This window comes from Corvus cornix, chromosome 13, assembly GCF_000738735.6.
Source record: "Corvus cornix cornix isolate S_Up_H32 chromosome 13, ASM73873v5, whole genome shotgun sequence".
Taxonomy (NCBI): Eukaryota; Metazoa; Chordata; class Aves; order Passeriformes; family Corvidae; genus Corvus; species Corvus cornix.
Genome location: NC_046343.1, coordinates 6,959,611 through 7,082,489, shown reverse-complemented (window position 1 = coordinate 7,082,489; position 122,879 = coordinate 6,959,611). Strand labels below are relative to the sequence as shown.

The following is a 122,879-nucleotide window of genomic DNA, read 5'->3' as shown; positions in this document are numbered from 1 at the left end:
CACGCTGGCGCCGATGCCCCTGGGCGCAGCCAGGGTTGGGAAGGGCATCTTGAGGCAGCAGCCTTGTCCTTGTAGCACACGGTGTGCCTGTCCCACAGGGGCACTGCTGGCACTGGCATGGCTCATATCATGGCATGGCACTGCCACGTCTCATTCCTTCGGCACCAAGAGGGATGGCAGTACTGGGTGATCCGATGGCTGCAAACTCACAGCACTGGAGACAGAGGGGGAGAGGGTGAGGCTGTGGTTGGGCTGGCAGAGGCCAAAGAACAAGGCCAGCTGCCCATGGATGTGGCTGCCTCCCATTGGTGCCTCCTGGTCTCTAATCTCATTTTATGGCTTTCGATGGGCTGAATATCCTCCTTGTCCAACATGAATAAACAGAGAATGAGGATATGAGATAGTGCCTGGGACAGCTGGCATCGGTGCCTGACACTTTTCCCTCTCCATCCCATCGGTGTTCCCCTCGTCTAGCAGGGCACTGAGCAAGGGGCTGCCCTCAAATGCCTGCCCCAAATGGCTCCTCCAGCCACAAAACTCCTCCCTGTGCCAAGCGTTGCCTGGGGTGTCTTGAGGTGCCAGGGCAGGGCAGCTGGCTTTGGAGGGACACCTGAAGCAGGATAAAGTCCTTGTGGGTGGAGGAGATGGAGGAGTGGGAACAGGATGAGGTGGCATTGCTGAGAGAGGGACAGAGCAAAGGGTTTGTTCCTGCAATTGCAACAGAGGCTGCACCTACTGCTGCACCTACTGCTGTACCCTGGTGACCCTGCACTCACCAGCACGGTGCCAGGCTGCCCATGGCACAGGAGAACCACCTCACTGCACCCCCGTAAGGAAACGTGGGGAATCAGGAACTAAAACAGGCAGGGGGAGGCAAAGGCAATGGAGCTGGTGCCATTTAGGGAAGGGAGGAGACTGGATTAGCCACCTGCCTTAAGAGCTGGGATGGACTGGGGAAACTGGGGCTGCTTCTGTGTGCAGACTCCAGCATGGTCCCCATGGTGGGGGCTCCCCCACACTCATCATCCTCCTTCAGTGGGTTTTGGCTCCCTTTAACGTCCAATTTTGTCTTTGCCACATGGGAGACCAGCTGTGGGATCCTGCCCTGGCAGGGGATGGGGTGATGGCAGCCCAGCACTGTACATCGCTATTGTCTGCACGGGGGGAGCCTGCAGACAACAGTGGGGAGGGGAACAGAGCCCTGGTGGGCACAAAATGTGCATCTCCCAAATTCACCTGCGGTGTTGGGTGGCCTGCAGGGAGACGAGGGACTGGGACAGAGGGAAGATGCTCCACCGCCCGCCCAGAGAGGCTGCGGGTGCCGTTGACAGGATGAAATTCCAACTGATACCCTAATCTGGCGCCTGCCTGTTTGCACAGCAGGGTAAAAGTCCAGGGAGCCGTGGGCTGTGCCCTTGGGTCCCTGCCACCCGTGTGTGCACAGGGAGCCAGCGCTGGCGGGAAGAGGCAATAAATGCACCCACACACCCAGGCACCCCTTCCCCCTACACACACACACGCCCCTTGACCGGGTGACGAAATGCATCTGCTGCGTTCCCCCTCCCATGTCCTCCCCTGCGCCCTGCATCTGCCGTTTGGGCAGGGATGGGTGAACCATGCAGGGCCCTCCCTGTGCCAGGAAAGGGGCACCATGTCCCCACCAGCTTTGGAACTTGTGGTTCAAACCTCCTGGACACGTGTCACCTTGACGGTTTCTCCCCTGGCAGGTGACGAACACCTGTTTTTAGCACCTGCAGCAGCTGCCTCCTAAGTGACACATCCCACATGGAACCTGGCCCTTCTGGGGATAGCCTGCCCTCATAGCCAGGGGTCCCTGGGGGCTGTCCTCTACGAGTTCCCACCGTTTCTCCCTGCTCCTCCCTCTGCACTTTCCATCAGCTCCCACTGCCCAGCTTTACCCCTCCTTGGAGAAATCTTGAAACCATCATTAAAATAAGGCCACGCACAGCAGGTGGCCGAGCACACCCGGCCTGCCAGCAGCCTGCAGCATGGCACACTTCCCAGCAGTGACTAACCAGAGCACCGCTGCCTTGTCGCCTTCCTCGTGTCTGCGGCGCAGATCTGGGCACGGTCCCATCCCGCTGCCAGCCACCTTCGCGCCTCTTCCCAGGCGGCTGCCACCCGGATGTGTGTGGGCTGACCAGGCAGGGTGGGCAAGGGTGTTTCCCCAGCCGGTGTTCTGCCCTCTCCTTGCCCTCCAGTGTCACAAAGAGCTGACAGTGCCAGTGTCTGTCGGTGCTGCACTGGGATGGAGGATGTGTATTGTGCTTTGGCCCATGAGAAGGGAAGGGTTTACTGGGTGTCCCAGGGGTGGCTCAGAGGTGTGGAGTGGGAGAAAACAAAACTTGCTATAAAATGCTTGCAAGCCCTGTGTGTGCTACCTAGTGCCAGCCCCCTGGGGATCAAGGCACGGGGATAGTTGTGCACACTCCTGTCCTCGTCTCCTGGGGTTTTTGGGGTCCCTAGATTGCACTGCTCCTTCTGGCTCTTACTGCCTCTGGTGTGTGCTGTTCCATGAAGTGCATTTCTTGCCAGCTCCAGGGTAATGCAAGACTTGGTCCAGCCCTGCAATGTTAAGCTGGGACATCCCAGGTGCCTGGGGTGGGACATTTACTCCCTGGTGGTCCCAGGCAATGAAGAGCTGATGGTGCTACCAGAGCAGCACCAGAAAAACCAGAAAAGCAGGTTCCAGATACAGGACATCCCAGAAGAAATGGTATCAACATGGACATTTCAGGGCACCATCAGCCCTGGGTGTCTCTAATGAAAAATACTGCCCTGGACACAAGAAGATGAGGCTGTGAAGTGTGTCCAGGAATGCTGAATGGCTTGTGTTGAGATCAGTCCATACTAGTGACATGGGGCTGGGACAGCTGTAATAAGGTGACACCAGCCTCTCCCCCCCCCACGTCACAGAGGTGGCCATGGGACCCCATGGGGTGGATCCCAGGGGAAGAAGTCAAAGGGCTAATTCAGATTGCACTGGCACTAAAGGCAAACAAAGCACTCCTGCCCTGCATGAAGGCTGAGGTTGGGACAGTGCTTGATGCAGCCCCTGGCCATCAGCCTGGCCAGCCCCAGGCTCAGCATTCCCAGCCAGCATCCTGGGAGAGGGAGTAGGGGTGGGCAAGTTCAAGGCAGGTAAAACCAGCCTGAGTGAATTCCCAAAGGTATTTTTATTTTTGAGGAAGCTGTGAGTGTGTGAAAAATTTTGAGGAAGATGTGAGTTTGGTGGATTATGTAGTTTTGCTCTTTCCTCCTTTCCCTGGAAAATCCAGGTAAATATTAGCCCTGAAAGACCCACTGTGCAAATGCTGAGCCACTTCATCGTGCTGGACTCCTGCAGAAATGTGTCTTTATGCTGAGGATACCTTTTCTTTCAGGGAAAATTTTCAGAAGTGCTTAGAGGGCTGTAGGAGTACAACTGCCATTAGATGTCCTGGAGATTTGCTTTTATATCAAGCAGGCTGGGTTCTCTCTGTTCCAGCCCTGTCATTATCCTCCTCATCCCCAGTGCTGCCCACTCACCTTAAACCTGAGTAAAGCATCTGGGCAGAGGTTTGGCTCAGGCTGGAGCCAGTAGGTGCTTGCAAGGACAAGGGACACATCTGGTGTCAGAGCACTGGGCACAGTCCAGGGATGAAGAAGTGATGGACAAGTGGATATTATCATGGGGAAGAGGCACCACTGTGGGTCCTGAGCTGTCCTGGTCCCACACTGGCCCTGGAGCATGTGGGATTGTCCTTTCTCCCAGCCACACGGGAGACAGTTCCACCATGAAAGTGGGAGGAAAGGCACAGACCAGCTCTGCCACCTTACTGGGAATTTGCCTGAGCACGAGGGTGAAAAGCCGGCATCTCCCTGGACGTTGGGGCTCCAGTACCCCACTGCTGACTCAAACAGGGACATCTGGACCCTGGAGATGTGACCTATGCTCCAGCATTGGGCCCATGATATGCTGGGCCCAGATGCTCACCCTGGGGACTGCCCAAGGATTGCTCTTGCCCTCAGCATGGTGGGATGTGTTGGTCCTACCCAAAGGGATTGATGGCTGTGGAGCATCCCCCTCCCTTGGAGTGAGGGCTGGGCTCAGGCAGCATGGAGGACAATCACTTCTGACCTGCTCAAGCTCCAGCTGTGTCCTGTCACAGGAAAATCATCTCAGAGCTGGACAGGAAGGTGCTGTGAGCTTCTGGCATCTGCATTCTCACTGCTGCCATCACTACGTGGGGTGCCCAGTGACAGAGTGCCCCCAAAGTCCGGTCCTTCCCTAGGGACACCTGATGCATTTGTGGCACGAGTGAGGCACCAGCCATTCCCCCTCGCTGCCCGGGTGGGGGGCTGAGGTCTCGGAGCCCCGCTTTCCCCGTCAGGAGTGCGTTTGACAGACAGACCTCCCTCCTCCCTCCCTGCTCCGCACGCAGCCATCCTCCACTCAAGGCAAACCTTTCCTTCAGCCTCGCTCCTCACGTCCCCAGCGGTCCCCGGCAGCAGGTGCGTGCCCACCCCTCCGTGCCGGCCATCGTTTCCCCGCTCCCCCTTCGCCCTCCCCAGCGCCGGAGAGAGCGAGACGAAAAGTGTCAGAGCGGGGAGCGCATAGCAACAGGGTCTGGGATGAAGCAGGTTCGGCGGCAGCATCTCCGGAAGGTGAGAGCCGGGAGCAGGGATGCCCCAGGGGTAGGAGCGGGGGACCAGGGGTACCCCCGGCAGGTGAGAGCCAAGAGCGAGGGTACCCCAGGGCTGGGAGCGGGAACAAGGATAACCCCGGGCTGGGAGCGGGGAGCGGGGGAGTCATGCCCATCGCCTCACATCCCGTCCTCGGGAGCCTTCGTGGGCAGCCGACAGGGATTAGTCGGATATTAGTGAATTGTGTTCGTGCGCGGGGGCCAGAGCGAGATCGTGGGCAGAGGGATGGGGCATTTTGTGCCCACCGCTCCTCCTGATCGGGAGGCACCGCTGCCCCCCCAACCCTCCCCTGCCAGCAGGTGCTGCCGGCGCTGGGTGACTCATGTTGTGTCTGGCTGGGTGCCGTGGGTGGCATCGGGGGCAGAGCTGGCTCCCCGCAGCCTGGCACCCCGGGGACGCTGCTCCCACCAGCCCCGGGACTGCCCGGGCTCGGGGTCCCTCCCGCGGATGAGCGCAGGGAGCCGGGCAGTGCCCTTCCCACCTGCAGCTCGGATTGCCTCCTCATCCTCCTCCGTAGGATTTAAAGGGGTGTGGGTGATGGGGGGTCAGCCGGAAGCTGAACTCTGGGCTCAGTGCAGAGCTACAAACCCTTTTTACATGCTGCTGGAAACCCTTTTTAAACCCAATTGTCAGGCTTTCCCATCCTAGGCTCCCCTCCACTGCCACTTTGCTCTTCCCGGTCTGAGTTCCCATTTCCCCCACACTGGGGACTGAGTCCTTTCTCTGAGGACATGGTGGAGCAGCGTGGCAGAGGTGGTGTCTGCCACAACTCCATCATGGGGATGTGCTGCTGAATGGGTCAGCCCTTCCTGGAGCATCCCGGGCAGTGACCCAGGGCTGGGAGCCTCTTCAGCTACCCCCTCTGCCAAACCATACCCATTGAACACAGGGCAGGTTGACTGTTCAGATGAATGAAAACCCAGGAGAGTTTCATCCCTGCCAGGAAATTCCTAGGATATTGGGAAATGACGTAAAAACCCCAGCAGTATCCTGGTGACAGCCAGCAGGCCCTGACAGCCTATTCTTCCACTCTTGTTTGGAGGCACCGTTTGGCTCTTCTCTCTCCTCCTCTTTCCTACAAATTGCTTTTCCAGATGGCTTTGTGACTGCAAGATCCATTAAAAGTGGTCTTTGCCCCTTCCAATGACTTTCTGAGTTACTTGATGCTGGTGACCCTCTTTAGAATTCATTCAGGAATTCATTTAGTCCTGTGGTGATCAGTTGGGATGGAAAGCAGATGTCTCTGGAGTTATTTTCCCCATTCCCAGTGCTGCTCAAAGCCCTCTGTCCTTCATTACCCAAAAATACCATTGCTGAGCTCCAGATGGAGGACCTTGTGCTCACAGCCACCTTGGGACCCCTGTGTCCAATGCTGGCACTAGGCTTGCCTGGAGCTGGCGGTGGCTGATGGAGAGATGTGCCCAGCCCCACTGCAGCACCCGCCCAGGATCCTGACAGCCTCCTCTTCCTCTTATTGTGATCTGCTTCCCCTTGGTGAGCTGGAGTTTTAAACCTTCTTACCAGACATATTTGAGACATATGGAAATACCTCTTCATTAGAGAAGACCTTTCTCAGGCTCTAAGGATTTCAGGTTGGTTTTTGCATAATAGTAATTCCAGAAGAGCTGAGTGGTTGTTTTCATTTATTTGATTATTTTCTTTGGGGTTTATTTGGTAGAAATGGACTAAATCCCACCAGAGCCAGTGGTGGGAGCCATGGTTCGTGCTGTCCCTTCCCATACCTGGCCAGGCTGCTGAGCAGCATCTTCCTACCTGAGCCACTGCCCTCCTCTGCCTGCCACAAACTGCCTCAAAACTTCCCCAGGGTTTTCAGATGAAAACCACAAGCATTTGTATCCGTGCATACTCCCTACACTTTGGACATTGCTGTAATGAGTTTGCTTCAGCCTCAGCCATCTCCAATCTCCCTGTGCTGGCTCCACCACCACTCATGGCATCTGCTGTGATCCTGGGCTGGGGTCACCCAGGGTCAGTGCAGCTCTTTGAGGGGCTCTTCCACACCATAGCAGTGCTTTATTTACTTCAATTTCTAAGTGAAGATACTGCATTTGAATTAATTTTTATGCTTTTTAATTTTTTTTTTCTCTCAGAGATTAACAAGCAATTCAAACTAATCTGAAGTGACTCACACTTTAGAGACTCACTGTGCTCAGCTCCACAGGGGAGAAATCTGGTGCCGGGTGGCATTTCTCTTGCTCACAGGCTGTGATCCACGCACAAAACACTGACAAAATAACCCCACAATGCCAGCTTGAATGGAGACAAAATAGGATGAAAACATACCTTTGATCTGGCTGGAGGTTTTCCACTCAGATACAGCTGAGTTTTGGTTTAAGTAAATTGGTTTAGAGAAAATAATTAGCACAGAGCCATTTCCTTATAGACCTGAGCTGTTACCTTGGCAGAGGCTAAAGTGCTTTTTCTTCTCAGTGACCTTTGCTTTGCTGACTTCTTTAGGAGCATCTCCTGGTGAAAAATGGAAAGTGATGCTGTGTTCAAAGAGGCCGTGGTTGCCAAGGGAGCTGTTAGTCCCCGTCTGTTTATAACTGCGAGACGGGAGCCCAGCTTGAAGGATGGCAGCTGACGGTGGAAAGCACTAGAGCAGTACTGGAGCACTGGAGCACTTCAGCTACTGCTGAAAAAGAGAATTCCTGTTATGACAGAGACTGAAAGAGAGCGTTAATCCTAAAAAAAACAGGTCTAGAATCAAGCTGGTGTGTGAGATTTCCAGCAGTCTGAAGTAGGGAGGTGTGCTTCTCTCTGCTATTTGGGACAAAGATGGGCTGGAAGCCTTAAGTATTGTGCTTTGTAATTCATTTCGAGTCAGGCAAATAGGCCAGCTTTTCTGTGATGTCTGTGGAAAGGCTGGGATTTGGGGGAGTTTTGAGCATTGCAGTCATGGAGCAGCCTTTGTGTGTGCTCTCCAGCAGCATCCCTGACCTGTATCTCCTCAGCTCGTCCAATGTGGACAACTCTCGTTGTCCTTGGGGTTTATCTGACACTTGAGTGGTTTCTACTTTCTGCCCTGGGGTCTCAAATCTAAACTGTAGAGCTCCAGATAAGGATATTAAAAAGGGGGGCAGTCACTATTGAGACACAGGTGACAAACCACATCCCATGGCCCTTGAAATGGGGACTGAGATGGGGATCAGGCCATTTACAGTTTGGAAAAGGTCCCGTTGGTTCCTTTCATTTCCTGTTGTTGCTTCTGTGTTGATTTCTGTGCTACATCTGATGGACAGGCACCAGCATGTAATGAGATCTTGCAGCTCTACCTGTGCCCTCCTGAAGGTGTTTAGGATTCAGACAGAGATGGAGGAATTAGGCAACAGGATTTAACAATCTCCCAGCATCCTTGCTTGCTGGTTGTCTGTGATTCAAACCTGGAAAACAAGAGCTCCCCAAGCAGTGGGATGGACTGGGAAACATTTTTTTGCAGGGGGAAGACCCGACTGTGATGGCCCCTACCTGGCAGGGATCTTTGTGAATACAGGTTTTGGCTGCTGAAATATCTGGGAGGGAGTTCAGAGCAGCCTGTCCATCCCCTGCAAGCACAGACAGCTGTGGGTCATGCCCACTCTGTGTTCTGGGCTAATTAGCAGGCACGGCCATGGCTTGGAGGTGTTGCTAAACCACAGAGCTGTGTTGAACAACTGCAGGAGGGCTGCCAGGTAGTGAGGGTTTTATAGCAAGAGTATTATATTTGGGTCATATTTTGACTTTTCAGCCTGTGTTTCTGCAACTTTTTTCTTCTGGCCCTTGCCTTGTGATGGTGGCACCCAGCAGGGATGGATGGGCTTTTCACAGAGGAGCTTGTATAAGAGCTTTACCGGAGCTGTACATTTCAGGTTGTCTCTGGGAAGAGTTTTTCCTGGTTTGTCCTGTCCCTCAAGGTGTTTGTGCAGCAGGTGGGGATGGGGACGAGTTTGCCTCTGTGTTTGGTGCCTTTGGGCTGCAAGCAGCATGTCTGCAGTGCCAGCAGCTGGGGGTTTGGGGTGCACCCTGTGAAGGGTGGGAGCTGGCAGCCCTCTCCATCAGCATCATGGCTCGGTGTCTCCATGGGAACCAGCAGCAGAAGCATCCTCCAGTCCAGTCCAGCTGGAGAGGAGAAGAGGAGGTGGCTGCCACCTTCTCTGAGGCCGTGAAAGGGCAGCACTGAGCTCTGGCCTCCTGGGGACTGGGGTCTGCTGCAGGCTCTGAGCACATGTGCACACTGGTACAACTCCTTCTGGCTGATCCCTCCAAACCTTGGTCCCTCTCCCTCAATCACATCCCGTGGGTTTGTTCCCTACGATGATGAACAGGGAGATGGCTGCTTTTGTTTCTTTGGAGAGCCCAAGAAGAGAAGGTTCCCAAATGGGGTCCTCCTGCCCTGGTCCTGGTACCTTGTCAGCAGGGACACCAGAATCCTCCTGTGCCTCAATGCAAACATGATAAACTCCCATGCCAGGGCACAGCAACACATGGGACAGGATCCTCGTTCCACCCCTTTGCACTGCCTGGTTTTGCTGTGGGTGTATCTGTGATGGGATCCCATCTGGCAACTGCTGGCTCAGGCTTTCAGCTCTGGAGGGAGGGGAGTCAGTGGGGATGCCTTCCCTGCTGTCCTGAGGTCAGGAAATTGGGGAAATTCAGACTGGACACCTCACTGCAGACCTGATGTACACCCACACACAAACACAGAGCTGCCCTCCTGGTGCATCACCCCAACCCAAATGGATTGCAGGACTCACACTTCCACTTGCAGAGCTGAGACAATGGGGAGGAAGGGAACGGGTTAATGCCCTGCCTGTGCTGCATTGATCCAGAGCACATTAGGAATGCTGGAAGGAGGTCTCTCCTCTCTCAGCAGGGACAACTGGGAGTATCACTAAGTTCCCACAGTGCAGGCTTTTGGCAGCTGGAAAAGTGTGAAAAATGCATGGAGCATTTAATAGCAGCCACCCGAGTGCCTGGCATGGCAGCACACATGGGGCTGGGTGTCACGCTCCCTGGCACGCCACAGTGGCTCTCCCGCTGTCCTCACGCCCATATTCTTCAGGAGATCCAGAAAGTTTATTGTGGCCCCCTGAAAAGATGTCTTTAGAACTGGAGTTGCAAGCTGGGTCCTGGTGAACCTTCCCAGGATGAAATGGGACAATCCTGCCTTTCCCAGGGGAGCCCTGGCCGTGTGGGATCATATTTATCCCTTTTGTTTGCTCAGTGGCAGAGCACAGCATTGGCTGAGGTGGGGAACAGAGAGCTGCTGGGACAGGGTGTTCCCAAGGGACCAGAGTCAGTGCTGTGTCTTGGGGTCACAAATTCACACGCGAGTTCTTGGCACTTCTTCCTTCTCTCCCATTCTTCATTCTCTGTTTTTATTCCTTGCTCAACCCCTGTCTGCCCTCTCCCATGCCCTGGTCCCTCGCTCAGCCAGTGACACCAGATCTCCTGGTAAGCCCCAGCAGCCAGGATGGGGACCTGGGCTCCGAGTGCCCGGAAGACAGAGGGAACTGGACAGGGCGGCTGGATTTCCTCCTCTCCTGCATTGGATACTGCGTGGGCCTTGGAAACGTCTGGAGGTTTCCCTACAGGGCTTACACCAACGGAGGAGGTATTTGGGCATCCTTTGGGGCAGTCAGACTCCCACACACTGACCTGGGCTGGCAGGATGTCCCTGAAGAAACGTTCCTTCCCCTTCCTGGGGCTGGAAAGTAGCAGTTGTTGCGGGGTGAAGCCTCCTCCTGCCCCCCATGCTTGTTTAGCGCTTTAACTACCTGTACCCATGTGTGGAAGGGACTTGCCAGCCCATCTCTGTATTCCTGACCTTGGAGAGACCCCTGGCTCCATGCTGAACTGAACACCAGCTCTCCTGGTATCCAGTAGCTTCTTGGTCTGGTGTCCTCCAGGTCTCAGCAGGGTCAGCAAACACTGCCCAACTACCGAAGGAGGGAGTGAACCTTTTGCAGTGCAAGAGCCCCGGGTGATGGTGCAAAGTGTTGGTTTAACTCCTCCCAGAGCAATAATAACTGGAGAATTTCATGGTGTTCATGAAAGATTCAAAGAGAAAAGGAAGTTGGGAGCAGAGGGGAAGCACAGCATCAGGTGAATCATAGCCCCTTTCTCCTGCACTAACAGCGAGCTCTTGCTCCTCACTACCTTCCTGATTTTGATGTAGATCCCTCAGAGCCACACATACTGAACGAGCTTTATTCCCTGTCACAGTTGGGCTTTAGGTGTTTGTTCTGTATTACTTTCAGGATTTTTTTTCTTGCTTCTTGCAGGAGCTTTCTTGGTTCCTTATTTCATCATGCTGGCCATCTGTGGGATCCCCATCTTCTTCATGGAGCTCTCACTTGGCCAGTTCTCCAGCCTGGGGCCACTCGCAGTCTGGAAGATAAGCCCTCTCTTTAAAGGTGCGTGAGTGAAGTCCAGAGCCTCTGAGGGACATCTGCAAGAGCTCTTTGATGAGGACATGCACCAGCAGCTGCATCCCGTGATCCTCAAAGCTCTTGTTAGAATCAAAAGAATCTGGGGGAAAGTGTGGCAGGCTGGAATTTTGAGTTAGCTGTTTTAGTGGCTGCAAGTTATGCATGAGATTTGTCAGTCTTTGAGGGCTCTGGATGGCATGACCAGCTCTAGAAATGGTATGAAGATTATTAAGCCAGCTATTGTACAAAATAGAGCATGAAAGCTAAGCAATACCTGTTAAAAACAAAGGTAAGAATAAAGCATTCAAAAAAAAAGAAAGTTCAGAGCAAGTACTTTTATTCTCAACATTAAGCTGGTATAAACTTTTTTGTATGAGGCAATAGATCTTCGATACAGAGAAGGCATGTCCAGATGTTATAATGCCAATAAGAGGCTCCCCCAGCAGGTGAACCTTGGACTGGTTGAGCATTTGGCTGCTGAGGTGCAGTGTCTGACCCTGCTTTTGGATGTGCTTTGCTCTGCTCCATCTCACTCCTTCTTTACCCTCTCCTTCCTTCAGGCGTTGGCATGGGCACGATCCTCATCGTCTCCTTGGTGGCCATTTACTACAATATGATCATTGCTTACGTTCTCTTCTACCTCTTTGCATCCCTCACAAGCGACTTGCCCTGGCAGCACTGCGGCAACTGGTGGAACACCGACCTGTGCCTGGACCACCACATCATCAAGGCGGGGAACAACACCCTCCCCGTCAACATCAGCAACACCGTCAGCCCCAGCGAGGAGTACTGGAGGTAACGAGGTCAGCCCGACCCACGTGTGGGGACGTGGCTGGTGCCTGGTCAGGGAGAGGATGGGGACGGGATGAGGGGTGAAGGATCTGCACGTCTCACAGCACAGATGCTGCAGGTCTCACCCATGGTTGGTGGTGTGGGTGCAGTGATGGGCTCGTGCTCAGCTGTGGGTGACATCTCAGTTGAGCCACTGGGATGTGGGAGGTGTCCATGTTCTAGTGCTGTCTTGTTGGCCTGGAGATATGCTAGACTAAAATGCATCCCAGGTCTGGAATGGCTGGGAATTTGCTCTCAAGATGCCAGGTATCCCTTCTAGGCTATTTAATACATGGTGGAGAAATCACTCCAACTGCTCCTGTTTGCTTGGCAAGGAGCTGCCAGTGCCTATGATTGTTCACAACGCTATTTTGCAGCAGGGGCATTTCTAGGGTCAGAAGGCCTCTGGAAGGAGGCAGGGGCTGCCCATGGCTGCTCACTAGCAGCTCTCCTTCCTCCCTAGCCGGTATGTCCTGCACATCCAAGGAAGCTCGGGGATTGGGGATCCTGGGAGGATCCGCTGGAACTTGTGTCTGTGCCTGCTCCTTTCTTGGACTATCGTTTATCTGTGCATCCTTAAGGGAGTCAAATCCTCTGGCAAGGTAAGGGCTGGCTGGTCTCCTTTGGGGGGACCTACAGCAATGCTCACCAGTGCGTGCGACTCTGCACCTCTGGGAAAAGTGAGACCCACAAACAGCATCCGCAGGGTACAGGATATTTTGGGGATGCCTTGCACACCAGACACCAGCAAGGCTGACACACTGGCCCTGCTGCAGCCCGAGAGCCCCAGGATGATGTGTTCCACCCTGGGGACAGGGCATGGGGGCAGCACTCAAGCCCTGCTCTCATTCCCAGCTCTCCCAGTTGGCTCTGCTCTCCCACAGGTCGTGTACTTCACTGCCACCTTCCCATACCTCATCCTGGTGATGCTGCTCATTCGGGGCGTGACCCTGGAGGGGGCCTGGAAGGGGATCCAGTTTTATCTCACGCCCCAGTTCGATCATTTGCTGTCTTCCAAGGTGAGTAGGATGTTGTGCAATTTGTTCAAGACACAAAGATGAGTCCTCTCCTTCCACCTCCTGCATGCAACAGAGGCAGTTCCCTTACTCGGGTGTCTTTTCTGGCCACACCCTAACCTAAAGCTCTCTTGGTTGCTCCTAGACCAAAAATCTTTGTCCCACACCTTGTCTGGGCCACTATTCCCATATGCTCCCACTCCATGCATGCGTTTATCGCTCTGTGTGGACGGACAATACCAGGGCTCCCCTGAGTACCAGGACCGTGGGCAGGATCATCCCAGCCCCTGTGATGGGCTGGGGGTGGCAACAGGTGCCCGTGGCGGATTTGACTGTTTATTGTTCTCAAGAAACCCCAGCATGGGGAGTGGGGGTCAGCAGTCGTGGTCACCAAGAGACCACCCAACTTTACAAGGCCATTTAATGCCTCACTGGGCTGGCCCTAAAACATTCTTGTTAGCCCTTCCATTACCCAGCTGATCCATTATGAGTGGTGAGTGTGTTAACAAGGAAAGACAAATATCCCATAGGCCGTGCATGCTTGGAGTGCTGGGGAAGATGTGCCCAGGGCTCTGGGAAAGCAGATTTCTAATGCCATCTTCCTCATGTGGAGGTTTCCCAAGCCCTGCTCTCCTCAGAAGTGCTTTCTTTCCCCAGGTGTGGATCGAGGCAGCCCTGCAGATTTTCTACTCCCTTGGGGTGGGCTTTGGGGGCCTCCTCACCTTTGCATCCTACAACACCTTCCATCAGAATATCTACAGGTGGGAGCCAGCTGCTGTCTTTAAAAAAAAATATGGGTTGGGGGGAGCCATGAAAACCTGAGCTGATGGGTTCAAAACCAGCAGAAGCACGTGGTGCAGCACAGTCACCCTGCTCTGCTCCTTGCACTGAGGGGATACCTGGCAGCTTGTACAGGCTTGAGAGGAACAGAGGGATCTATGGGAGAAAATTCTCCTGAGAACCAAGGCAGAGCACCCAGCTCAGAAGTTTTGGGCTGTAGGTGCTGAAAGCTGAGGATATTTGAAGCTGGAGTTTGCCCTGTCCCCGATGTAGTTCACCAACAGAGGTGCGTGTTGGATATTTGGTCTGATCCCATCCACAGGGGACAGAAAGCTTTGGAGGAACCCCACAAAATTATCCATGAAATATATGCTCCTTTTGACCCTGGCAAGCCTTGCCAAGAGAGGCCCTGAAGGACAGTCACTGGGTCACCTTACTGTGGCACCTGGGGCTGGCAATGTCACCATGCACTTACGTGGAGTGGGAAGGAGCGAGCACGTTCAGAGCATCTTCTTCCTTCTCTGTAGGGACACCTTCATAGTGACCCTGGGCAATGCCATCACCAGCATCCTGGCAGGGTTTGCCATCTTCTCTGTTTTGGGATACATGTCTCAGGAGCTTGGGGTCCCTGTTAACCAGGTGGCAAAAGCAGGTGAGGCCAAACAAAGATGTTTTCCCCTTCCCCCTCTGCTGGGGTGTGCTGAGGAGCATCCCTTCCAGGATGGAAGGCACCTGAGGGTGTCAGCATGAGGGATGAAGGTGGATGTTCAGCTGGTGAGGGGGAGGGAAGGGGGGAGACAAGTTCCTGTGGTGTAAATATTGAGTAACAAGTGATGTCTAATGAAGGTCTGAGGAAGGAGCAGGCTGTTTCTCCACCCTCTGCTACAGAACCCTGCCTGCCCATCCTGCCAGAGTCCTGGCAAGTCTCTGCCATGGTGCTGCTCTGCCGAGCTCTCCTCTTCTCTCCTCCACCCCCCCTTGCCCAGCTCTGTCACCACCTTTTCACCCTGCTGTCCTTTGCCTCCCCTAGGTCCTGGTCTGGCTTTTGTGGTGTACCCCCAGGCCATGACAATGCTCCCCCTTTCTCCATTCTGGTCATTCCTGTTCTTCTTCATGCTGTTAACCTTGGGCCTGGACAGCCAGGTAAGGACAGAGCCCACGGAGCCAGCCGTGGACTCCAGGCAGCCTGAAGGCTCAGGGGACCCTCTCCTCCTGTGCCTGCAGTTTGCATTTATGGAGACCATCGTTACGGCAGTGACAGATGAATTCCCCTACTACCTGCGGCCAAAGAAAGCTTCATTCTCAGCTGTCATCTGCATTGCCCTCTTCCTGATGGGGCTCATCCTCACAACAGAGGTATGGGTATGGGGATGGATCCATTGTAGGGAGCAACTAGGGACTCTTTTTAGGGAGAACTTAGGTCAGGGCCAAGTTTTCAGACATATATTCATATCAGACAACCAGGTGAAAGAGAGACGAGCCTGGACATCCAGAAGGTGTGAGGTCCAAGGGGACTGGCACTGTGTTATTCCCATCCCTACCCTGACCCCATAAGGAGACCGATGCCTCTTGAGGCTGCTGACTGCTGTCCTCCCCAGGGTCCCCAAAAGTCAGAGGGTGTGGGTGGAGGTTTATTGGGATGATGGTCCTGGAGATGCTGGCCTCTGTGCTTTGTCTCCGCAGGGTGGGATGTACTGGCTGGTCCTGCTGGATGACTACAGTGCTGGCTTTGGTCTCATGGTGGTGGTGATCACTACCTGCCTTGTGGTGACACGTGTCTATGGTAAGGGTGGCTGTCCCCACAGGGGCACAGGGAAGGATGGGCTGTCTGTCTGGAGAGAGGGATTTAGAGGGAGCAGTAGGGAAACCAACAGCCTCACAGTGGGGCATGAGACTCTGCTCCCACCAGCTGTTTCTTCCTGGCTATCACTTGATTCACCTCTCCAAAGATACATGTGGTGCTGAGCCTGGTCCTTCAGGCAGCACCAGCTGGGCCCCCCCTCCTGCATCTCCCAGATGGGTGGGGGGAGACTCTGCTGTAGAGGATGCAAACCACTGCTTGTGGTCAGCGCAGGGCAGCCTGGTACAGGCACAAGGCTGCAGGGCAGGGATCAGAGATTCTGAGTCCCTCTCCCTCCTGCAGGCATGAAGAGGTTCTGCCGAGATATCCACATGATGCTGGGATTCAAACCAGGGCCCTACTTCAGAGCCTGCTGGATGGTCCTATCCCCGGCAACAATGATGGTAACTGCTCAGCCTGAGCTGCTGGATGGTGCTGGAGAACCATGGTGCTGCCAGTATCCCTGGGTGGCCTCCCAGTGTGACAAGTTGCTCTGCTGGCATCTCCCGCCCTGGAGACCATCCTTCTGCTGGGAGGTGCCCATCATCTCCAGGCATTTTTTGAGCATGAGACCTCTGGGATGACCTCACTTTCTTCCCATCCCACAGGCTCTGCTGGTGTATAACATTGTCAAGTACCAGCCCTCTGAGTACGGCAACTACCGCTTCCCCACCTGGGCCGAGGTCTTGGGCATCCTCATGGGAGTCCTCTCCTGCCTGATGATTCCCATGGGCATGGTGGTGGCTGTGCTCCAAGAAGAAGGGACGCTGTGGGAGGTAGGAGGTACTGGGGCCTGCCATTTCTGGGGAGCACCCCAGAAATGTGAAGCAGTGAGCGCAACCCCCTGCCAAGCCAGTATTCCCTGGAGTGTCTGTATCCTCTCTCCTGGAGGTGTGTGTCTCCATTCCCCCTAGCTGCCCATGGGGTGTGAGAGATGGCACATCCCAAAGCATTCCCAGCAGCGTTGCTTCCCGTGATGCCAGGCGGGTACGGAGTAAAACTGCTGCCCAAGGGGAAACCCAGTGTGCATTCCCACTCCCAAACAAGCCTGCTGTGCTCTGTGGGGAAGCACCTTGTCCCCAGCATGGGGCAGCCATGGGCACCTGGGACTTTGCACCCACTTGTCAGGAACAATGACACAGCAAGGCAGGCAGCTGCCAGACTGCACAGGCAGCCCAGATGGGATCCCTGCACTGAAAGGCTTCTCCCAGGAGCAGGTTACAGAGCTGCTGGCTGCTCACAGCTTTCCCAGCCCTTCACTGCTCTCCTCAGGCTGTTAAAAGCAGAGGAGCAGAGCCTGATGCCCTCCCCGGGTAGCAATCCCTTGCTGGAGCACTTGCTGGCTGTAACCTGGCTTGACACAGCCACGGGCACTGTGACATGGCCAGAAGCCACCTTGGCTGAGGCTAACCCCTTGTCTGGGTGGCTCTAACCCCACACCACAGAGCTGTAGCCCTGCAGTAGCCCCTCACTCCTGCAAGCCCTCACCACCAGCACCCCCCAGCCCACAGCAAGGCACTTAGAGCCACCTTCCCAAAAGGTTTCAGGACAAGCTTTTGACCCCATCGCATCCTCACTGGGGGTTCTTTCAGTCCCTGGGGGCTGGCAGGGCACTGAGAGGGGTGGGTGAGCTGCGAGGTGGGGTGCTGCCTGGGGAGCGGAGGGTTCAGAGTGCCTGTGCTCCCCCTGCCTGTCCCCTCACAGCGAGTCCAGCAAGCCAGCCGGCCGGCCATGGACTGGGGCCCATCCCTGGAGGAGAACCGCACGGGTGTGTACGTGGCGAGCCTGGCCGGCAGCCAGTCCCCCAAACCCCTGATGGTCCACATGCGGAAATACGGGGGCATCACCAGCTACGAGAACACGGCCATCGAGGTGGACCGGGAGATGGAGGAGGAGGACGATGAGGAGTCCATGATATGAGGGGACCCAGTGTCCCATAGGCTGGGTGGGAGCTCACCCTCCCGTTTTGCACAGGTTGCACTGCAGCACTTCAGGACAGCTTGGGGAGGTCTTTCAAGGAGTAGTCAGGAGCTGCTGACCCTGCCAGGTTCCTCATCATCACCCTGGGCCCTGCCAGGACAGAGCTGCTGCCTGTCCTGGTGTCCCCTGTGTTTCTGTTCAGTGTGACAAACTGTGTGATGAGTCCATGTGTTTGTGTGACAGTGTCTGGTTGAAGTGTCAGAGCTGTCCCACTCCCACCCTCAGCCCCAGCCCTGCCGTCCCCACTCAGGGATGTCCAGGCTGCAGGGATGTCCAGGCTGCAGGAGGTGGGGAGGAGGAGAAGGAGCTCCTGTGTGTTGATCTGTTCTCTGTTTGTCTGTATTTGACTCCAATAGCCCATAAACACGTGAGAGAATCTGTAACAGCCTCCATGCCCTGAGGACAGCGTGTGCCAGAGTGCTCTGATCCCGTGGAGGTATTCCAGCAAAACCAGCACAAATCGGTGTCCTCCCAAAGCAATTTGACCTAATAAAGGAGCAGTTAAAAACAAGTAGAAGAATAAAAGAAAAGGCTTTATAAACAAACCAGGCTGTACATCCCCCAAGGACCTTGGCGTGGGTCAGGGCAGCTCTTCCCTGTGGTGCCTGGCAGAGTTGCGGTGACTTGAAGGAAGAGAAGAGCTGTAACCTGTCCCTCATGTGTGCAGGAGGTCAGGGACAGGTTTCAGCTGGACCCAGTGTCCAAGGAGGACATGTGTCTAGTGCCAAGGGAGATTCAAGGTGTGGCCCCAGCCCTGAGTGCAGCTTTTCCCAGTGAAAGGAGAAGGGCTGGGTTTCAGTGTCTGTGTGATTTTGGGGTAGAGCAGCCCACACCCCACCTCCTGCCGACAGTGAGGGTCTTGGTGACCTCCTGGGTGGGGCTGTTTGGACGTGACACTGCCAGTCCCCATCATCCCGGTGTCATATGTGCCTTCTGCCACGTGCCATCAGCTCACCAGTAAAAGTGCTGTGTGGCACAGCCTCTGCCTGGGTTAACTGGGGAGTCCTCAGCATGGAAGAAAGGCACATCTAGAGGGGCTTCCAGGGCTTCCCATGCACATCCAGCAGGCCACAGCTCCTCCTGGTCTTTTTTCTGCAAATCTTTCTCCTGGTAAACGACAAAACCCTAGGACAAACCAAAAAATTAGGGTCTATGTCTAGATTATGGATGTGCTCCTGGTGCACTGGGTCCAGCACTGTGGCCTGAGCTCCCAGGGTGAATTCTGGCAGGAGGCTGCAGTCTTCCTCTTTCCCTACAGGAGATTTAATTATTGCCTTTGCCCCTCCTAGAGCATAGGATCAGCATAGGATCACCGTGTCCTCCTGCCTGCTCACCTCCTCTTGTCCAGGGATGCTGAGCTCATTCCTGAATGGCTCTGGCCTTCCTTTCTCCTGCAGGACCACGGACAGCTTTCCCCATCCTCCTCACCATACCCACCAAGGCTGCGGCCCGTGGGGGCAATGGGGGTCCCCCAGCCCCAGCTACTCCAGGCATGTGGGGCTCCGGCAGCACAACTATGAGGTGCCTTCGACTGCTGGCCCCGGGTTAATCATTAGAGTCCGGCCATAAAAGCGTGGCTGATGAAAAGTTCAGACCATGGTGGCTGGGGAGCGGGGAGGGCCTGCCATAAACATTTATGGGCCCAATGAATCCCTCACTCTAACCTTGACACTATTTACTGAGCAGGAGGCCTCAGGAGGTCACGGTGTTGCCCAGCCATCGCTGTGGGTGCTGGCCAGGGAGCCTGGGCTGGGCTGGCCCCTGGAGGGGCACACAGGGCTCTGTGTGGGGTGGTGCACTCCAGTGTTTCATGATGTCACTGCCGGCCACAAAGTACCAGAGAACCGGGAGAACCTGATGCCTTCCCACAGCATGGAGTTGAAGCTGCTCTGGGCTGACCAAGATGGTCCAGTCTCTGCATGTTTCTCAGCTTTTTCTACCTGCATGGGGTCATGCCATATTCCCCAAATCCCCACTGCAATCCTGGGATCCTCAGGGCTCTCCCTTGGCAGCTGCCATCAATCAGCACTGTACTGCAGAGCGATGGGAGGGATGGAGCCGAGGCTGTGCCAGGGGATGTGGTTGGGAGGCAAATCTGGCAGTGAGGGAGGACACCAGGGGCAAAAGGCACTGGGGCAGTGGCACATCCGGAAGACACGTGTCCTGTGCCATGCGTGGCTGCCCGGGGCTGGGGGGGATGCAGCAGTGGGAATATTCCAGTGCTGACACCTGCCGGGGCTGGGGCAGATGGCAGGAAGAGGGGGCAAAGGGGCACCCCAGGGCCTGGGGTGGGGCAGGAACAGGGAATGTGGCAGCCCGGCTCCAGTCCCCCTGAGGTACCAGCCCACCTGCATGGGCAAAGCCCAGCAGGTGCCCCTGGGAGCCCCCCCAAAATCTCCCTGGACTTGGCTGGGGGTCCTGTGCCCCTCACCCTGCAGCACTAGCTTCCTCCAAACTCCCCCAAACTGCCCAGTGGTCACCACCACCCCCCATCTAGCCTGAACACCTACTGGGGGCTCCCAGACACCTGCAGCCCCCAGAGCCCTGTCCCTGGGAAAAGGGCTGGATTGCAATGATCTGGGTCTGGGCATGACACTGAGCTCCCTGAAACCCCAGAGATGCTGGACACCAGGGGTGGGCCATGTCCAGAGTACCAGCATCCTGCAGGCAGCAGGATACCTGCAGCCCCTGCCCAAGGCCTGGTCCCAGCCTTAATGCTTTCGAGGACAGGAGTGTGGTGACGGAGGGACAAGGGGGTGGCAGACGGTCTGAGTCACTGCAGTGACGGAGAATCATCCGTTTCCATGCTCAGAAGTTGGTAGCTATTTATTGCACTTGAACACCAAGAATAAAACTGACACTCGCCCTCCCTCCCACACCCACCCTGCTCCCCGTCCCCCTCCACCGCCCACCCCAAACAGAGCATCCGATTGAGCAGTGATCATTCTGTTCACAGCCGCAGGTTCAAAAAAGACAACGGAAAAGGAAACAAAATCAATCCTCCCCCCCCCCCCCCCCCCCCCCCCCCCAAGTTCCCACTGAATCCAACACGGTCACACTGCTCAACAGTTCGAGTGCACTTACAAAAAGAGAAGAGAAAGGCTTCAGCTGCAACCGTACAGACGGACAGACACGAGGGGACAGGCAGATACCCCTCCCCGGGGCCTGAATTTTTGTTACGTGACAAAGCTTGGTATACTCTTAATTATAATATATTTTTTGCAATCATCTTAAATAAATATTTCCATAGAGATTTCCTGTAAGTATATATATTTTATATATATATATAATATATAAGAGAGAGAGATAGATCTCATTTTTTTTTCCTTAAACCACTGTTAACATATTTTCCCTGCTTGTCCAAAAAATGTTACAAAAGCCCTAAAATTGTGCAACAGTTAGAAAAAAGGGACAACAATCCAAAGAAGGAAGGAGCCACTCGATACAGTCCCCTCCACTGCTCCCTCTCTCCCACTCCCTGTTGATGACCTGCACGAGGGAAAGAGATTCAGATGACTCTGGTGGCAGAGTGGCCACCAGCCCCTGCTCTGGTGTCCCCACAGCCTGCTCACGTCTGTGTTTCCCTGTCTGATACAGATGGACTGGGACCTGCACCTTGGGACATGGGCAAGGGTGAGGTCTCTACTCTGCTGGCTGGAGGATCTGTGCAGCATCAAGAGCGTGGGGTACACCATGACGTGTCCTGTGCTCGGGAAGAAGGGTCAGTCTGTCTCCTGGGGTGGTCAGAGGAGGTTATGGGATCTCCTGCTGGCAGACACCTCTTGGTCCATGGGGCTGTGTGGCTGCCCTCTCACACACGGCACTGCAATCCCACCACGGGCTGCAGAGCCCACTGGGAGCTCCAAGGGGGAGTAGATGACTGCTGCCTGCTCCAGCTTCTGGGGATCCATGGGTCATCCATGGGAGGAGAGGAAGGTTTGGGATCAGACAAGGGTTTGGTGCCTGGAAGAAAGGGCACTTCATGCGGGTTTTGTGGGGAAAGAGAGCTCTCCCAGCTGTGCCTGGCTGGGGTGAGGAGGAGGGTGCCTGCTCCTCCAGCATAGAGCAGAGGCCCAGGAGTGACCTCTTGGTCTTCCAGAGGGGTTGCATCAGCAAGATGTGAGAAATTACGATGTTGCCCGTGGACCTTGGCAGCCAGGAAGGGAAAACAGGCAGCTCCCAAGCCCACTTGTGGAGCTGGGAACTCAACACCACTACAGCAAGTGCTCCCAGTTAGACATCCCCTGTGGTCTGGAAGAGGTGGAAGAGAAGATGAGTTTGGAGGACTTCTGAGTTTGGTTTGACCCAGACACCAGGAGACCAAAGGAGAGGAGTTCTGTCTGTGCCAGTAAATGAAACATGCCATAGCCTGATCTCCAGCCTTGAGGCTGATGGGACTGGAAGTCCATGGTGGTAAACTCTATCCCAACAAGGTGGCCTTGTCCATGTTGCTTATTAGGAACATCCCTGGACCTTGTCATTCCCAGAACCATGATGGGATTGTTGGGGCCATGCCCGTTTGCAAGTGTCAAGGACAGTATCAACAGCTTAAAAGTAGAGATGTAACAGCAGCATCCCTGGCTCTTCCAGCCAAAGAAGGATGGTGAAAACTTATTTATATAGCTCTCCTGCAAGTTTAGGAGAAATTAACAAATGCAAAGGAAGACAGAGACAGATGTTTTCCACGGATACTGAAAGAAATGGTGGTGGTCCATCAGTGCTTGCTGAGACGCTCTGGAGATACAGGAACCTGCTCTGGAGAAGCAGGGCAAGGTGGGGCAGAGACACCAGGCAGGACAGACCCCTAAAGTGCAGGTGCTTAATGCTGCCAGCGTGGGCATGTTGGGAAGTTGAGTCTTCCTTGGTCAGGCTGCAGCTTGACTGGAAGACTAGAAGGAGTTTAAACTTCAGACTCTGCTTCCCTTGGAAAGGAGTGTTGCAAGGACATCCAGCTGCCTCCTGGGGAGATGACCTTAGGGAAACCTCAAGGAGAAGAAACTCTCTCCAAGAAGATGCCTCAAAGCCTTCCTGGGAGCCAAGATGCTTCTCCCTAGAAGTGACTGTGGGTTCTCAGTGAAAGGAGATTGTATCTACCCCATCTCATCTGTTATTCCCAGCGAATCCCACCACGCCCCTAGTCCCAGTCCTTTCTCCAGTAGCAGCTGCTGGAGCAGCTTCACTCTCACAGCCCACCCAAGGTCCACAGCTATCAGCAGCTTCAAAACCAGGCTGAGATGGCATCTGCCCTTCAGCCCCCATGCAGAGCCCTGCTGCGATGTCTCCATCATCATCCACCTTATACCAATTCCCAAAAATCCTCTTGACACCTGGAGAGCTTGGACATCAGAAGGTGGATGACACTGACCGCAGCTGGCTTCAGAGCCAGCTCTGGAGAGGGGGAGAGAGAGAACTGTGAAAGAGCTGAGTCCTTCCTTTAAAAATTAAAAAAACTTCAGCACTACATGACTACAGGAAGAAAAACAGATCTGTAAAAACACCCAAACTCTACCTTAAAAGTTAATCCTTTCCCTGTATGGATCTCCCTGCTTTGGGGAACTCTTGCAAGCCTGTGGTGCACAGGTCCACAAAGGGCATGGGGACCCCCACAGGCACCCATGGATCAGCTCTGTGATTTGCCCCCAAAAAGGCATCTCCTACATACATCACCAGCAGCCATCGCACTGCTGGCACAGAGGAACACACCAAAACACTTCTCAGGGCCTGTCCATGTCCCAGCAGTTTAGATTTCTTCTCCTCCATCCAGTGGGAAAATATTTTTGCAGTCTGCAAGGATGCAGCTGCATTTGGCATGGTGGCCGTCCCTGCCTCAACAGAGAGCAAAGCATTCAAAACCACAGAAAAGGCAAAATACACGCTCAGAATTTACATGGAGGAAACATTTCCTCTTTTTTTTTTCCTTTTTTTTCCTTTTTCTTTTTTTTTTTTTTAGGTCCAAAACAAGCAGTTTTTGTTCATTTCTTTGTTTTTCAACACACGCACCGTCTAGAAAGTTAAACACCATGCAGACAAAGAGAGTGAAGCTAGAAAGTACCCCGGGGCAGCAGTGCTGCAGAAGCCTCACGTCAGTGAGTGAAGAGGCTCCAGTCGGAAAAAAAGAGAATGTGAAATGGAAGAATTGCCGGAAAAACACCCACCCTTGGACCTCTGCCTGATGGCAAAGAGGTGAGACCAACATTCCCCTTCCCGGCCATGTCTTCTGTCCTGAAAGCCACGTGCTGGTGGCACTCCCAGAGCCACCGCTGTGGTTTGCCCTGCAGGAAGACCCATGGGGTGTAGGAAGGCGCCATGGCAATATGGGTGCCCCTGGAGGTGGGTGCCTCTGCCACCCAATGCTGTGGGACAGAACGGGACAAGCCACCACAGTGTGAGGAGGGGACTGGCAGCCGTGGGACCCCTGGCAGAACAACCCCACTTCAAATGTAAACGCAATGAAAAACAGCAATCCCCGAAAATCCCCCCTCCCTCCCCACTTAAACAGTTGAATGTTTCTAGTTATTACATAAAGATCCATTTCAGCAAATACTCAAAATCAAGTTACGAAATACACGGTAGGTTGGTTTCTTTTCCCTATAAAAAGGCATGCGCTCAAAGGAGAAGACAGCGAAAGGCTTGTTTGTTTTTGCCGAAGCACAATCAGATTCTGCAGTTTGTCACTAAAGCTTGCATTCCTTGTTGTCGCTGGAAGGAGTCACATGGAGGTTTGTGCCCGAGCCAGCAGCCAGCTAGGCTGCCCCTGTCCCATCCGGGGAGTCAGGAGCAGGGGAACACCAGTGCTGTGGCGGGGGGGCAGGGGTGGGTGCTGGGGTAAAGGATCCAGGCTGAGTGGTGGGTGAGCAGGAGGGCGCAGGGGCAATGCTACCTCCCGGATATGGATGGGAGAGCCCCAGCTCCCGTCTGTGACGATGTGGTACTGCGAAGCAGTCGTCTTTCTCATCCTCTCTTCTCCCAGCATTGCCAGTCTCTGCTCCAAAGGGAGAAGGGAGGAAGGAGGGAGAGCATCCTTCTTGGCACAGCAGCTGCCTGGAGCCAGGGTGCAAACCTACTTGCTCTCCTGGGAAGGAGCCAGCCTGCGCTGGGAAGGGAAAAAATACAGACAATCTTTACTCACCCATCCAAACACGGCCCTCCTTGCACAGGTACGCGTGAAAAATGGACTTTGCAAATGGATTGAATTGCAGTTCCCCGGCCGAGGCTGCTGGGAAGCAGGAACTCAGGTCAGGAGCAGGCGGAAGTCATGGTGGCAGACGGGGACCTTGAGAGCAGCAAAGCAAAATCCACCAGCACACAGGGAGGATGCAGCAGAGAGCGGCTCAAAACTGCCCTCCTCTTCCTCAGAGGGCTTCCAGCAGAGGTGGGGATGGAGGCGGATGATGAGTCTGAGCCCAGTTCAGGAGATGTGCTGGGTAGTGAGGGGGCCCACCGACGCTATGCAGCCGATGAGGGAGGCCTGTACACCTGCCAGATGCTTGGGGTTAAGTTCATGGTTTCTCTTTTTCTGGTTCATGCAGAGGAAGGGGGCCCAGCGCCATGACCCCGGCAGGGTGGGGGGTTTGATGGGATGCTTGCGCTGCACTGGCGGGGCTGTCGTGTGTGTGCGGTGAGAAGCGAGGGGTTATTCCAGCGGGAACCAAGCAGCAGAGCCAACAGCCAAAGTCCCGTAGGTGAACATGTCGGAGGAGGTCTCCCCTTGGTAGTCAGTCAGTGACAAACCCAACCCGGGCAGGGCCGCGCTTCAGCTGCAAAACACAACCCAGGAAGAGCCGAAATTTGCTTTGACCATCCCTTTGGCAGAGCATCCCTCTCCCCTCATTGCCATCTCACAGCAATCAGCCACCTCCTCCCCATCACGGATCCTTGGGACAGGATCCCACGTGCTGTGAGCTTCAATGCTGCAGCGAGCCCACACCCAGCCCTCCTTATCCCCTGTGCCCCGTCCCCGGATGCTCACAGGGCTTACTGCGGTAGGACCGAGGGCGCGCCAGATCTGTGGAAGTGAACAATCTGCCATTTGCCATCCCGGCGGTGCCAGATGCGGGTCTCCTCGGACTGGGCAGTGCGGGGGATCCCTCCGGAGTCCACGTACTGCGTGATGCGGATGTAGGCAATGCAGGCGGACTCATCTCCCATCAGGTGGATGTGGGGGTTCAGGATTGTCGTGTGCACAGGCTTGCTGTTCCGGGACCACACTGGAGAGGGGACAAGCACAAGGGGATTTAGGCAGGGGAAGGAGTTTGGGTGGCTCTTGCCCAGGGTGGCAACAATGTGGGAAGGGGAGACACTTGTGTTATGCTCTCTGCTTGATGGGGCTGAGTAAATGCTGTACATGTGGGTTCAGCATGGGCTCACCTAGAAAACAGCTAACCCAACAACTCCTCTACAGACTCCTGGCCCCAGCTGACCTAACACCTCCTACTAGGATCCTCCAGATCAACCAGAGATGCTCCCACAGCCACCCTAACCCTATTCCCTTCAGCAAATTGATGGAGGTCAAGACAAGTACATGGGAGGTGGGAGGGGTCCCTCAGAAAGCAGGTGAGCTGCTTACGGTTTTCGAAGTAGAATCGGTGGAAATCCAGGCCTTCCACAAGGTTACCCAGAGCCTCGGGCTCAAAAGCAGTCATTCCAGGGTCACACATCTTCCTGGGGAGCCGGGAAAGAGAGAGAAAAGGGAGAGGTTATCTCACCACTTCTGGTATGAGAGCCTGAAGAACCCAAATGCCTCCTGCTCAGGATGGTTCCTTCAGGATGAGGAGTGTCTGCACCAGTGAGTAATTCTTGCAAAAATCTGACCTCATCCCTGCATTCTGCCCAACCCACCTCAACTCCTGCCCACTGGCTGCAGCCAGGACCCCAGCAAAGCAGGGTGCATTCTCCATCAGTCACCCTCTGCAATTAAAACTCCTCAAACATTGCCATCTTCTTTACAAGAAAGGAAGACATCAGGGAAAAAACTCATATTATCTGCTCTGTATCAAAATATGCCTGCTGCAATCCTCTGAGGCAGGGACAAAGACCTGCACTCACTCAGACATCACTAATTAAATCAGCCTTGGACACAGAAGAGGTGTACTCTGAACAGCATCAGCTCAGCAAGAAGAAATCATCTACGCTTCAGAACAGCCTGTGGCAATCTGGATATAATGGATTCCATGGATGCAAACACTTCTTTCACCATAAATCATGTTTACAATTATTCCTCTTTCTGCAAACCAAAAATTGGGCTCATCTGTGACAGTGAGACCAAAGAGCTGTGGTCAGCTGAGCAGGAGAGCAGCATCAGGCTTGGAAACTGATGTCCCCTTCTCTTGCATGGTCTCCACTCTCCCCCACTACATCAACCTGGTCACCCTGCCCCGGGCAGCAGCGAAACCTCCTCGGCAGTATTGTAGGAGTCCCAGACCCCGGTCTGGGAGGCTGAGCCCTCACCCAGCCCAAACCTGCACTGGGCACACTCACGTGTAGGACTCGAAGTCTCCATTGCTTATTGCTTCAATCAGCTGCTCTGTGACTTTAATGATTTCTTGCTTCCGTACTGTTGGTTCAAAGAGAAAAGGGAAATAAAAGCATAAAACAAACCAGAAGTAGTTGCTGGTGTTACCATATTGGTGAGAGATCTTCGTCTCATCAGAAAAAGACCACAGGACGTGGGGTGACTTTGGAAACTGTACAGGGAAAAAGCAGGAGAGCGACTTGGGATAGAGATGTGTGGAAGGGCTCCTCATCTCCAGATTTTCAAAGTCAGGGAAAAACTGAAAACTTCTATAATTTTCCAAAGAGCCAAAAGGTTAATCACCAAGTGGGAAGCTACCCTCAGCCCAAAAGTTGGGACAGGCTGGTCTTGGCTGAAAAGTGTTGCTAAGCGGAGACCCTTTACCCCATGAACTCACAGCAGAGGCCAGCTAGGGCAAGCTGGACCAAGGATGCTCTCACCTCCCTCTGAAATGGGAGGACAGGGTCTCAGCAGGGAGGAGAACAAGTAAATGACATGTGCAGCCACACCAGGAGACACAAGAAGGGACCCAGCAAAGGGCACAGACCTGTGCATCTGCTGCCAGGGATTCCAGGCACTGCTGGTTCATCTGGGAAGGGATGGGCTGCAAGAGCAACTTTGGCTCCCAGGGATGCAGGAGGAGCTGTCAGAGGTAACCCTGGGCTTACTGACAATGCTCTGCTTCAAATGCAAATTGGCATCATGCTTGACTTTTTTCCCTTTGCATTGTGACTAATGAAAGGAGAAGGAGCGTTCCTAGGAGTTGTCCAGAAAGGCGAGGGAATCCCATCACTTCCTGGGCACCACCTGCCTCCACATCCAGGCTCAGGGAGCCCCTCTCCAGGAGGATGAGTTGTCCCATTAGCTCTCATGTCAGGCCAAAGTCCATCTTACTTTGTGCCGAGATCACTTCATCGAGAGACTTTACAAATTAACACCGATAAATTATTCCCTGGGTTATTCTTAGAAAGCTGCCTCTGGCAGGCAGGCGGGCGGCAGACGGGGATTTCCCCTGAGGCTTTTCCCGAAGGGACATTTATTTTAAAAGAGCAGCTGGGCTACTATCCCTGCAGATTTCTGCCATTTCCACACCCGCTTTCAAGGAACATCCCTGTTCACAGGAGCACCCTGCTCCTCGCCAGCAGTGCCCCAGCTGCTTGTGTCAGCAACCCAGCAGTGAAAACACCTGAGGAGTTAAAGCAACTTCTTAAGGGCCCTGAGGCAGCTCAATGGTGGTGGGTTTTGCTGTAGCAAATATCTCGTGAGGGGCGGCCAGACCCATGGGCAGCCCTCCTAAACAACCTGCCCACCTTCCCATGTGCCCCCACTGGTACCTTTGGTGTCTTCGTCCTCAATGGTGGTGTTGGTGCTCTCCGACGATTCCTGAGCAAAGAACAGAAAGGAGAGATGGGGTGGTGAGAAGGGTCTTCTCCCTGTGACGGACGGAGCTCGTGTGTTCGACAGCCCCCCGAGTCCGACCCCACAGCGCTCAACTGTGCCAACAGACAGAAACCAAGGAAAACGCCAGCAGGTCCAACCTGTCCTCAACCACAGCTCTAGGGCAGCACTGGCAGAGCCCTCCCTGACCTCCACCCCTTGTCGCCAAGGGCACAAGAGGTGGGCTGTGGAGGGTCTCGTAGGAACGGCGCTGCCTTTCCTACCGACACCTGTGGGGACAGAGATGGGGGCAGGTCCAGGGGCCATGTGGTGGGTTCCTAGGAGCGTTGCCGGAGGGGCAGGGAGAGGGGCTGTGCAGGGGTGGAAGACACCATGTTGACTGTACAATAAAGAGAGAGATGTACAAATTAACAGCGAGGAGGAGCTGGGATGAGAAAGAGGGGACTGTGCAGGAGTGAGAGACCACACTGACCGCAGAGTAGGGAGAGAAATGTACAATAAAACAGTGCTTCCAAGACCCACATGGACCACTGAAGGCTGAGACACAGCTCTTTCAAGAAACAGCTGAGCACTACACAGATTTGGGGGGAGAGGGGTACTGACCCCCCGTCTCTCTCCGGGAGCCTCATCAAGGCAACTCTGCTAGCGGAGCTAGAGCAATGGCTCTGCTAGCTCTTCCCAGCAGAGCCTTGCTTGTGTATTACCCAGAAGACCCCGATGTAGGTTGGCAAGGTGTCCCATGACCATACAGTCCCCGCAGAGGCATGGAAGGTGTTTCTCCAAGGCTCCTTGGACCGATGCAGCCTGCAGACCTGAGTCAGGAGAACTGGGAGAAACGGCATGAGAACCCATCAGCAAGAACCAGGGCTGGCTTCCCACCAGCTGGTGGCCAGCAAGTGCCTGCACCAACCCTGTTAATGGGGTTTGTGGGTGATACGGCTTTGAGGATGTTCCCTCCAACCCCTCTGTCCCTTCTTCCCTACCCCGAGGTAACTTCCAAAAACGGGGGAAGCTGGAACATGTGGAGAGGCCCAGCAATATCGGCATTTAGGAAGACGAAGGACACTCACCATTAACTGAACGCTGGAACTGGACTTTCTTTTCTGGAAAAACAAGGAGAAGAGATGGAACAGGAAGAGACATAGAGTGAGAAAGGCTGAGAGCTGCACATGAAAGGCAGCAGCTCCTGAGCCACCCTTCTCAGTCCTCATGGAGGGGCAAACGAAAGGCGCCGAGGGACTCGTTGCTCCTGTGGGGATGTGCCGCCGGCCGCAGTGTTGGTGGTGACTTGTCAGCTCCCTCTCCACATTCCTGGCAGCACCTTTCTCTCCTGACCTGCCACAATCTCTGGGGCTGCTCATCCCAAGGACCTGGCTAGTCCAAAAGGGAATCCTCTAGGAGTCAATGACCGCTCTGGAGGCCTGTGACCAGGCCAGCAAGCTCACAGGAACAGAAGCGGGATACTGAAAAGCTAAGGCAGCTTCACCACAGCCCTGTGCCCAGCGTGAATGCTGTACTGACTTCTCTGGACCTGCTCTGGGTGCATCTGCTGATGGCACTGACCGGTGTGGAGATACTTCTTCAGGTTTAGCCTAGGACTAGACCAGTCCTGAGCTGACTGGTTTAAGGCCAGCCAGGCCTTAAGGCCTCAAGGCAGGCCCACAGTGTGGGAAGCAGTCCTGAGCATAGCTCCAGTGCTTTATATCAGGACTCCAAAGAGAAGACCTGCACATTTATCTCCATCCTTGACCACTACTACTAGGCTTTAAGGTTTTTGGGTTGGATGACCTCATAGCCACTCTTCTGCTTGCAATCCCAAACTATTTCTGGACTCACCTTCCTTACTGTGCTCTGCTCCCCATCTCCATCTTTAATTTAGCTAGGAGAAAGGGGGACATACATGCTGACCTCATACCCTTTCTGCACCTCTGGCTCCCAGGGAATGAATCCCAGTGTGCGTCAGGGAATACCAATGTGCAGAAATCAGAATCTGCAGTGCCAAATAACAAAGTGGTGTACCAGCATATTTAACGAGGCACCAGCTGTGCCTGCCCTGCAGAGGGAAAAGCAGCACACACTGTGTAAATCTCTTGGAAAAGTCCATGGAGCAACCCATTAGGGTGCATGGGTGGGCTACAGCATAAAACCTGATGATTTCCATTCCCCCTCATTGTTCCTTTCACATCCTAATTGGCTCCCACCAGCATCCTCAGTGAGCTTCTCCCTCTGCTACTGCTGCTCTCCCCGTCCTCGCTAGGTCATAGAATGATGGAATCACAGAATGGTTTGGATTGAAAGGGACCTTAAAGATCATCCAGTTCCTAGACCAGGTTGCTCAGAGCCCCATCTAACCCGGCCCTGAACACTTGCAGCGATGGGGCACCCACAGCTTCTCTGAGCAATCTGTTCCAGTGCCTCAACACTCTCACAATAAATAATTTCTTTCTTATATCCAGTCTAAACCTGTCCTCTATCTGCGTGAAGCCATTCCCCCTTGTTCTATCACTCGATGCCCTTGTCCAAAGTCCCTTTCCAGCACTCTTGTAGCTCCTTTAGGCACTGGCCCATCTGTCAACTCTCACCCTTCCTTCACCAAAAAAAAGACATCCTAAAGGGCAGAGCGAGCTGCGGTATTTTGTCAGGAACCTCATGGAGAAAGGGAGCTACTGGAGCTGGGCTGTTGCAGGAAGGACTGGCAGCTTCTGCTACCCAAGGACATGAGACGGGGCAGCAAACTGCAGAAATTTCAGACGCAACAGAATGCAACACAAAGCAGTGACCGCGTCGAGTCTGGACATACAGTAACAGGATGCGACACGGGCAGTGAGCTCATCAGTTTAGGACGGGACAGGATGCAACAAGGGGCAGTGATTCCATTCGTTTACAATGGGACAAGATGTGACACTACACAGGGCAGTGAAAGTATCATAGCTGCTGGGACGAGAGGACCTCCCATGGATCCCAGAGCAGGGCTCAGGGGGGATTTCTGGTCCCAGGAATGCTTTTAGTAGGTGAGGAACCTCCTCAGGAGGGTGAGTTTCAAGCTGTCTGAGCCTGGGCTGGCACCGTGCTGGTGTTGGAGGGCTGTGCAGACAGGCCAGAGGGCAGCTCCAGCTGCCTGCTGCCCACCAGCACAGCTTTGGGCAGGAAAGGCAGGGATGGCTGCCTGGGACCTGCCTGCTCTCATGAAGATGGCTAGTCCAGCATGTTACTCCAAGTGTGGACACAACTCTTCTGACAGTGACCCACACCACGTGGCCCTGCTCTAAGCAGGCAGGACCATTCCCTTCCCACCGTCCCAACCACTCAAGGCAGGCTTCCAGGTTCCTACCTTGGTTTTCCAGCCAGTTAAAGAAGTTACCACTGCTCAGCAGTGTCCTGACATCTGCTGGTTGCCCAGTGGGCCATCAGAGCTTCACCCACAACACCCAGCCTCCCTGTGCCCCCCTGAATGAGTCATGCTGCGGGTCCCCCCAGGCTGAGCATGGGAATGAGAGGTGGGGATGGTTATGCTGAAGGTGGACAACGCAAGGAAGCTGTTGGGAGTGAGCTTGTCTCTACCTTGTCTTCTCCTCCTGCACCTTCCTGGCCATCTAGCCAAGCTGTCTCCCCTTTACTTGTTGGAAAGGGGGAAATAAAAAAGCAAATCCATTCTCAGAGCTTGTCCACACTCTTCAGAGGAGTGCTGGTGAGTAGATTGTACTCAGAATGAAGCCTCATGATCTGCTCCCTTCTCACCAGCAAGGGCTGAGGGCTGGGCATGCAAACCAGCCTCTCTGATCCCGCTCTGAAACCAGACTCTCCTCACTGAGTTTCAGTGATGAGCCAGAAGGCTGTTCACCCAAATAAACTATTTTCCTACAATCGGAAATGCCTCTTTTCCCAGGATAATGTCTGCCCTCAAAGCTCCTTCAAAGTCCAACAGGGAGCATCATTAGCAAGTTGGGCTGGCAAATGGTTGTCTACCTCAACACAGAAATTCAAAGCTGTCTCTTTCTGCTGGAAAATTAGATTCAGGACTGTGCCTGATGAAGCCTCTTCATCCAGCAATCTCTCCTTTAATAGTTTAATAATGCATCTTCTGTTTGCTCTCACCTGTGCTCCAGCAACCTGTACCAAGTCAGTACTACCTGTGGTGTCACATCTTAGGTGACTCTCAGAAGCAGCTGGGACCTCAGAGCAGCAGAGGACAGGCCAGCAGTGGCTGGCACTTGGAGTGTTGTGACTACCATGGGATCTGCCAGCACCAGACCTATTAATTCTGTCCTGGGAGTCCCATGGAATCCTGACAGCGCAAAGTAATGTTCTCCCAGAGCCATCCAGGCCATCAGCTTCATGCTACAGAATAACACTGCATGGCCAGAGTGGCCTCTTGTGGAGCTGAGCTCAGGTTTGGAGGGTTGTGCATGGTCTCAGTCCTTGCAGGTTTCTCCTGTCCCAGCTGCTGGGTCTGGGAAGAGTGGGAGAAAGATATGCCATCCCTAGACCTCTGGCTTCACCAACCATTCGTACTCAGGAAGGAAAAAGCTGGCTGAGGGCTCTGCTCTTCCAAAACCCTGCACCCGTCACAGCCCAAAAGCTGGGTCCCTGCAAAAGGGCGGGAGAAGGTTCTGCAGGTTCTCCCAGCAAAGGGTCCCTATGGAGGAAGGAGAGCAGCCACTCTGCAGTCGGGCTCCTAAAGCTCTGCCTGATGATGTAGGAGGTCACCACGATGGAGGATGTCACCACGCCAGCTCTCCCTTGCCGAGTGATCCATTGTATTCATGAAGGGAACAGGTAAGGAGAGAAAGACCCTCGCATGGACCATTCCTTCCTGCAGGAGGAGTTTGACAGAGCTCAATAAACACCGCTATCCATGACATCTCCATGTCACCAGAAGCAGCAGAATTTTGCTGCCTCCTGGAGCCGCCTTGTCCTGGAGCAGAGCTGCGGCCCCACCTCGGAGGGCCTGATGAACCCGCATGCTCTGCAGGCCAAGAAACGAGATCCACTGAGCACCAGCTTGTTTTTAGAGAATCACCAAGCTATTTACTCTGTCGAAGCATCACCATGTTTCTTTGCTGTCTGCACTGGGCACAGGGGACAAGCAGCACTGCCAAGGGGGTTAAAAGCACCCATGTGTCACCCAGCAGCACACCAGCCCTCGGGACAAGATAGGACAGGAATTGGGGCCAGTCTCACCAGCTGCAGCAGGACCCCCATGCTGAGCGAGCAGGAGATGAGGCCACCCATCCCACTAGATGGCTGCTGTTGAAGCCGTGGTTCTGGGCTGCAAAGCTGCCTCCTCCTGTCCCCTGTCCCGGTGCAGCTTCTGCCTCTCCCCCTCCCTGGGGGCAGCGAGGGACAAGCGCATTTTGCCGGCAATGAAACAGCAGCGAGCTCCCGCCGGGCACCCTCCAGCACCAGCCCACTCCCCGCGCCCGCTGCGCTGCAAAGCCTCCTGTGCGCTGCCTGTCCTGGCAGGAGCCCAGCCGGTGGCACGGGGACACACCGGGACAGCCGATCCAACAGCTGCCCTTTAAAGTGCAAGGTGTCGCGGGGACTGCACTGACCACGGGCACAGCCCGGAGACCCCCACCGCCAGCAGGGCATGGAAACGCTCACCGCCGGCACGGCACAGAGACCCCCAGCACCGCCCCAGCAGCAGAGCGGCAGGCAGCAGAGGGCACCGGGGGTGGGCTTACCTTCACGCCGTCATTCTTCTTGTTGCCACCACTTTTGCCTCCTGGAGAGAGGAGGAAGGAGATTAGCAGAGCCAGGCAGGGCACCAAGACCAGGAGGGCGAGGATCAGCAGCATGGTGCCGGGTGCCAGGGCGGCAGGACCCCCAGGAGCGGCTGGTGGGGTTCTTCTTCTCTCCGGCACCCCCCGGTGCAACCCGTGGGAGCTCAGGGGCGACCTTGCCAGCACTGTCCTGTCCTACCCCAGTGGCTCTTGGCCAGGGGCATGACCCGTGTCCTATCGTCACGCCAAGTCCCTGGGGCGGCTGGAGGGGGCCGGCTGGGCTGCCCGGCAGAGGCGGGCTCTGGCCGGGCGGTGCTGTTGACCCGGCGTGGTGCAGTGTGGAGAAATGGGCTGCCCGCCTGCCGCCCTCTAATTTTAGCCCCATGCTGCCGGGATCATGTGCTGCCGGCCCGCCGGCCCGACAGCTGCAAGCCCGCATTTTGACAAGGATGAAAAGCAGGCGCCTTCCCCTGTGCCCACCCACCGCTGCCGACACTGCCCCAGCCCCCGGCTGCACAAACCAGCCCACTCCCCTGGACCCCCAGCGCAGGGGGGATCGGTGGAGCCCAGTGCCTGTTGCCCACCAGCCCTGCCGTGCCCGGGGAAACTGCTGAGCCCTCGGGCCGTGCGTGGGATGGGCAGCACTAGGAGAGATGCTTTTGAACTTCCTGCCTTTTGATGCTTCCTGTCCGCCTCTCCCGGCCTGACATCGGATCCCCCCAGCTGCTGGACTCCTCCAGGGCCCGCCACAAGCGCTAAATGTGTCAGCACGATCCCCCCACGACAAATGCAGATGCCAGCCCTGGCCACAGCCCTCTGCCCTGGCACCCCTGCCCACCTGCTACACTTGACACTCGGGGAGCCTCAGCAAAGCACCCTGAAACACCCAACTAACCCCAAACAGCTGCCACCAGCCAGCTCAGCAGCGTGCAGGGCTTGGCTGGTGTGCCCCAGCCCTGTAGCACCGCCGCAGGGCCATCCCCAGCACTGGGGAGGGCTGGAGGTGACAGCGGGTGGATGAGCTGTGCAGTCACACGGCTCCATTTGGTTCCATGCCTGGGGAATCGCCTGTGAAATCCCATCTGCAGCGAGGTGTCCCCAGGTGGAACAGCTCTCAGGGAGAGCAGAGGGGCTTCTGGCTGCACTGAGACCTCTCCAGTGCACAGGCTGGGCTGCCATGCTCGGTCCTGTCACCGCAGCAGCCCTGGGGATGTAGGGAGACAGGAAGAGAGTGGGGACTCCTGCAGGATTAGCATCCACCTGCCTGGGGAGGGACCTGAGAGATCCTGCTGCCATCTGCCTGCAGTGGCACCCAGGGGCCTTTCCCTATTCCCGATGCAGAGGATGCTCTCCCTGAGCCACAAACGTCTCTAGGAGGACACAAAACCAGCTGCTTGAGCTCTGGCTGCCCCCAGCACCCACATCCCCATCCCAGCACAAGCCAGATGGTTGGGTGCGTACAAACCCCAAAGCCCTAAAGCATTGTGGATCACTGAGCCTCAACTAGACACCTACTCTCTTGCATCCCAAGCCAGCAGCTAGCCTGGAGGTGCCAGGTGACCTCTCCTGGAGGAGCACCCAAAACCACACATCCCCAGAGGCACAAGGCTGCAGCTTCAGCCTCCCTGTGACACATGAGGCAAAGCCAGCTCTCCAGGGACCCTACAGATTTGCCCTGGGTATCCTGTAAGAAAGAAGATGAGTCCCAGAGACAGCACCTACCAGAGAAGTTCCTGGTGGCCAGCATGGTGGTGAGGATGGCTCCCTGAAAGACAAGGAAGGCAGAAGGAAAGGGTGTGCTGGGCCCCGGCCCCCTGCACCCTGCTGCTCCCCCCATCTCTGGGGGAGGAAAGCCCTGCTCAGCACCTGTCCCCCAGCCACTGGAAGGAAGGAAACTAGCCCACGGACTGATATTCTCCTCCTGCCATCAAAAGCAGCTCTCAATACCTGACCCCATATCCCCAGCACCAGGGCATTGGGTTGCATTCTCCAAAACTGCCTTCCCTCCAAGATTAAAGGGATATTAAATATCTGCGGGGCACTTTTCAGTCTCATACTACCCTGTCCTAGATGAAGCACAACCCCACTGACTTGGGCCGGCAGCTGGCAACAAGGGGACCCACTGGGAGGGGAACAGGATTTAATTGTGATTAAAGCTGTGCCAGCTCAGAGCAGCAGGGCAGGGATTGCTCATGGGAGCCACGCAAAGATCATCACCACAAAACAACATTCGTAAAAATCCTTCCCCTTCTCCAGTTGAGTCTACTAACTAGTTGCTCAGCGTATAATGAGATTACTTTGGACTAATTGCTTACAGTAATGGATTACTATTTTGAAGCGCATGCCTGAACTAATTTGATTACTTGTCTAGCTGAAAAGTAATAATAGTTTATAGCCAGTTTCTTTGCTTGATAATCTTGTTAGTAGCCTGCAGCTGTACTGCTCTGTGCCACACTGTGTTCAGGCCTGGAGCGCTGATGGCTCCGGCTGTGGCACAGACCAGCCTCATCCTGTTCTGCAGGAGGCATTGTGATTTCCAGAGCCCATTCCCAGCGCCGTGCTGCCGGCTCAGGCTTGGCAGCACGCAGGAGATAGGTGCCTCAGGGAGGTGCTCAAGCATCAGGGAGATGATAATTTTAGAGGGGTCCAGGCTGTGGCACACAGCAGCATCCAAGAAGGGAAAGGCTGTGTGGCTGCTGGGGTGGGTGAGCTTTTTGTCTGTCTGTGGATCACTTTATTTCTTGGCTGCAAAGTGTCTTGGCCATCAGGCAAAGGGTCTCACTGTGCCTCTCAGGCCCGTGTCCAGCCCCAAAAAGAAGCTATCTTGACAATGACTCCAGTGGAAAAGTCCTCATCCCAGTGTCCAGTGTGACTCAGTGCTTTCCTTCACCATGGCTTTCTTCGAGCAGTTGGGAACCCCAGCCAGATGAAGCTGTCACCCCACTCAGTCTCTTTCCCCTTTTTCACAATGGGGGTCCCCAAATGCCCATCACACCCACACCACTGCCCAGAGACACCACCCTGTCGTTTCCCACACAGGGAGCAAGCCCATCAATGACCTGACTGTGCATTTAGCAGCCAGCTTGGACAGAGTTACCTTCAGCTTCCTCCGGGCGTTGAACTTCTTCAGACAGTCCACTGTCTCCTGCCTGTGCATGCATGACGCCACAGTGGCACGGTGCTGGGGGGAGAGAGAGCTGGCTCAGAGCAGTGCTGGGGGGAAGGGGCTCCCCCAGCCCCACTCTCACATGCACACACACGTGGAGTGTGTGATCTCCCATGGCCGAGGCACAGGCAGCAGCAGCAGATGATAAAAATTTAATGGGCAGTGGGAGATCGAAGCTTTGGAGTCAGCAGGATCTGCTCTGGTGGTGGGGGTGTGCGGAGAACTGGCCGCCCCCTGAGTTAACCCCTTGACTGACCAGCCATGTTTAGCAATGTGCTCAGGGTTTGCACGTGTGGTTAAGCCCAAGGTCTCCTCCTGCCTTTAGGATCTGATTCTGAGCGAGAACCAGCAGCTGAAACAGCGGGATGCAGTGAAGGGTGGAGGAATTGCTGCTGGGGTGGATGGATGGATAAACACGAGCCTACTCCCATTGCCTCTGAAGAAAGATCCCCCAGCACAGCGTGACACCGAGAAACCAGCCTGTCCCCACCAGGGCTGGGAGCATGTGTGTCCCTCCCATCACCAGGTCCCCCAGGAACATGCTGTTTGCATTCACAAGCTTTTGTCTGCTGTAAAACCTCGGGGGAAATGCTCCTGAGAGAGCACTGGGAGGAACCGTGCCAGGAAACCATCTTCCCAGGATGGAGATAAGAGCTGGCAGCATGTTTGATAATATGTGATCCCCGATGAGATGTTCTCCCCTTGTGAATCCCCACATCTCTCTACCTTTGGGCCCAACTCACCGATATCCAGGGGTGCTTCAGAGCCTCTGCTGCTGTGATGCGCTTGGATGGGTTTATGGTCAACATCTTGTTGATGAGATCTTTTGCTTCAGGAGTGACCGTGTCCCACTCAGGGGAGGGGAACTGCCAAAGCAAAGGGACCAGGGTGAGAGATGGCAGAGAGCCCCTTGGCACTTGGGTTGCTTCTCCTGCAACTTGGGACAGGTTGGAGAAATGGTAGCAACTGGAAAGAGCTGCCAGGTAAAAAACTGAAGAGCAGGAGTGGAAGAAGAAAGCTGGAACATTTGGGACAAGACCTGTCTCTCCCGCAAAGTGGGAACATGAAACATGCCAATGTGTGCGCCTGGGCATGGCAACGTGGCCAACACTCTGTGACCAGGCAGAGGAAAACACTTGTTCCCACCTGTCTGAATTTGTCCTGGCTGCTCTTCTAGAGCAGCAGGCTGCAAAGCAGGGACAGCAGGAGAGAGAGGAGACTGTGAAAGGGGGCAGCAAGACAAACCCACTCACATCATAAGCCCCAGCCTTGATCTGCTGGTAGAGTCGGTGTTGGTCTTCATCCCAAAAGGGTGGGTACCCAACCAGCAGGATGTAGAGGATGACACCTGCCCAGAAGAGGAGACAGGATCAGTGGGAGAGAATTCATTGCTGGAGGCCGGAGCATACACAGCCTGGGGACTGGTCAAACTCAAGCAGAGAAACAGGTATTGGGGAAATATGAAGATTTGCTCGCTGTTTAAAGAGCAAAAGGCTTGGTGGGTCCAGCTCTGTGCTAACGTGCTCAGCACCTGGGGAGGTTCAAGGCTCTGGCAGCCCACCATGCAGAGCCCAAAGTGGGTACCCTGGCAGGGGTGGGTGATGATTCCTCCCCATCGTGGGTGGAAAAAGGCTCCCCTATGGCTGCAACTACATGGAAGCATTGCCTGACTCCACCAGCACCACAGGGAAAAGAGGCAGCACATCCCCTGACTGAGAGCTTTGGGTACCTAGCAAGGGGGCTGAACCTTCAGAGAAGGGTGCCACCGGACTGGGTGAGAGTGTGTTGCCCGAGGTAATGTGCCACCTCTTGGGTAAATCCTCCACCCTGACCTCCCTGAGATATGACTGGCAACTGCGACGTGGGGCATGCTGGATGAACATCCTGCCTCATCCCGCCCAGCCCAGCCCGCTCCCGGCATTCCAGCCCCGGTCTGACTTACCGCAAGCCCACAGATCCACGGCTTTGCCATAGGGGTCCTTCCGGAGCACCTCGGGGGAGAGGTATCCCGGGGTGCCGGCGAAACCTGGGACAGACAGCCCGTCACGCCCGCCCTCAGGCAGCCCCCGTCCCCGCACAGCTCAGCAGCGGGGAGTGGTCCCCGGCCGGGCATAGCGAGAGCCGAGAGAGCTGGCACATCCCGACCCGGTGGGACAGACACCCTCCTTCCAGAACCGTGTGTGACTCCCGAGGGCAGAGCAAACTGTGTCCTTCTGCCACTGCCAAACCCCAGAGGGTGCCTACGGCTGGAGTGCTCTGCTGTGCACTTCCAGCGCTTGGAAGAGGCTTTCCTCCCACCGGTCTGCCCCTGTTGCCGGCTTGTCCATCTCACCAGGACACCTCGGTAACTCACAGAGTCCCTGTGGAGCTGTTTGCTCCACATCAACCTGCTCATCCACTGTACCTCCTGGGCTGGTGCTCCTGGGACTCTCCCGTGACCCTGGGCTCGGAGTCCTGGAGCACCCCTGAGCTAACATGCCAAGGAGGGCTGGAGGATACCCCACCTCAGGCCAGTCCTACTCACCAAACCACGCTTGCTGGTCCCCTTCCACCTCGATGGCGAGGCCAAAGTCAGCCAGCTTGACGGCAGCACCCTTCAGCTTGGATGCCAACAGCAGGTTCTCGGGCTGCAGAAGGAGATGGGGGTTGGAGAGGAGTGAAAACCCCCCAGGGGCTCTGCTACTGGCAGGGGGAGCTTCCCAGCACAGCACAGAGGAAGCTCTCAGTGTGCTCCCTAACTGCTTTGACCTGCTCTTTGTCCTGGTGTCCCTGGATCCTTAGGGGACCATGGACTACAAAGACCTCTCTACCCCATCTCCCTTTTTTCATTTCGCTCCGGAGCTGGTCTTTGCTCTGTGGGTTTCCCGCAGCCCTACACGTGTTCCTCCCTGCTGTTTCAGCAGCCCTGAAGGACTCTGAGCATTGTTCTACAGTGTTTTGCATCACAGATGGGGTCCCCTGTCCTCCTACAGGCACTCTCCCTGCAGCTCCTACCTTCAGATCCCGGTGAACCACCCCCATCTGGTGGCAGTGCAGGACGGCCTCCAGGATCTGCTGGATGCAGTGGCTGTGGGAAAGAGGAGAAAGCTCACACAAGTGGCCTGCGAGTTTTGTCAGACACTTCTATTCTAATGCATTTCACCCTTCTCCCCATCACACTTCCCACCAGCAGCCCTGCAGCACCGCTCAGCATCCCCCTCCACCAAAACCCACACACCTGTGGAGAGCAGTTCTAACCCAGTAAGAACCCAACAGAGCTGTTGGACACCCAGTAATGGTGAGCAGGAGCTTAGGGAACACAGCTGAGCCTGTGGGGACCCCACAGGAGCAACACTGGAGGCGGGGAGCTGCAGACCAACAGTGGAACAACAATGCCAGCAAAGACTTGGTCTCCAAACCCAGGCAGAGCAGATGTGCTCTGTGCAACCTTTGCTCCAGCCCCACTTCCCTGCTCTCCTCTAATGCAGGTGGCTCTGCTGTGTCTGCTTGCTTTATATCTAGTTCATTACATTCCAGCTCTGCTGCGTGCGTGAGACAGGAAGGGAAAAAGACAGAGGCGCTGATCGCTTCTGCTCCAAAACAGCTTGTGTGCAAGGCAGAAGGTCTTTATTTACATGTATTTTATTTTATTTGTGTGACACTAATAAGTGGATGGGCTGTAAGTGGATTCAGTGCAGGCAGCCCATTAAATGAGATTGTTTTCTGCCTAGAAAGAGAGGATATTTCCATGCAGAGAGGTAGTGTAGAGTTTACCACCCCCTTGGACATACATACAAGCTATGATTAGCCTGGGGGTACAGCCAAGAGGCACAGTGATATCTGGAGATTGGAGAGGGCCAGATCATGTCCCCTCAAAAGAACGAGACTAATACTGTCCCCTGGTCGAGCTGCAGTGACCAAAGGGGTCGCTGAAATGGCTCTGCAGCAGGGTATCTGGAAAGTGCCGGTGGGAGTGTGGAAGGGAGCAGAGCTCCAGCACAGCCTGTCTTGACTGCTCCTCCTCACTGCTTTCAAGTGGTAAATGCCAGAGAAACACTTGCAGATGGCTGGAATGCAGCTCCAAGGGGAAGGAGTGACATCCACAGGGTGTCCGTTCTATTGTGGCCCTGGCTGGGCACCAGCCTGGTGTTGGGTTTCCTCCCTGCCAGCCTGGGGAGCCCTGGTGCCCGCAGACCAAGGAATCCTGATGCACCCAGACAAGGGAGCCCCCAACACCCTGCTCATTTACAGTGAGGTCAGATGTTGGCTATCCCAGCATGCTGGGGAATGAGGGTGCTGTGGGCACTGGCTGGGAGCCATCTGATTCTAAGTGCAAACCAGTCCTATGGCAGCACAGGCACTTCTTGGCACAGGAGTTGAGTGAGTTAGAAAGAGCATTTCGGGTGGGTTTGGGTTTTTTTTTTGCACCACAGTTCTGGTCTATGAGTATGTGTTGCAGAGCGGCTGTAAAACACCTCCCAGCACAGAATGAGCTGGTGCTGCAGAAAGCCAGTCGTGTAGGACCCTGGGAGGGAGCAGCTTGTGGAAGAAGGGGACGCCTGCTGTCCCCTCCACAGCCCAGCTCACCTGGCATCCGCTTCGCTGTAGTACTCCCTGGCCACAATGTCCTCAAACAGCTCCCCGCCAGTGACCCTGCGAGAAGACAGGGGGTTGGATTGATTGACAGCACACTCAGCCCTGGCAAGCCCCCCAAAAATGTCACTGCACCGTGCATGGGGGGAGAATCGGGGGTGCAGCACAGGGACCTGCCCTCTGCCCGGCTTGGGGGACCCAAGTTTGGTTCAAACCCAGCCTGCAGGAAGGGCTCGGGTGAGGTGGAGGTTGTGTCACCCCGGGGGAAGCGGGGAGCTGCCCGTGGGTTAGGGGATGAGTGAACCATTACTCACAGGTCAAATATCAGGTAGTGGTGGCCCTCTTCGGAGATGCTGTCATGGAGCCTCACTGTAGCAGAGACAGAAGGGTTATGGGGTACACCTGGCTCCCACCCCGCTCCCTGGGAACGCCTTTGCTCCCCTTTGGGCACAAGCAGGAGCTGGGGAAGGGCACAGCAGGGCTATTCCTCTTGTTATTGCCACTGGCTGGGTGGGGGTCCCTGCTCACCAGGGGACCCCAGCCATGGCCCCAGCCTGGGGCAGTTGTGCGAGGCTCAAAGGTCACATCCAAATCGGGGACTGCTCCGGGGCTGTGCCTAGCCAAGGTTCCAGGCAGCTGCTGGGCTATCTTGGGCACTGGGCAGGCTGCAGGCATGGGTGTCCCCAGTCCCATCAGGAGAGGTGCCCGAGGAGAGGGAGAGCTCAGCAGGGAGCTGAACTGACAACTCTGGCACTCAAGGGCCTTTTTGTATTTTCTGCTCATGACCTTCCTTTTCTCCTTGGAAATCTCCAGAGGATGAATTTCCCCGTCTCCTGGCACCCTCTCCCCTTGGGCACACCCCTCGCCAGGTACAGCCAGCTACAAACCTGTCACCCTGCAGCTGCACGCTGATTTTTCAGGCTCAGATCCCTGCTCACACTTACAGGCAGGTGTGCAGCAAGGGGACAGGCACAGAAACAGGTAGGGTGGATAAACAGAGAGTTGTCTAGCATCCTCTGTCCCCCACGTCATATTTTGTTTGATTCCCTTGAGGCTATGAATATTTAACGCTTCCTCTCTCTCACCTGGTTTCAGCCTGATGCAACTTTCAACATATTTAAGAATGCTGGGAATCAGGGAGGAAAAAAGAAACATTCAGTGAGAGATTTTGTGGGAAGTTTTACTCCTAGCCCCTTTTACTGCATCTAAATCAGCTGAGCCCTATATGGAAACATCCTCCAGACTCAGTGTGAGCCAGGGGAGATAACAGCCCCAGCACCGAGTGCAGACGCTGCACTGTGTCGCTCTTATCTTCCAGGCCAGAAAACACCACTTTGCTGGTCCTTCTCCCGTCTCCAAGCTCTGTGGGCAAATCCAGTGTCTGCCAAGAGCGTGTTGCCAGCAGCGTCATCTCATCTGGCCAAGGCACCGGGCAAATGAGGTCTGATGAGCTGGGCAGCATCCTTCCTGTCTGTCTCCCTTGTGGTCTTGACTACTGACACAACTTGCTCATCTTATTCCCCAATTATCCTTCCCCACTGCTGGCCTCTGCAGACATCCCCTGTGCTCCAGCATCTGCATCTGCTCTGTTTTTCTCCAACATACAATCCCAGCTTTTCTGCCTTCCTCTGCTGGAAGAAACCTATTTCCTCCTGTTTCATGTCGCCTGGGAGGGATTTGAGAGTATCACGCCTGGGATCCCACAGAAGCCAAAGTGTTCTCGGGGGGATTAGGTGAGTTCAGTGCAGATAGGACCAGCATAACCATAAGCAAATGGTCTGGATACTTCCCCCTGCTTGGGGAAGTCCCAAAGCCTGTGGCAGCCAGGAGCGAAGAAGGTATAAGAGGGAGCAGCTGCTCTAAATATAGCCTGATCCTACAAGTATCTGTTACTGACCATAACAAGAGAGAGCCGCACCGGCCAAACCACTCCAGCTCCAAGCCAAGAGCCAAGGCAGGAGCAGGACACAGCTTCAGGAATGAGAGTCAGAGGACAAGTACCTGGAGTTCAAACTCCAGGGCTGGGTGCAGCCAAAGTTTTCCCAATAAAGCAAGACTTCCCTGAAAGGAAGCAGCACTCCCTAATATGTCACCCAGTGCTGTGGATGTGTTGTGGGGTCCTGGGGACCTGGACCTGCCCTTGACTGCCTGTGCACAGCTTTCCACACGAGGGTCTCCAGCAGGCGCAGTGCAGATCACAGGCTGGTTCTTCCAGGAATGGCAGCACAGCATTCCCACGGGAGATGGAAGGACCCCACCTTGCTGCAGTGAACAAGTAAGAGGGCTGCAAAGCCCGTTCGGAGCTGGGGTGCTTCTCCCCGGGAAGGGCTGGACAGGGCTGTTTCGCCTCATCCAGCAGCAGTGCCTCCTCTTCCTCACGCCAGGCTGCTCTGCAGTGGCACCGCTCACTCCAGCTCCTGTGTGGGTAAGGAGCCGCCTTTGCTGCACGGAAGGGAAGCTGCAAACCCAAGTTTCCAGGCAGCAGGAGCAGTGGAGGGGAGTGAAAGGAAAGAGGGTGTGGGGTGGGGGATGGAGAAGAGCCTCCTGGGTATAAATAGCAGCAGATTGGGCTTGTTAGCATCTCATGCTGTTAACCCCTTCTAGCCTTTGCAGCTTTGAACCTGCCAGGTCACAGCCGAACAGCGAGGGGTAGTGTAGGAAGGGGGGACAAGGACAGGGACGGGTGAGGTGTTTTGGCCGTCGGAGACCTCGCCAGCCCCACGGGCAGGTGATGGAGAGGGAAGGGTGGAAGACAGCGTTGGGAAAGAGCTGTGGCCAAGCTGGGAACCTGGGAACCTGGGGAACCTGCAGCTACCGTCCTGCAGGTCTCATTCGGTGAGTTCCTCTGGGTTTAGTATTTCTTCCTATTCAGACACTTCGCAGTGCGCTTCCTTCCGGTCTCGGCGGTCCCCGCATGTCTTTTGGTGCAAAGGGGAGGCTGGACGTCCCGGAGGGACCCCTGCAGGGCAGCTCCTGGTCCTGCTGGAGCAGAGGCTGGGGAATCCTGCAGGGTCCGGCACCCCGGCAATGCAGGGGACACCTGCCACGCAGCCGTGTGCCCGAGACAGATGGAAGCCGACAGTCTTTTTTGGAACTGAAATATTTATGGGACAGGAGCCACATGGCTCATCCCAGTGGCCCTGGATCTAGCTCCCTGGATCTGCTGCAGCAGCTCCTGGGGAAGGATGGATCCAGGTCACCGGAGCAGTGAGAGGGCCAGGGAGGAGCTCAGCCGCAGGGGAACCCTCCCAGCTCCCGACTGGGGGTTGAGAGGGCTGCAGAAACCACCAAATCCTTTCCCAAAAAGCTTCAGGATCCCAATGGGGTTGGTACATCCTGGGGTGTGGCTGAGGGAAGAGGGGGTTCATCCAGACTATCCACAGGGATCAAGAGCCTGCATCAGCATCACTTCCAGGATGGAATTTGGGTATTTTTTTTACTGCAGTTTTTTCCCCTCCCCTCCTCTCTCTCTCTCTCTCCTTCTGGCCTATTTTTGTCTTTTGCAGGGGCTCAGGAGTTTTCCTGAAACAGCTTTTCCGAAGGAGGCTACTTTCAGATGGACGGTCGGTGGGAAAGTCTTCGCTTCCCCCCGCCATCGCTCCTCCTACACGCCCCGCGCTGCTGCTGCTGCTGCTCCGAGCTGCAGCCGCTTTTTGGAGCATGCAGAGGAATACAGCACCCGAGCCGGAGGAGAGCAGTAAAAATAGCCTCTTGCAGCCTCCTGGGGCTCCGCTTCTCCCTGAGGGAGCTATGGCCAAGTGGGTTAGTCCAGACCTACTTCAGTCCCCCTATGCCCAGTGGGGCCTTTCTTCCCATGGCCCCGTTTGAAGATGGTGCTTCCCACGAGGAAGAGGAGGGATGGCTCTGCAGATCAACTGGGCAGGACAACACTGAGCCCTTCTCAACCTCTGGGACAAACAGTCCGTGCTGCTGCAGACAGGGCTGGATTATGGATCCTGGTTCGGACATGGGAGGGCAGGTGGGCAGCACAGCCAGGCATGGGGGGTGCAGGGTGCACTTACCAATATTGGGGTGCTTCAGGAGACGGCAGATCCGGGCTTCTCGTTCCAGCTTTTGATGATCTGAAAGAGGCAATGGCCCTAAATTAGGATCTGAGAAAGGGAATCAACTGCTCTCAGCTTCTGTTGGGCTCTCAGAGGAGCTGTTGGCACAGGAAACCTGGGGGGAGAGAGAGAGCAGCTTTTTTTTTCCTAAAAAGTTACATATTTTGGGATAAATTCAGCATCAGGGCCTGATGGGCAGTATCCCAGCACAGATGCAGTCCCTGGCTAAGCCCCCAGGCACTGATGCCATGGGCAATCTTGGGTTTGGAACGATCCCTTGCCCTCCCCTCTCTCTTCTCTTTGCTGAACAATCTCTGATCACCTCCCAAATACCCTGGATTTGTCTGGGTTATCCCTGCCGGCAGCACTGTTGCCTTTTCTCCTATTCATCCAGGCACAGACAATCAGCCAGGACATTTCTGGCCCCACATGGTACAGTTTGAGCAATTGAAGGCAGAGTTGGCCAGCAAGAGGTGTCAGGATGAAACGAGGCTATGGGCTTCACTCCCCCTCGCCATCGTCAGCCATTCCATACCAGGGCTTTGCTCTCCTACACTGCAGAACCCTGTCTTGGAACTGGCGCCTGTGTCCAAACAGGAAGCCCAGGTCCCACTCCCCGGCTTTCAGCAGGTTTGGGGATGTGACACAACAGAGCTCTGGGCAAAGCAAGCTGAGCTGAGCCAAAAAATCCTCCTCCCTGGGACAGCTCAAAATGAATCTGCAAATCATTTTGTTTCTTCCTCTGCACTTCTCTTCTTGCTCACACCTGACCCAGCCACCCTGACTGGAGGCATTTCGTGCAGGAACTCAGCAGCCAGGACAAGCCAGGATATAATTAGGGCTGCTGTCTCTCGGTGCTATCACTGCTACCTTGCAGGTTCACACCTCGGAGTCTCACTCTGCATCAAACCAAACCTGGGTGTCTCCGACCGCTGAGACGTGAAAGCAACGCAGCCCCTTCTCTGCAGGGCTGCAGCCTTCCCCAGGGCTCAGTATCCTGTCCAAGAGGCACCCCGGGGCTTGGGCTGAGTTTTGCAGCCTGTGCTGGAGTCTGTGAGCTGAAGGCTGAGATAACCTTGGTGGCTTCATTCAGCTCCCCACAGTGTTTCCCTTGATGGGGGACAACCTTCTCAGGGTGGGACAGGGTGACAAGGAGAGGTTGGAGTTCAGGCTGTTCTCACGACTAAAGTCCATTGTGGGGTGGATGACAGGGATGGGATGGAGGGACAGTGTGACCAGTGGGGCAAGCACTTCTCTGGGGAGGTGAGTTACAGCAACTCCTACCCCACAAATCCAGCTCCTGCACACACCCAAACCCCATTTTTCCTCCAAAACCTCCACCTTCTTTCCTGTTGGCCTGTGTTGGCAGCCAGGAGGATGTCTGAAGAAACAGACCACGGCTGGGGATGCGTTGCAGATTCTCTCACCTTCTCCCCACTTCTCTCCTTCCTGCCCTTTGTGTCTGGGGAAGTGCCATCCTCCCTGCCAGCACTGCACGGTTCCAGACCATTAGCCAAAGCTGCTGGTGATTCCAGCTGGCAGAGCAGGGAAAATAACCCCAGTGAAGCCTCTCCAGGGGACTGCTGGGCACTGCAGGGACAGCACAAATCCCAGGAGAGAATGGAGAGGGGCAAACTGCCGGAGGAGGCGAGCGGAGGCAGGAGGGAGCAAAGGGAGGGCGGCTCAATCTGCTGCTCCAGGCAGCCCTGCAAACTGGGAGGCGTTTGCCAGCTGGGGTACACGGGCAGGAGCCAAGGGCTGAGCCCAGCACCACACACCCTGCCCAGAGCCTGGCCTTCGGCTTTGGAGGAAGAGAATGATCTGCATCCCTGAAGAGGGGCAGGGATCTGTGCTGGAGGACCTGAGGGGCTCAGTGCCGGTGCTGTGCCGCTTTGGCAGCACTGTGGGAGGGCGACTGCAACATCCTGGTTTAATTCCAGGTCAGAAAGGAGCTTGTCACTCTTTTCTGCATTTCAGTTTTGCCTTGGGAGGTCAGCAGTGGAACTGGGAGAGACACCAAGGGAGGTTAATTAAACCCTCCTGGCAGAGTGCTTCCTCCCAGCACCCATCCTGCACTCCCAACAGCCAGGGAGGAGCCGGAGTGGGGACACGGCATCTGCTGTCTCATCCTTTCAATCCTCCTCATCGCAGCTCCTCTGTCAGGTGCCTGGGGGCAGAGGGGTCCCTGGCTTGGGGCAAGGGCTGGCTGGTGATTTCTGTGCTGGCTCAGCTCAGCCTCACTCAGCCGGGATAGACCCACCAGGACAGACCCGCCAGCGCCTCTTTCAGCAGCAAACAGCCAATGTGCTCCACCAGAGCGATTCACCAGATGGGAGCGAGGGGTGAGGGCCCATCTCCAGATAGAAATGAAGTCAAACCCCCACCTGAAGGGATGTTCCCATTTCACTGATGTAGGTATATGAGTAAGAAAACTTACAGACCCCAGAGCAGGGATGGGGGGTCAGCAGGGGCCCTCTCAGAAGGTGGTGCTCCCAAAATAACTCTGCTACACCGTGCCTGATGCTAGCATGGTCTGACTTGTTGCAAGGCTGTAACCATCATTTTGCTGCAATGTGGTGTGCAGGGTGGTGGGGGGTCTCAGGGACAGAAATGGGGTCCTCTGGCTCCTCAGGCAGATTGGGGTCTGGGAGTGCCCCTCAGCCTCAGCCAGGCTGCAGATGCATCCCTGTGATTGGATGGGATGTGGTGAGCAGCCACCAAGACACCTCCTTGGGACATTCATCCCATCCATCAAGGAGTCTGGTGTGTACTGCAGCAGAGACAGGGTGGGATGAGGGGGTCCCCATCGCACATCAAACACCCCCCACCTCATTGCACATCAAAGGCATCATCCCAGCACCATGCAGAGGGGAAAAATTCCCTACTCCATGAGGCCTGCTCACCTCTTGCCTTCCCCAAAACACCCTCAGTGCTTACCTCGAGCAGAGAGCTTCTTGGTATTGATGATCTTGGCCGCATACTCTTGTCCTGCCAACACCTTCACACATCTCCGGACAATGGAGAAAGCGCCCCTGGGAACCGAAGAAGCCAGAGGTGAAGGGCTTGGTGTGGGCACAGGCACAGCTCAGCACTCATGGCCGTGGGGTGAGGGGCAGCCACAGGCATGGGGGTGAGGATGGGCATGGGGATAGGTGCTGACTGGGGCAGGGACTTGGGGAAAACATGGAGGGATTTCAGCTGGCTTCTCTGCACTGCTGTCCTTGAGGAATGATGGGAGGAGGCCCATGCAGACCTAGGGATAAAGGTGGATTTCTCCCCTCCACGCTCCTCTGGGACACCCCAGGCATGGTGCACTTTTCCTCCTCTTCCTCCTGGCTCTGCCCTACCTGTTGCCAGGAGGGAAGGGGCAGTGATTTACGGAGGGTGCTGGTTCCCGAGGGAAACTGTGATGGCTGCAGCTGCCACACAGCTCTCGGCCACTTCACTCTTGTGTGGCTCTGCCTGTCCTGGACCTTCCAATCACAGCAGGACTTGGCAGCTGTGACCGGTGCCAGATTCCCTCCCACTGCAAAACTGTCACCCAGGCAGGGACAGCCCAGGGGACACTGCGAGGATGGAGCCAGGCTGGACAGGGATGGATGCTGCTGCACCTTGCACACGCATGAGCCAACATGCAGAGCTTTCCTGGGGTCTGGCAGGCAAGCAAGCACTAGTGCTTGGGACGCTCCAAAGACTCCTGTCTGCCCCTGTATCCCGTACCCCGGGTCCTGCCAGCTCGTGGCACTGCCAGTGCCGGCGCAGTGCTGGGAGCTGCGGCACTGCAATCACACACACACACACATGCACGCTCCAGCCCTGCTGAGTAAAACCTTTGTGCCAGGTTCCCTTTCCTGCCAAACCTCTCCAATTGCTAAAATAACAACTATCAAAAGCAATCCCACCTCGTGCCCCACCTTCCCCCCACTCCCCTTCACCCCACTCCAGCTCCCTGCCGAGGAATAAAAGGCCGCAGGCTGGTGAGAGCGGCGGATAATTGATTTTAGCGGCGGGGGCGGGTGGAGACGGGCAATTTGGGTTTGAATGTGATTTTTAGAAAAGCAGGCAAGCAGCGGGTGTGGAGGGGTGGGGATGGAGCCCCAGCAGAGCTGGCAGCCCACGTGCCCGGTGCTGCCGCGCAGAGCATCGCTCATGGCACGTGCCAGGCAGGAGTTGGGAGAAAACATCCTGGTGGTTCCCAGCTTCCCCGTCCTGCCATTTAATCCTGGCTGCTGAAAGAGCTGAGCTGTTAATATCCCTGAATGCTGGGGAGGAATTAACTGGGAAGGGTGGGTGAAATGCTTCATATCCAGCTTGCCATAGGTAGGGAGACCAGAGACGGCAGCAGTCCTGTGGTGTTACTCTCTTCATCCGGCTGGGAACCCCACACTGTGTAGGGTTTGTGGGCTCCTGTGGATCCCTGGGACCCATCTTCTCTATTTTTTTCCCTAAAGATATGTGTGATGTTTCTGCAGTGGCAGGACAGTCTGCAGCAGAGTGCAGCAAGCAGGGATATCCCCCTGCCCCAGCTCGGGGTTTCACTGCAGAACCCAGCATGAGGCTGGAGCGGTGTAGGTGTCCCAGATCCACTGGAGGTTGGGGACTGGTGGTCACTCCTGATCCCAGTGTCCACAGCCACTTGCTCATCCATTTATTAGAACTGAATGGCAAAAAAGGGGGAGCCATGGGAAGCGGCTGTTTCACTTCCCCAGCTACATTCCTGGCTTTTGGCTCCTCCAGACCTTCCTAACAGAAACCAAATGTCTATTTGTGGTCTGTAAAGCATAAGCAAAACCCTGTGTGCCCGGAGGGTGGGTGGAACATGGAACACTGGATGCAGGTGCAGGATACCCAGGGGTACAGCACGCTTGCTATCCTCCCCTCCTTGTTCCAGTCGGGTCCTTCGGTGGGTCTGCACCAGCCAGGAACCCTCCACATTGGGTGTTTGACCCCCAGCCAGGCTCTGTTCCACTGTGCCAGGCTGCTTCCTTGCTACTCAGTCCTGTGCAGGATTTTTCCAGCCTAGGGGAAAAAAAGCCCCCCTTTGCTCCATCTCAATACAGCATCTTCCCAGCAAAGGCAGCATCCCCTTCCACACCAGGGGCTCATGGGCACTGCAGGCAGCACTGTGGGTGCCAGGCAGGGAGCTCAGCCCCACTGTGCTGCAAGAAACCCCTCTGGAAGGAAGGAATCATCTCCTGCTCCCTGCCCATGGGCAGCAGCCTGTCCCTTCTCTCCCAGGGCGCTGGGTCTTTGGATGGGAATCACCCCAACCCTGGTGACAGCTGAGGACCCCCATCTCTGCCTGGCTTGGATGAGACAGCATGTCCCAGTCTGAGCAGGGGACAGGCACATCACCTGCAGGGCCGTGGGTACAGACTGTGTCCTTGTCCCCCGGCTGGGTGCCAGTGCAGGGTGATGTTGGACCTGCAGCCCCGAGCCCCAGCACTGCTGAGCCCCAGCCCTGCAGCCTCTGTCCCTTGGTCCCCAGGCCAGGCATGACCCCATGCCTTGTCCCCACGGCCTCCCCCACCAGCTCAAGCAGTGGCTCTGCCACCAGGATGCTCCGCTTCTCCCTTTTTCACACCTTCCCTGCCAGCGCCCGGCTGTGCTGCTGCCGCCCTCCCTCTCTTCAACACCTCCTCCTCCTCCGAGGCACTTTATCTCCTTTCTAGAGAGAAGAGTGTGGGCTGGGGATTTTTTGTTCCTCCATTTTTTTTTTCTGTTTAATAAGCCCCCTCTCCTGCAGCTCCGGGAGCGGAGGGGCTGATCCTACGGCTCGGCACGGTAATTGTCTCCAGCCTCTCCCTGAACCTGCTGCGGGGGCGGATTTGGAGGCGCCGATGGAGCTGCACTTCATGTTTGTCCTACTCCGGGGGGCCGTGGGCAGGATCCTCTCCCTGTCCCCCCCTACTGCCCCCCGCCCTCCGCCTGATTCCCTCCTGCAAGCGTGGGGGATCGGAGCAGCCCTTCACTCGCTCAGCTTTGCGGGGGCTGCCGCAGGAGTGGGTTTTCCCCAGCTCCGTGTCCCCCGCTCGGGACAGATGTCCTACCATGCTTGGAAGGTACGGGGATGTGACAAGGGCTTGTGCCTTGCTGGGCAGACTCTGCAGATCTCCCTCCCCATCTCTGCCTGCCCCCAAAGCCCCACCGTGGTGCCACCATTAGGTGTGTGGCATCTCAAACCCCCACCTGCCCGGGTGTCAGGAGGGGTGACAGCCGAGGAAACGGCAGAGAAGCAGGGTGGGTGCAGCAGCCTGGCACCCAGAGCTGCCGTCCTGCCAGCCAGGCTGGGACACACCGTGTCCCCCACCAGAGCCCGCTCCAGTCCCTTGGGCACAGCAAACTCAAGATGGACCCTTTCTGCTCCGAATCCTTGCAGGACGCTGCTCCCTACCAAGGTCTGGTGTGGGGAGAGCCGTTCTGCCCACCCCTGCCAGGACACCCCCACCCCGGCTGGCACCGGGAGCACCTCTCCAGAGGAGGAACACTTCCCAGCGCGAGCAGCTGCCGCAGCAGAGCAGAGGTGCGGCACTTCGTCCTGATTTCCCTCTCTAAGCCCGTGAAGCGGAAATTTCCCCATGGGAAACCGCTGATTTTTGAATGTGCCAGGATGTGCTGGAAACCATCCCAGTGGAAAATCCCCAACCAGCCCCACAGCACTTTGGCTAACCCGGTGAAGCCCCTAACTCGGGAACACCTCAGTGCTGCAGCTGTACCTGCCCTCTTGAGTGGATGGAAAAGCTGTGGGATGCACCGAGCTGGGGCTGCTGCCCCTGCGTCACCCCAGAACTGGGGTGGTTGGGTGCGATGCTCTCAGGGGCTGGTGAGCCGCTGCGCCAGCTTTGCTCCTTTATTCCTGTTAAAATGCATCTGTCCGAGTGGTTTTACACCACAGTGCCGGGCAATGCAGGCAGCCCCTGAGCCTGGGTGCTCAGCCCTCTGGTCAGCACCCACCCAGCAAAGCGTCGCAGCTCAGATACCTTCAGGAGCCCTCCTGGTCCTCCTCCATCACTCCTGGCCTGCCAACTCCCCTCCACGTCCCCACAGCCACCTCTGCCCAGCCAGAGCCCCACAGCCTCACCACAGACACCCAGAAGCCACTGCCTCACCTGCCCACCCCCTGCCACCACCACAAAGCCCTAGAGCCCTGAAAAGCCGAGAAAAGTCTGGAAAAACAGGTCCCACATCCCACCTTGCCACCACCTCCCTGGTGGGCGCCCATCCCCCTGCCTGCAGTCCCAGCTGGGGCTGTCTGCGCCACAGGGACCCACTCCCCAACCCAATCCCCTGCTGTCCACCAGCCCCTCTCTGTCACCCTGATGCCACAGGGATGGATGTGAGTATCCCGGGATGGGGGGGCCCATTTGCCTCCACAGAGCTGCACTTTGTGGCAGCACCCTGGTGCCACGGTTTGGCTGGCGAATGTGAGCAGCATTCAGCCCAGCACAAAGTCCTCCTGTCTCAGCCTCTCCATTTCCCCATCTCTGCCCTTTCCCTTCTCCCTCGCCCCCATTTCACACGCCCACGTGCATGTGGGCACACGCTTAGGCACAGGCTGCTCTGCGCCCGGGCGATGCAGGGCTGCGGGGTTGGAGCCTCCCTGTGCCTATGGATGGACAAAGCTTCCCCTCTGGAGCTCAGGCACCCTGAGCCCACCACCGTGCTGCCAGCTGCTCTGAAGGGATGGCGGCCACGCGCCCCAGATTTACACACCAGCTCCAAAAAAAGGCACAGAAACCAAAACAGAGGCACACGCCTGCTCACTCCTGCACCCGTTTTACAGCCACACGCTGGGCGGGACGCGGAGCATCCCTCCACACGGGGAACCTGGCATCCCCTGCTCCACCCGGGAGTGCTCAGCGCGCCCCAGGATCCCCTCACTGTGCACAGGCAGCTCTGTTTGCACACACAAACACACACACACACACACACACACACACACGGACACGCACTGATCCAGGCACACACGATGACACCTGGACCAGAGCAGCTGAGCCCTCCCCTGCAGGAAAGCTGGGTCAGCCAGGGCTATGGCTCACTTGCACTGGGACAGGGCTGGGGAATATCCTGGATCTTTCCAAAACCCACCAGGATTCTCTGGGGGCTGCCAGGCAGACTGGGTCTCCTGCAGGTCTAGTCAAGCCACGGTGAATCCACACAGATAAATTCCCTAAAGAAATGTGAGGGGTGCCCACTGCTTTGGCTTTCCTCCTCAGCTGTCCTGTTCCTCCTCCTGGCTGGAGAACTTCCCAAGGGAGCCAGCAGCCTTCTTTTTTGGGAGTAGCTTTTCCATAAGAGGGGCAGCCGAGCCCTTCCCAAGAAACTCCAGACCGCTGGGGTGTCCCAAGTCCCCAGCCAAACACCCATCAGCAGCCCCTGAACTCAGGTGTGGACAGAGAAGCAGGTCTGGGGCTGGCAGCCCCCACCCTCACCCGTGTGCCCTCTCTGATTCCCACTGCATTCTCTCCATGCCCATCTCCTTTCCCCCATCTCCAGCAGTTCCTAGCACTGCCGAGTCTCTCTCCCAGCCAGGGCACAGCCCCGCTCTGAGCATCTCAGCCCCGTCTCCAACTTACTTGCCCAGTTCCTCAAAGAGCTGGTACTCCTCGGTGAAGCGATTGCAGGTGATGGTGGCCATCCCGAGGGGCTGGAAATGCTCCCTCCTGGTGCGGAGTTTGGGGCAAGCAGCTCTCCTCTCACTCCCTCCCTCTCCTTTTGCTCCCGGGGCTCTCTCCTCGCTGAGGTAAATAAGGGAATATGTTTGATTGACAAGCCCAGAGATAATGATGAGGGCAATTTGTCTTCTCAGCTTCACAAGCCTTCGTCAGCATCCCCGTCCCCATGGTGACCACCGCTGCCAGAAACGCCCTGTTTCTGTTGCCGGGGCAACTGCTTCCCAAACCCGCCGCCCTCCGTGGGGACCAGGGCCCTGCTGGGGACCCAGCCCGGGGGCTGCCCGGGGGTCACCCACCTGCTGCGGAGGGGGGGATCTCTAAAATACAACTACTAAAGGCAAATTAAAGGCTGTGGCAGTGGTAAAATAATTGGGGCAAAAAAGGTTTCCATGGAAACCATGGTTTCCATGTTGCAGGAGGATGCTGTCACCCCAGCAGCTGCTTATGCCCCCCCCCCCCCAAAAAAAAAATACAGGCCCTGCTGGTACCTACAGCAGCATTCCTGGGGGCCCTGAGGGCTGTGGGATGGGGGACACGCTGCGGCGGGAGTGAGCAGATGGAGCAGAAGTGTGTCAGGAGAAGCTCGAGAAACCATGGCAGGTCCCCAGGTCCCCACACCGTCCCGCCTTCAGCCAGGGTCCTCGGGGGGGCTGGCCCCAATCGCACTGCAGTGGAGAGCTGGCTGCTCCCCACTCCCCCCTTTGTCCCCTGAGTCCCCCTGAGGGCTCTGGGGTTCCTGTGGAGCAGCTCCAGAGGGTCCCCCCAGAGAGGGGCGAGCAGCCTGGCCTGCAGCACGCCTAGAGGGGACCACAAAGGCTGTGTCCTGGGGTGCTGTGTCCCTGTGGTGCCCAAGCTGGGGCAGAAAGGGGGAAGTTTCAGAGTGGGAATAGGAGGAAGGTCTGGCTCCCCAGTCCTTGGGTTTTTTGTTGCTGAGTCGCCTCTCTGCTGTGCTGAACATAAGAAAGCACAAAAAGCGCAATAAAAGTGGAACTGTGAGGTCCAAAACCTCAGGGAAGGGGTTTCCCTCTGAGTCCCCACCAGCACTCACTGGGGATCCAGCACCACCCCCTCTGTCTACACCACCCCTTGCACTTTCCACCTGCTGGCTTCCCCCAAAAGAGCTTTCTACTAAGCTTTTGTCCCGTTTCTGGATGATTTTGCAGCAGCAGGACCCTCATCACAACAGGGGAAGGGACTCCCTGTGCTGGCTGGGAGGGCATTGCCTTTGGCAGCTGAGATGGATTGAGTTCCCCTTCAGGCTGCCATGGAAGGGTTAAAAGGAAAAGAAAAGGTTCTAACCAGACAAAAATAGGGAGAAATCTTTGAGAGGGGAGAGAGGAGGAGCAGAGAGGGAGAGAAGAAAGGAGGTGGAAGTGGAGGAGGACAGCAAGTGGCGGAGTGAGGAAGAGGAGGGGGAGGAGGAGAAAGGTCTAATGGCTTTTCCATTAATTGCACTATTACCCACCTGCATCCCCACCTTGCATCCCTGCATCCAGCCTCCAGCTCCTGCCTGGTCCCATCCAGGGGACCCTGGTGGCAGAGCAGGGACCAATTCCCAGCCCTGGACGGGCACATGGATGGGGCCACAGTCCCCAGGGGTTGATGACCTCCAGACCCACCCTGGCCATGCCCTGGCATGGGCAGAGCACACCAGGCACCCTCACTTGGGGTGCAGGCAATGCACATGTGCCATCTGTGCCCCAGGGACACGATGGTCCCCAAAATGCCTCCTTGCCCCTGCACAACTCCTCCCCATGTTGCTCCCACAAAAAAGGGGGTTCATTCCCCACCCCAGGGCTGTTCCAGGATGCAGGGGGCTGCCATGGGGGCCGGTACACCCGAATGTTTGTGGGAGTGCTCTCCTCCTCCAGCTTTTTGCTGCCAGCCCCCAGCAGCCCCTTGGAACCCTAGAGGCAAGAGGAAGAGCCCCCCGCTCCCGAGACCCCATGGGCGGCTCTGTGCCCCTGCCTCACTCCCACCTCCCTCCCACCTGCGCTAATGTTCGTGTCCCCGTGAGCTCCGCAATGTGACCTGCCCCCCTCCCCGTGCCCACCCCCACACTGCCACACGTGCTCAACCCCACACGCGTGACTCTGCGTGCTCCCCGAGCCAGGAGGAGGGATCTGTCCCTTCCTTATCCCCGCTGCATCCCTGACACCCCAAACCCCCCACCCAGGCAGGGGTTGATGGCAAAGCCCCCCACGAGGACCCTGCCTCCCTCCCCAGGGTTCTCCTGCCTGGCAGAGACACAGCTCTCCAGGAAAAGTTTCTCCCTCTCTGCTCTTCTCTCTATTCAGTTTTTTTCCCCCTTTTTCTTGACATTTTTCCTTCTGAGGGTAAGGTGGTGTCAGACTTCTGCGTGCTGAACATGCTCTGCTTTGCTGATAATGTTTTCCCAAGCAGGAACTGCTGCCTGGTCCCACTCCTGGGTGCCTGGGGACAATCCAAGGGGAGCAGGAGCTCTGGGTGGAACCTTCAATCTCTGGGCTGGGGGCTCCCCTGCAGAGGGAAGTAGTCCCAGTCCTCTCCCAGAGGCCTCAGGATACTCTTAGGATGTGTCTGTTCCCAGCCATCCCCAGATTTGCTCCTGCAGGGCTTTGGGAGCCATGCTGCTCTCCTGCTGCCGTACTCGGGTCTGGCCACCTGATGGAGACCTTCATCCCCAGTGCTCCTCTCCATCACTGGGCTGCCTCTCCAAAAATGCATCCTGCTCCCCACACCCTGCTCCAGCTCTGCCTGCAGAGCTTTAGCTTCTGCATCCCAGCAGGGGCTGCCCCCGGGTGGGCACCCGAGGTCTGATGCCGAACCCCAAACACACGGGATGGGCAGCTCAGGAAGGATCCACGTGTCCTGGGGGGGCTGCAGCAGGTGCCCCTGCTCCCAGGGGATGGGGCTTGCAGCAGTGCCTCGCACACCAAACGAGTCGGCCTGCCAATTACATATTGCAGAGATCCCAAAATTACTGGGACAGTTTCACATGCAAGCTGGGGTCTGGGGGATGCTCAGTTGCTGTCCTCTGGGAAGCTGAATTTGGGGTTATTTTTAGAGAAGATTATAAATACCGTGGTGAGGAGAGCTGATTTACATTTAAGGCTGTGTTTGCAAACGTGCCCTGTCCCTACGGGCCCAGCACTTGCTCCTGCAACCACAGGAAGCTGCTTTTGGCTGAGACAGGGTGTCCTCAGTGCCACCCTCTCCCTGACAGTGGGGTTCGTAGGCGAAGACTCTCCTGTGGACATGTCCATGATACTTGGGGACACCCAGCAAGTGCCATGCGGCTCCCTGGAGCCATTGTGCACTGGATCTGGGTGGGGGGAACCTGCAGAACCACACGGCCTCAGATCCCTGGCATGAGAAAGGACACAAGTACCCCTGATGCAGAACACCTTCTGCTCAGCATGAGGTGCTCGGGGTGCTCTGGCACTCTCCCGCTGTGGCAGTTTGCTGGGATCTCCTGTCCTGGTACTGGGCTTCTTCCCTCTCTCGGGTGGGAGCTGCCTGTGGGGCTGGAGAGTCTCTGACGTACCCCCAGTCCTGCCTGACGCATCCCATCCCTATTCCATCCCCATCCTATCCCACTCCCCTCCCCATCCCTCCCCAGCCCAGCCCAGCCCCACCCTCCTCTTATCCTCCTCCCCATCTCTATCCCATCCCAACTCCATTCATTCCCAGCCCATCCCCTCCCCGCTCTCTCCAGCCAGCAGGGTGGAAACAGCCAGGGTGGAGACAGCCAGTCCATGCCGACAGACAGGCAGCAGCCACCACCCCACCACCCCTCCACCCCTGATGGCCCCGATGCACCCCCCTGCCCCATCCCTCCCAGGCTCCCATCCTACACCCAGCTTCTGGTGGGGTTTGGAGCTGCCTGGAGCTTGCCAGGCGCTTTGAAGGGAGGTTGGGAAGGAGGGGAGCCTCAGCCTGTCTGTGAAAACACATCTCCCGGGTGCAGGGAACTCCACCGCCTTAGCATCTCTCCAGCTGCATTAACCCCTTGGCAGCCAGAGCACGCACACAATCCCAGGAGACTTCAGCTCTCTGAAAACAAGGGATTTTGGCACATAGCTGAATTTTTCCCAGCACAGGCCATTAATGAACACTGCTGTGATTAGGAGAACACGTGGCAGCAGCTGCATCTCCTTTCCCAGCCCAATAGTCAGACACAGCACAGCTGGAATCAGTGGTGAAGGACAACTGGTGTCCTCGGGCTGGAGGCTTTGCTCTCTCCAAGCACCCAGAGATGCTCCTGCTGACTTCTCCTCTTTGTTTTCAGGGACTAAGATTTTCCTTCAGATGTTTCTTCTTGCAAAGGTTCAGAATCCAACTTTTTTTAATTAAAACACAGATGACAACAGATCCACCACTGTGGCCAGGCTGACTGCGAACCCAGCATCAGCCCAGCAGATCCAAACCTGGAAAGGAAGTGAAACCAGACGAACCTTTCCATGGGGATATTAGCAAAAGGGAATGGGAGAAAAATCAAGCATGTTTTCATGGAAATTTCCGTTTTTGAAGGAAAAAAAAATAAAAGAAGGACTAAACTTGGATGCATTTATATAAATATGGAAATGAAAGCCGTTTCCCGAGCCTTGTCACCACCCCACGTCCAGTCCTGCTCTCCCATTCCCTTCAGCACCAACTGTCCCTTAGCCAATACTTGTTCCCAAGCCCCTGCAGCATTACCCCCTGCCCTCCCCTGGCTTTGGCTCTGCCTGCAGCAGCCTCCTCTTCTTCAGCAAAATGTTACTTTATTTTCAGCAACTGGTTGGCTTTGCCAAATGGCTGCTGGTGCCGCAGCCCCGCTGGTGGTGCACATCCCCAGGGACCAGGCTGGCTGACTGAGGTAGTTTGAGGATGTGGAGCATCCTCTTGGGGCTCATCTCCGCTCGGGTGATGCCATGGGGACCACTCCTCTTGGAGCAACATGCTAAGGGAGCAGGGATGGAGATGGGGCTGATGGAGGAGCTGAGTCCCCCTCTGAAACAGCCTTGGGATGTGCCTGCAGGGATGCAGGGAGCCGATGGGATGGGATGGGATGGCACAGTGATGGGCGTGCGCGGAGCAGCAGGGACTGGCGCACACACCGCCACGCTCCAGCTTTTCAAACTCCTTCCAGCTCTACAAGAAGAGGCCTCCTCTCTTCTGCCTTGCTGTCAGCTGTTTTTTTTCCTTTGTTTCTATAGAAAATCCCAATTCCCCCAAATAATCCAGCTAAGAGTAAGAAAAAAAAAAATACAAACATGTCATTGCATTTTCTTCCCATCCTCATCCCTCTCTCACACACAGGGCTTGAAAGCACACTGAAAGGTATTCAGCGTGCACGCTGCCAATTGTCACATCTTTCAATGACAGATTTTAAATGAATGTTATTTTGCAAGGGAGAAAGAGGGGGGAAAAGAAAAAAAAAAAAAAGAAAGCCCACACTGCTCATCCAAGAGCTGACAAGTCCTAACGGGCCTCATTTTCCAGAGACAAAAATAACTATTTTCAAAATTCACAGCAGGGCCTTCGCCTACACACGCTGCACCAAGAGAAACCTGTGGGGAGAAATGTAAAACACATTGTGTAAATGGAAATGCACCATGCATCCAAAACGATTTTAAAGCTATTTACCCCCTTTCATCCTCGCCAGCTCTCCTGTGAGCACACGTACGCACGCTCGCACCCTGCTGAAGGCGCGGGGGCCCGGAGCTTTGCTGGCTTCCCTGGCCCCCGGCCATCGGATGGGCTCCCCACAGCAGCGGATGATGGGGAGGTGTTTTCCTCCCCACGCGTGCGCTGCTGGAAGAGCAGTGCCCATCTGCGGCGAGGGGATGCGGCGCAGTGCTGGCAGGTGGGAGACGTCCCCATCATCCCCATCCTCCACTGTGGCTTCAAAGTCCTGCAGCTACAGAACAGCACATCAGCTTCTGCAGAGACCTTCTTGAGATCGTCCCTCTGCCCCGGGTTCAGCAGTGGGATGTGGGGACAGGGACAGCTCCAGCACGGTGAAGGGGCAGCCAGGGGTGGTTGGCTGGTTGGGTATGTAGGATTCATAGGGAGGATCAGGGGTGCCTAGAGCCATGCACATGAGGGGGCTGTCCAAGCAAATTTTGGGCGAAAGGGTCTGCTGGGTGGCTGACCCATGTGGAGTCCACCAGAGCCTGGGGCAAACCTGCCTCCCAAATGTGGGGCCAAAGAGAACCACCTGTCCTCTGAGAGCATCCAACCGTGCCTCCATGGGCCACAGCTCCTCACCAGGGCTGCTCCTGGCCCCACAAGCCAGTGGAGAGGGGAAGCTGTAGCTCCACATGAGGTCCCTGTAGCAGCATGACTTAATCCAGCCACACTGATCTCAGGTCTGACATCCATGGTCAGGAATCCATCCCTCCACAAAGAAGCAATGTGGTCTTGAGTTTGGGGGAGGCCCTCGAGTTCCCAGAGCAAGAGCAAAGGTTGCAGCCACTTGGCAGCAGGCTGAGAGCCAGGAGTAAATAGAGGGAAATGGTGAGGGTTAACGTGAAGGCAGAGCCCCCCATGCTTCCTCCTGTCCTTGCGATGGCCAACACTTAAAGTTTATGATTGGTTGCAGAATCCTGGAGGAAAGGGTCTCTCTCTTTGGAAGCGGCTGTGCAGGGCCAGCCCAGCTCAGCACAGTCATTCACCAGCACTGAGCACTGCAGCAGAGACCACATCGCCCTTCCTCACCCACTGGGAGCAACTCCCTGTGGCCACCACTCCAGCTGGGGAGAAGTGTTTCGGAGTGAACCCCGGAGCAAGGGAGAGCAAGAGAGCATTGGCCACCTCCCCGCTTGTCCTTCTCCCTCGCTCCCACGCCACGGCACTGCAGTCCAGAGCTCTACCCTGGCCAGGATGGCTGGATGCTGGGGGAGTGTCCTGTCAGATGCGGTTGGACATGAGCCTGGTGTTCAGCTTGCGGAAGAAGGAGCGCAGCTTGCAGATCTTGCACTTCTTCTTCTTCTTGTTCCTGCTTTTCAGGGGCTCCCGGCCGCCTTCCCACTCCTCCCCATCATCCTCACTGGCCCAAGGTCCCCAGGCGCCACCGTTGAAGTCTGGGTGAGCCCGGGGGTTCTCCGCAGGGTACCGCACCGGGATGGCCGTCCGGTTGTAGTGCACCAACCTCATCAGGAGGCTCCTGACCACGTCTGGGCGCTGCTCGGAGAGGTCATAGCGCTCGTAGGGGTCAGCGGTGATGTTGAAGAGCCACACGGACTTCCTCAGGCCATTAGTGAGACGCTCCAGGTTCCACCAGCTCCCTGGGAAGTTGGTCAGGGTCTGCGGGGGGATCCAATCACTGTACCCTGGGTCACCAGTGAGGAGCTTCCACTCCCCAACCCGGATGGAAGCTTGCACTGCCGTGTTCCAGATGCCGAAGCCATCCTCCAAGGAGCCATACTTGGCATGGTTGTACAGTGGGTCGATGTTGTGCAGGATTTCGGTGCGTGGCGACTCCTTGCCCTCACTGATAGCAGGCCAGACGTTGTAGCCATCCAAGCCTTGGACATTGCTCAGGTTGCCCCTGGCCAGGCTGACCAGAGTTGGGTACCAGTCTGTGATGTGAACCAGTGCCCAGCTTGTCCGACGCTTGCGCTTGATCAGGGGACTGTGGACAAAACCAATGCCACGCACTCCCCCTTCCCAGTACGTCCCTTTGCGGCCCCGTAGTGGCCAGTTGCTTCCACCAGAGAAGGTTTGCCCGCCGTTGTCTGTGGAGAACACGATCACACTGTTGTCATAATAACCATACTTCTTGAGGGCCCAGGTGATGTTCTTCACCGCCTCATCCATGCAGGTCACCATGGCTGCGTACTTGCGGCGGGCGACGTTACCCATGGAGCGGTAGCGGTAGATGTACTCCTTGGGGGACTGCAGGGGTGTGTGGACCGCTTGGAAGGCCACGTAGATGAAGATGGGCTCCTTGGGGCTGTGGGATGCCAGGATCTTGTTGACACGCTGAGCGTAGAGGAAGGTGGAATACTTCCCGCTCTGGTCCCAAGCCACGTCCTCCCCTTCGTGCAGGTCATAGCCGCAGACGCCAGGCCCGTCGCAGTTGTCATAGGTGTAGTAATCCACGTTGCCTGTCAGGGAGCCCAGGAAGGTGTCGAAGCCCCGGCGAGTTGGCAGGCACTCCCTCTTGTAGAAGCCAAGGTGCCACTTGCCCACCATGTGTGTGGAATAGCCGGCTTCCTGCAGCTTCTGTGGCAGGGTGACCTGGTCGAGGGGCAGGCAGTTGGGCTGCCGAGGACGGATGATGGAGTGCTGCAGTCCTGTGTGGATCTGGTACCTGCCAGGAAGAAAGAGGGAAGCAGTGGTGATGAGGAGCAGCACTGGGTGAGGACGTGATGGCACTTTATGTGTTAGAGACCCAAAACACATGCAGATCTCCATGTCACCCAACCCAACCCAACCCAATGAAGCAAGCTCCAGCCAGGGACAAGGATCTCCTCATCCATCTGTAAGTACCAAAAGCAGATGCAAAGTACACAGAGAGTGGCTCAGCAGACTTCTCACAAAAATGCCACCAGCAGCTGTCCCCACTGCTGCCAACCTGGCCTCTGTCAGGGCTGGGCAGCACAAGCAAGTGGGTTCACAATGCCCTACCTGAATGTCCCCACCATCCCTGTCCTCCCCTGCCTTGCACACCACAAACATGTCTGGGACCCCTCAAGAGCCATCAGGAGAGAAGGGAGGCCTTTGCCTGGACCCTGGTGGGCTTCACCACCCCAGGCAGTAGGTGACCACACCCATAGGCACCTCCCTAGGGCCCACTCCTCAGCAGGAGATGGGCTGGTGGGATCTGCCTCCTGCCGTGAGTGCTGAACACACCACACTGCTCCAGAGAAAGCCCCACCTATCCTAGAAGGCAGAACGGCCCAGGATAAGGGGACATCTGACTGTGCTGCCGTGGGAGAGGGCGATGGAGCAACATCCAGCCTGTGCTGGCCAGTGCAGCACTGAACACGCACACAGGGAAAGCACGGGCCAAGGGCCTCACAGCAAATCCCTGAGGGACAGTGTGTCAGGGACTACCTGGGGACACAGCTCCTTGCCCAGCACCACAACACCTCCTGACTGGAGACCACCCTCTCCCAAAGTGACATCCACTACCCAGCAGCATCCACATTTTTGCTCTTGCCACGTGCCACTATTTATCCTGTGTGGAAATCAACTGTTCACCCAGGAAGCTTTTTAGAGAAATCCAGAGCTGCTGGAGGATCTCCATCCCCTGCCAATACACCATGGCATTGGTCTAGCAGCAAGCTGGGGTTAAGCCCCTCAGACCTACAGAAGGGACCAAAGGGGGACATGAGTAGGCTGTGAGCAGGTGCTGGCTTACCTGCCAGTTATCAGCTGGCTCCGGGATGGGGTGCAGATGGGCTGGATGTAGTAGTTCTCCAGCTTCACACCGTCCGCTGCCAGCCTGTCCAGCGTCGGTGTCTGGATATCTGAGCCGTGATAGCCAATGTCGTGGTAGCCCTGGTCATCAGTCAGAATGAAGATGATGTGGGGTGGCCTGGTGAAGGTGGGAGGCAGTGATTTCTCCATGGGGTCTGTGGCCACATCGGCCACCAAACTGGGCTTCATCCAGTCCCAAGATAAATAGCCAAAGCTGAGCAGGCTGACGAGCGAGAAACCCGTGAGGGCATAGACGGCCATCCCGAAGCACTGCGCTGCCTGCCAGGGGAGTTACCGTCCCAGCATCGTCTCAGAGCCACGAAAACAGGAGGTCTTCCCCTCCTCCAGGAGAGCCCCCTGACCTAAGGGATGCTCCCCGCAACCCCCGCAGCTGGTTTTGCGGGAGCAGCTTCCATCAAGGCACACTCGCGTGCACACAAAGAGCTTAATCCGCCGGGGCTGGGTTGCCTTCAGTCAAAGGAAAATAACCCTCGCGCTGCTCCAATCGCACACATCTGCACGGCAGGACGGGCTCCTCGCAGGGACTGGCGGCGGCCCGCAGCCGCTCACCAGCGTCCCGAGCGTTGGAAACACTTCCTGGCTTCCTGGGGTTTTCTCCCTGGTGTTATTTCTTTATGAAGAGCTCCATAAAATCCTCGTCAGAGAAAGTTGCTGGCTTCTCCTCTGCTCCAGCCCTGCGCCTGCCCGGCTATCCAGACGGCTCGCTCGGGATACGAGGATCCTTGTCTTTAAACTCCTGCGGAAGAGGGTACTAAAGTTCAAGCCCAGGGGTGCCGAGCTCTCCTCCTCACTCTCCGGGCAAGGGCCGCCCTCTCCTTTTCCCAACCTCCGCTCCAAGGCAGACTCCCAACATCTGCCCAGGACGTGGTCTAAGCCGCCAGGTTTATGGGGAGCTGCCGGCTCGGCCCCTCCCAGCTCAGCAGCTCCAGCAAAAAGCTGGGAAGCCCCAGAGCATGCAGGGTCGTAAGCGTGGCATTCCCTGAGCCACCGATGCTTCCCTCCCTGCTTGCACCGAGGCGTGTGACACATGGATCAGGACCCTTGGTGGGATGCTCAGCTGAAGCCCCCGCAGCATCCAGCCCGGGAGGGCAGCAGGACTGGCTGGGTCTCTGGGAGGGATTGCTGGGGCCGGCTGCCCACACTGACAGGATCACCATCCAAATAAATCCTGAACAAGGGGAAGCTGCAAAAACTTGTTTGAACACCCCCAGTGTTAATAAAACCACCTGGGGGCTTGCAGAACACTACGGAGTGGGGTGGGTGCTGCTGCGCCCATTTTCCAAGTGGGGAAACTGAGGCAGTGAAGGGCCATTGTCACAGCCAGCCAGGGGCAAGGTTTGGTGGGAACCAGAGACTTCTGCCAATGCAGGGGTACTGATCTGAGCTTGGGGTGCTGGGACAATGGGCCAGTGCCCTGATGCTTCAGGGGGGTTTTTGGCAGAGATGAGCAAAGGCCCTGTGCAATTCCTTCTGCAGGGCCAGCATTGATCAGGCATCGGGAAGCCCTCATGCCTGGTATGCCTCTTGTCCCCTCCACTTTCCAGGGAAGGACATGGTCCAGGAAGGGGAATTTTGGTAACACAATCCCACTCACATTCACCCACCCCTGTCAGAGCCGGGAGCTGAGTCCTGTGGCTGTTTGCAGTCCTGATGGGGACCCGAGGGGTCCCAGCACACCAAGCACCCTGAAAGCCCCCAGCCCAGCCACCCCACCTGCCTTTATAACTGCAGGGCTGTGGTGGGGGCTCACTGGGGTTTGGGAGGGCTCTGCCTTCAGAACTGGCTCAGAAGAGCAGATGAGACAGATGGCTCCAGGACCCCTGCGTGTCCCCTTCCCTGATCTCCTCCTCTGGGTCCCCTCCCTGGGCTCCCCCCACACTCTCTGTCCTTCCACTGACCCTCCAGTCCACTGTGCCCCAAATGTCCTCCCTGCCCCACGCCAGCCTGCTCCCTAGGACCCCGGACACCATGGAGGAGTGGGGAGGAAGGAACATGAGGCTCCTCACTCCCAGGGACAGGGGTGACTCCCAGGAATAGCAAAGGGAGGATGGGCTTCTCCCTCCTGGCTTTAGACACAGGCAGAGAGGATGGGGACAAGGACAGGGACAGAGCCAGTTTCAGCCAGGGCTTGCAGGAGCACAGGGAGGGGTGCAGGGGACAGGAGCAGGAGGCAGGGATGGATAGCTGTGTTCTGTGCTTTCCCCTGCTGGCAGGAACCCCTGCTCACTCAACAGAGCTCGGAAGGGCTGGGCTGAGCCCTTCAGTGAGGTTTGATTAATCCCCAGGGGTTCATCTCTCATTTCTTCCGCCTGCTTCTCTTCTCCCTTTCCCTCGCTCCTTCCCACCACTTGCCTTCCTTGTCTTCCCCAACATCTTTAGTTTTGAACAATACCCTCCTCTTGGAAAAACCTGGACCTGACTGAAGGGAAATATAGGTGGGGGATCCCCATCTCCTGGGTCCTGTCTTCTCCTGTGCACATGGCTCCATGCACACCCCGAACCAGAGACAGAGTTATCAGCAGGGGTTGTAATCAGAGCTCTTTCCAAATAATAAGTAATGGCCCACTTGGGTGAGTATTACAGATGAGAGAGGAAATTGAAGATGTCAGGCCTGAGACATGGCAGAGAAAGTGTGTTCAAGGCAACACAGATCACTGATAAACTATGTCTTGCTTGGGGCCAGAGGATGAGCAGGAGGGAGGTGCAGGAGGGGGTAGCAGAAGGGATGTGTGGCCACAGGAGTGGGGCTGGAGCCCACCTACGAGGAGCAGGGCTGGATCCCATCTCTGAGCAGCAAGAGCAGAGCCAAGCACCTCCTGGGTGTGTGGATTTGCTGCTCCACAGCCATGTTGTGGGTTACATCCAGCTCATACCCTTAGGATGAGGAGGCACAGGCTGGGAGAGTCATCCTGAGCTTATGCTGCTGTCAATGGCCAAAACTCAGAGGGGTGAAAGGAGGGAAGGAGGTGGAAGCAGGGACGTGAGCACATGCTGGCACGGGGAGGGGACCTTCTGTGCCAGCCAGGGCAGCCAGCTCAGTTAAATCAGTGATGGGTCCAAGCTGGCCCTGGGTCTGGGGGGGAAACAGCAGGGTTAACTGAGCTGAAGGAGCTTTTCCAAGAGCCAAAGGGTGAATAAATAGTGAATTTGTTGGCAGTGACCCTGCTCAGAAGGTTCAGGGACAGCTGGCTGGGTTCTCCTCCAAGAAATGATAAAAGGGTGAAAAGCAGCAAGGGGTACAGCGAAAACACTCTAGATCCCAGGAAATGGGGTGCAATGGGACCCTCAAACCAGCCCCACTGATATCATGACAGGAGGCAGGAGGAGGGAGCGGCTAGCAGGGAGGAGGAGGAAGAAATGACAAGTCTGGAGTTTTGGGGTCAGGACGATTTAAGCTGTCTGCACAGCTGCTCTGAGAGTGATTAATGCATCACAAGGTCGAGGGATGGAAAAAGTACTCAGGGCCTGCAGGCACCCCTTCAACCGCTCTTAATTCAAGGCAGTCACTCGTCCAGCCTCACTCAAAGATGTCTCAAGAGCCAGGACCTTCCCTGGAGAGCTCCAGCATGTTGCACAATGGGGAGATTTCCCCTGGCAGCCGGCCCGGCCGTGAATGCTGAGCCAGCCAGCAGACCCTGCCTGCTTTGGTCCTGCATCTGCCCTGCCAAGGACAGCCCTGCTCCTCCCCGTCACATCAGCTGCTGTGACAAAAGACACTGAATCTCACTCCCAGCCTGATCTGCAGTGGCATAACCAGTTCAGGGTGATGGGGAGGCCCATCAGGTGAGCTGGGTGCTGGATGTGGGGCTGGCAGCAGCTCTGTGGGCAGAGCATCACCCAGCCGCACTCCAGCCCAGCCCTTCCAGGTGCCTGCAGACCCTTCCCAGCTGGAACCAAGCTCCCCATGCTGAGGAATCACTCAGCAGCCAGGGTAAAGTTACCAGCCAAAGCCCAAAATGCTCTTTTTTTGGTGCTTTTAAGCTCAGGAACATGACCTGCAAGGCATCGAACCCTGACCAGTGCCTGGACCAAGTCCCTCCATGTCCTTGCAGCTGGCACAGCTCCTCACATTTACACAGCTGGTTCTCTGACTAAATATTTAATTATTACTTTTTTTTTTTTTTTAATTATTAATTTTATGTGGCCTGGGACAAGAATGAAAATAAACACAGCCCTTCCTGCTTTTTTCTCCCCACCGCCCCCCAGCTCCGGCCGCACTCGCGCTTTGGCTCCGAAAGTGCTCGCTGCAAATGGGGTTATGCAAACAGGCTCCACATATTTCTCTGAACCTGCGATCTGCCACAGGGGCCACACAGCAAAGTTTAAAACTAAGCCTCAAATCTTTCTTTTTTTTCTTTTTTTTTTTTTTTTACCCCCCCCCCCCCCTTTTCTTTATTTTTTAACCCTTCTCAGGGCCGTAGCTCTTTCAGCCCTCAATACTGCCTTTCTCTTGCCATCAATGGGGCATTATGGCAAGGGATTTATTGGAAGCAGAACTCCCAGGCTTTACAATGGGAGCTCTGTGCAAGGCAAATATTGCACAATCTGTTTGCACGCCGTCAGCTCGCTGCCCTTCCCCCTTGACAGCCCCACTCACGCCTCGGCCTCCGGCCTGCTGAAGCAGGACCTTAAAAATCAGAAAAATGAAAGGTTTTTAATAAGTCCCCTCTCTCCCGCTTCAGAGCAAGACATTTGACCTAACAGGGCATCAGGGAGCCTCGAAAAAACACCTCTTGTCGCTCTCGCCTCTTAGATGTTTAAGGGTTTCCGCTCTCCCTGGCCAACGTGTGATGCATTTACTCTTTTATTGGCATGATGAAAGAGCCTAGGCAAGTCTGGAGAAGAAGAGAGCAGTCCCAGGAATGGGGAAAGGTGTTTTGTCTAGAAAGGGGGGAAAAGGCTGAGAGAAGGGGTTGGCCAGGTAATTTGTGGTGAAGGAAAGAGGCTGGAGGCGTCGCCAGTCCCAAGCCCAGGAGAGGATGAGGCTGGAGGTGGGTGCCTCTCCATTGACTTTGGGAGCCTCCAGGTAGTCCTGGACATCATACCCTCAGCCTGGTGAATGGTCCTGTCCTGGACTTCTCCCTGTCATGAGCACTCTTTGCTCCCCAGTGTCTTTCCCTCCAGGGATATCCCCAAGGACCATCTTCCCTCCCTGGTGCATTGCAGGCAAGAAGCATTTCTGCCAGGCAGCGCCAGGACCTGCCTCCTCCCCCACCAGCCCCCCATATTCTACTTTCCCGCTCTAGGACCTCATTTTTCCCACACGGAGCCCAGCACCTCTCTGCATCTGGCCACATGGATCCTGTGGATAGAAACCAATTTTCTAGTGGCAACTGCTGTGCTGAGACCTCAACCAGATTACAGGGATAGGGTTTGGGTTGGGGGAACAGAGGTTTTTGAACACACCATAATTCACTCTCTGGAAGCTGGAGCCAGAGGAGGAGAAAACAGCAAATCTGCATCAGTTCCTGGTTATGCAACCCTGATCATTGCTGAAAGGACGAGGAGCTGCGGTGCAGCAGCAGCAGCCGTGGCACACGATGCCAAAGCCACCAGTAGCATGTTATGGGGCAGAGAGGAGAGCCTCAGCTGTCCCTCTGACAGGGGATCTGGCTTTTCTAGAAGCTGAATGGTCTTTTTTTCAATACCCTGCCTGTATTTCACACCATTTGCGCAGTTGAAAATAATCATCACCATCAAAATGCACTTGGAAGCTGTAGCACAGTATTAGAGTCTTTTCTAATGTAAACCATAGCCTCTAACAACACATGTTGGGCTTGGCCAGGGTTTGCTCCCCATCAAAACACTGCTTCTTCCCTTCCTCGTCTCCTGGTCCTGCAGTACCAGCAAAATAGGAAATAAAAGCCCTGAATAAGAAAAGTTCCTCTTAGGGTAAGGAATTATTCTTCTGGTTTTGGTCACTGTGATGATACATCTCAATGATTCTGCAAATTCTCCTGTGAAATGACTTCTACGCCTTCCTGCTCGTGTTTGTTTTCTTCCTTCCCTTTCATTCAGGAGGCTTCAGTCCATCAGCTTCCCTTCCTTCACATAATATTCTTTCCCTTGCCTTTCTCCACCTTCTGGGAAACTGCAGCTCGCCGCCGCCTTCTCTCATGTCTCTAACGATTTGCTTTGAAGAGCTGGAGAGGAGCCCATGGGTTTGGCACTGCTCCCTTCTTCCCATGCCTTATGGCAAGCTTTCCACGTCGCCTGGGTGCTCTCCCTCCTCGCCCTGCTCCCTCTTCTCAAGCCCAAAATCCACGCCTGAAGAGAGGTGCTCCCCGCTGGAGCTTCACGGCAGAGCCTCAGGGCTCACACAGTGGCTTGGCAGTCTGGATGGAGAATCCCCTTCGCTGTGAACTAGGGATGCATTGAGATGTGGATCCCCACAGGTTTCTGAGAGGGTGAAAGGGGAAGCAACTCAAGTGTGGCTTTGCAGGCAGGACAGGCTGGAGATGAGGAACCTGCCCAGGTGTGGCAGAGTTTGATGGGAAAATAGAGAGCACATGGGCACAGCCTGGTCCTGTCAGGCTCTCATGGCTCAGGCTCCTAGGGTGGACTTTGGCCCCAACACACCTTCCAGAATGGCCGAGCTTTGCTAAAAAAAAAACATATAAAAAAAGAGTCAGCAGTTCCCTGGCCTCCAAGGGCTCTCTTTGAAGCAGAGGAGAAGGTCCCAAGGCAGCGGAAGGAAGGATTTAAGCATTTAGCATAGCTGGTTTCTGGCAGCACTGCCATGTGACCCTGACACTGGCTTCCCCAGCTTATTGATTTTGGACTCCCCCACCTTCATTCCTGACACGATTTATCATGGGAGACACAGAAACTCCTCAATCCTCAAAGTATGCAAGATGCTGGCATCACTTTCAGCCTCACCCAGGCTGGGGAAAGAAAGAGCAATTCGTCCCAGCAGCTGCCTGGCAAATGTCTCTCCATCCCAAAGCCACTCCAGGCTGCAACCTGGCACCTCTGGTGGAGCCCCTGAACACGCTTCCCTCCTGGAGCAGCCATGGCCATCAGGAATCCAGGGACCCAGCAAACTCCTGGGTCCATGGGAGCAGCCCCAGCCCCTCCATGTTCTCCTAATGCCCCACCAGGGTCCTGGCTCTCCTCCCAAGCCACAGCACAGCAAGGGACTGGCCATCCTCCCCCAGGGCTGGGCAGCCTCCTGGCTCCTGCCTGCCCTCAAATTCCATCTCCCCTTTCAGGTGCAACCTCTTCAAAGGCAGCCGGTGGGTTTGGACTGGCAGGAGATGCGACGGCCGGTGGGCAGGCTGCCCACCCGGAGCTCTGCTCGCTGCCCCGAGCCAAGGCATGGAGGACGAGGAGGATGAAGCCCAGCACTCCCTGGCTTGGCTCAGGTGCCTGCCCTAGACAAGGAGCCCTTTCTCATTGCTGAGCTCACAGCAGGGCAGGACAGGATGGCCTCAGCGCCCTGCTTGTTTATAACCCCACTTCAGCACAAGCAAAACACACCTGCCCGTGCCAGCCGGGCTCGCACCTGTGCCCCCTTCAGGCAAATGAACGCCTGTTTATCCAGGACGTGTTTTCTCAGCACCCTGGGGGACCATGGTAGAGATGCTGCTGCTCCCCAGCACCAAAGGTTGTTTTCCACCCTGGCAGGAGAGGAAGGCGGAAAGCTCAGGAGGGGCACTTCAAAGGGTTTTATGTCAAGGCTGGTCACAGCCGCGCTGCTGCAGCAGGAAGAGGGCAGGGAGCACGTGCGGCCAGACCCCGCAGCTCCTCTCTGCCCACCCCATCCCTGCAGGCAGCAGCAAGCCCTGGGCACAGGCGCTGGAAGCTCCCGCTCTCACCCTTTCAAAAGGTCTCTGTGCTGTTGAGCGCTGTCTGGGGAGCGGTTCAGAACAGGCAAATAGCCCAGCTAGACACTGTGTTACTTAATACAAAAGGTATCAATAATCCAGCAGGAGATGAGAGCTCTTTCTCGCCCAGGATGCCAAGAGCACAAATTGTGTTCTTGTAAGAGAAAGGCTTAATTTCCATAGAACATTGCAGATTAAAGTACAAGTGGGTGGGTCCACTCTGTTATTCATCAGTCTTCAGTGCTAACAGAAGAGGGTGTGCTGCCTCCTTTGAAGTTTCTTCGAAGGCCCAGGGTGCCCACAGACATTGCAGCAGGGTGGAAAGCAAGATACGAGGGAATGGAGCTTTGAACGCTGAGCACCCACATTCCCCTTCAACCTGGGTTTGTAACACACCAGCCTCATTGCTGCTACGGCTTCCCAAGAGGAGTCAAACCAGAAGGTCTTGGTTTAAACCTGGACACCTGTTTGACCTCTGGACCTTAAAGTAGCAGAGAAGAGGTCCAGCACAACCATGCTGCTGTATCAGTCGTGCCCAAAGTTGAGCAGAGCTTCCTTTCCTGGCTGTGCAGTGAGCTCTGTCAGCAGAGAAATCTAGGATTAAACTTTGGAGCTTGGATTCCTCCCTCCTGAATGGGAAACAGAGCAGAATAATGAGAATAAAAACCAGTTTCCCTCAGCTGAATTTACTGAGGAGAACACTGGAGTATTTCACTCGAACAGAAAACTCCAGGAGTGATTCCTCAGAGGCAGCACATGGCATTTGCAGACAAACTCTGCAGGGTGAGATTGTGCCAGGGGAGGCTTAGATCGGATGTTGAGAAAAATTTCTTCACTGAAAGAGTAGTCAAGCATTGAAACAGGCTGCCCAGGGAAGTGGTGGAATCACCATCCCTGGAAGTGTTGAAACAACATGTAGATTTGGTGCTTAGAGACATGGCTTAGGAGTGAAACTGTCAGTTCTGGGTTAATGGTTGGATGTGATGATCTCAAAGGGCTTTTCCAAACTTAATGATTCTAAGACTCTATGATGGGTGCAAATAACTTCATTCCAAAGCAGAGGGGCCTGGAGCAGCCTCCTCCTGGAGCCGTGGGTCAGGGTGAGCTGTGTTCACTCCAGTGCAGGCAGCTGCCCACCAGGCACCAGTAAAACCACCAGATCAAGCAAAGAGATGCAGTTTCCCAAACAGAAAGCACCAAATCCAGCACTGGGAGACCATGTAAGGCAACATGGGCACCAAGCAGGACAAATGTAGGGAAGGGGCTGGAAGGGGCTGGAAGCAAAGTCCTAGGCTGGAGCTGGGAGCTGGAGCTGAACCACAGCATGTGCACCAGGACTCCTCGCACACACAAGGATGGTGGAGAAATGTGCTCTGCAGACACTGGATCTGGAGCACCATCCCCATATTCCAAGCCCACCAGTTACCATTGAGGGTTTTTGGCTCGTAATCGCGGGCATAACTTACAGGGTGGTTGTTGGGAGGCTTAAAGTACCTATATCAATACTGCAGAGGGTGATTCATGATTATCTGCAGTAATCCAGAAGCTATACAAAAAATTGCTAATAATAGGTCTTCAAAACCGACATTTTAGTCAAGATAAAAAATGATTGGAACAAAATCCAATCATGCTTTGCTAAAACTATAAATGGAAAGGTATAACCCATATTCAGCTCCCCTAAACACCAAGCGAAATGAAAACAGGGGATGTAGCTCAGTCCCATGATCCAAGTCAAGGCAGGGATCCCGCCCTGGGAGAAGTTGATTCTCAAATATGCTGAAAGCAGCTCCCAGTGTACCACAGTGCCACAGGACTGGCTTAAATCCAGGATGATGGAGGGGATTTGGGAAGGGGAAAGCATGAGCATGGATTATATAGCTGCCCTGGCAGCACATGACAGACTCTGCAGAGCTGCCAGAGTCGAGGCTGCAGCAGTGGGATGCGGATGTGGGGCCCGGCAGGGTTCACGGTCCTGCTGCACACCATTTATTTAAGGCTGCCGTGCGATGTGATGCACAGTTGCTAGGTGACCAGAGCCCAGGGATGCACGGATAACACGGGAACGGCTGCGCAGGTCAGCCCTGGTCCAGCTCCTCAGCATCACATCTCCAGGATGGTCTCTGGGATGCATCAGGATGTGCCTCCAGCACAAGGAGTGGGGTAAGCACAGAGTTGTGCAAGGGGATGCCATACACATGGTCCTGCCCCTCAGGGCGACCTCTCTGCCAGGAGAAGGGAACAGAGCCTTCCCCAGCCCCAGGTCCCAAACCTTCCTCTCCCTTGCAGTTCCCACACTCCTCCTGCCTCCAAATGCCTGCTTACCCTGTTGGGAAATCTCTTCTCACCCTGCCTGACTTGCACTGTTTCATCTGCCTACGGATCGGATAAGCTGATAAAATGTGCTGAATGCACCAAACGGAGCCCGTTCCCTCCATCCGCTCCCCGCCGCCGGCTCATCCAAACCAGCGCCGCTGCGTCCAAGGCCCCGAAAATCTCTCTTGCCATTAACACTGTAACAGAGCACGGCATTTGCAGGGCCAAAGTAAACACAAAATCTGCAGGGATTTTTGTGGTATTGAGGACAACTTAACGACTGGAGCCTGAGGCAGATTTATTGTCACGATTTTCACTGAGGTCTGTAAAATCCAGCGTGTTGCAAGCTGGTCATTAACATTGGCTTTAGGCTTTCACAGTTCTGCCTTGGGGAGTGGCAGAAAACGTTCCTGCATGTTGCTCTGGAGGTAAGAGTGGGATCAGCTGTTTCTCACTGAAAAACCCCGGCCCCATTAGTTTTGGCATAACCAGTCCCTCTTCCACCTTCCCCTCCCTTCTCAAGGGAGAAAATGTTCTCTCCCACCTCCCTCTGGGAGGGCTTCACAGTCCTAGATGGGTGAGGAAAGGCAGGATTTAACCCCATGGCAGCTCCTAGGAGCCTAAAAGAGAAGGAGTCTTTCTTACTTTTTTCCCTACCAAACCATCAGGCATTTCATACCGACCACTTAAATGAAACCAGACTGTTTAGTCCAAGCAATTACTCATAAGCAGCTTCTAATTACTTCTAGTATTTAAAGAGAACAGAGAAGAATCTCCTTGGAGTGTAAACTCAGTGAACAAGTTGCAGCTGCCAAAAAAAGCCTGTGTTACCCAGGCACACACCCTCGTTCACATCACCCCATGTCCCTTCCACACAGGCGCCTCCCGAAGCACTTAGGGGGCAATCACTCCTTTGTTCCCTTGTCCTTTTACCAATAACAGCATAAACAACAGATAGAAGTGAGGGGATTTACAAATATACATCCCAATATCCATATGTGCACTCCTGCAACAGCGAGAGGGGTAAAACAAATCCACGCTCTGTGGGAAAATGTTGCTCAGCTCTCCGGCCAGGCAGCCCAACCTTCCCAGGAGGCAGGGCCAGCCCGCACCAGCCACTCTCAGCAGCAGATAAGATCAGAGGCTGGCAGAGCCACCCTCCTGTCTGCTGCACTGCGGGCTCTTCCCATCCCAGCCCAGATGAAGTTACAAGGGAGCTGGCTGGTGCTCCCGGCCGGAGATGCCGTCGAGCCCACACCCGCTGCCCCGGCCTCCTGGGAGAGAGGGAGGATGAGACTCCCACTTGGAAACCTCCCAGAGCACTTCAGTCTTCTCTCTTGGACAGTGCCTCGGGCAGCTGCTCAGAAGCACGGGTTGTCCTTCTAGAAGCAGAATTGCAAAGATCATCCTGCGAGTTCCTGTCCACACCACACCACGGGCGATGCTACAGTCTCAGAGGGAGAGAGGAGGCAGAAGGGACCACTGTTTCTCCCCAGGGAGGCTTATAAGGATTGGGATCTGCAACAGAGTCCCCATAGGGCCAAAAGACAACCATCAATACATGGCCTAAGACATAGAGATGGCTGCAGCCTGTGAGGCGTGACATATGCAGGGTGACCACACACGGGCACCTTGGGGACATCCCAGGCAGAAAGAACAGGAACAGGAGCATCTTTCCTTGTCAGTGCCACTCTCAGGTGGCACAGATGCTCCTGGAGCATCCTTTCCAGTGCCACCAAGCTGCCTCCATCCCAACCTTGTGTGAGTTTGGGTGGCTCCTCCACCAAGCCATGTCTCTAAGCCCCGGCATGTTTGGAGCACTGGGAGGTGCAGGTTTGGCTGGCCATGAGCTCTCCAAGAGCACAAAAGACAGACATGGAGCTGCTCTCTGTTTTTCCAAAATTACTCAAAAATATGGGTTTCACATTAGACCACCAACAGGGAGCAAGGGCAAGGTTTCTCTCCCTGCCTGCTACAGCAATTTTGGGGAGTTTTTCCCCCTCCTCTTTTGGCAGCAAAAATAGTTTGCTGATGCCAGCACCGATGCTAACTAAAGCTAGGTGGAATAAAAAGTCCCCAGCTCCTCAGTACCAGCATCCCATTTCCAGCCAGCCCTCTTTCCCATCCAGGACTTCATCAAGGACTTTCCAAGAGCCTCTGGTTGCCCTCCAAAGTGGATTGCTGTCGTCTGCCAGCCTGGGACACCTTTGGGTTTGTCCAGGGCCACCACAGCACAGGATGGCACTTTGTCACCCTCTTGTGGCTTACACGGGCTGGAAGGCTTGCCGTGGCTTTGAGGTGGCCACATCCAGGACCCCTGGTCCAGGGAAGGCAGGAGAGTGCCTTCAGCATCCTCCTTACTCCAGCATCCGTGCTTTGGCCTTTTGCTCCCAGGGATTAGGGGAGGCTGTCCACCCCTGGAGGACTGGCTCTCCCAGCTCTCCTGCCCCATGAGTCAGGAGTCTCCAATGCAATTTCAAGTTCAAGGAAGAGCTTCCCTCCACCAAGACATCCCTGCTCACCCTACGCTCCTGGCAAGCCATGGAAAGTGCCTGCGAGTCATTCAGATCGGGTTGCTTTAAGGCACTCCCTCCTTCCCGGTTTAGGTGGCTGAAAATCTCCTACCCAATTCCCAACCCACCCAAATCTCAGCTAGGAAATTAAGCTGCACCAGCCTCTGAGACAGAGAGAGATTCATTCAGCTTTATCTGAAAGCCATTTCAAGTATGTCCAGATTCCTAATGAAACTTGGATAAAACCCCAGAGATTAATAACAGTGCAGGGCTTTTTCGGATAATGGTTTTCTTCTGTTTCCAAGAGAAACATATATATATGTGCTTTGGTGGAATCTCTGCACACATTTTTTTGGCAGAAAAGCCAAAATAAATCCTTGTACTGCAACAACCCTCAAGCAAGATAAGGCAAAAATCTGTTTGTGATTCTTGCGTATTGCTGTCATACACAGATAAATGGGCATCTCTGGCCATGATACCCCCTCAGCAGGGCTTGGAGAACAGGGACTAATGTTGCTGCAGAAGCCCATCTTGGCTGTCCCCATCAGTGCAGGACCAAATCTGATCCCCCCACATGTTACTTTTTCACAAGCACATGTGTACATGTTGCTCCTGCCTTAAAGCTGAGTTTTTTCTGGTACATCGAAGTTATATCAATCTGGAGAATGTGCTTGGAGCTAGCATGGGGTTGTGTCCCACTTGAGCAGAGGCAAAGTGCTTCACAGTTCACCTGGGAAGCCCAGGGGCAGATGGGTTTGGGTACCAGGAGCACAAGCTTTCCATCCTGCCCACCTCCTTGTCTGGCAGGGAACATGCAGAGCTTGTGCTGACAGAGAGCAGAGGTCGTGCTGGGTGACCCGCCAACCCTTCTGTGGCTGCCTGTCCTGGGCAGAGTCAGAGGGTTTGGCTGCAACCAGTCAGGCTGGCTCAGCACTCACACTTTTAGAGGATGAGGATGCTGTGAGCAGGACCATTGCCCTGGCCACCCCTGGCTGCTCATGGCACAAGCATCAGGAAGGGCTGGCAACACTGTGACACGAGGCACGGCTCATGCTGGATGTGCTCACACAGGTCTCCCCTACCTTCAGACTGAGCCCTGCCAGAGCAGGGTAGACCCTTGCAGGGTGTCATGTCCCTTGTGGGGTCTCCTATCCCTTGTGGGGTCTCCCCTCAACCCACAGCCACTTGGTCAATGAGTGCAGGTCCCAGGGAAGCCGGGTTCTTCTCAACTCTCCTTCTCCTGAGGCAAAACTCCTAAGGAAGGGGCCCTCCGTGACTGCCCAGAGCACTAATGCATCTGGCATCTGTCCACTCCACTCCCTTAACCACTGTGGCTTTTTCCATCTTCATAAGCAGGGAAAGCAATCAGCGTAATGAACGTCTCTGAAGCTCTCACCACGGCACTCAGGATGTGCTAAACGAAATAAACACACATCAAGAGCCCATTAATGGCACTCTCTCGTGCCCAGCAGCCACACTGAGGCACAAGGGGACCAGGAAGGGATGCTAATGAGCAAAGCAGAAACCCTCAGAAAGAGAAGCCTAAATTCTTACCTTTTTTTCTCTCTTTTTTACCCTGTTTTCAGATTGTTGCATCCCCACTGCTGGCACATGGCTGTGCCCACACCAGGATGATGCCACAGGGAGGGTGGGGGGACATGCTGCTGCACAGTGATGTTCCTCACAGTGATCCTCCCCTGGGTGACCCATCCTGCTGAGCTTTCCCAGCAAGCTTTCTTCTCTTTCCCAGCCTCCCAGACTCTACACAGCAGGGAATTCAGAGCAAACCACAGATGGTGATTATGGCCAGGGACTGTGGGGCTGAGGCCGCCAGGCTGGGGGGACAAGTGCTGCTGGTCTGGTGGGAGCACAAGCAAGAGCCAGCCATCCTGAGGCGAAGTAATAGGATACAGCCACAGCAGTGCGGCAGCTCACTGCTGAAAAATAAGGGGGTTTTTATCCTTTCTCAGTCTCATATTGTGGCTCTTCACCAGGAGTAAGAGTTTTGCTCTGGTCAGAATGGAGCTGAGGAAGCTCAGGATGCTGGAAGGACACAAACCACAGCACAGGTCCACAGCATGACCCCAGCACGAGCAGCCCCTTCCTCCCCCTGCTGCCTCCTTCCCCTCCTTTTCCTGCTGCACACCTTTGGACTCCAGTTAGAGCAGCAAAGGATGCCTGATGGGAGAAAAATAATAACCCAGATCCCTGGCTTCATGAAGGCAAACACAGCCCCTTCCCTCTCCTCCCAGGTAGAGCTGCTGAGTCCTGGATCAACACAGCAGAGCTGTTGAGGCTGTTGGTGTTGGCCGTGCTGCACGCAAGGCTGCCAGGCCTTTTAACAGGGATAGGCTTACAAAGGAGAGCAAGAGCCTGCGGGAAAGCAGGGCTGGGCTGGGGGCTGATTAATAATAACAGCCCTTCTGCTCTCTGCATTGATGTATATTGGATCTACTCCCCCAAAAAAAGAGAAATTAAATGGTTTAATGCTACTTGATGTTCAGTGCCAGCGCTGAATAACTGCCACGCCAGCAGACACACAGGCAGTGAGACACAGCCAGAGAGACACTTCCAATCGAGGTTGTTAAGCATATTGCAACGAAATGTTAATGTCAGGTCTTCTGCTCGTTGGAGTTCTCAAATCTGTTCTTTCAGCTACCAAATTTAAAAGGCTGCTTTATATTCCGCAAGCTTAGAAGTAACTTTTTTCCCTCCAATTAATTAGTTTGAAACTAAAAGGGCTAGGTCACTCTGAGTTCCAGTGATGGAGCTGTTGGGATATGTGTATATATATATTTTTAATATTTTTCTTTTCACTTCTGAGCTGCTCCTTCTCATCTGGCAGCAAGCTGCCAGAGAGTGAGTCAATATTATTCGATGCCTGCCTCATAGCTTAGGGGAAATGATCTGATCACCCCAAGCAAAGCTTCGACAGCAAGCGGCCACATCACAGACCTCAGCTTTGGCTCTGTGGGTCCATCCTGGCTGTGGGGCCAAGGAGGAGGCAGGTGTGGAAACACAGCTTTCCAGAGGGGCCAAGGGCTAAGCTGGAGATGCTGGGGAAGGCTGTGATTCACCAGGTCAGGCTCCCTCGATCTCATTCTTCCACCTTGTGCAAAAATCCTATGAACATAACATGAGAACTGAGTATCATTTATCACCCCTGAAGTCCCCAAAGGCAATGTGGAGCAGATATTTCAAAACTAAATGCTGGTTTCACCACTGGTAAAGTGTCATGGACTTGGTTTGGCCTCCAGAAATGCAGCTGGTGACATTAATGAATGTGACTTGGACACCCAGGTCTGGGAGGGCACCTGCCACCAGGCTGGTGGGGATGCCTGAACAATCCTCAGTGTACTTGCAAGGCTGGAGGCAGAGAGCTGCCCAAGCGAGGCTGAGCAGCAGCAGGGCCGTGTACACAAAACAATCCCATGATTCATCCGAGATTGCCATAACCCATCGCATTTCATCAGGATGCTGTGGCATTTAAAATGGCATTTCCTCCCATCTGCTGTGCATTAGCAGACAAAGAAAAAGGAGGAGGGGGGAGAGAACAGCAAAACAAAGGGGGGGAGAATAAAACGGGATTCCTGAGTCAGACTGTTCCCAAAGCAGCTCCTTGTTCTTGCAAAGCGTGAGCCCACCGGCTGGGCAGAGGACAGCGGCACTGGCCATGGACAATTTTGCCCTTGGCGCTTCCCGGCTGCAGCCCAGGACATTGCCCAGACGTGGTGAAATCTGCTGTGACTCAAATCCCTGCCGAGCAGCACCTGGCAACCCCCTCCACACTGAGAGCTGCCCAACCAGGGGCCCCACTGAGCAAATCCCCCCAGGCTAATTTAGTCATTTCCTCTGCTTCTCCATTCCTTCTCAGATTTTCCTTTGCTTCCTACCTCCCTTCCCTGACTCATCTTCCCTTGGAAATAAGAACCCCTTTCTCTATCCCTTCACTGCTCCCCCTGTTCCTCTCTCTGCCCCTGCTCCTACCTTCTCTCCTCACTGTCCTTTAACACCTTTCATCTCTATCTACCTATTGCACCTTGTCCTGCCTCATCTCCACCTCCTCCATATTCCTTCCTCTGCTCAGTCCAGGTGGGACCTCCAGGGCTCTTTCCAGGAGGCAGGGGGCTTGAAGCTCTTTTGACGGGACACTCATAGCAGGGAAATTCAGCTCAGTTTCTGAACTGGGCCATGAAGATCATTCTTCTAAACATGGCTTGCACTTTCAGCCAACGCTCTGACCCATGAGACACATCAGAGTTACTTGTTGGGGGTCCCAAGGCTCCTGTCCCTGGCCACCCTTCCCACCCTCCTCTGGAGCTGAGGCAGAAGGAGCATCATGCCTGCGCCTCACACTCTGGATGGAATCAGCAGCCATGAAACATATCAGGCGAGGAGCTGCCGCAGCTCAGGAGCAGCCAGAGCACCTTTCCTCTTGTCCCTGCTCCACCATCGTGGTGTAAACACCAGCAGGCAGAGGCAGAAACCTCCTTGGGCAAACAGCCTGGGACCTTCCCACATCTAGACCCCACACGTGCTATGTACCACCCTGCCCCATGATCCCTATGGATCACAGAGTCCCTTCATTCTGAGAGCCCTCAAGAGGCACCAACAACCCCATGTGCCCCAAAGAAAAAGGCCAGACAGTGACCGGAGACGTGTCCCACGCTGCTACAACACATGATGTGCCAGGGTGGACAAACACATTAAACTGAAGCTTGGAGAGCAGCAATGTGTCCCTGCAAGCCCAAGGGTCCTGCAGACGTGCCTGGGGCTGTCAGCTCCCGTTGGGAAAAACACAGGAAGGACAGTGCTCCCCAGCCTGCAGGCACACTGCCTGACCCCAGGCTTGGCTGGGACACAAGCAGTCATTCAGAATGGAATAGGTGTGGACAAGTTTGACCCCAAGCAATAACCAGGGAGCCTGTGAAAGTGGCAGAGAGCAAAGACCTCAGCTCAAAGGCTGAGGGCAGGGAAGGGCTGTGTGGTTATTAGCAGACGGAGCTGAGCTGGCTCCTCAATTACAGCTGTTTTATCCCCTGTCTGGACTTCCAACAGCTTCCTCCGATCTCTTCGTGACTCAGTGTCTTGGCATGGAGAACACATACCCAAGAGGTTGGCTTTTGAAATCCACCAGGGACATTTCACCTTCCTAAAATAAAGAGTGGGCAGAATATTTTCAACCTCCTTCCAAAAAATGCGCACACAAAAAAAAATACCACTCCTTAATAAGCGCATGTTGTTGGGTCTCAGCTGGTTTTTGGCTGGGGTAGATTTTCCTGGTTATAATCATGCAGCTGTTTGCTGACTGAATAGCTGTATTTATTTTTTGACATGTTTACTAACCACCTCAAATACCTTCTCTACCTGTAATTGTGGTGCAGCATACATATTATTTTTTTTCAGATTTCTTCATTCAAGTGGGTTGTGTTATTCCCAGGCCCTGCGCTGTGGTTTGTGGAGTGTACCCTCATGGTTTGAGGGCATGAAGCTTTGGACTCAGGTGACCCTGAACTACGGCGGACCAGTGAAAAGACACTTGGTGGGGGTAGGGGGGAAATGGAGTCAATTTTTCAAGCCATTTGTGCATGGGTGCTCAGAGCTTTAACATCCTCCGTTTGCCTTTCTCAAGCAGTCTCTCCCGAAAGCGTTTTCTCCCATCTGCGCCCATCTATCTTCCCCCCTTCCATGCTTTATTGAAGTTGGTCAAAGCCAAACCCTTTATGCTTTCTAGTGCATGTGTGCCCTTAGCCATGGGAGAAGAGGGGAGGCCTGAAAATGCAGCAGAGCAGGGGCTTGTTGCATTCCTGGCATCCAAATGCTGGAGGAAAATAATGCAGTTGCTTTCCCTAGGCACCCTGTAAAGAATCACTCCTTGGCACAGAGATCAGAGGGCTCTGGAAAAGCTGGGCTGGCTGAACACCTCCAACCCCGCCCTGCAGGACTGTGCTCCCCTCGCCTGTCTGTACCTGACCTAAGGGTCTCTCTGCATTGTCCCACCCCTGCAGGTTAGCAGGACGTGCTCCCCTCCTTTGTGGCTCTGCTGGCATCTTGATGATTTGCCAATCTAGCCATCTGCCACCTTCCCAGTGCTAAATGTCCCATCCACCCTCCCCCCAGACCTCTCCAAACAGCGCTTTTGCAATTCCCTGCACCACACAAGCCTCCACTAATAGTTTGACATTTGTTTCAAGATGTTTGGAGAGCTTTGCTGCCCAGGAGAGACCCTGAGCCTGGGGCAGCAGCTCCTCTAATCACCAGGCTGCTGGTAGGAGCTGGATTAGTGTTCAGATTTGAGGGGTTTTGTTCAAATAAACAAAGCAAACTGAGAAATTCCTGGAGGTATAAAGCCATTCCAGACCATGTCAAAGTAGGTCCAAAGCTGTTCATCCAGATCCCTGCAGCAGAGAGAGCCCTTTCTGGACTCTGGGGGCTCAATCTCCACCCAAACTCACTTTCAGAGGCCATGAACAGCATCCCCAGGCTGCCTCTGTCCACTCAGCCCCGTCCACAGCCTCCCCAGGGGACACCCTTCTCTGCTCTCTGCCCTGGGATGCTTCCATCTGGCTTTTTCTCTCCAGGTAGGAGAACCAGGCCCCCAACCAGGCCACCAGCTGAGACTTGTGCCTCAGGTCACCTCAGAGCAGCCACAGTGGTGCTGGGACACCATCATGGCCCAGCCACCCCATCGTGGTGTGTGCTGTGGCCACATTTACATGAGGCTGCAGTGACCACTTGGGCAGAGGGAGATCAGACCCAGAAAGGGCTGTCCAGGTCTGCGATTCATTTACAGGAGCTGTAAAACTGCCACCTGGACTTTACAGCCTTGGACGATGCTGGTGTCAAAGACGTTTGGTGCAAGAGCCAGCTGGAGCCAGGCCAGTTTTATATTTAATCCTGCCTATGAATACAAATAAAGGGTCTGTATTTTGAATGAGCGACAGGCGCACCACGGACATTATTAAACCTTCCAAAAATAAACCCCTGCCAAAGTGATGGGAGCCAGATTTTTCCTGGAAAGTATCAGCGCGGGGTGGGGGGTGGTAGTGGGGCAGCCCCTCTGTCACAGGCCCCTCTCCAACAGCTGCTCTGCATCAGGAGCAGCTTCTTCCCTCTGGCCCTTTGCTTGTTTAAGCCCCAAAAATGCCAGAGCGGCTCCTACAAACAGCTCAAAGTCCACTCAGCACTAAATCAGCTCTGAGGACTCGGCTCCGGAGCGCTGTGGATGAATCTTACGGAAAACTGTTCTGAAATATATAGAATTACATATGGTGTTGCTGAAACGACCCCCGCTGTGCCACCCTCGCTGGTGGGCGGCTCATCCTCCCCCTCCCCGCCGCTCGCTGCTCGCCCCCGTCTCCTGCCCAGGGGGTGTGAGGGGCCCCCGCTCCGGCCACGGGGTGACCCCCCCCGCTTTCCCTTCTCCTCCATCCCCCGCCAGGGCCGGGTAGGGAGCCGCCACGGGGCTACCCCCTTTCCCTTCTCCCCCATCCCCTGCCAGAGCGATATGCGGGACCACCGTGAAGTGACCCCCGCTCTTCTTTGTCCCCCATCCCCAGCCGAGGGGGTGTGAGAGAATCTCATGGGGTGAACCCCGCTCTGCCCCGGCATTCTTCCCGCCTGCCACTGGGGTGGCATGAGAGACCCCATGGGGTGACCCCCTCCTTCTTTCTCCCTCTCTTCCCCCCGTGGCGGTGTGAGAGACCCCCACGGGATGACAAACCCCTCCTCACCGAGTCCCCCCACATGCTGCCCCCGGCGACTCCCGGCACTACATTTCCCATGGGGCCGCGCGGCGGAAGCGGAAGTGGCGTATCTCCGGCGCGGCACGCGGGCCGCGCCATGGCCGCCGACGGCGGCGGCGGGCGGAGCTGCTCGCCCTCATCCACCAGCACCTGCTCCGCGGCGGCTTCGCTCGGGCCGCCCGGGAGCTGCAGGCGCAGAGCGGGCAGGTAACGGGCGGCCGGGCCCGGCCCGCGGGGGTGGCAGCGGGGGCGCGGGGGGTGGTGGGGGGGGGGGGGCGGCGGTCTTGGAGCGCGGGCCTCGGCGGGGCCGCAGGGCCCGGTCCCCCTTCGCGCCCTCCACCGACCACCGGGAGCGCCGTGGGAGGGCCGGGCGCGCCGCGGGCCCGAGGCTGCACGCCGGCCCGCAGCTCCACGCTGGACCCACGTGTGTCCCTGCACCCAGCGGGTGCTCCTGGTGGCCGCGGGGCGTCCCGGCCCCGAGCCGGCCGGGGAGAGGGGAGAAGGCTGGCAGCCCGCCCGGAAGAGCCTCCCGTACTGGGGGCTGCTGCTCCCCGAACACGTGCTGCTCCGGGAGAAGTCTCCAGGGGAACACGTGGCCCTGGGTGCAGCGCGGCGGGGAGTGGGAGGGATTCGCCGGGAGGTGTGTGCAGGGAGACACGGTCCCGTTCTCCTGGGGAGTCTTGGATGGGCCCCTGCGGTCGCTGCTTCTGTCTGGTGGTCACATCCCGAAACGGGGCCGGTGCCTGACTGGTGTTCACTCTGCTTTCACAGAAATTGCTCCCTTCCCTCTCGACCTCTCTCGAGGACATCTTTACCCACTGGGAAAAGTAAGTCAAAGGAGAGAATAAGTATCAAATATGTTCCAGACTGTGCTGACGGCTAAGCTGCGTGGCATGTGTGATTTTTATTTGCTGGAATTCCGTGTTGTTGGAGGATTTCCGATGATAACTGTGCTCAGCAGAGTTTTCTCCTAACCTCTGGTTTCACAGCAATTCATTTCAGATGTTCAGGATATGCTGGTTTAAAATTTCCTGAGCTTGGAGATAAGTTGTTACTTCAGTTTTGGGCAGATGATGCTGGAGTGTTGTGGAGCTCAGAGTCATGCTTTACTGCAAGAAATCTGTTCCCCAGTTCTGTTTCACTTTCTTTTTAAAGCCACGTGCTTTGCAGGATTATTGACCCGAGAACAGAGAAGTTGAGCAGATGCTGAAATGCCAGAACTCTTACAGGGACTTAAACCTTGGCACAGATCACAGATGATCTGACTCAGAGGAAATCTCTTGGTTTCAGCCTGTCCTTTCAAGTCCTTACATGTTCCAAACGCCTTCCTGCATCGTTATCCCCCATTTGAAGGTCTGCAGGAGGGAGTCTTCCCATCTGTGATATTTGCACCCAGCCTGTGCTCGCTTTGGTTGGATGTTGGAGTGCAGCACTGCAGAGAAGCCTGTGGCAGCCTCAGTGCTGGGTTATCTGGGAATCCATGGAGTTGGGAGCACTGGAGTGAGGATCTCCTCAGCGTGGCCATGCCAGCAGCCTTGGGAAGTGTTTTTTCAAAGGTGTTTTCTGCTTGATGCCTTGTGCCTTGCTCTTGTCCTCCATCCCTGAGCAGGAGAAAGGCTGGATCTAGAGGATGTAGCAGCGTAGAAATACATTTGCAGTTCCTCCCTCTGACAGTTCACTGCTCTCATGGGTGCTGATGGTGACCTTCCCACGGGCTGGTTATCCTGCCTGCTGCAGCAAGCCTTTCCAGACACTGTTGCTTTTAAAATTGAGGGGCAACAAGGCATTTGCATTAGGCTTAATTCCTTTTTCTTCAGTGTCACCCTTCTCTTATGGTTCTGCCCCACAAAGACGTCTGTTATTCCTGGTCTGTCTGAGTTCTGCCTGGTTTGGAGTCAAAATGTTTGTGGAGAGGTGTGTTGGCCAGTAGTTATCTTAATCCTGGAGTGCTCCTGTGAGTGAGCTGCCTTTATCACTTCCTGTTGCTTCATAGGTGTTTTGGCCCAAAAATATCCTTCCTTAATCTACCCTGTGGCTCTTGCCCTTCTCACCAAGGCCATCCTTGGTGCTGTCCTGCAGAAACTCTTCCAGAGTGAGCCTAAAGCTGAGACTTGCCATTACAGGAGTGGCCTCCCTCCAGAGCTGCATTTACTCTTGGAGGATGCAGAGAGGGGGTGGAAGGGTGCCTTTGGAGCAGGGGAAAGCTGGACCAGTTCAGCCCTGGGAGCAGCCTGAGCCCTGCAGCCCTCAGGATGTTCTGGAATGCTACAGGGACAGCACTAGCAGACACCATTTCTTCCCTTCAGAGAGTATTCCTGAGCTCCTGGTCACTCACAGCAGATTCTCGTATCAGGCTGTGTTGTGCTGTCAGCAGCCACTGGATCAGGAAGGTGTTGCAGGATCAGACCTACCTGTGTGGGTTGCCCTTTTGCTTTATTAAAATGATTGTTGGAGTAGCTACAGGACTTTCTAAGAGCCAACACGCCTTTGGTGCAGCCTGCTTGCACAAAACTTGCTGTTGCAGCTGTGCTGCCAGAACATTCTGACACCAAGCACAATCTTTACTCGTCAAATTATTAAACTAATCTTGTTTTTAAAACAGATGAACTAATAAAATGAGCTAAACTGGGCCAGAAGAGAGGATATTTGCTTCTGATAGTTGTGTGTCCCAGGGCTTAGAAGTATTGCATGTGTGAATCACACCGGTGTGTGCCCAGTGTTACCCTTGTAATAAAGCAAAGGCGTTGTCTTTAATTCTCACATGAAAACGTGGGTAACTTTAGCCACATCATCTGTTCTGGTACAGGTAGGATTTAGAGCCTGGAAGGAAAATCTTTCTCCAGCTTAATGTTTTAACCCAATTGAGCAGCTTAAGTGTTTAATACTTATGTGGCCTCTTCCTCCTGTTTTTCCAACACATCTTCCGTAGGTCCAGCCACTTCCTTTCTTAAACCTCTTTGCAACCTGACTTTCCTGCCCTTTTGACTTGAGAGCCCAAGTTCAAATAGCTTTTGTACCCTTTAGATTGACTTCTCCTGGCCCTGTGGAATACCAGGACCTGGTATTGTGGGGATATCTGCCCTAATCCTGAGGCTACACTTACTTTGAGGCTGTAGCTGCCTCCTGGAGATGGAATTTGTTCTGGAGGATGCCTTCTATCGAGCACCAGCCTGACTGTGTATGTTTTTATTTCTCTGCTAAAGTGAGAAAGAGCCTGCCTAGGGCACAGAAAAATGGTCTAGGTTCAGTATCTCCTGTGAGTGTTGCAGGAGTATGTTGCTCTTGGGATGTCTACTGAGGACTGGAGATGTCCCTTGGAGGTTAGAGAATTATTTCTCCCACCCTCTTAGGGATTCCTCTGTAGAGAAATGACACTGCCTATTCTTAGGCTGGAGCCTGATCTGAGAGTGAATGAATAATTACATTCTAATTTGTTCAAGATATTTTTTTCCCCGTTTTGATACCCATTGTCTTCTCTCAGAACTCCACCAAATTCCAGGAGAAGAAAGGTGAGTGATGAGGAGGCAGCCATCCCAGAAAAGATCAGAGTTCCCGATCCCGTGAGCAGCTCCGAGAGCTCAGAGAAGGAAGAAGATGAGAAAGAGAAGGCGGAAGCGGCAAATGGTAGGAGCCTTTCATCTCCTGGAGTTGACAGAGTAGGACTGGAGACTTGTGTAGGAGCAGCCCAGCTTGCTTGGCTAGAGAAAATGTTTGTAAAGTGATGGCTATTCGTTTGTGCTCATAGAAAAATAGGACAACTAATTTAGCACCCCCTTCCCGTGTGGAGTTTCTGAGGAGCACAGATGTCTGCTGAAGCTAGAAAAAACCTGTTATGATTCATTGGGGAGGGATGGGTGTTGTTGCTTGGATGAAGCTTTGGGAACTTCTTGCTGCCCACTGTGGAGCACCGTCTAGTTGGTCCCAGGTGTGTGTTGGGCCAGCAAAGGCAGGCCTGTTTCATGGATCAGGGAAGGTCTTGTTAGTTGGTCTGGAAAGCCAGTGCCCTGTGTCTGAGGTGGGGATAGGTCTCCCGTGCAGCTGATGTAGGAGGTGTTGGCTTGTGGAGTCTAACAAAAAACCCTGTCTGATATATTTTGGCTCAGTCTGATCTGCTGTAGACCAGCCTTTGGAAAACTGCAGATCTTGAGAGGTTCTCTGTCTTGGTGGCTGGGAGAGGGAGGGGGTGAAGAAGCAAAGCACTTGCCTGTCACAGGGACAGCAGTGGTGATGGTCTTGGGTCAGGTGTGGAGATGGGACACTGTCCTGCTACTGGGGCCCTCCTTCAAACCAGAGACTGTGTTGGTGTGAGAAACACACTCACACAGCTGTTGTGTGGCTCTCTCCTGTGCAGCAGCCAGCCTTTCTCTGGCCACGAACTCAGTAGTGAATGTAGAAAGCAGTGAGGAAGATGAGTCCTCATCAGAAGAGGAGGCTCCGCCTGGGAAAGGTGCAGTGACGGTAAGGCAATGCTCCTGGCCTTGAAGGCTGCTGGTACTCTGAGGCCAGGACTGTCCCAGATTCATCAGCATGTGTAGAATTGTGTCCTGGGGTGGAAATCATATTTAAATGACCCTCCTATGCTGCCATAAGCCTTTTCTTAGGTACCTGTCCCCCAAACACTTCCTTAAAGAGCTCTGGCTTACCTGGCTGCCACATTGCTGTTGTGGGTACATTGTCTCCAGTTTAGCTCCTCATCTGTGTGTAGCCTTCTAATTTCCTTTATTTCCTGTAGGTGACAGCAGCTGTGGTGGGTAGCAAAGCTGCCAACTCCCTGCATTCTCCTCCCAAGCCCACTGCCCCAGCAGGCAGAGCAGCGGTGCTCCCTGCTGCCGACAGAACTGTGCTCTCTAACAAGCAGCAGCCCAGTGCCTCAGCTGCAGCTCCAGCCCCGGCCAAGGACGAGAAACTGCCTAGTTCTGGGAAGCCTGGACATGCCACAGCAGCTGTGGCCAAAGTAGGGCAAAGCAGAGCACCAGTAACAACCAAAGCACCGGAAAGTTCCAGCAGCAGCAGCAGCTCCTCATCTGAGAGCGAGGAGGAAGAGGAGACACCAACTGTGAAGGCCCCAGCCCCCAAAGCGGGTAAGGAGCCTGCAGGGTGGGGTAGGTGTGTGTGAGCTCCAGCTCTGCAGCAGATTGGATCTGAGACGTGCCTTCAGCATGTTCCTTTCAGCTTCCTTGCTGGAAAGCTCAGAGTGATGCTTGTTCCTTGGGGAGGCTGCTAGAACGCTGCAAAGCAGCCAGCTCCGGAGCTCCGTGGGATGAATCCAGCGTGCTTGCTCCCATTTCAAGCAGCAGATCCTGTGCTAAGATGTCTGGCAGCACCCAGCACATACCCAGGGGTTGGGGGTAACCGTGTAGCCTGTCCAGAGGAGATGCAGTACAAATGCTGCAGATACTTTCAGCTTTATGGAAAGGCACGACAGTGTTGTTTCTTTATTCCCAATTGCAAAGGGATTACTTTTGGGATTTGAAGTCTTCAGGGAAATCTTTAAATGTTTTGAAGTGTGTCTCTGTGTGTTGGAGGAGGAGGGTGAGAAATAGATCGCTGAAGTTCTGGAAATGATCCTTCTCTTGGCTCTTTTCCAGCAGAGGCCCAGCCAGGCTGGGTGCCCCTGCAAGGAGCTGTGTGTGGCTGGGCAGCATTGTACAGGGTCAGAGTGTGGCCAGGCAATATTTCCCATCTCTGCCTGCACTCGAGGAGTGGTGTTTCTGGGCCAGCATTTGTCTGGAGAAGCTGTTCCCAGCAGGCCATTGATGTTTTCAGCAGGGCTAGGTCCTCTTCCCTGCAAATCCCCTTAACCCTCTCTGTGGCTTGTTTTGTTTCCCTGACATCAAAAGCCACATTAGCATCACGCTCTGGGGGCTCAGAGCAGGCAGCAGCCGTGACTTCTCCTCGCTTGTGTTTCAGAGCCGGCGGCTGGGGCTGCCAAGAGCAGCAGTGAGGAATCAAGTGAGGACACATCCTCTGAGGAGGAGCTGGCAACTCCAGCCATCCAGGTAACCTCTCCAACATGGAGTCTTTGTCCCTAGGAAGTCATTTCCCTTCTTTTGAAGGAGAGAGGAAATGCTGCAGTGCTGTATTTTGACATCACCCCTTACCTGGGTGTGTGAGATCCCCAAACTCAAGACCAGAGCACGTGCTGTGTGACCGAGACCCCTGCTGACATCAACCATTCTATTCCAGTTTCTACTAGTGCCTGAAGCTGAGGGAGATCCTTGGATCTTTAGGAGGTGATTAGTATGCAATTCGATGGATATAGCCAGGCAGTCCATGGAGAAAGTGACTTGCTTCAGATATTCCACAGCCCATGGGTCTGAACAAGTGTGTCCTGGTCAAAATTAGCAAGGTAGCTCACTTTAAAACAGATTCCATGCAGTTAGAGCTTTCAGCCATTTTCTTCCGAGGTGTTACCTGATTCTTTTGTTCCCCCCATTCCCAGGCCAAGCCAGCTGTGAAAACAGTGCAGTCTAATGCAGCACCTGTGAAAAGTGCACCTCCTGCTCCAGTGTCCCTTAAGAAGAATGCAGTGAAACAAACAGCACTGGCAGCAAACCAGGCCAAACCTGCATCCACAACAGTTCCTGGGGCTGCACAGCCTGATGACACATCAGAGAGCAGCAGCTCATCAGACAGTGAAGATGAAGAACGTCCATCAGTAACCCAAGTGCGTGTCTCCGAGATCCCCTCTCTCCTTGCTTGCCTGTCAGGGCTAGGGACCACAGTGAAAAGAAAATTTTGTAAATGCGTGTAGTGTGTAGCAAAGTCATGTTGGGGGTGGGAGGAAGGAGGCGTGAGGTGTTAAAAGGCACCTCCATGTCTTTGCTCTGAGCTTTAATCAACCCATTGTGCCTTTCTTTGAAAAACCCATCAGTACTTTTAAATGAGAAAAAACCCCAGCGTTTCTTTTCCCACCTGAAGAGGCATATTATCGTGGTGGAATTTGCTTCTCAGGTATAAATTGCAATAAACAGTGTCTAATTTGGCAAACTGTAGTGCAGCTGGGCTTTCCTGCTGTGGAGAGTGCAAAGTGCTGCCTTGTACCTCACTGGAGGGGACTGGTAGTAGCAGCAGGCTGATGAAGAATGCCTGGTCTTGCTTTCTCATCTTGGGAGACCATCCCCACACAGCTAGATGAAAGAATTCCTTGCGTCCTGCCAGTCACTAATCTTCCTTCTGGGTTTGCCTTTCCTGGGGGGCTCTGAAATGTCTTCCCTTGATTACAGTCTGAGCAAATGAATTATGCTGCTGTGGGATTTGCCTTGTTTCACTCTGTTCATGTCTTGTCCAGACAAAGCCGCCTCCAAAATCCTCCCAGGCCATCCCATCCCCAGCAAAACGTACACCAGCAGCATCGCTGTCCATCAAAGCAGCTCCAGCAAAAACACTCCCACTGTCCCAAGGGAAGACAGCACCCAAACCAGCAGTGCCAAAGCAGGCTAAAACCTCCCTGGGAAGGACTGGTGCTCCCACGAAGCCTGCTGAAAGTGTAAAGCCAGTGGAGAGCACTGCCTCGTCAGCCAGTGAAGAGGAGGATCTCCCTGTGCCCATCAGCCAGAAGGTAGGTGCCGCATTCAGCCCAGTGCTAAGGGATGGGATATGCAAGACTAATGTTTATCCCTTAAATGCTGCTACTGATCTCCTTGAAACAGCAGGAGTTACCTTGTTTCTCAGTCCCTTGGAGAGGAAGATCTTTCTGTTTGGAAGCAAGTACAGCCTCACTCTTCTCACACAGCCGTACCAGAGGAGGTGGGAGGCAAATGGTTTGGTACCAGCTGTCCACTCATGCCCTGCCCTTCTGGAGTGGCTTTGTGTGCAGGGTCACAGGTAGCTTGGTCTTGGCTTTCCTGTGAGGGTTTGGTTAGAGTTCTCTAACCAAAGGAGAAGGACTGGGAGTTCACACTGGACTCCGGTGGCCAAACTGAAAGGGATGCAAATCCCTTCCTGAGTGCATCCCTAGGCACATTGTATTGAGACTTTCTGCCACAAGTCTGAGCTGCAGGACACTTCAGAAAGCGCCCTGAAAGCAGCCCTTTGGAGCTGCAGCCTTACTGTGTCTGCAAGGGAGGAGGGGAAGCTGGGAGTAGAGCCTCACGTGTCCTTGCAGGGAGCCTCTTTGTCAACACGTCCTTTCACTATTGACAGGCAGGAGCCAGCGAGGCTCTGCATTTTTGTCTTCATAGCCTTGGTCTGCTAAGGTGGGTGGAGGGGGACGCTTCTCTAACAGTTGGCTCTGTGCTGCTCTCTTCCTGCATGATTGATTATATGTGAGGATTCAGCTCTAGGTGACAGGAGCAGCTATTTGATAGCTGTGCCATGAGGTCCCACTGTAAAACCATCGAGATTTGTCCATTTTAGCAGGATTTTTGTGCTGGAGTAGGTTTGTGTCCTACAGTGTTGATTCTGTGAAGCTGGCAACAGCAAGTTTTACCTGCTGATTTAACCACTTCAGCATCTTCCCTCTTGCAAACTGACATTTACCCCTCAACAGCCAGAGTCAGCAAGGAAGAGCTTGTCATCAAGGGAGCTCTATTTTTGCCAAGCAGGCTGTTCCTTCCCATGTTAGTAGCCTACAGGCAGAGACCACGAGTGAAGCCTGAAGATAAACCATTGGGCTTAGCTGTGTCCACAGTCCTGTCCTCCCAGTCAAACTCTTCTTAGCTCATCCCTCACCATCTGCTACTTGGGCATATGCTAACCACTGACTTACTGTATCCTGCAACTTCCTCTGGCTTCTGTGCAAGATCCAAAGAGATACTGAGCGTTGGAAGCTGCTTCATCTTTCCCTGTGGGGGTGGATTAGCACAATTAAAATGAACATCATGCCTAAATTGAACTGCTTAATTGGTATGTTTACCCGTGAAGACTCAGGAATATTTAGTTAAAGAAGTTGACATGGTGTTCGCATATTTTGGGGGGAAAGGATGGTGATGGGGGACAGTCTGACCTTAAAGACGCTGTGAGCTGCTTTTCTTTTGGAACTGCTAATTTTGCTCTGCTGCTTCTTTCCTGAGTGTTTTGAGCCAAAGGTGCCACCTGAGCCCTCTGTAGACAGGCTTTGGCTTCTGTTTACAAGGAGTGGGTGTGAGATGCACGTGCAGCCGTGTGTTGGGAACCCGTGTCTTCCTTGAGCATCCCAGGAAAACCCGTGTGGGTTGTGCTGACAAAAGTTGTGCCAGCAACTTTTTATCTTGGAATGCAGGCCCTGTGGGGAGAGGCCGAATCTCCCAAGAGACTGAGGGTCTCTTTCCCTCCTTGAACCCTGTTCCCCCTGCTGTGCAGGTGGCAGTTGTCCCTTTGCTGGGCCATGACCCAGCTGAGACACTGGTCCCAGTCCATACAGGGCGGTGTTCCTGAGGCACACAGGCAGTGCTGGAGTGTGATTTTACAACGTGCTGGGCGCACGTGGCTCAGTGTTGTTCCCCCTCTTGTCATGCAGCGATGCAGGATGCAAATGGACCCAGCGAGTGGCAGATGGGTTGTGCGGAGCTGAGTCATCACACTCACTGAGCCACAGGCAGCTCCTGCTTTGGGGGCTGGAGAAGGAGCAGGAAAAATTATTTCCTCTTGAGTTATTTTCCTCCTCTCTGAGTTACTTCAGTACCTGTGACTCTCGAGCTGTCAGAAGCTCTCTGCCTGTGTTACCTGCTCCCTGGATGTAACTCAGCTGTGCTGTTGGCCAGATCCCACCTGAGGCTGTCATCCGTCTGATGTGGATGGATGGACCTTGGTGGCCTCCCAGGAAGATCTGAGGCTGTGTAAACCTTATGGTGGTTTCTGTGTGGATGCTGTTGCGTTCTTTCTGTGTTAAGATGCCCCTGCACGGCAGCTCTTTCTCACTCCATAGCTAAGTTAGGAAATGGAGCAGCCCTGTGCTGTGCATCCACATAGAGGGAGAAGCTAGACCTGTTGCTATGCAGGGCTTAAAACTGAGTGAGCTTAAAACTCAGTGGGCTCTGATCTTGGTAAGCTCTTCCCTTGCACAGCTCCTCTCTTCCTAGCAGAGAGGAGCTAGCACGTTCAGAGCAGTGTGTGTGAATTCTTCTGACTGCTTCAAGTACTTGTGTCTCTTCAGCATTGCAAAGCTGGCCTCTCTCCTGGAGATTGTGACTCACTGGTATCAAAACAAAACAGAGAAGTGAGGTTTGCAGTCCCCCCTCCCCAAGCACTTGTGGAGGTTTCTGTTTCTCTAAGCAGAGTCAAATGTGCTTGGCTCGTTTGGAGAGCTGTTCTGTAATGGGATAAACATGCAGATGCTGTTGTCTGTTTAGTGTTTGGCTTGGAGATGATAAACAGTGCCCCAGTGGCAGCCCGTGGCAGGGCTGTGCCAGGAAGCGCACAGTAGGATTGGTCTTCCCAAAAGGCTGCTAAGCTGGTGCTCTCTGCTGCAGGCTGTGGGGGTATCACTGCATTGGCAGCATGGCAGGGGTGGGGCAGCCAGGCAGGAATCTCTCATGGAGCGCCAGAGCAGGCTGGTGTCACATGCAGGGTGCACAGGGCCTGCCTGCCCTGGCAAACACGATGTACTCTTTGGCAGAGCAGCCCGGAGATGAGCCATGAGTGGAGTAAATGAGCGGGTGCAGAACACTGCCAGCCTGGGGAATATCTGCAGGGGAGGAAATTCCCAGATCATCCACAAGCACTGCCTCTCCCTCTGCTGTTGCTAGCCTTCAGTGTGCAGGAGGGGGATCCGCAGTCCTTGGAGAGGGGCCAGGAAGAGAGCGAGTCTCACCTGGCAGTTGTGTATCTGAGGCACAGGTGACTGTGGCTTCCTAGTGCTGACACAGCAGGGAAAGTGGCTTGTGGTCTATCCTGGAAGATCTGAGTGTTGACAGGTGCTGCAGAAAGACACAGCCCAAGTGAGTGTCAGAGGTGTTTTGTTGTCTGGAGATGTCTAAATTCTTAGACCTGTTGACAAATCAGTTTCCAAGTTGAGTTGCACTCTCTATTTGCCCCACCTCCCAAACCCTTGTGTCAGCCCTGTGTCTACACTGAGCTCTCTAGCAGCTCCAGGCTGTAGCTGCTCTAATACTGTCTCTGAATCTTGCAAGTGTTATGGCACAAGGCTTCCCAACTCCTACTGATTCCCTGAGCTGTAGGTCGTGCTTAAGTGAGAGGCTTCCTTGGAGTGGGAGTCTTGGGGTTGCAGTGCTTGTCCTGCTCTCAGGCTCCTGCCCAGCCAGCATCTCTGCCTCAAGAAGGAATTGCTGTTAGGAGCTTACATGCACTGTTAGCCTGTGTGCTCATGTAAAACACACTTGGGGTTTCTGTCAGAAGGAAATTGCTAAATGCAGAGAGATGTATCTACAGCTGCTCAGTCCAGGCAGGGACTGAAGCCCCTCCCACATGTAACACACCATGGATGGTGTGAGTGTTAGTAACTCTGTTAGGGTAAAACAAAACCCAACCTGGGCTGAAACTGCACTTAAACTCCTAAACAACACCTGTACTAATACTGCATTTCTGGGCCTGTGTTTGTTTTTTGTTAAGAGGTTATCAGAACAGCCCAAGCCTGTTCCCAACCTGAGCCAGGCTGCTAAAGCTGGGCAGCCTGAAAAAGCAGTGGTAAGCACCTTGAAAAGCCAGGCCTCCGAAAGTGGGAGCAGTGACTCGTCTGACAGCGAAGAGGAGTCTCCTGCAGCACAGAGACAGCCTCCACAAGCTGGTAAGTTTCCTGGTAGTAGCCAGGATCCCTCACCTGCATCCTTATGGGTTTCTTCCTCTCCCCTGCACATGGAGCAGCTCCTGTTCTGGACAGCCACAAAGAGCAACTCTTTCTCACAGTGACAATGTCTTACGCTTTTCCTGCAGTGAAAACCAATTCTGTGCCCCAACCAACAAATGTGAAAAAGGCACCGGCTGCAGCTCCAGCCACAGCCCCTCCAGCTGTGGACAGCAGTGATGATTCCAGTGAGGAGTCAGATTCAGAGGATGAAATAGTCCCCCCTTCCCAGGTGAGGAGCCACTGACCCACTGGCTATGTGGGCTTTCAGTGGTGCACACTCAGGACTTGGAAGGTGGTAATTGTGGAGGTGATGAGCAGTGCAGAGAAGCCTCCTGTTGGCTGGATCAGGTTTTCTTGGCAGTGTCCGTGGGTCTGGCTGACGCCAGCTCTAGGTGCACATCTCAGCCACAGCAATCTTGCAGTGTGAGAGCAATGGAGAGTGTGAGTGCTTTGACAGGAACATGAGTAGACGCACAACCCCAGACCTCCCCTGGGACTCTGTCCCCTCTGCTCTACTCCAGGAATTTAGACTGGAAAAGCAGCCAAATCCTTACAGGAAGAGTCTTTCCATGAGCTGTGTAGCTCCAAGGCAACCCATCGCCTGGTTCCTCCCAGACCCCTGAGGTTCTCTGGTTTTCTTTTCCGCAAGCCTTGGGAGGATGGAAGGATCTGCCCTGAAGGGTAGCACAGTGGTCCTGCTGCCTTTCAGCTGGAGGAGCCAGGCCCCTGCCTTGGAGAAGAGAGGTGACCCTGTATCTGTGCTGAGAGCATCACTGAGTGTCGTGGAGCTGATCCCAGCTCTCGCACTGGAATCTCCTTGTGTCTCCATGCCAGTCCTGTGGCTGACTCCCTGGGGCCAGAGCTGCCTCAGTGTGAAGCTATCTTGGGGGTGTCTGCACTTGTGCTGCAGTTTGAGCCCAAGAAACCACATTAAAAAACCCACTGACTGAGGAACACAGCTACTGTTCCTCGTAGTGGAGGCTTGGCTGGTGCTCTGAGCCCAAGACTTGGTGGCCAAGCACATTTCATATCCCACACATGCCTTTGCTGGGAGAGGGACATTATGAGCACTCAGGAAATCCTTCCCCGTGTTGGCCTAAGGCTGTGGCCCGCAGAAAGGCTGTCTCCCACCAGCTGATGGGCAGGCAGCCATCCTGAGCAGTCCTTGAGTAAAGCATGTTTATATTACTGAGATTGTATAAAATAATGCAGTTGCTGTAACTTGAGCTTTGTGTGAGAGGGCTGAGAGCTCACGTTGGGCTGGCAGCTCTGCACGGCAGAGCGGGGCCTTTTCCCTTCCAAAGGCCAGATGTTGTGTGAGGGAAATGTCAGCCCACAAAGGCCCAGCTTGTCAGAGATCTGGAGGGGGAGAGCTGCTCACGTAGCCTTGTCAGTAACACAAACCAGGAGGCTGAGTGCTTCTTCGTGGCTCCTGCTCTCTCCTCTGCTGGCATTTGTGTCATGGACCTGTCCTCAGTGACAGATTTCCATGCCTCTGGCCTTTCTATTTTTAACCCTTCTTTATTTCAAGTTTGATGGGAGGTTTCAAATGTGAGGTAACAAAATTGCTCTTGTTAATTTGACCCCTAATCTGTTCTTGCCTTGTGGATCCGGAGGCAGATTTTCCCTGTGGTCAGTGTCTTTGTTTATCTCTGTTGCCAATTAACTCTTGGTGTGTGATTATTAGAATGTAGAAGACATCCTGGAGTCCAAGTGCCTGCTCTGCAAAGGTTTACAACTGCAGTCTTACAGTGCTGGTGCTGCAGTGGGTAGGGATTCACAGCCTGCAAGCACAGCACATTTCCCCTGCCTGCCCTCAGGGTAGGCGCCTTAGGGGCACTGAGCTAATGCTTTTGGCACTCTCAGGGTGCTGGCCCTTATTTCTGCTCCTGGTTGTGCCAGAGGCCTTGCTCAGAGGCTCATGGGAGATAGAGCTGGTCTGCAAAGGAGAGAATTAAAAAACACAAGTCTTGGTGCTGCGCTGAAAATGATGGAAGGGCTCAGGAGTTTGTGCTGGATTGGTGTATGCCTCTGTATCTTTTTCCTCCAAGTTTGCTCTGTCCTGATTTTCTCTCTCATCTCTTTAAGGGTCTGTCCCAGCAGAACGTCAAAGTAACTGCGGTTTCGAGCATGGTGGCTGCAAAGGCAAATGCCACCCTGCCTTCAGGGAAGAGGACAAAAACTCCTGCTGTCCCTGCAGCCAGCAGAGTGTCTGAGAGCTCGAGCAGTGATGCCTCAGAGCACAACGTGCTGGCAGGAAAGGTAATGATGGAGGAGACTAAGGTGGGGAGCTTTCCTGGTGAGAGGGAGAAGATGCATCTGCTGGGGTCTGGGGCTGGTGCCATGTCCCCAGCTGAGGGATGTGTTCATGAAGCAGGGAGAGAGGGGCTTGCTCTATCCTAACCACGATTATTATCCCATGAGATGAGGCAGAGGAGCAAAGGCTAGTCCTGGTACCTTTTCTGTTCCTGGCTCCCAGCTGGCTGGCTGGTTTATTCTTTTGTGATAGCAGTTGTCTGCTTGACCACAGCTGCCTGCTTCCCTTGTGGGCTGGGACCAGCTGGGCCCTCTGAGAGGTTCTTGGGCTGACTGTGACATGAACTGGAGCAGTACAGCTGAAGAAGGGCCAAGGTGGACCAAGCCCATCTACTCTGGGCTGCTGCTTATAGTTCATGCAGTTAGTTATTCCTCCTTCCAGATCTATTTCATCTCCCTCTCCCTAGGTCCCCGCTGCTTCTAGCCAAAAGCAAACGGTTCCTGTGGGAAAAGCTCCTCCAGCCAACACTGCCACCCCAGGAAGTTCCACTGCCAAGGCAAGGAAGCCAGTCCTGCAGCCAGCACAGGACACCCACCCAAGCCAGCCCATGCCACCCACCCAGGCAGAGGACACCTCAGACAGCAGCAGTTCCTCTGACAGCGACGCGGAGGAGGCACCCAAGCAGCCCCCCAAACCTGGTCAGTTCTCCCCAGAAGATGCTCTCGGTGCTACCAGGGTGGGGTCAGCCTTTTGGTACTCCATGGGAGGTGTGCAGTGGTTGGAGAGGGGTGCCTCCTCTCCAGCCTGGCAGAGCACTCCCCTTCCTTTGGAGGCTGGCAGCCTTCTGGTGGCAGTGCTTGTGCTGGGGAGGTGAGCTCAGCCCCAGGCAGCAGTGGTTTAACAGGAGGAACTCTGCTCTTCCAGCAGGCTCCCTGCAGAAACCAGGAGGAGCCCAGACAGCCCACAGCTCCTCCTCGGAGTCCAGTGAGGAGGAGGAGGATGAAGCATCACAGGTATGGTACCTGAGCAGTCTGGATCCTCTCAGGTCTTGCAGCTGGCTCCTAAGTAGGACTGAGAGAGACTCAGTTCTCAACCATAGCAGACAAGGTGCTGGGTGGATTTGCCAGGAGAGAAATGGGGGTTCCCCAGTGCAGTGGTGTGAGCAAGACCTTTTGGTGGGGGCAGAGAGAGAGAAGCTTTTGAACCTGGAATGCTTCCCTGGGCAGCCAGGCCTTGGGTCCAGCATTCATGGTGCCTTCCCTGGGAGAAGAGACAGGAGGACGTGGTACCTTGCAAGGGTTAAACCAGGAGAACTGGCGCACAGTGCCAAGAGCAGCAGGGATTTTTTTTTCCCCCACTTTAGTTTGTAACTTAACCCACGTCCAAGACATGAGATTCCCTTTGTAAGTAACGTGCAGGGCGTGCAGTACATCTGCAGTGCATTAACTGTGCGTGGGCGCACGCTGATGGCCAGGAGCCTCCCCCAAGCCTGCCTTGCTGGGCGAGAACAAAGGAGCGCCTCTGGCCGCCAGCTCTCGAGGCTGTCAGCTCAGCTGGTGTCTGTCGGTGCTGGCCCCTCTCCTGGTAGCCCTAGGCTCTCACAGCAGGCTCCACAGGTGGCCAAAGGTGGACCCTTCACTTGGATTTTGAGGACAATAGCGGCAGAGACAGAGCTGCCTGTCTGGTGTGTGGGAGGCTGCCCTGCCGTGGCTCCTCAGTGTCTGTGCTGTTTCAGTCCCTCCTCACAGGCTACCCAGTCCTCTCCAAGACCCCAGTAACACCCCAGGCACCAAAGACGGTTCCCCCCCAGCCTGGAGGTGAAGCGGGGCCAGGGAAGGCAGCTGGGAGTGCTGCAAACTCCCTCGCCAAGGGCTCCCTGAAAGCAGCCCCAGCCGACAGCTCAAGCAGTGACAGCAGTGACTCCGACACAGATGACAACCAGGTGGCTGCAAACCACAAAGCAGGTGGGTCGTCTTTGGCAAGGTTGGGAATTTGCTTGGCCCAGGAGCAAAGCCATGCTGGCACAAAAGGGTGACACTGAGGAGGATGTCACTGGGACGAGCCCCATTCCCAGTGTGTCTCTACCACAGAGCCACAGCATGGAGTGCTGCTGCCGTCTGCTGGCTTCCCTGGCCACAGCACAGCCTTCTCCCTGAACACCCTGCTTGTGCTGGCTGCCTCCAAGGCTCAGTGCCTTTGCCTCTTCCAGGATGTGCTTTAGCCACAGTAATTAACAGGAGCAGGTAGGGCTCTCCCTGGAGCCAGTGCACAGTGCATTGCTGGCTTCTGTGGAAGGTTCAAACACTGCCTGAAGAACATCTGCTGCACAGTGCTGGTATTCGAGCCTCCCCTTGGGCTGTGTGGGCTCTGCTGCATGTCTGGAGAGCAGAGGAGGGGAAGCAAATGAGAAGACCTGTGGAGAAACAAAATGTACCACCATTTTCCTTGTTTGTTGGCAAATGGTAAGAGTTGGAGCTGAAGCTGCTTCTGCTCTGGTTGTGACCCTGACACTTTCAGATGAACTCTGACCCACACTAGAAACTCACGTGGGTCTGTTGGTCCCTTGGGCACATCATGAAATTGTGCATAGGGCTGCTGAGGAGATCAGAACCATCTGTTTATGGGCTCAAGAGGGCTCAGGGGCTCTGGGATTGGCCAGTGGTGGTGATGACACGTGACAGTGTGGAAACCCCCACCACCCTGGGAAGTCCACAACTTACTGGGGATGGTGTCCTGGGGAAGGACTGCTCTGTCTATGCTCACCCATCTTGTCAAACAGCCAACTGTTGTGGCTGTTGTCACCACTTCAGGCTGAGGCATCTTTCTCTGACTGCTGTAGATGCCAACAAGTTTAGCTTTTTTTCTGGGAGAAGAACTGGATGCTCCTCTTCAAATGCATATTTCCATTCTCCTGTGACTAGTCTGTGTAATGAATGTTCCCTGAGTTGTCTTCTCTCTCTTGTCTGTTTCTGCAGAAAACAACCCCCATTCAGGGCAGGAAGCTACAGAAGCCTCCAACCAAGAGAAGGTGGCAGGAAAAACAGAGCCAGGTCATGCCAGCCTCAAAGCTTCGCCACTGAAGAAAACCGTGGCAGTGAAAGAGAACAATATTGGGGCAAAAGGGGTGCAAGTGACCCCAGCGTCATCACATGCCCTGCTGTCTGTCCCAGAGTCACAGCAGCCAAGCTCAGGGAGTGAAACTGAGGTCACCACTGCTGCCAGAGTCCCTGCAGTGCAGACAGTGGAGGGGTTGGAGGTGAAGAAGAAGAAGAAAAAGGAGAAAAAAGAAAAGAAGGAGAAAAAGAAACCATCCTCCACAGCAGACAAGGCTGTGAAAATGCCCAAGAGCAAAGACAAAGAGAACAAGAAGCAGAAAACATCTCAGAAGCGGAAGCTGACGGGAGAGGATGGGGCTGTGGGGCAGCCCAAGGAGAAGAAACGGAAAGGGCAAACTAATGAAGAAGTACCCAAAAAGAAAAAGAAGAAAGCAGATGGTGACCTGGACAAGGTGGCAGGCAGCAAGGACAAGAAAAAAACAGCTAAAAGTAAGCATGCTACACTTGGGGCCTCGTTTGCAATAAGTTATTGCAGCTGATGCACATTCACCCTCTGGTGCAGAGCCTTGCAAGTAGCACCCACTTTCCCATTGGCTTCCTGCTTGGCTGCTTCCCTCATGGAATCATAGAGTTGTGTGGCTTGAAAAAGGCTTCTAAGTTCATTGAGTCCAACCACATCCCCAGGTACCATATCTGCAGGTCTTGTAAATGCCTCCAAGGTTGGTGACCACACCACTGCCCTGGGCTGCCTAGTCCAGTGAAGAAATTTTTCCTAATATTCAATCTAAACTTTCTCTGGCTCAGCTTGAGGCCGTTTCCTCTTGTGCTGTCACTTGTGACCTTCATACAGCTTGTTGTTCTGTAGTGCCCTGCTCTCTGCCCTACTCCAAAGGCCATTTTTTTCTTTGCAGTGCAGCCTGCATTTGCAAATCAGAGCTGGTTTTGTGCTGGATCTCGTAGGCTTTAAAAAAAAAGGGGGAAGCTGGATTGGCTGAGCCACATCTGCTGGGGCATTTCTGTTCTGCTGAAATGCAGCCCTTATTTTTGGAGGAGACAGACTTGTCCATTGGCCCTTGTGTGAGCTGTTAAACAGGGATGAGTGGAACCTCTTGGAGCAGTTGTGCTGAGCTGAACCTTGTGTCCATCCTGTGTTAGCAGCTCCCCTGGCTCTCATTTCTGGCATGTGCCCACCTACTCCAGCCCTGAAGCAGTTCCTTGGAGCAGGTGGGCAACAGAAGGTGGAAAGAAGGAAATTCTACATAATTCCACTTACATGTGTGCACAGATGGTGGGATCAAGCTGCTCTGGCTCAGGGGTATTAGGGAAACATCCCTGGGTGCAGCTGCCTGTGGCAGAGCTCTGCCTTCACCCAGTTCCTGCTCTGGAAATCTTGCTCAAGTTTGGATGTGATCAAAAACTTACTGGAGGTGCTCCTACCAGTCTGTGCTCCCTCTCAGAGGCTGACAATACCAGAGTCCCTCTCTTAGTTGGCTTTTCTTTCCCATTCCTAGAAAAGAAGACTGGGAAAGAAAAGAAGAAGAGCAAAAAGGCATCTTTGGAAGGGGCACCTGTAGCAGATGGCTCTGCTGAGGTTCACAAGAAGAAGAAGAAAAAGGAGGTATGTGTCAGACCCCGGGCTGTGGTGCTCATCCCAGCAGTGTGCCAAGCTAGAGAACGAACAGAGCCGTGTCCTGGCCTTGCTGGCAGTCCAGGGGAGCCTGCAGTTCACTGTGGCCAGTCTTAAGACACCCCGATCTTTGGCTGGGATTAGGGTGGCTCAAAGGGCTTGTTCCTGTATTGCTGCCCTAGGAGATTCCTTTCCCTGGAAAGGTCAAACCCAGCGATCCTTTTGGTGGCAAAGGACTTAGTCCTGTCTAAGTGCTGCTCTCCAGCTGTCTGTTCATCTCATTCTCAGTGGAAGCTGGAGCTCCTGAGGCTTGGCAGGCTTCTGCATCCCATCCCAAGGGCTTGAAGGGGGCACAGAGGGAGACTATAGGGTGTTCCATGTGGTGGCTGCCACCTCTACAGGGATGTATCCAGGAAGCCTCTGTGGCTTTGCTGGGTCCTTCATGTCTGTGGTGCAAATGATACTGATGTATTTTTCCTCCTTTCCATTTTAGAAGAAGAAAGCAGCTGAGCCTGAAGGATTGTGAGAAGGTACATGGCCTGTGGGGACTGGCCATTGGTACCCTGAGCGGCGTAACCTTGGCCACATTCAGAACTCCTGGGCCAGTTTTGGGAAGACAGTGTGGTCTCTAAGTGCTCACTGAGCCAGCCTGGCCTTAGATCAGAGGGCCAGGGAGTGGAGCAGTGTGAGGAATATCGTGCAGCCCTGTGCTGGCTTCTCTGGATGTGTCTGACCTCAACTCTTTAGCTGCTGAGAACTGGATGTCCAGCCTGGGTGTTGCTGACCTCTGTCACCAGCAGAGATGAGTGGCCTCTGGCAGTGTCTGTCTGTCCCTGCTGACCACAGGGAGCTTGCAAAAGCAGTGGGGATTAGATGGTGATGTTGTAGCCACCTGGAAGTGGACCAGATGCCTCTGCCCATGCTCTGCTCAGCTGTAAGGCTCTTCTCCTCCCCATCCCTAACTCTCTAACTCCTCTCCCCAAAGGTACCGCATTCCTGTGATTAAAGATTTATGGGTGAAGATCAAACAGAAGAGAGGAAAAAAAAGGAAGCTCACCTGGAAAATTCCAGCTTTTTTCAAAATAGTAATTTATAACTTCTTTTAACTGACTTTTAGAGCAGAGCAGCGTAACTTTTCTGCCTCCTCCTGTCCTGCTGAGGCCCAGAGATGTGTTTATAGTCCCTCCAGATGGAATGGGACTGGAGGAGGCAGTTTGACCAGAACATAAACTGCTTTTCCCCTTGTTGACACCCAGCCATCCCTTTCTCTTACCACAGAGCTATATTTTTGAGAAAAACTTTTACCTTTTTTCCCCCCCTCCTGTGACTTGTGGTGTCAGTCCTTTTGCTACTACAGAAGAGAGCTCTCGGGTTTCCTTTTTATTCCAACACTGACAGCAGTGATTATCATGTCCCTGGAGTTGCACTGAACAGTTGTGTGCAGCAGCTGTTCTCAGCCAAGGCAGAGTCAGTTTTTGTGTTGTTTTTTTATGAAATACAAAATAATAAACAACAAACAGTGAGATTTTACTTCAGCTGCTTTCAGGGGAGGCCAAGGCTGGCTGGCTCTGGAGGATGTTGTGGGTGGGAGAGCAGAGCCCAGTGTCTGCCTGTCTGGGGCAGGAGGAACCCCAAGGTACAAGTGAAATCAAACAAGGGATGGGCGAGGAATGGGACAAGAAACACAGCCAATCCTGGGTGGAGATACAGCTGTCTCTGCCTGCAGAGATTTTTCTTTATCCCTTTTAGTTTAAGATTCATTTATTTTTAACCTCGGACAGCTGCAAACAGCACGCAGAGCCCTGCTGGAGTTGCTTACAAGGCTTTCTTATTCAAAAGTTTATTTGAGATTATTAGCTTGTGAGATCATTTATAAAGGAACAATCAGATATATTCAGGAAAATTAGAAGCCCCTCTGCCCATAGTTACCCACTGCTGAGGCTGTAGGCGAATCTCTATCTACAAATCTGAGCACTCCACAATAAAAACCCATTACTCCAGTAATCTAGCAGGGCTGCAGCCTACAGGGATCAGTTAAGAAGCTGGTGGGGATTGTTTTGCTGCTTTAAATGTTTGTTCAGTGAAGGAAGCATTAGTTCTTCAGCAGGGGCGAGCTGTACTGCTGCCTGGATGCTGTTGGAGGTCGAGTCAAAGAGAACAGGATTTATGGATCTGACGTGGTTGAAGTAATTTTCCAGCCTGCTCTACCCACGCTCTGAGGCTACTCAGTGTCTGGTGGTGGTGGCAGCTCAGCCCTGGCTGGTGCTCTGCAGCAGGGGAAGGGTGCCCAGGGATGCCCACTGTTAACTGCCTTGGAAAAGCAATGTAAGAGCAGAAGAGAAATAGAGAAAAACAAAAAGGCAGGAGCTGGGATGCTGGAGGCAACTGCTGGCATCCTCTTCTACTCGTCTGTGTGGGAACAAGAGCAGGTAGTCAGTAAAACAGCTCAAGGACCTCCCAAAACCGCTCTTCATCGCCACCTTCCCCTCCCCAGCAGTCCCCAGGACTCTGGGGACACTTGGGCACTCACCTTTGCTTGCTCTCAGCTTAAGCATGTCCACCCCGGAGAAGATCATCTCCTCTGGCTCCACGGTGGCGGTGGCAGCGGCAGCACTGGGAGCAGCAGTGCCTGCAGAGGGAGGGCAGGACGTGGGTGCTGGACCCCGGGGCTGCCCCATCACCCACCCCCATCCCTCCGAGGGCAGCGGGGGAGAGCCTGTGCCCACTGCTGAGCTGGGGGCAAGGGGGGCTCATGGAAAACCCTGACTGCACACCTCAGCTCCAGCTACCTGCGGCGGGCTGCGGGTTTTGGGGTCCTCTCCAGCCTTAACGTGCTGGCACTGCATGGGTGAGGGGTGCACCCTGCAGCCTGGACTCCTTCCTCTCCTCTCCTAGCTCTTCTCCCTAATTCCAAGCATACACACTGCTCCTTCCTCTCCATCCCCTCCCTGGCAACCTACCGGGACAGTTCAGCTTTCCCCGAGTCATAGTGCCCTCAATCTTGGTGCCGTTTTTGTAGGAGCACCAGCAGAAGCCGGTGGAGTAATGGCACTGCTTGGGCAGGTAGTCTCCGTTCTCATCGCACTGCGGGCGGAAGCGGCCCAGCTGGTCATCCCCAAAAGCGGCCTCTGCCTGGCACTTAGTTTGCACTAGGGCAATAGAAACAGAGGGGACACTCCATCAGCCCCCCAGGCCTGTCTCCCCCTCAGCAGGAGATTCTATCCAGAAACAGTTAAAGGTGAGCAAGCCCCCGCCTGGTGACCTTTCTGAAGCTCTTGGGCCAGCCAGGGATGGAGGATTTGGGGCGGTGCTCCAGCTGTTCAGCCTTTTGTTCACCCCAAATGCCCTACAGGCAGCAGGCAGAGATGCTCTGTGATGTCCTAACAGCCACGAAAGAGCGGCTCCCCACGGAACAAATAGGTCTGTGACTGGAGGGAGGGCCCTCCCCAGCTCAGCAGCCCATCCCCAATACCTTTCTCCGCTGGGATTGCCTTGCGGTCCTCTGACTTGGGGTTCTTGGCCATCTCAAACAGCAGCCATTTGTGCATCCAGGACTCAAAGGACTGCAATGAGAGGGTCCAGCACATTAATGGGCATGGGGGGAGTTCACCCCAGGGGCGCCATGTCACAAAGCTCTGGCTTGGACGGGGAAGGTTGTGAACACCATCCTCTTCCTTGAGGTGGGAGCAGCCCAAGCCTGGCTAAAGCCAGACTTTGTTTATCCAGGTGGGGATACCCCAGTCCCTCCCCAAAGCACTCCTGGATGGAAAGCAGGTGGGACAGGATGACAGTGACAAGCACTGACCTTCCAGTCCGCATAAGTCATGGTGCTCCTCAGTCTCTTCAAGTTGTCCATCAGGTTGTTGTTCAGCTCCGGGAACATCTTGCTGGGGTCTGCTTGCTGCAGAGCAACCACCACAGTGAGGGCCAAGAAAAATGAGGCGGGGGGTGGGGGTTGGAGCTCTGCTGGTATCAGCCAGATGGGTGCTGCAGGAGGTCAGGAGCTCCCACCAGCTCTGAGTACCCCAAGAGACCCCAGACCAGTGCAGGACGAAGCTGTGGGGCGGGGGGAGCAGGGGACCTTACCAGCAGCAGGTGCTTCACTTGGTCCTCGGTTTTGTTGCTAACAGGGCCCTTGACCTCAAGAGAAAAGGCAAAGGGGCAGTGTGAGCACGGCAGCAAGTCCTAAGGGCAGCAGGCAGTGCCAAGCAGTGCTGGATCTCTCTTACCGGAAGGTCTTCAAAGGGCGCAGGACGCATGACCCTCATGACCAGGGGCGGGTTTGCCATGGCCATGTTCATCGTCTTCACTGGCTTGGCACCTGCCGAGGAAGGAGAACTGTGAGGGGCACCAACAGGGCTGGGTGGTCCAGGAGGGAGTCATCCCTTCTGCCTCTGCCTCCCACCACTCTGATGCCCATGGGGCTACTGACCGGCAGGCAGCTTCCTCTGCAGAGCCTCCAGCTGCAGGTGCTGGGAGGTCTTGGTCAGCTTGCTGATCTGCCCGCTCTGCTGGTACACGAAGTAGATGGTGACAGCCTGGCCGGCGATGAGCAGGGCCACCAGGATGGAGAGCGTGGAGAAGGCGGCTTTGCGCCTCAGCGCAGACCTGCGGGACACGGTCAGGGAGCTCAGCCGCCCGCCGGCGGCAGAACATGACATCCTGCCGTCACCCCCTCCCCGCCCCAGACAGCCCCGTCCCGGCGGATTTGCAACCAGACAAATGCAAATTCCCCCATCGATGGGAGCAGAAGTGAAACCTCAGCATGAGCACACCGGGAACCGAAACCCGCTGTGGGGGCGGGGGGAACTGGGGACACGGGAGGGGGACAGGGCGCTGCCAGGGGATTTTGGGGAACGGCATCACTCTGGGCATCGCCTTTTGCGGGATGGTGAACACCACTTGGAATCTCGCTGGTCCGTGGGGCAGAGGACACGACTCATGGGATGTTGGACCTGCCCCGCTGGCTGTCGAGGCGCAGCGGGGCCCCAGAGGTCACCCCCCGCCTCCGCTGCCCGGGAGGAGCGGACACCGCCCGGCCAGGGGCCAAGTCCCGAACGGGACGCGCCGCACGGGGCGTCTGCCCGGTGACTGGTGACGTCAGGGCTTCCCGGCCTCTGATTGGCTGCAAATTTTGGGTGGGGTGTGCCCCCTGCGGGGGTTGGGCCATAGGGACGAGTTGGGACCTGGGGGCGCAGCCCCACAAAGCCACTTGGGTCCAAGGTCCGCTCCTGCCCCATGGCCACGTCATCAGCCTGCCTGTCCCACCACCTCTTCCTCACAAAGAAAGAAGTTTTGCTTCCTCCAAAGCTTCAAGCCATGGCTCTCTGCCACACCCTGTGAGCCTGGCCACCCCATCGCTATGCCTTGTCCCCGGCTGCCTCAGAGATACAGTGACCCCTTTCATCCCGCTGCCACCCCTTGCCCTCCCAATCCCATAGCCACCCAATTCCCCCATCCCACAGCCGCCCCACGTCCCCCTCCCATTGCCGCCCCATGCTTCCCATCCCACGGCCACCCAATTTCCCCCATCCCACTGCCACGCCCTGCCTCTGCCTTGCCGCACAGCCATGTTCTGGCTCCTTCCACAGCCCTCTTGGCTCCGCAGTGCCCCATTCCCACAGCCTGCGCCCCATCTTCTGCCCCATAGTCACTCTGTGCCCCCTTGACCCGACTGTATCCCCTTCCATCCCACAACCACGCAATACCCCCCTGCCCCACGTCCCCACCGTGCCCGCTTCGCCCTCCCCGTGCCCCCCATCCCCGTGTCCCCAGCTGTGGCACCTCTGGGCGTCCCCAACACTGAGCACGCCGCTGCCGCGGTCAGAGATGAGGTCCCGCTGCTCGTCAGCCATGGCTCCGCTGGGCTCCCCGAAGGCAATGAGCACACCGAGCGAGGCTTCTGGAAATACCCTCGGGTCCCCACCCTGCCCTGACACCCAGGGGGGGAAGCCAAAAGAAAAGTCCTATTGGCTGCTGGCACTTGCATCACTTGTTGCCAGGCAGACCTCTGCTCCGGAGGTCTCCAGTTCAGAAATGATGCTGGACACAGCCGTGAGCTCCACGGCCGCTCAATGGGGCTTCACTGCCCACCCCACGCCACGGGAAGGTCACGGCGCCCAGCCTGGTGACACCGGTGCCATGGGCCCAGAGGCTCAGGTACCCCCGGGGGGGCGGGAGGTGGTACATGGGGGGCAGGAGGTGAGAAAGGGAGGGAGGGGTCAGATGGGGGAGGTGAGAGGCAACGAGTGAGGAAGGAAGTGGGGTGCAGAGGTGGGACACGGGGGGTGGGACACCATGGGGAGGACCCCCTACACCAAAGGCTGAGCAGGACCTTCCGTGGGGGCACAGTGCAGGGTACACCCCTCCTCCCTGACCTTGGCTGCTGGGGGAAAGCTGCACTTGGGCTCAAGCCCCTCCTTGAGGGTCACTTTGGACCCTCCCTGTGTGGGGGTTCTCGGCCAGCACTTCTCAGGCTGAGGGGGCAATGACTAAAGGACCAAGCACTTGCAAGCCCTCCTTCCTTCTAGCACTACCCCCCTTGCTTTGCCTGCAGCATCTTCCAGGAGCTGAACCCCCAAAGCCAAGAGAGGAGGAGCAGCCCCTCAAGGTGAGTGACCCCAAAGCACCAGTGGGAGTGGGGCAATGGGGGTCTCCAGCCCCCCCACAACCCCCCAAGTGCTACATGGGCAGGAGCAGCCATCCAGCCCATAATGCTGGGTTTTGGTGATTCTACACAATGTCCCAGAGCAGCGCGGGGATAACACACCCCCGATGCCCATGCTGGGCCGAGGGTCACACTGAGCCCAGCACCAAGCTGGCTCCAGCGTCAGGACTCAGCACAACCTTGGCCAGAGTTCAGTCAAAAGTGAAACTGCGAATGTGGAATTAAAAGTCAGGCACCACTGGTCACCTGGCAAAGCCACTGGGGCGAGCAGGGACGTGTTGTTTCAGCCATTCCATTTCTTTTCCTGATTCAGTCCCGAGCCTCCCAGCCAGCAGGGACATACAGCTGGCCCTAGGAGAGCAGACAAAGGGATCGTTTCGGAGCATTTACAGGGAGTAGGGCAGGGTCTCCCAGTAGATGGTGTTCCTTGAGGAAACATGGTGGGACAGTGCTCCTGCTTTCCAGGTGGCAAACTGCAGCCCCACAGAGGGGAAGGGTTTTGGTGCCTGGACCCTGGTCCCAACCCTGCGACCCAGCTGGGAAAGGCCTGGGCGCCCAGGGGTTCAGAAAATACCGGCCCAGGGGTGTCCATCAGCCTCACCCCAAAGGCCCAGGGGTGTCCATCAACCTCACCCCAAAGCTGTAACAAAGCTGTATTTAGAAACCATCAAAGGGGTTTGAAAAGAAAATAAAAAGGGAGAGGAAATTGAGAAAAAAGGGAGGAAAGAGAAGTTAAAAAAAGGGGGAAGAAAAAAGGGGGGGAAAAACGAAAGAACAAAAAAGCATTCCACGCATTTTTTGTCTCTCCCCTCATGGGCACTGGGAGTTTTAGGGGACACATGGGTTTTCCTCACAGCCTCAGCCCCCACTCAGCTCCTCATTTTGGGGCCACAATCCCTGCCTCAAGGCCACGCTCCTGGTGCATTCCGTGACCAGCCTCAGCCATAAGGGGAACCAGAGAAAGTCTGAGCAGGAACTTGGCAACCGAAACCCCAGCGATTCCATGGAGCTGGGCTGGCTCTGCAAACCACAAACGTGGGTGATAACCTGGGGGTGGGGAACAGCCCCCTTCCCAGGCAGGCTGAGCCCCTTGAGCCCCAGCCTGGAGGGGGACCATCAGCCCTAAGTCAGCCCCTGCTCTGCACACAGACATTCCCCGTCAGCTCTTCAGTGCTTCGCACACACAACTTTCTGCCCAGGGCTGTGGCACCCAGGGTTTTTCAGTCTGTGAATTGATTTTCCAGGGAAGACACAGACCCTTTCAGAGCGCAGCTTCCATCCTGTCTGACCCTCCTCACTCTCCCACGGCCTGAGGCTGGCACTGGATTGTCACCACTCTGTTACCCCAAGGCTTTGTATTTGGTGCTGCCCATCAAAAACTTCACAAGTCTTTTTTTGGGGGGAGAAAAAGCCATCTGGAGCAAGGAATGGTTTCAGGACTCTGCTGAGGAGCAGGCCAGCAGAGCAATTGTTTCAAACAATGAGGTGGAATAACCCAGGCACATTCACAGGAAGCCATTCATCACCAGCTGGGCCTCATCTCGCAGCTCTCAGCCCCCAGACCCTGCACAAAGGTTTGGGGAACAGACCCACATTTCCCACCGACCCTGAGGTGACACCCTCAACAGCACAGGATTAGCCCTGGGCACAGCTGAGGGGGAAAGGCTGAGCCACAGGGCCCACCAGTGACCCCTGACTGTGTGTGGGGATGGAGCACAGCCCCCAAGCAGCCCCATGCCCTCCACAGGACGAGCATCCCCGCCAGGGTGACACAGCGTGGGCAGGCACACGTGTCCCCCACCCACGTAGCCCAGGAGCCATCACCCAGATACAGCTACAGGGGGTGCAACTGATTCAGTTCCTTGCTAAATCACTCAAGACAAGCTGGTTGGGTTAGGCCAGGGACTGTCTAGAGCCAGGAGACCCATCCATGCTACTCTGACAGGAGGGTCTTTCCGTCCAAAAAGGCCCAGGACACAGGCCAGGAAGCTGCTCTGTGCTGGGACTTTGGTTTCTCTTCCTCATTCACCATTTCCTCTTTAGGGTTATGCATCAACACAGGAAGCTGCTTCAAAGATGTCAGGTCGACAGAGAAATCAGTCATTTGTGCTTTAATTGTGCAGCAAGCCCAGGCACCAGCCTGCCCATGGCACAGCACTGCCAGGGCAGCACGTGGCACGGGCTGGGTGTAGTGACTCGGCTCAGCCAGCCCTGTGTGCACCAGCAGGGCTCCAGCTTCCAAGGGTTAAGGGTTCCAAATCCACCTTCCTCTACAGCAGACACCTTCCCTTTTCTACATCTGCTCTATAAACCAGCAGGGCTGAACCGGCCTGGAGCAGGGTGGGCAGCAGAGGGAGTGAGGGGAAACGTCCCCTTGCACCAAGAGACAAGCAGTCTACTGAATTTTTGCCACAGCAAAGGTCCTTTGTTTTTGCTGTAGAGCTCTCCCCAGATGTGCCCCATGAGGCAGCCCTGGGACAGAGTAACTCACACCAACAGGGACAGCTTTCACTGTATCCAAAGTGTACCAAAAAGCAGAGGAGCTGTTGGCAACGCAGCGTCCCACTCCCTGCTCTCCACTGTCCTGCCCCCTCCTCCTTTCAGCTCCATGTTGGCTGAGCTGCTTCTGGTTTCATGTTTTCAACACCTTCTCCACACAGAGTTCAAAGAACACTTTAAGTACAGGAAAACAGTGATTTGAACAGCAAATAGTGCACGTTTAAGACAGTAAGGGAAATTTATTCTAACATTTTCCATGGCCACATAAAAAATAACAAATAAAGCACTATGGCTGTGCCAAGGGAAATGCTGGCTTAGGAACAGATGTCCAGGCAGAGGATTTTTTCCACAGAAAGGGGAAGTGATGCATTAAGCAACATTTTGCAGAAAACCCAGCAGCAGTTGCTTGCTCCCAGCCCAGCTTTTTTTTTTTCCAGGAGATGCAAGAGGTCATGACTCATTTTGAAAGTATCTTTTGCTATACAAAGCCCAAGACCCGTGTGGCTTTAGAGCAGCCAGCCTGGTTCCCCTCCAAGCCAGAGGCCCAGCTCCAGAGCACAAGCCATCTCGAAGCCCCTCGGCTTCTAAGCACACCCCAGTAAGAAAACACAGAGCTAAACAGAGGTTTAAGAGAGCTTTAATAACAGAAGGTGCTGCGCTGGTTACAGACGACGTCCACGGCGACCACCCTTCCTGCGAGTGCTGTCGGAGGGGATGGGGGTGACATCCTCTGCAGGGAGAAAATCCAGAACACAGTTACCTTCCAGAAACCACCTGGGCACAGCCACCCCGCCCCAGGCATCACCCAGCACCTCAGCACTCAGACACCACAGGAGCCGCACATGTGCAGAAGGAACTCTCCATGGAGTGAAGGTATTTGGGAATTTGCCACAGGCTGGGTACCCAGGGCTTTAGTGCTTGTACGCAAAAATCCCCATCTCCCATCCCATTTAAACCAAGCAGCCACAGCGTTTCCAAAGAAACACAGGATGCTTGAAGAATTTTCAGCACAACAACCACAACTGCATCTTGTGACTCCCCCACAAAGTTCAGGACTCTCCCTCCAAGAGCTGGAGAACTCCATTATTAGTGAATCACCAAGACCAACAAGGTATTCTTAAGTGACTGAACAGCTCTGTGACATCAGAAGAGCAGCAGCATCCTGCTCCAAGCTGGGGCTTGCCTTGCACATAGAAACTGGGGTTCTGAGTACTGCTCTCACCACCTGCTGGTGAACTGTCAATTTAAGGATCTGTTTACATGAAATCCTTTCACTGGAGCCATCTAAGCAGCCATGAAGAACATCCCAAAGTTAAGATCATGCAGCATAGATGCCTACAAAGCTCCTTTCACTAAATAATCCCTTTTTTCCTCACTCACCAATGCGGCCGATCTTCATTCCAGAGCGGGCCAGAGCTCTCAGGGCTGACTGGGCACCAGGTCCAGGAGTCTTGGTCCTGGAGGAGAGTCAGAACCAACAACCCCTTCAAGAACTCAGGAGCTGAACACAGTTTACAAATAGCCAGCAATATCAAAGTCACACTCTCCCCATGCCAAACCACCCTCCTCCTGGTCCAGTCTCATCCACCATCAGCCCCCACAGCCATGTCCCCATCAGTGTCCCAGCCCCCCCACTGTACCTGTTGCCCCCAGTGGCACGCAGCTTGATGTGCAGGGCAGTGATGCCCAGCTCCTTGCACCTCTGGGCAACGTCCTGAGCCGCCAGCATGGCCGCGTAGGGAGAGGACTCGTCTCTGTCCGCCTTCACCTTCATCCCACCTGTCACACGGCAGATGGTTTCCCTACAGAAGGAAAAGGTGACGTTCGGGAAAAAAAAGCCATTCCTTGTTCTTCCCCCAAGGCAGGTTCTGCCTACAGACAAAACCTGTTACTGCTAATGTTACCAGATCAATAAGCTACCACACAGTACCTGGAACACCGTATTGATCAGAAAAGCTCACCAAGCCACCCAGTTCATGTACATGCACCATCCCAACTCACAGCTCAGCAGAAACTCGAGCATTTTGGTGGAACCTCCTGCCAAACCTAATTTGCACTTTCACACCCGAAGGAGCTGGGTACTGCAGCGAGGTGATGCATGTCTCATACTCACTTGCCAGACAAATCGGTCACATGGACAAAAGTGTCATTGAAGGAGGCAAAGATGTGGCAGACACCAAACACATTCTCTCCTTCAGCAACCTGTGGTCCCAAGCTGATGACCTGCTCTTCCTTCTTCTCCTTGCCCTTACGAGGTGCCATTTCTGAAAAACAACAAAACAGATGTATGAGTGTTGGTAGTTTCCTCAACATTCTTAAAGAACTTGATGGAATTCCTGCTATTGCAACCTTTCACCAAGCAAGAAAAATGAGTTACCATTGGCAAAACACAGGTAAATTTGGGGGTACAGGTAAATTTCTTATAAACCCAGGATTCGCAGCTTCGCTGTATCCTGGCACACAGGTCATCACCTACAGCTGTTAGTGGAGTCCCTCCTGCTGCATTTCATGGCAGCTGACGTCCCCAAGCTCCATCACAGCAGCGCACAAGGGAGCTCCTTTCCTTGATAACCAGCTATGCTGAGCATTTCCCCTTGTTTACGCGGGTTTATGGAAAAAAACCACCAAACCAAACAATTACTACAGACCCAGTATTGTCAGTAAGCCCCGAGTCTGCAGACCTTTTAGGTACCAGCTTAGGTTCTTCCATGTTACTGGTCTCTCAGCCACATCCTTGGGACTAGCCCAGTGAAGTCTCCTGCCCCTGAAGCCCACACCCAGCGATGGGAGACAGCAGGGGCAGCACTCGGCTGTGCTCGGTTTGGCGGCCGGGAATCCTGTGCATCCGCTCCCAAACACAGAAAGACGGTTCCCTATTGCCCTCTCCTGCCAAACTCCTGCTACAGCCAGTGCTCTGCACAAGGGAGATGTGCGGCCACTGCACCGAGGTAACCAACCCAACACAACCCATGTTCACCCTCGGTGGTCCCCTCTCCACCAACAGCCCCGAGCACTGTAACATCCATTTACATCAGTGTCTGCGCGGCCGCTGCGATAGCACCACATCCCTTTCCGGACACATTCATGGCGCACAGGCTCCACAGCGCCGTCCCCAGCCCAGCGAGGCCGGTACAGCACACACAGCACACACCGCACACGCTGTACCGCCGGCATCGAGCTCCGAGCTCCGAACCCGCCGCGTTTCAGCGCTCAGGGACGCAGCCCCGGCCGCTCAGGGTGCGGGGGAGGGCCGGCCCGGGGCCCAGCACCGCCAGCCGGGAGCTCCGCTACTCCAGCCCGCGGCTCTCCCGCGGCCCATGGCCCCGCTCCGCCGAGCGCGCCTCCCCCGCACCCAGCGCGCTGCCCCGCGCAGCCCCGGTCCCGCGAGGGCGGGCGGCGGGCGCGGAGGCCGCGGCGAGGCGCGGGCGGGCGGGATGGCGGCGGATGCGGCGCGGCGCGGACTCACCTGCCCGTCTGCTCCGGCGGCTGCCGCGGAAAGGAAGCGGCGGGGTCAGGGGGGCGCGGGTCACCGCCTCACCCGGAAGGGATGGTGGGAGGCGGCGTGTCCGCTGCCGCAGGCACAGAGCTGTGCCCCGATCCCAGTCCCAATCCCTCCGCGCCGGCCGCCGCCGCCGCCGCCAAACCGTGACCGTCTCTCCCGAGGCCAAGCCGGGCCGATCTCCCCAGGACGGCGCGGCCGCCTCTCCCCTCACACAACTGGCGCCGCCGGCTCGACCCCCCCAAGATGGCGGCGGCGTCTCCCTGAGTCCCTCCCCAAGATGGCGGGTGGGTGTTTGCGCTTCTGACGGAGCCGTCCCGGGAGAGCTTTGGAAACGAACCGGTGTGAAAAACAACTGGAGGGAAATGGCTGTAATTCCAGCAAGCATCCTGCTTCCCCCCGGCTACGCCCGAGCAGTCGGCTCTGCCCCGGCTCAGCAAGAGCCAGGTTGGGGCGCAGGCCATTCCTCCTTGCTCTGCAGTCGGGGCTGAGCACGGCCAGGGGTCCCGGGGGTCTCCAGGCACCAGCTTGTCCCTGCCCCGAGCTCAGGCGGGAGCCCTGACCGCGAGGAGGTGTGCAGGAATTCACCCACAAAAGAATGTATGTGGTGGTTTAATATGTGTACGTGGGATATTTTCATCAAAGAGCTGATGGGAGAGGTTTCAGTCTTGATGATTCTCTCAGGAGCTCCGACAGCTGATGGGAGAAGCAGAGACTGCAGCTGTGAACTGAGCGATGGTGCAGGGACACCTCCCACAGCTGTGATCGGAGAGGTTTGTTCTACCTCTACAAAGACAATGTCAGTTTGTAAATTTTTACATAAAGGTGGTCCAGCAAGGCAATGTTTTCTGGTTCCAAGTGATTTAAAAAGTGCTCAGGAGAGTAAGGATGGGGAACACCAAAAACCTTCAGAACAGAAGCACAATGAAATTGAGTTTATAGCACTGATGAGATGCTTCCTGGACAGGATCCTGCCCTGCTTCCAACTGCTTCCCCCTGGTGCTGAGCTGCCTCTGGGAAACAGAGAGCTCTGAGGCACATGCGGCTGGGACGTGAGTGACAAACTGGGAGCTCCTGCAGGTCCCCACATGGGAACGCCTGACAGGCCTTCAGATCTGCGCCCAGAACTGTGCTCTCAGCTGGGCAGATGGAGGAGAAGCAGCTGTACAAGGGAGGCTCCTTATAACAGCCCTATTAGCAAGGCTGCGCAGTCCAAAGGCCTGGAAACGCCTGCAGGGAGGGTCCAGCACCTCTACTCGACTGATAGCATTTGGTGCTGGCCCACCAGAAACTTCTGCCTCGCTTCTCATGTCCATCACCTCTGAAGCTGTAGGGTGCTACATGTTTTTAGGGTAGCATTCACGTGTCCATATTGCCCATCCAGATTTCCCACACCTTTTCCTTTCTCTGGCCAAGTGTTCCAGGTCCCTCCAGAATGCAAACCTCTGGGCTGCCACCAGGGAAAAGAGGTTTGGTCCTTAAGGATCCCTGTCCCCCTGCACCGCCCCTACCCGTGCTGGGATTTTTCCCTGGGAAAGCTCTCTGTGCTCAGGGATGCCACCATAATCCCCTTCCTGACCCCGTGGAACACCTTCACTCGCTCCTGTCTTTGTTACACTTTTGCCACTGCATCAGGGATCTTCCTGTTTGAATATTGAAGGAGAGGCTTTTAAAATACACATTGGCAGAGCTGCTGTAATTCCAGCCGGGAGCTCCAGTGACAGCGGCCGTGGCCTGATTTGGAGGAAAGGGGAAGGAAGGAGTCAGCAGCAGGGAGTGCTGCAGAGGTCAGCCTGTGTAAGGACATGTGTGCTGTGGGTGTCCCGTCTGAGGAGGAGCCTGGGGATGGTGAGGGGTGTACAGGTAGCCAGGCAGGGTGGGTTTATCCCCACAGAGCCATGCGTGCAGCACTGCCTGTGACAATCCTCCCGGAGGACTGTGCAAGCCTATGGATATTCCCCTGGAACAGATGCAAGCCAGGGCAAGAAAATGGACAAGCCTCCACTTATGTGCAACAAGGTGAAATAACCATATGAGCTGCTAAAAGAATTTACACACTGGTTCAAAATCCTGTGCTGCCCTCAGCCCCAAAGCTGCTGGGGAGACAGGCTGCTCCCAGTCCCTCCAGAGTGTGGGCAGCATGGGGCTTTCTCCACTCCTGGAGACACATTCTTCCCTTTCACTTTGCCTTGCACTAGTTCTGGTGTGTCTGCAAGGGAGCTGCTTGCCCTGCAAAACGTTCCTGGGGCTCGAATGCCAGCTCCAGCCAGGCTGCCCTACTGCTGAGGACAGCACTGAGAGCCTTCCTGGCTGGGATGAGAAGGGAGGCACCCAGCAGGGGCTGCAAGGATTGTGTCCTCCAGCCTGGCTGGGAAGGATGCTCAGGCCACTGTGGGGTCAGTGCCAGAGATGATGTGTATTTGCTTTGAGAAATCCCCCAGATTTAGTTCCTTAATGGGTAATTAACATTCCAGCTGCTCCTTGGTAATAGCCTCTCCAGCCCATGGGAAACCCACAGACACGGTGACGCTGCAGGCGGATTTCATAACTCAGCCGGTGACTAAACAAAAAGGCCAGGCGAATGGGAACGCTGCTCCTAACCTCTTCTCCTGCTGGGCTTCGGCCTTGGAATAAACTGGCTCAGGCTGAGAGGGGTCAGTGGGAAGTGACTGGCTTGACCTGCGAAGGCCCCAGCTCTGGGCTTCCCACAAGCAGGAATTTTTGGCGCTCAAATATCACTGTTTCCATGGCTGTGACTTGTTCCCATGAGCCATGGGCCAGTGGCCTTACTGGTGGCCTTGAAACAGAGACTGGAACTGGAAGAGGCCAAAATTCCCCCTGCAGCAGGCTGAACCCCAGCTGTCTGCCTGATACAGAGCAGGGTCTGCAGTTGGGGCTCTCTAACAGACCCCTCAAGATGGCATCTTTCCTCTAACAGCCGTGGCAAAGAAACATTCAGGGTCCCAAATGCACCATTCACAGGTAAAAAAAACCCCAAGCTTTTCCATCTGCTTTTAAGGCCAGTTTTGGTTTCAGAAAGGCAGTTTGTGTATGCACACATGTAAAATGATGTGTCAGAAACAGGCGTAAGAAGATTAAAACAGAAATCTCAAACGCTGAAGTTAAAGCACTTAAGGAATTGGCAGAGACTTCAAGAGCCAGTTTCTGGTCTTAATGAAGTTGGTGGAAGTGCTGCCATGGACTTCAAGGGGACCATAATGTGGCTGTAACTCAGTAGGGAGCTGGAAGTGTTGATTAATAAATTGGAAACAATGCTGAGGAAAGCCGCTGAACTGCTTTCTGACAGATGTGCTGAAGAAGCGCCTGTAACTTAAAGCACGCAGGAAAGGAATTGGTTTCCTTTGTGTTTGCAAACAGAAGACAGGCAAGAAAAAAAAGCTACCTGATACTCATGTAAAATGGCAGAGCTGGTATTAATAAATCCTAGTGCCTTTCTGAGCAGCTTTCTGTTTCCAATGAGTCGTTTCTTCTTTAAAAAGAAAAAAGTATTCATAAATGCCAGACCAAGAATTCAACAAATTCCTTTTTCTCAGAAGAAATTATTCCGTGGAAAACTTTACCGCTTGAGACTGTGGATTCTGCAGATTGTTCTTGGAGTTTGGTGCATGCCTTTGATTACTCATTGCTGGCTTTTTGCTCAATGATTTGTCATGAACCTCCTCTGGCGGAGGTTAGCATGGCCTCAGAATGCTGTTCCCAGGGGAGATACTTTTTTCAGGCTGAGTTTGCAAATCATTTAAGGCTGAAAAAAAAAAAATCCCTTTAATACCCTTTACAGCAGTTCACAGTTGAAAAACTTGCTGTTTGTCCCTTTTTGTTTTCTGAGCTTTCAAGTAACTTTGGCATTTGCAAAATATTCAGAGATCTTCAGAGAAAATGCTTGTGGGGGAAGTGAAATGTTTAAGGATAAGAAGTCTTTGACTTCAATGAACACTTAGAAAATGTGCAGCCATAATAGCCTGCCATTCTTTGCGTCTCTTTCCCTACAATTTCCTTTCTTGTTTTCCTTTTGTTTGTTTATCTGCTTGTTCCATTTGATTGAAATTGCTTCCTCGACTCTTGTTCAGTCGGAAACTCTCCCAGAGTATGCTGCCTAAACTGAACCCAGCAGACCTTCTGCCACATTTCATCCCTGTGGGCTGGACATGAAACTTATCCCCATGGGCTGGACACGAAACCTGACAGGCTTGTCTTAAAGTACCACATCCCTTCTAACACGAGCAGTGAGACAGACCTGGGTGGCTCGTGTGGGTCATTAACTCTGGACTGGAGTGTGTCTCCACATGCCGGCCAGCCCCCAGCAGCCTCCGAGGGCAGGGCAGGAGTAGAGCAGCTCATTTTCCCCCTCTCTGAGGAATGAAGGGAATTTTGTGTGCATGCAGGTCGGAGGCAGCCAGCCAGTAACTTGGATGTGGCCCTTGAGCTTATCTTGAAGTCAGGGAGGACAAGCTGAAACGATGTGATACCAGCACCCTGAAACGACATCTGGGTTCTGCGGATGGGGAGGAGGCTGGAGACAACCTCAGGCTTGACTGACTTTAAAAATCTGACACAAAGGGTGTGTGCACACTGGGGGAAGGATGAAAAGGCTCTGTGTAGGAGCCATCAGCCTGACACCCCAGTTACACCAAACACACAGCCTGGGCTGTACCTTTTGGACACCCCATCGTACTGATCCGGGAAACAGTGGGAATGTGGGGCCCTGGTGGGAGCATCGCCGGGCGCATGGATCATCACAGGCACCCCGGGCGCGGGGATCTGAGCCCTCCCGCCGCGGGATTATCGCCCGGCTCACGGTCACCCCGGGGGCCGGAGGGGGCGAGGAGCCGCCGGCTGCGCTGGGCAGGGCACGTGCGGCAGGGGCAGCCCCAAACCCCGCGCTGCCCCCGGCACTGCGATCGGCCGCAGCCCGGCCCAGCCCCGGCTCCGGCCGAGCCGCGGAGCCCCGCGCGGCCCCCGGGGCGGTGCTGGCGGGGGGCGGCGGGGGCGGTGCCTGCCCGGGCGGCGGGCGGGACGCGCCGAGCGGGGCCGGGCCGGCGGAGCGGGCGGCGGCGGCCTGGCAGAGGGGAGCGGAGAGGAGCGGAGCGGGCCCGGCGGCGGCAGGTACGGCCCGAGCGGGGCGGCGGCGCAGACAAAGGGCGGGCGGGGGAGCGGGCGGGCGGCAGCGCGGGCCGGGGCCGCCGGGCCTCGCACCGCCCCGGCCGGGCTGCGCCGGGAACCGGGCCCGGCGGCTCCTCCCGTCCCCCGGGAACGGCGTCTCTCCCCGCCCGTCCCCGCGGCGGAACGGCCCGGTGCCCTCGGGAGGAGCCGGCCGGGTGGAGCGGGGGTCCGGCGGGGAGCCCCCCGCCCCGAGCCGTCCCGCGGCTCCGCCAGGCCGAGGGGGTCTCGCCGCATGGGGGTTCGGAGGAGGCGGCGAGGCCGCGCGGTGCCCGGGGGTGCCCTCGCCCCGCCGCTGCCGGGCACCGCCGAGGAGCAGTCGAGGCCAAGCTGCAGCACGGCGCCAGGCGCGGGGTGCGAGGCCTGGGGCGTCCCCGCTCCCGAGGAGTGCGAGTGGTGGTAGCTAAAATCGTGCAGGAGCGGAGCACCAGGGTAGCGCGGCCAGAGCCGGTCTGGAGGTGCACACCTTGCGCATGGCACGGCTTGCCCAGCCTGGCGGGCGCTCCTGTGGAGCACCTCACCACCCTCTCTGGAAGAGGTCCTGGCATTTTCTCTGCCGCTGGTGAGCTCCTGGGCCTCTCGTGCATAGCTGTGTATAATCTTCCCAAGTCGTTTGGTATTGCCTTCACCACCACACAGGCAGGCTGTCCCCCGCAGATGGGGGCAGCCCCTGATTCCCGGCGGCACAGAAGCCACACCATCTTGGGCGACCTTTGGCATCACCTGGCAGGCTTTTCTTCCCATCGAGGCTGGTGCTCCCTCCCAGCACTGCAGTCACATCACAGCACCGGGATTCTCCCGTCTCGTGATCCCAGCCAGCTGCTGCCACAGCACACCGTGGGGTTGGTTGTCTTCCCACTAACGGTGGTGCTCACAGGATTGGGAAACCGGCACCTTGCAGTGCCCCTTTGTCACCGGCAGCCTTGGAACAGCAGCTCTTCCTGCAGCAAAGCAGCATCTTTGTTACTCACATCTCGAGATTTGTTTTTACTGGAGCTGGGCTGGTGAAGATGGGGAGGTGAGCAGCCTCATGCCTGCTCCCCTCGGCTGCACATGGGGACCAGGGCTGAGGAAGCTGTCCTTTTCCAAATAAAACAACCAGGACAAATTCAATAGGAAATAAGTTCCTCTCTTCTGAGTGAACTTGCCGTGGGTGGAGAAGAAGGAAATTAAACAATAGAAAAAACGTGCGGGACTTGATACGGCCGGAAAATAAACCCCAATGCTGTTGGTCTCTGTCAGAATGGCCGGGCATCTTCCCTTTGCCTGTGTCAGTGCTCATTTTGGGCAAGGACAGTGAAGGCGAAATTCATGTTTCTCAGTGCCACTCCATGGCTGGGGCATCCATGTGTGGATATGGGGAAGCTAGGACTTCCCCATGCCACCCATCAGGGTCACCTTGCCCAGCCCCAGTACATGCCATGACACCCCACCAGCTGCAGCCCCCAGATTTGTCCCTTCCAACCTGGAGCTGCAGGCACTGGACACAGATGCTGATGGGGAAGCTCACACGCACAAAGCCTTTCCTGCTTCCTGTGCCTTTGGGAAGCTGGTGGGTCTGGTATGATTTTGTTTGGATGGGGATGGAAAATCCATCCCAGGCAAACAGACTTTCCCTTACAGGTTGTTTTGGGTTTTTCCCCCCTTCCTGTGTGGCTCTGTCAGTACTGTAGAACAGGACATACTTAATGTGCTGGTGGTGGTTATTTAAACTGAAGGAAAAAGACACCTCGTAAGTCAAAACCCAGGCTGGAATGAAGAGGGAATGATTAATATTTTCTTCAGTACAGTGTCATGCTGAAGTATGGCACAGCCGTGTGTGCCCCTGCTGCAGAGTGTCACCATCAGCACCTACCCATCTCCTTC

At 55.1% G+C, this 122,879-nt stretch overlaps 7 protein-coding genes across 11 annotated transcripts in view; 3 read left to right on the top strand and 4 right to left on the bottom strand.

The window, feature by feature from the left end:
• Positions 1-4,541: 4,541 nt before the first annotated feature.
• On the top strand, positions 4,542-18,096 carry SLC6A7 (solute carrier family 6 member 7). Of its 2 annotated transcripts, none has more exons than XM_010399759.3 (14): positions 4,542-4,668; positions 10,141-10,321; positions 10,992-11,123; positions 11,699-11,933; positions 12,433-12,571; positions 12,854-12,988; positions 13,643-13,746; positions 14,293-14,417; positions 14,796-14,908; positions 14,990-15,121; positions 15,449-15,548; positions 15,909-16,009; positions 16,214-16,381; positions 17,942-18,096. In XM_010399759.3, exons 1-14 carry the CDS (start codon positions 4,636-4,638, stop codon positions 17,954-17,956), a joined length of 1,713 nt encoding a protein of 570 aa, XP_010398061.1. In that variant the 5' UTR covers positions 4,542-4,635; the 3' UTR covers positions 17,957-18,096. The 2 variants fall into 2 exon arrangements, with proteins under 2 accessions (XP_010398061.1, XP_010398060.1); XM_010399758.4 differs by having other exon boundaries at positions 17,310-18,096.
• A 2,747-nt stretch (positions 18,097-20,843) lies between these two features.
• On the bottom strand, positions 20,844-54,849 carry CAMK2A (calcium/calmodulin dependent protein kinase II alpha). 2 transcript variants are annotated; one of them, XM_039559621.1, is made up of 19 exons: positions 54,596-54,849; positions 48,957-49,051; positions 45,978-46,037; positions 42,270-42,324; positions 41,950-42,015; positions 40,378-40,450; positions 39,908-40,010; positions 39,326-39,409; positions 38,637-38,731; positions 38,127-38,249; positions 37,315-37,398; positions 35,940-35,982; positions 34,179-34,219; positions 29,565-29,597; positions 28,431-28,479; positions 27,063-27,138; positions 26,152-26,246; positions 25,555-25,792; positions 20,844-25,342 (listed from the first exon to the last, which is right to left on the bottom strand). In XM_039559621.1, the coding sequence occupies exons 1-18, from the start codon at positions 54,655-54,657 to the stop codon at positions 25,560-25,562; spliced, it is 1,470 nt and encodes a 489-aa protein (XP_039415555.1). In that variant the 5' UTR covers positions 54,658-54,849; the 3' UTR covers positions 20,844-25,342; positions 25,555-25,559. The 2 variants fall into 2 exon arrangements, with proteins under 2 accessions (XP_039415555.1, XP_039415556.1); XM_039559622.1 differs by lacking the exon at positions 29,565-29,597 and having other exon boundaries at positions 54,596-54,846.
• A 4,154-nt stretch (positions 54,850-59,003) lies between these two features.
• On the bottom strand, positions 59,004-64,959 carry ARSI (arylsulfatase family member I). The gene is made up of 2 exons (XM_010399756.4): positions 64,029-64,959; positions 59,004-62,975 (listed from the first exon to the last, which is right to left on the bottom strand). Exons 1-2 carry the CDS (start codon positions 64,346-64,348, stop codon positions 61,571-61,573), a joined length of 1,725 nt encoding a protein of 574 aa, XP_010398058.1. The 5' UTR covers positions 64,349-64,959; the 3' UTR covers positions 59,004-61,570.
• Positions 64,960-84,602: 19,643 nt separating this feature from the next.
• On the top strand, positions 84,603-104,695 carry TCOF1 (treacle ribosome biogenesis factor 1). Its single transcript, XM_039559583.1, is given in 18 exon segments — positions 84,603-84,624; positions 84,627-84,712; positions 85,277-85,332; positions 87,987-88,129; positions 88,857-88,963; positions 89,238-89,586; positions 90,416-90,504; positions 90,948-91,172; positions 91,797-92,066; positions 95,996-96,170; positions 96,317-96,459; positions 98,319-98,492; positions 98,954-99,185; positions 99,412-99,500; positions 100,223-100,451; positions 101,463-102,032; positions 103,055-103,161; positions 103,664-104,695. Coding segments are annotated over 18 exon segments (3,099 nt in total). The 3' UTR covers positions 103,697-104,695.
• Positions 104,696-104,976: 281 nt separating this feature from the next.
• On the bottom strand, positions 104,977-109,063 carry CD74 (CD74 molecule). 2 transcript variants are annotated; one of them, XM_010399754.3, is made up of 9 exons: positions 108,955-109,063; positions 107,603-107,778; positions 107,400-107,491; positions 107,257-107,310; positions 106,976-107,071; positions 106,643-106,733; positions 106,131-106,319; positions 105,701-105,799; positions 104,977-105,579 (listed from the first exon to the last, which is right to left on the bottom strand). In XM_010399754.3, the coding sequence occupies exons 1-9, from the start codon at positions 109,023-109,025 to the stop codon at positions 105,572-105,574; spliced, it is 876 nt and encodes a 291-aa protein (XP_010398056.1). In that variant the 5' UTR covers positions 109,026-109,063; the 3' UTR covers positions 104,977-105,571. The 2 variants fall into 2 exon arrangements, with proteins under 2 accessions (XP_010398056.1, XP_010398057.1); XM_010399755.3 differs by lacking the exon at positions 106,131-106,319 and having other exon boundaries at positions 104,995-105,579.
• Positions 109,064-112,956: 3,893 nt separating this feature from the next.
• Positions 112,957-116,094, bottom strand: RPS14 (ribosomal protein S14). 2 transcript variants are annotated; one of them, XM_039559825.1, is made up of 5 exons: positions 115,803-116,094; positions 114,450-114,600; positions 113,977-114,138; positions 113,717-113,793; positions 112,957-113,066 (listed from the first exon to the last, which is right to left on the bottom strand). In XM_039559825.1, the coding sequence occupies exons 2-5, from the start codon at positions 114,596-114,598 to the stop codon at positions 112,999-113,001; spliced, it is 456 nt and encodes a 151-aa protein (XP_039415759.1). In that variant the 5' UTR covers positions 114,599-114,600; positions 115,803-116,094; the 3' UTR covers positions 112,957-112,998. The 2 variants fall into 2 exon arrangements, with proteins under 2 accessions (XP_039415759.1, XP_039415761.1); XM_039559827.1 differs by having other exon boundaries at positions 115,367-115,808.
• Positions 116,095-120,901: 4,807 nt separating this feature from the next.
• Positions 120,902-122,879, top strand: part of NDST1 (N-deacetylase and N-sulfotransferase 1) — a 20,932-nt gene continuing 18,954 nt past the window's right edge. Inside the window, exon 1 of the mRNA XM_039559648.1 lies at positions 120,902-120,959. The gene's annotated coding sequence lies outside the window, so the exon portion shown is untranslated. The remainder of the gene's footprint in view (positions 120,960-122,879) is intronic.

Coding starts and splice junctions, on each gene's coding strand:
- RPS14 (XM_039559825.1), bottom strand. CDS start 114,598: ATGGCACCTCGTAAGGGCAAGGAGAAGAAGGAAGAGCAGGTCATCAGC. Junction 114,139..114,449: donor GTGACCGATTTGTCTGGCAA/GTGAGTATGAGA, acceptor TTCCTTCTGTAG/GGAAACCATCTGCCGTGTGA. Junction 113,067..113,716: donor AATGAAGATCGGCCGCATTG/GTGAGTGAGGAA, acceptor TTCTCCCTGCAG/AGGATGTCACCCCCATCCCC.
- CD74 (XM_010399754.3), bottom strand. CDS start 109,025: ATGGCTGACGAGCAGCGGGACCTCATCTCTGACCGCGGCAGCGGCGTG. Junction 107,311..107,399: donor CGCCCTTTGAAGACCTTCCG/GTAAGAGAGATC, acceptor TTTTCTCTTGAG/GTCAAGGGCCCTGTTAGCAA. Junction 105,800..106,130: donor GGGAAAGCTGAACTGTCCCG/GTAGGTTGCCAG, acceptor CTCCCTCTGCAG/GCACTGCTGCTCCCAGTGCT.
- CAMK2A (XM_039559621.1), bottom strand. CDS start 54,657: ATGGCCACCATCACCTGCAATCGCTTCACCGAGGAGTACCAGCTCTTT. Junction 39,410..39,907: donor GGACCAGCAAGCGTGGTTTG/GTGAGTAGGACT, acceptor TGTCTGTCCCAG/GTTTCGCCGGCACCCCGGGA. Junction 25,793..26,151: donor CCGATTCTACTTCGAAAACC/GTAAGCAGCTCA, acceptor TCCCCTCTCCAG/TGTGGTCCCGGAACAGCAAG.
- ARSI (XM_010399756.4), bottom strand. CDS start 64,348: ATGGCCGTCTATGCCCTCACGGGTTTCTCGCTCGTCAGCCTGCTCAGC. Junction 62,976..64,028: donor AGCCAGCTGATAACTGGCAG/GTAAGCCAGCAC, acceptor TCTTCCTGGCAG/GTACCAGATCCACACAGGAC.
- SLC6A7 (XM_010399758.4), top strand. CDS start 4,636: ATGAAGCAGGTTCGGCGGCAGCATCTCCGGAAG. Junction 16,010..16,213: donor TATCCCCGGCAACAATGATG/GTAACTGCTCAG, acceptor CCCATCCCACAG/GCTCTGCTGGTGTATAACAT. Junction 16,382..17,309: donor AAGAAGGGACGCTGTGGGAG/GTAGGAGGTACT, acceptor GTCCCCTCACAG/CGAGTCCAGCAAGCCAGCCG.